We start from the raw sequence: 144,179 nt of genomic DNA on the forward strand, positions 1-144,179 counted from the left end.
GTGCACTGCCGCGTTTGTGCTGCACGGCAGGGGAGGAGAAAAAATGACTTTCATTAAATTACACTGGAGTTTATACATCAGTGGTGATAAGTGCTCTAAAGGCCCCGCCATCACTCCAGCTGCAAGATTGAAGTTTCCCATCTTCCACAATGTGAGAAAAAAAGGAAATCTTCCATTTGTTTTCTGCAAATGTATATGTGAGAGAAAATGAGATCAGAGGGTATGGAGCAGGCAGAGCGGCCAGTGCTCGGGTCTCGTGAGGGATGTGAGCACGAGCAGCGCAGGTGCGTGAACAGTCTGCTCACCGCGACACAGCCGAGCTTAATAATGAGCGTTATTACAAAGAGCAGATGTTCGGCTCATAATCCCGCCTCTAATTTGATTAGCAAATTGTCAATACACAGCAAAGCTCTTAAGGGAGGCGAGATCGAGCTGCGTCCAGCTCTCATTTAGCCGCCTGCTAACCAACACAGCTTGAAGCAGCCGGGGCCACAGGGTCACACAGCACATTTCCTGCCAGATGTCATGCAGTGGCGCTTGTGTCGTCCAAATACTACGAGAGAGGTGTCGTCACCTCTGCTCAGAATGTAGAGCGGTGCTGAGAGAGAGCAGCAGCCGGATGCAGGGACCGCCCCCATGAGGAAGACGCTGCCGTGCTGCGAGGAGCTGGTCCCGGGGAGAATGTTTAACCAATTAAATGAAATTGACTTTGCCGTGGTGTGATTGTCAGTAACACAGCTTGCATTGGATCTTCATCAACACTAATTGAACTTCAAAGAGGGCAAACGAGTGAAGGATGCACCGTGACAGCTCAGGGCACGGGGCTGTGGGCGGGTTTCAACCAAAGAAACTCAAATTTAAATAAGTGTGGTTTCTGAAAAATCCCGTTTCACACTCGCTCACGTTCATCACCAGAGAGAAAGGTGCTTATCTGAAAGGCTCCCAGTGGTTGAAGCAATTTTAAACAAACCGGCCTTTGGAAAAATAAAATGAGAACGTTTGAACAGACTTGGCTTCCATTCGGACAGAGTGAGTTTCAGGCATCTCAATTACGATCCCAAGCTGTGCAAAAATTGGAGATTGATGGTTGTTTCCAAAAGCTTTATGACTCAGTTTTGCAGTTTGAAGGGACGACAACAGGATTCTCTCCGTGTCAGGAAAAACACAGTTTCCTCTCCAAGTTTGTTGCTCCCACAGTCGCTCCACATAAACCACGTCTGCCCACTGAAGGCTGAGTGGAATTGATAGAGCCGAGGGTATTTATCGGAGGAGATTCACGACCTGCCATCTGCGGATAACTTTTCAGGGTGAGGCTGTTGTCACTCGGGTCCGACCAGGCTCCTTTAATTTACACTGCATCAGGGCGCCGGGCTGCAGAAGAGAAACATTACCAATATTCCTGATGCGTTGTAAATCCTAAAAAGGTCCCGAAGAAGTCCCCAAGTCCTTCAGGGCCACAGACAAGGACACAAAACAAATTCCAGACTGAACTTGATAAAGAAGTTGGACCTTTCAAACAGTCATATTTCATTTAGGAGAACGATTATCTTAGAACACTAGAAGCAGAACCAGAGTTCTTCCTAATTCCGCTTCTTCTACCAGGTTTTGTGATAATCCATTCAGTGGTTTTTATGATGATCATTCTGCAAAAATCAGAGGTTGGTGAAGTTATTAAACAAAGTGCCGGAGTAATCTTAGCTTGAAAAGTCATTTCAGGAGTCTTATGAACATCCTTTATATTTATTTATCATTTCGTTGTATCAGCTTCGCTCAGCCCGGGAACATTCTGATATAAGTGAAGATGAGTTGACGGTATTTGATTATGTGCAGCACAGAGGGTCATGTTATCTCTAACAAGGGCGTCATGCTGATAGATACGAATCTTGTGTCTGACTCGTCTGAACTTACAGTTTGACAAGTTAATGTGTGGAATGACTCTGCTGTGGCTGACAGCTCAGATCCCTAATGAGGATTCAGCTTTGTTCTGATTGATGCACCGCGATTCTTATTTCAAACAATCACAGATCAAATGGCTGAGGTTGTTTGGGAGGTGGCAGGAAAACAAGCTGTTTGTGTTCGAGTCATTTAACAAGCAATTAGTCATAAAGCTTAAGCCTGAAGCACAATTCAAATGGACAAAATGAGAGCTGGTATTCCTCCTGCATTTTAAAAACACCCTGACGAACTACTGAGGCGTTTATTTTCATGCCGAAATATGACAGGACTTGATCCTCCCACAGGAGGAGAGTGGTCTCCATCAGTGGTGTGTGCACCTGCATGGTTGTCAGGTCTGTTTGGAGAAAGGTTGTTGTTCTGCATTGAAGACACTCATCACCGAGCCCCTGATTCAATTTCTATTTCAGAATCATCTCAGTGAGGATTACACATCACGGCTGTCGGACCAATTTGCAACTTTCAAAAAAGAAGCAACGCCGAGGTGGGGGAGACGAATATCTCAGCTTGACTCCTGCAGCTGCTGCTCATCACACTAAACACTAACATGAGAGCACTGCAGGTTAAACCATTTATGTGTTACATGATCATGCAAAAAAGATTTGTTTCCCAAATTTGAACAAATTCCTTGTTTCAGTAAAATTACTGAAAGTGGCAGTTGATCCTCTTTCATAGGAATTGACAATTGTTTCTGCAGCAGGAACATATCATACCGCACAGATCGTCACCACCTCATCGGTCTCTCCATCATCCCCGTGCTTCTCCTTTAACAGCACCTGACAGTTGTTTGTACGAGCCTCGAGTAAAGAAGCAGCAGCAGTGAGAGAGAGAGAGAGAGAGAGAGGGAGAGAGAGAGAGCCTCTTTAAACACCTCACCATGAAAGGCATGCAGCAGCAGCAGCAGCCACCAGGAGCTTCTCAAAGCCACTGCATGAATACAGATGATGATGATGATAATGGTGATTGCTGTTATTATAAACTTGCATATTTCTAAGCAAACACTCTGATGGATTCGGTGGTGCTGCACTTGATTCTATTCAAGTGTGATTCAAAGCTGCACCTTGATTGCGAGGCCAAACGCGGTGGTGGTTTGTGGTTGAGGAGAGGGGGGGGGGGAGTGGGCAACCTTGGTGTGTAATGTGCAGTAATTTCACAGTCCCCCCCCCCCCCCCCCCCCGCTGCACGAGATATCAGTGCTTTCATTCAAATAGCTGCCATTTTCATCACAGCAGATGCCCCATGCACTAAGCATATGTGCAAGGGGCATAAATCCAGATTACCTTCTTCTTGTGTCTTGAGCCATCTGCTGTGATTTAAGCAGTGGGCAACACTTGGGTTTGTCACAGCTCCTCCTCCACAACAAGTGAGACGGAAGGCGACGGCTCAGAAATCACTTCAGCCACTTCGGCCACTTAACAAAAAGAGCAAAACACAATGAATTACTTGATTTTGATTATTTATTTTGCAATTATTCTGAATATTAGGCCATAATTTGATTATGTTGTATTGTATTTATTTCCGTATCCTGGTATAGGACGGTTAGTTGGGTCTATACACAGTGGACGTTTTGTGTGTTGGAGCATTTCAAACGTTTATTGTTTGGGGTAATAACGATGTATGGAAGGTGCAGAGACGCTCAGTCGGGTTCAGGTGAGACACCACAGGGAGTCTCCTCCAGGATGATATTGTTTTACTTCATTTGAGAAAAGTGTTGAGGTTATAATTGTATTAAAATGAATGATCAAAGATGTGAAGCACGATATGACTTTATATACTCAAATAGACTGGAACTCAGTAGAGTATTTAGTTCTGCTATTTAACTGTAAACATCTAAATCCTGATTTCTTTTAAATTAAACTAAAATTAGTTTCATGAAGATCCCTAAATTGTTTTCAGAGAAATCAACACAAATACAGAATAAAGGATGTTAAAGGAAGTGGATCCTGGATCCGCCTTTTATATGGAAACACGACAATGTTGAATGGGTCCTTTCCAGTTCCTTGGAATTCCGTCCAATAGCTTTTGCATAATCCGGTTAACTAACAGACACATGCAAACACAAACCTTATAGTGTCCATGACCTTGTCTTCAATCATATCTCACAACCTGGAATCTTTTGAAGGATTAAAAGCCTGTTTAACATACAGCTGCTGGAGTGCCTGTGTTTGAATTCTCCCGACTGTAAACCGTGTGTGATGACGAGCCAGTGAAATCAAAAAGAAAAACAAAACAATGGCTCCTCGTCAAACGGTCTGGAACGCTGGCTCCACGCAGACATGTTGGGATCTCAGCTTCTGTCTCTCCTGGAGACATCACCCGTCCCTAGCCGAGGACTTTCCTTCTAGCTAGTGAGTCTCTGAGTCTCTGGACGAACGACAAACCTGATGTGTGATTGTGAGAAAGAATCAAAACGTTTGTGGAATGTCACCTGGAAGATCAATACACCTTCACCCCCCCCCCCTCCAGAAAGAAAGAGATCTAATTCGGTCGGTCCAGCTCTCTCTGCTCAGTGCAGCTCTGCAGATTTGGAAGCGTTTGTGTTTCTCGTTTGCCTTTGGGTCAAACTTGACACCGGAATTTTAGAAGATTCATACGGCTAATCAACACAGCCTCAGCTTTAGAGGGGAGGGGGAGACGCTGCTCTGTTGCAGCTCCACTTTGTGATTCAGCTTGATGAGATTGGTTTGTTATCTATTAGATTTCAGGCAGCTCACCAATGAACAAACTCACTTATTCATATTTAACAGGTTTTAACCAAAGCGGAGGTGATCAGTCATTGTCAGGCCGCTTCCATGTCCTGAAACTCTGGCACCTACAGGCAAAGATAACACAAGGTGCTTCAATAACAACATTTGTGCCAGTAATGATGGTCACTGAGCTTTTTGTCTGTTAAGAAACTGCTTCAGTGCCTGTTCTAAACCTGGATGTTTGGAATGGGCTGTCTGCTGGTGATGCTGCTCGGAGGTTTCCCTCTGAAACTGTAAAGGTGACCTGCAGTAACCGAGCTGCACAAAGAGCTGTTCACCTGTTTTATCAAAGTTTGGTGAAGCTCGACTCCACTCGACGATCTCTGAACTGGAGAATCAGTTGTCGTGAACAAGCTCTTCCAGCTGCTCAGTTAGACACTGCACTTAGACCTTGCATAGATCCTTATGGTGATGTTTTGATAGAATGTAACTTAAAGGTTTGTAAGGATTAAGGTTGTGCATCCACCTCAGTGGGTCCCACAGGTTTGGCCTTGAACTACAGCCTCAGACTTGGTATTTCTGTAACACTGGGACTGCGCCTCCTGTATCTCTACATCCTGGCTTGGTGCAGCTTTAATTGAGAATCCCAGAGTTTAGTATAAAACCATCAGCAGCATTCTCCCGAGCCAGGAGCTGCTCTGGATCTGCCAGGGCCCATTGAGGATATGGCACTTTTTCAATGCAGCGCAGGCCGGGGGAGCTCCTGACACCTCAGTAACCCTGGGCACCGTGATGGAGCATCTCGCCGTGCCAGGTGGACATGCTCATTGTCCGGCTGCCTTATCTCTTCAGGGCCATTCCCGCTGAAGATCACTTGGACCGACAGAGCGCGGGAAAAGGAATTCCTGCAGAAATGTCTGGAGCAGGCGAAGCCTCGGGGGGGATTGTTGGCGATGCAAGCGGGCAAAATTTAAGGTGTTTGCACTGAATGCTGTCAGGAGGATCGTAAACTGTGCAACTGAGATTCAAAATACTCTTTATTAATTAGCTCAGCCTGGATGTTTAGAAGATGCTTCACTGGTTGCTATTTCTTAATGGAGGCTCTCAGCCACGTTCTCTCACGCGCTTCCTGCTCTAATGTACAGTGGTCATGGAACAACTTAGAGCACCCAAGGGACTTGATCGATGAGACGGCCCAGTCGTGTCCTAACGCATTATATCTGACAAGTGATTCCATATCTCAGGATGGATGGTTATAGGGTGACCCAAGCAGATTGTCGTTTGATGGACAATTGATCAGGAAATAAACATTTGCATTGTTTTGTATCCTTGATTAGTTTGAGTTTCTATTCTTTTATTTTATTGTATATATTTTCTTTCATTGCTGCTTATTAGTGCCTCAGTACCTGGTTTCATTCCCTCTCATGTACCTCATGTTATGCAATGACAATCTAATACGGTGACAGGACCAGCAGTCGGTCAGAGATTCTATCCTGTAACCAGCAGATTACATGTTAACCCTTTGCACCCTTTTAATCTGTGTCGTGCTTGGGATAGTGGAAAAAAGATTTATAGAAAAAGATGTGTTCAGGATTATTTATGAAAGAGCGACCTTCTCATGTTTGTATTCCCAGGTTTGAGGAAGCAGGGATTAGCCAGGTATTAACATAAAGCTGGTGAAAGTGCACACGGTCTTACTCAGACTGCGTGTTCTTCTTTTTACACAACAACACTGCTGCTGCTGCTCATGTGGGACTTTACCATCACTGCTACTGGCAATAACACCGGACGCTGAAGTCAACACTCTCCGCCTCTGTGCCTGGAATGAGAATTTTATTGCACATTATACAGTTTAATGAGGTAAGAGATTAAGATGTTGCCCTCAGACTGCAGAGGCTATATTAGCACATTGGATTCAGTAGGACTCGGCTCGGCTGCTGCCTCTCGTGGTATTGTTTGGGCTGAGAGTGATGGAGCGGCCGGTGATTAACTCCACAAATCTCCAATTTGATGTAATGCAATCTACTCGTGCAATTTGGAGATATTAGATGTGGGTTTCTTACTGTGTCCAGGCAGTTTATAACGATACTACAATGATGTGCTGCAGGCTCCTCCTAAATAATCTGTATTTACATGTCACTGTAAAGAGTTTTCGGGCAAAAATACAAACCCCTTAAAAGTAAAAAGCATTTTATTTATGACCTTCATATATTTAAATCTAAAGTGTTTGTCTTGAATTAAAGTTAAAATATCTCAAATCAAATTGTCGTACAGTTTATCATCAGGATCTTTTCTGAAACAGTCATTTGATCTCTTTACTTTCTAAAATGTACCTTTTAAGGAATAGATGCTTAAAGAGTGTTGGTGTTTAACTGCTGTCATCACAGTAACCATGTGTGTCACAGGATTAACTGACTGAAGTCGTAAGGATTGCGACCTTAATGACCTTTAACAACAGCACACTTTTTATTATTTCAGAATGTACAATTAATTTCTAACCCTTAGATTACTTTAAATTCAAATTCAAATGCCTTATTATTTGATATTTCTCTACTTAAAAAAATGTGATCTGCCTATCATTTTGAAGTATGAGTTTTCATCCCTGTACCACATCCTGTTATCATTTGTCCTGGGAGCAGAAAGCCGCCTCTAGCAGAGCTGAGTGGAGAAGAGGATTTATTTCAGCTCCCATATTAACCTGTGAGGTGAAGGCCTCTGCCTCCTCGGGTTAGGATGCTGCCCATTGTCTGTGTTGCATCACACCGCTGCAGGGCTGCTATGGGTGGGCAGTATTGATTGTGCTGGCTGTAAAGGAAACTAGCATGGGAGCTCACAACCTCGATGCTGTAATTCTCCCGTCTTGATCTGGATGCTGTCCTGAGAGAGCCTCTGGTTCTTAACTGTGATGTCTGGAGGTCTGAATTTCTTGGAGCAGGGGGAGGGCGGCACTGGCCTCTCCTCCTCCGGCCCTTATCTCTGATGTGTGGTTCTCTGCTCCTCCTGACACAGTGAGAAGTGACCTTATAGCTTCCTTGGAATCAGCGTGTTAGAGAACAGCTCTCTTTTGATCAGAGGGGGCTGTGAACCCGACTGGCCTCAAACTCTGGCATCGATTACATGCTATTAAAAGTTTTACGGCCTTTGTGACTTGACCACTTAGGTTAAGATATACAGACGTCTCCAAAGGTCAAGTGGAGATGTGAAGGGTTGGCAATGAACCCTTTCAGGATATCCATAAATCTACTGGTGGATCCAGCCCACTTGTGTCAGGGTGGGTGAGGAGCTTATCCCACCTCCACGCTGCAGCACGCCGGCTGGAGGCCTTATTTAGCAGCAGACGCTGACTTGCCTGCTCTCTGCCATCGAGACACACAAGCTGGATTACCTGGTGATACGCTCCTGATTCTCTAATGCCAGATCTGTCTCGCAAAGATTAGCCTCAGAGGGAATCAACCGAATGCGAGGCCGAAGAGTGACACGTCTTAACTGCACCACCACCACCACCTCTCTGTTTGTGTGTCAGGGTCCTTTTCATCAACCACTGAAACTAGCTCCTGGTAAATAGCTGCTGGAGCCAGAAGCTTTTAAAATATTCATCAAGCTATTTCCAGCTACTTCCCCAAACATTGCTCTCATTAGATAATGATTTTTTCCCCACGAGCGGAGGAAAGAAGAAGGAGGTTGTTTGTTGAGTTTCACCAGAACTAAAGCACCAGAAATGTCATTTTCACACGGTTGCTTCAGCTGGTTTGATCCATGCATGGACAGTTTGAGTAGGTTTAAAAGTGAGTCCACAAAAATGATATTATCCATGTGAAGTTTGCATGTTCTCCTCATGTTTTCTGCATCTTCTCTGGCTTCCTCCTACAGTTCAAAGACCTGCAGGTATGGTTGTTGGCCCTGTGATAGGCTGGCAACCTGTCCAGGATGTACAGAACCTCTTGTACATCAGGTGAAGGATGGATGCTGTTAATTTAGAATCTCTGAAACAGTTTTAGCACCAAGTTATAACATCTATAACCTCACTACAGTTATATTGAAGCATTATATCTTGTTATATATATAAAAGATGGCAGGTTACATAAACTCTCTGCTGCAGACTGTGCACCACACATACATAATGCTCATGCAGAAGCTGACATATACTAATTTGAATAAAGCTCCTGATCTGACAGTGATCAGTCAGATGTTTACAGCTTCCCTCTAATGATTAAACACATCAGTTCGTTTTTTCTCGCGCTTTGTCATCCACTGCGACGGAATAAAAGACGAGCAGCTGTCAAGCCCAGCGCTCATTTATGATCTGTCATTTAATGTGAACACCCGGCAGATGTTGGGTCAGACCATCAACAGCTTTTTTGAGCTGGTGAGTCACAGTACTGCACGTGATCGAAGAAAAAACTCCACCTTTAGATATAATATTTAATATTCTGATCATTAAGACTTTGGTTATCTCGTCCTTACAGATTTCCCCAGATGCGCCTGAGTCACAGACACTGTGCTGCATGGCCAAACTTCTGGTTTTGCTTGTGTATGTAATGCATGTTCCATGAATTCAGAGTGTACTTCAGTGTTATGGAACATAATGAGCGCTGCCTGCTGAGGAACACACTGTGTGGGAGAGTAGGAGCTGAAGCAGGACCCGCATACAGATCAAGAGGCTTGCAACATTTGAGAACAGTCTCACTTCTCAGTGGGAGAGCGTCTTGTTGTTCGCAGATTATGGAGCTTCGCTCTCAAAGGGAAATATTGTGCTAAAGCTGGTGTATAATAGGGAGTATATAGGATTCTGCTGTGCAGTTACAATGTAGATTGAAACCCAACCCCAGTAAAAATATATAAATACTAAGGGTTAGAATTGGTACTTGTATTACAATAATAGCCATAAGGTTAGAGTTGTGGAGTAGCCATGGATAAAGGCAAACCTCTGGCTTAATGGAGCTTGGTCACCATACTATTAAATATTATATATTATTACTAGGGTTGGTAATCCAGTACATCCCAACCCCCCCCCCCCCCCCAACTGCTCAAAGCCAACTTTACGTGACTCTCTCGCTTACTGCTTGGCTGTTGTCTCTGCTCATTGGAAGTGGAGACTCCTCCTGGTTTTTAGCTGTAACTCGTGACTTTGTTACGTTCACGCTATGAGCACATACTGAGCACAAGGTCAGAAGGCACAGCTGGTTTTCACGCTGCAGGTTCCGAGGGTTCGTTTCCACCAACATTTGTGCCGTAACCCCCAGGGACCAACCAGCTGTCACACAAACTGCTGCATCATACTGGGACTGCTGGTCTGGTGGGTGGTGTTGATTGTCAAGATGGTGCGATGTGTGTGTGGAGGAGCGGTGAGGGTTGTTTACCTGTAATTAGAGGGGAAATCATTGTGTTTGACATCTGAACTTCAGACATCCACACTATTCTCTTCCAGGTTTTGAATGTTCTTCCTTCCACAACCAGATTAACCACCAGGACCTTATTTAGTGTAAACTGCTGTGAGTAAACAGGAGAATACTTTTCTGTTCCCATGTATTTTCCTTATTTTTCCGGCTCAGGGTTGTACTTGTGGTTTGTGCAGGTGATGAAACCTGTCGCTGCAGATAGGCAAGTTAAAGAAGCACCCAAAACAAATGGGTTATAAGGAGGAGGCCGGTGTTTCTTCTGGTTATTCAGTAATTTGGGTTTGTTTGAGTTCATTTTCAATTTGAAAGTGGAGCCTCTCATAAACATTGATCAGAATTTTTAAAACTATATTTATACAAAAGTTAGGTTAGCCCCAAAAATATAGTTTTTTGACATTACTCAGCAAGACAATTGTGTTTCCAGGTGTTGCTTTGTTTACTGTTTCTTTCCCTGCTGTGAGTATTGAGTGATGTTCTCTGTTTCCTCAGATCCTGTGTGATCATTTTCCGTCCCCAGTCCCACCTGCGTCCCTCTGGTCTCAGAGTCCAAGACAATTTGAGTGACACAGGTGTTTGTACGATGCCTCCTCTTTACGTGAATGACATCTGACATTGTTGGTTTCCACTCAGCAACTTCGCATGTCAGACATTTAGGTGTTGTTGCTGCAGAAAAACACGCTTGTCACTTTGTGTTTTATCAATGCTCCGGACTCAGCATAATGAGAGAGAAGCTGTTAAAGCCACTGCCAACATCTAGCTTGTACCCGTCCCAGCGATGCCTTTAAACCAACTCTGTTCAACCATTTGAGGGTGTAAAGGATATTGAAAATGAATCTGAGGTCTTTTATCGTTCATGTATTTCTGTTGCTGAGTGCGGGAAACAAGCTGAAGGGGGAGCTGACTGGGACTTCAGCGGCATAAAGGACATTATTGTAATTGCTCCCTTGAATGTTACAATCGCCGCATGTGTCCCTGCAATTCTGAGAAGAGATTGCAATTCCATCGGTCACTAAATGTTACCTTCATTTTTTTGTGGTACGTAAAAACCGCTAAAAGCCTCAGAGTGCTTATTTCGCTGTGGGTTATCTTCTTCAAAGTACCAAGCTGCATTTTCCACCACCTTAAAGAAAGTGTATTACATAAAACCTCAGAGTAAAATGTTATGTGCAGAAATGTACTTGAAATTAGTACATTTGTGCATATTGTAGCAATAAACCACGTTCCCATTGTATACAGGTGCCATATAACATCTAATTCCCCAATCTCATATTTCTATCAAGTGAGGTTAAGGGGAAAAAATTGTAGTCCAGTGAAGCTGAACTGCAGACGGAGCCCATGGCAAACACTGTCTGCTGGAGAGTGGAAACCTTCTGACCCGTGACTTTCCACAAAGTCCATCTATAAATATTACTGCACCTTTTTCTCATGCATGTCCCTGAAGAACCTCCTCTCTCCCCGCTGAGCGTCTAACAGATGTGTAAACACATTTAAGGGTCTCGCTCTATCTGCCCTTCGCCCTCGCATGCACGCTCAATCATAAAATATGGTGGACACTGAATACCGTCGGGTGTTTTTGTTTGTGCTGAGCAACCGTGTGCGTTTTTGATACATGTGTGATTGAGAAGCAGATATAAGGGATAAGGAATGAGGTGGGAAGACACAGGGTTAGAACCCAGTGGCTGTGTCCCATTCAAAGGCTGCATTCAAAGTTGGATCCTTTTCTGTTCAACCCTCACCAGGCAGGTAGCTGAGGTGCTGAGATTAATTGAACTGGGTTTGCTTTTCGTACCCAGTTTCTGAGATGGATGTCGGGTTTGTTGTGATTCGTTTGTCGTGCAGTGAGCAGGGGGGGGGGGGGGGGGGTAGCTGAGAGTTACTATGTGATCCTGACAGTGGTCGGACATCTTTCGGCTCTGGTACAGCTGAAGCACACATACAAGTTGATTTCCAAAAGCTCATTTAGAGAATCAGGAACTGGCATAGTTGGGATTTCAAATTTCTATAACTGCACAGTGTTTTGGCCTCTTCATTTCCAGACGAGTCTTTCTCTGCATGAAGCCGTAAAAGATGAATAATGACCGTCTGAGCCGCCCTTACTTTCTACTGTGTACTTTTACGTAACATGTTATTTGTCTGTGTACCGGAGCCACAGTATCACCGGTGCTCAGATGATGAATAACTCCATCTCCCTGGTTCACGGTGCATCCTTGGCTCAGCCCTTTAAAAGTAATTGTCAGTCAGTAAATCTGTCACCTTCATCTCTTCAGCTGGGGGGAGATTTACGACAGGATCCCGATGGGTGATTGCAGTTTCACTGTCCTCTCAAGCTCATGAGCCGAAGCGTGTGTTGATTGCTCGTTTGGTCGTTTTCTGAACGTGGTTATTGTCTAACGAAGGCAGCATCCTCCGGAGCTAGCATTAGATATGTGTGTGTGTGATTGTGTGTGTGAGTGGGGGGGGGGTTACCTCTCAGGCATGTGCATTTCAACATGGAGGAGTCACGCAGTCACGGATTCACCCACGCTCTCCCTCGAGGCTGTTGACCCAAGCCCTAACTTCTACCTTCTTAATGCATCAGATGCTAACCATCATACGCCACGCAGTCTCTCATCCGGCTATTATTATGGATGATTCAGAGCCTTGTGGTCGCTGCGCCTGCCGTCGTATTACAGCCCTGACTTGGATTTCCTCCTCAGCTGCATTGCTCAGACCCAGTATTGATCACATTAATGATTCAACGGGCCAAGTGAGTCACAAGCAGCCATGGAATGATGATAATAATGAACAAGCACACTATCATTAATAGTATTTCAATCCAGGCAGCTGTTTTATGTCTATGTTGACGCTGGATGCGATGACAAAACACTTGATTTGTAAAATGGATTCATTTACCGGAGTGAAGTGAATCCTCTCTGAGGCCAGATGGGGGTTTGTGCCGTTTGCTGGAACTGTGACGTCCAAGGAAAGGGACCGAGTCCTTTGCACAAACAGCAAGTTCGTCCAATTCCATCCTTGCTCTGATAACTACTGCAGCGTGTCAACAGTCCTCCAGTAGCTCAGGGAAGTTCTGGAGTGTGTTTTTGAAGGTGACTGACCTAAAACCGAAAAGAAACTTCTAGACCCACTCTATTTGAGATGATGGGGGTTTAAAGGAGCTCCACCTTCTTGACCTTTAAGAGCACAACGCAGTCCATCGTATCGCACTGTGAAACAACAATACTTTTATTTACATTCCATATTTATTTAATACATGGAATATGGCATGAAATTTATATATTTTGCATACATTTCTAGTTTTGAATGATTTTGATTGAGTGGTTTTCTTTCTAAATAGTTTTGAGCATGGTAGGAGGGAGCCTGTGAACCAATAATTGAATTCCCAGTAACTGCTCTAATTTTTGTTGTAATTGTTGTACACATAAAGCTGTGAAGAAAACCAGCCGCTCGCTCCTGTAGCACTAACAGCATCGATTGAGTGATTTGTAACACGTGTGAACTTCCTGGGCCTGTCGGGCTCATCTGCTGCATGTTCAGTGGCTGTCAGACTGTGAGACTGTGGTTCAGTCTCTCACGTGACCACAAACACTCATGTTGGATGTATGCGAGTCTCATTACAGTGCAGATCCACAGCACAGGTTATTGTTGTCTCTGTGACGGACAGTGGGGGGGAGTTGAAATGGCATTGACTGTGTGGGAGGTTTATGTTGATTCAGTTTATAACCATATTGTTTGGGTTATTGATGTCTTTTATCAGTGTATATATATATATATTTATAACTTCAATAACATCACTGTTGCATTGTATTTATTTGTCTATTATAACCTTGGTTTATACAACAGTGCTTTCAGCAGATTGACAGAATAACAAAAACACAATAAAAACAGAATAACGAGTCATTAATAAAAGAGAAAACAGATAATAAAACTGGGAAAAGCTCAGTGACAGCATCACAGTTGCAAAACCAGTCGATCAAGCTCGTCTGTCAGTAAATTGATGTGTGAGAACTATATGATGCAGTTTTGATAATATTTGAAAAGTAAGGCTCTTAATTAATCTCAAACTTCCTCAAATTTGCTTCATTCTTGTAAAAGTCGGTGTCGTGTTTCTGCTGGTTCGGTCTCCGGTGAATCAAACTCTTTGAGAGTCCTGATTGGTTACAACGAATCTGTAAATGAGATCCTTATGCATGGGAGGACAAAGATCCTCGGGCGCTGCCAGAGGCAGACGCACACAGCGGTGAAGAGTTTCCAACATTAACCTGCTAAACATGTATAGTTTGAGACATACCATTATAATTTTATTATCTGCCTGCAAATGTACCATTATTCATGTGGGCACGGCTGAGAGGAAGCCAAGTCTTGCACCTGCAATGTCAACCAAACATGCTTCACACCACAGTAGCTGTCTAATGGTGTATATCACACCATGAAACCTTAAATAATTCATTCACAGCTACGTTTCCGTCTTGTCAGACCGAACGTGTGACTGGGAAACAGGTATTTTCCTCCCACAAATCAATGGCAAAGGTTTTTTTTTACACAAACAACAATGTGACCTTTCATTCGTGAAAAAGAAAGTGAAAAACAACACCAAGGCCGAACATACATGTTTTTAAAAGTCAATAAAAATTCAGATTCTTCTCTCGGAGGAGTGTGATATCCAGACCCTTGAGGATGGACATGCAACGAGCGAATTTTAGAAATGTTGGGCTTCAATTCCAGGCTGTACACGTAAATCATCTGAGAAGGAAAGCCAAAGACTGATGTGTTCAAACTCCAAGAACCCTCGAAATATGAGGTTTGATTTCACAATGCTGTTTTCACCAAATGATCCATTCTGTGTGTGGACGACATTTCTCTCTGGTCCGTCGGTCGTGACAGGAGGAGGAGGAGGAAATATCGAACAGGGAGGAATGCTGATGCTGCAGCACGACCAACCTGGCCTCCATGTCTTCTGTCCATGTTAATGCATCGAGTCCATGATCCCCTGTACATGACACACAATACATGGCGAAGCTGGACTCTGGTACAACTCTAAGATCAGCTCAAAATGTTTGAGAATTTCCAAATTCTTGTGTAGTTATGTATTAAAATGACTTATTTCGCAGATTGGCTACTTTTAGATTATAACTTACAACATGGGGACATAAGTACGACCAATTCGTGAACTGGTAGCTATACATATCTGGTATGTGGACACCGAAACAAAAGAAGGACACCTTAACATTACAACTAAATGTTTAATTTGCCATTTCCAGAATTTGCTTTCCTCTATTTCTCTGGAGTCTTTACAAATCTTTCCACTGCAGGACTTTTGGAACCTGGTCTCAGGGATTTGCTCCCATTCAGTCACAAACGCATTAGTCAGATTGGCCCCCAGTAAGGACAGTGTCTTAATCCACTTTATTCAAAGTGTGTTTGTCGGAGCTCAGCTCAGGGTTCAGTGTAGCCCAGTAAAGTTCTCTCTTAAGGTGGGTAAACAGTTTCTCTGTGGCCACAGTTTAGGGACGACCCCCGCATGGAGCCAAGGCCGTTAGGTTGGAGGAACACGATTGTCTGACATGTCTTTGAGAAGCTATTTTATCTCCCCGGATCTATCGTGCAGAAATAATGAAAAGACACAACTGTAACCATAGATCTCAAGTCCCGTCCCTGCAGCGTGTTAATGATCCCCACCTCGCTCTGTGTGCAGACGTGGAGCAGGGACAGCCCCTAATTGCATATGAAAATAACAGTGTCTTCAGTGTCAGTTATTTGGCAAGTCTCCGCTGATTGGAGCTTAGCAACATGTGGAAATCATCCCTCTGTTCGTCCTGGAGGTGGAGAAGGGAAGGAGGAAAGAGAAAAACAGCAGCATTCTAAGAATATGTGTTGTTCTCTGGCTGCATCAAGGTTGTCATAGTGTTTCTGAGAATCCCACAGAGAAACCTTTGACCCCCTGGTTAAGCCTCAAGGTATGATGGGAATGCTGGACCACGACTTACTGTGCATCAGAGAGAATTTCAAGGTCACTATAAACCATCATTATTCTCCTTTACCTCCCCTCATGTGTGCTCACTGCTCAGTGCTGATGCTTTTACACACCGACGTATATAAATAACTCATAATGCATCACTTGTTTTGACTTCTGCGGACTGTCCACGACTTGTTATTTATTGATTATTCATTGAAGTCATTTACGATGCAGAGCTATTAAATATTCTCCTGCACCGGCTTCTCAAAAGAAAAGATTGTTTTATTTCCCTCATCTAACATGTTTTTGTGTATTGATTATCATTTTAGTTACGGACAAAACAAGCTATTTGAAAACCCCATGTTGGACTCCAGGGAAATGAGTTGGGCATTTTTCATCCTGAAAATAATAGTTATTCTGCACTAAATGGTCTTTGGCTGCTCTCGTTTTGAAATGAATTATGTTCACTGGCAGTGTTTTGTTCTGAATCCAAAATGGTTTATTCTTCAAGCACACAACGTGGTGGGGAGTATTGTTGTATTAAATTGGTGGCGCTTAATGTGTTCTAGTCTCCTTCTCTCACCGTTTTCCTTCTCATGTCTGTTTGAGATGTTTTGTGCTCCCTAGCTTTTTCAGAATTATTCCTTGTCATTAGTGGTTCTTCCTCAAACACTTCTTCAATTGACTGTCACTTCATATTGTTTGTGTCCAGATATTTTTATAAACAGTCTATGCTGCAGAGTGGAGTTTCCATCATGATTTTATAGCTTTATCACTGTTTCACGTGTGTGTTTACATACAAGTTTGAATGATCAGCTTAAATGCTTTTTTTTTTTCATGCATTGCTTTTCGGCTGTTTCAGAGTCTGTCATAAAAATCCATGCAGTCCCAAATTCACAACTTTTCAAAATAAAAGCTCTGTATTTGAACCTCCCGGTGGATTGAAAACCAAACTCTAAACATGATCTAGTCGTGATTTTCACCTGTGGTGTGACCCATGTGTCTCCTGCTCTAGTTTATCTGAAGACATGTTCAACGTTTATTCAAATCTTATTAACATTGAAAATATTGCACATCCAAATCTCACCAGTATCAACCCTGCACTTGCCTGAGCCACTACAAATACAAATACTGAGGGTGAAGTTGATAAATTGAACGGTTTTGCAAGTTGTATGTTTGTAGATTTATAGACAGAATTAACAGACACAACAAGTATTAATAAAATATAGTAGTTGCAGTCAGAGTTCAAAACAATGAGCAGTTGATACTACAAGAGTTTTTTCTAGACTTCAATGTGATTAGAAAAGTCTTGACCCACTTCTGTAATTGGAGCTCCTGTTTGTCATCAGCTCCATTGTGTACTTTGCCCATTAAGAATTAAAGCTCTCGACACCGTCTCCATTGGAATCAATTTCTGTGTTTTCTTTTTTGTCAGTTGTTTAAAATGCCACATTTCCAATTGCACAGCTAACGTCACGTTAGGTGTGATTTGCAGTCACGTTGTGCGTCTCCCGTGGATTCATCACTTCCATTGTGTGTAAATAAGCTTCATGTCAACTTCCCCCTCGTGTAGAACAGATTGAGTGTTGACATTTCCCCCTCCCTCACCCGGCACCGCTGCTGTTTGGACTGTGAATCACATCCTGTTATTCATAATTAATGAGAAAATGAAGTTTTCTATTTTCAAACCAGTAAACACTCAAAAAAAACTCATTCCTGCTCACACAGAATTTCCCTGAAAACGTTAACTGCAGAAATACTCATTGTTCACATCTGAGGCTAACGACTTTGTGAAGCATTGTGCATGAGACACACCATCGGGCTTCGAGAGGCTGCATATTCTTCTGCAGGGCGCCTGATGCATTCTAACGAGGGAGCAACGTGAGTTCAGAGTCGGCAGCGAAAGTAACTATTTGTTAGATTCTTGTGCAGCAATTTGTTTTGGCTGGGTAAGTGCTCGGGGATAACAGTACTCACAGTAGCCTCCACACAGGGAGGAGTGCTGTATGGATTTTTAATGGCGGGGCGCGGTGTAACCTTGATGCTCATCAGCCACATAAATTAGATGTGTTGCGGGAGGCAAACAAACTCCCAGTCCGACCCAGCTGATACCAGTCAGCCCAATGCCGCTGCCATTTGTCTGTGTCCACGGCCAGTTCCCGTGCACACACCCACCCGAACCAGCAGCTTGAAATGAGATGCAGTCAAGTGCATAATCCCTCAGTTCAGTTTAGAGGTGATTAATTGGCCAAATGTCTCTTATATACGGAGGGTCCATAGAACCAGTTGGCGCCGTTTGAAAACATAAAAAGGGGGAAACACCCACACTGGATACGTGGTTCACCACAACCACCTCCTCCCTGTTGTTAAATCGCTTTCAGCCTCGTCCACAGAACACATTGTAATCTCAGCGTATCGTTAAAGGCTCTTCAGCAATTAGCCCCCCCCGGGCAAAATGATTTACTGACCTGTCATTAAAAACCCGTCAAGGAAACGGACATCATGCAGAGAAATGACCCGGTGGATCGATACCGGAGGAACCCTTGGAGCCCTGTGCAGCTTGTTGTTGGGGAGAAGCATTTGTGTTAACAGAGCTTCACACTGGAACATGCGAGGGAGTTCTCCAGGCCCGTCTCTAATAAGCCATCAGTGGGATCCGTGCATTTCTCACCATCCTGTTTACGACTAGTTTACATTTTCCCAAATCATTGTGAACTTAATTGTGTGTTTTTACTTTGTGTCTTTGTGTGATTGGTGCAGTAGTTCATCCCTCTGCAGTAAATAGGATGTTTCCACTGTGACACACGCGCTGGCTTCAGGAAATTGGATAGCTCTGTTCTGAATATAGACAAACAGCCTGTGAATCACCTAAGTGCTGCTAACCACAGGAAAGAAATGACATTTGCACAGTGGCATAGAGAACAGTGCACAGTGAACGGTAACGGTGGAACCAGCAGGAGCAACACACGCTGGGAATACTGGTTCATTCCAGCCACCATTGTTCAAATTGTCCGATCTCTAATTTTAGAGACTAAATGCTTGTGAATGTGTCAAGTAGCAAACTACTGTAGTTTCAGGGCCACTGTGGGCATCTGATGGGGTGGCACGGTGGAAAAGAGGTTCCCTGGTTTGAACCCCAGCTCGCCTGAGGCCCAGGATGTTCTGTGGTTGCGTGGGTTTTCGTCCCGGTTGCTCTGGCTCCCCTGTGCAGTCCAGACAGATTGGGGTTCGGTTCATTGGAGACTTTGAATTTTCTCTGCGTGTCTCAGACCCAAAATAAGATAGGGACCTGTCCATGATGCTGCCTCTCGACCTGTGTCAGCTGGGATTGCCGCCCCCCCCCCCCCCGTGATGTGATGATATTAGAGGATAATAGATAGTGTTTACTATCTCTCTCTCTCTCTGTCTCTCTCTCTCTAGGTCTAGCAGTAGTGGCGCTGCAGCATCAACACCGTGGACACTCACATGATCATGAGGCCACAGCCGCTCGGTGAGGTGCACGTCCAACACAGGTGAGGTAGGAGCTTTATCAATTTATTCCTGCTCCCATCATCGCTGGTGGAGTTTGCTGTTGACTTCAGGCCAGAGGGGAAATGCCCCGGTGCTCCCGGCGGGCAGCTTGCCACCAGACACACCGAGGTTCATCCGTCAGCATTTGCCACAACAATCAGCCCAACCTGGCTCAGCCAAGGCTAACGCTGTTAATCCGTATTTAACGATGCTTTCCAAGGCGCTGGGGACAAACAGGAGAGCAGACAGTGGTAGGAAAACTCGTTTTAGACAGAGGAGACTATTTCAAATGAAATCTGAACCTCAGACACTGTTCTAATCTACACCAAAACATTGAATTAGAAGATTTTGCAAAACTGATAATGTTGTAAAGTATTTGCACATGATACCTGTGGTAATTGGCTAAGGTATGTTTACCATTGGTATGAATATCATCATATGGTGATGGTTTGAAAAAGGCAGCATTATAAAACCAGCCACTAGTTGACCCTTATTATTTAGCAACACGCTAAACCCACATTGTACATGGAAGTGGATTGGTTCCTTTGATTGGTGAAAACAACAAAATCCGGTTGTTCACCTGTAGCTTATTTCTGAGAAGGAATAAAAACCAGCATTAACTTCTGGCATGGATTCTATAAAATGTGAATCTCAGGGAGTGTTCTATTGTTTTGGTTTTGCGTCGTTACTTTTTGTCTTTAACAAACTGAGCACATCCGCTTGGAGGTGTTTTTGAAGCCGCGTCCCGACTCTGCATGGCAGCAGGAAGCCGACCTGGATGATGCATGAAGCTGGAGGCAGTGTGCTGAGGAGCCCCTGACGTCTTTTAGACCACTGCCTCTTCACACCCCCCCCCCCCCCCCCCCAACTCTCATCTTGTTGCTCACCTCCGATGCCTAATCTGTCTCCTTAGCAGGCACACTTTAGTTTATAAACCTCCGACTCCCTCTCCTCCTCCCCTCGTCTATGACGCATCACCCTGGTTTCTCTTCATGTCTCCTCTGCGGCCTAATTGATGGGTGAACACTAACAACTTGCCCTCCCTCCATCTCTCCATCGTGTCCCGGTCCTGAAGGGCCTCTCTCCCTCACTCCCACGCTGCCCAGCGCTCCATCCTCCACCCCCACCAGCCCCTTTCACTGCTCTGTTCATTATTCATCAAGTTCCCCCTTTGGATCCAGGGAGCGCAAAAGCATGGCTGAATAGGCAGACTCAACAGCTGGCCCCAGGGTACCTGAGCAATGGGAGTGTGTGTGTGTGTTGAGGGGGAAGAGAAGAAGAGGTGGAGAGAGAGTGACTGACTGACTGACTGACTAATTGATTGACAGAAACAAAAAGGGGGTGAAAAGGGAAAGAGTGAAAGTCAAGATATTAGAGCGACCTGCTGAAGACGGGTTTCAAAACAACGCAACCGGGCTCAGACGCCAGGAAACAGAGAGCAGCCGATCAGAGAGGCGCCGGCTGCAGAAGGTGACTGTTCTGAAACCAAGAAAATAAAATGTCAGACTATATGTCCAATAAAACACAACTACGATATAATATTTTGTGAATCAGGACACATTCAGCGTGAATGTTTGTTTGAAATAATATGTGTGGTAGGAAAACCTGCAGTTTAACATCTGATTCAAGATAACTGGTACTTTTCTAATCACAATTATGTCTCAGCACAGTTATTGGCTAATCAGAAACAAGTGTTTCCCTGGTCATGGTCCTTCCATCCTTTGTAGATCATCTTATCCATTACACTACATGTCATTTGGCTGACGCTTTTGTAAAAAGCGACTTACAATTAGTACACTAAACATTTATTAGGGGGCCATTTAAGGGGAATCAGTATCATGCCAAGGACACTATGGCATGCAGATGGGGAAGTGTGGGGTTTTAACCGGCAACCTTCTTGATGGGGAACGACCACTCTACCCCCTAGGCCACACCGCCCCGTCATCCCTGTATCCATCAGCAGTTGAGAGAAGTTGAGCGGGCTGGAACTTCACTGAAGCCACACAGTCCAAAATGAAAGCTTAACATTTAAATGAAATATATTTGGACCTAAAAACTCTCTCAGAAGTAGTGGCACCAGAAACTTTTGCACAAATTTCAAACTTGCTTTTTCCAATTATCGATCCGGTCATAACAAACCTCTGCTCTGTAGAGAAGAGGTTTCTCATCAGTTGGACTCATATTGAACTGTAGCAGCTGGAATGGGCTGATGCAACATCTGTCTGCTGAAATATGTTTATCCACTCAAATCGAACAGTAATCAGGGTAATGTTTTGGAGATAATATTGAGAGTTTCACTACTAGATGCTGTGGCAGAAAGCAGTCTGATGTAGTCAAATCATAGACTGTATATAAATATGAAAGATATGATGTCGACTGCAGCACAGGTCGTAAAACTCAACTCCTCCGTGTTAGCAGAGGGGACATGAATAAAACTAAAAAGTCGAAATACATGTCAGACATATTTTACATGGTTATGGTTTCTTGTCCTTTTCTGATATGTTTGGTTATAATTAGTTATTTAAGGCAATAAAAACAGGGTGGAGTGTCATGATTGACAGGTCAGACTGGCTCATGATTGGTCGCGCGCATGTAACGGGACCTTGAACCTATTCTCGAGCCAAGATGGCAGCAAATGTGTCTGATAGATGTTTGGCTTCATTTTGTTTATAATTATTGCATATTTCATTACATAGCTTTTTCCTCCTCATTCAGTCTGGTGTCACTAAATCACTTTGCTGTGGCTCATGTCGACTCTCCTCTGTTGTTGTGGCATGAAGGTGAACGCGGAGCTGTTAAAATAAGGTTTCACACACACACTGTGATATTGCTCGTCCTCGCCACAGTGTGATTGTGAGTCTGTGCTTTGGGTCCCCGGTCAGATTATGACCAGACAGTGCAAATCATTGAAAGGCCCCGGGGGAACCGACCCGGTGACAGGCTGTCACTGACACCAGATGTGTCGACACTCGGGGAAGGAAAGTGTTTTTATAGATGCACACATGGCTGCAGATACAGTCTGGAATTCCAGTGGCCATTGACAAAACAGTTATGAAACAAACGCTTCGGTGCATCACTTACACACCTCGACCGCTGACTCACCTTTATTTAAACTTAATATAGAAAAGGAAAAAAAAGCTTTCAATTACAATTACCATATTGTAGTTTGTGCCCCTGTGTCCTCTGTCTTTAGAAATGTAAATCTGAGTGTTAGGTCCTCATGTACAAATCTCCCATAAAGCTCAAACTACTTTTCAGAAATGATCTTCTGAGCTTTTACTCGCGCAGTGAAGGGCCAGACGAGTAAATTAAACTTCGGGAATCTCCATATTATTTTTCCCTGAATCCAGCTGCTCAGATGTTGACCTCCCTCCTCTACCTCCTCTTAACGCAGCGGAGTAATTGGTAGCCACACTTTGCTGATGGCACTGTTAAGATTGTGGAGGATGAAAGTAACGCTCAACTCTTCCTGACTCTCGACCAGAGAGATACCTCGTATTTAAAAACACGAAAAAAAGATTTGTCTGGAACACTCTGACTCTAAATCTTTAAAAATGGATTTGGAAACCAGATTTTTTGAGGGGAAAATAAATAACTGATGTTTCCTCCAGACATGTGAACCACCTTAAATTATTTTTGTTCCTCAAACACTTATTTATTTTCTAAATCAAATAGCTGAGGCTCAAACTTGCTACTAGGTTTAGTTCCCTGCATGTTATTAATGGTTTTAAATTCAATATTTATATCCTTATTCTTGACCCACATGAGGTCACAATTAAAAAGTCTGGATTATCTGCAGTTGATTGACTTAATTTCAAGAGAATATCCGAAGTTCAGTGCATATTTGAAAACCGCGATATCTAGAAATCACTATTCATATCCATTCTTGTGTTTGTAAAACAAAATTTTTATGAATATTCCCATATTTGACACTAAACTTAGTTTAACGCTCGAGGCTGAAAAAGTTTAACACATTTATTTCCAAAGTTCGTTTTTGAAATGAGAAACAGAACAAAATTAGTGCAACATTTAGAGCAGTTTTTAGTCCCGACAGGCTTTCATGCTTGGATGAGTCGAACTTTTATGGCTAATTAAAGTTACATTTCTCTTGTTTTGAAGCCCATTTTCTCTCCCTCCTGCAGAACAACTCTCTGCACAGTCACCGGTGCTGTGAATCCTACTGGGAGAGTCAGGGAAGGGGTTTGTCTCTGAGAGAAAATGAGATGGGGATAACATATCGCTCCCTGATCCCTATCTTCTATAATCACGTGTTAACAGAGAAAGGCAGGAGCAGAGGAGGAGAGGGAGATAATGGAGAGAAGGAGGTGGAGGTGGAGGGGAGGCACAGGGAGGCCGGTCTGGGCCGGGGAGTGATGTGGGAACCGACCAATCCGCTGCATGCCTCGGCCTGAGCCGCCGCAGTAGCCGGGCAGGATTGGAGGATGCTTCGGCAGGGAGAGATCCGCGCACACGCACTGCATGGGCTCGGCTCGTCTTGCCTGCCGCGCACACACAAGCATACACACGCACAGGGGAGAGGAAGGGGTGAGTATCAGCTTCTCGGCGAGCAGCGCAGTCCAGCTCTGCCCCGGAGAGGATGACAGTGGCGGGAGGAGAGCAGTGAAACAGGGACGATGGACCAGGCGCAAAAAGACGAGAGAATGAGGAACAAACTCAAACACGCGCACGCTTTTCGCCGTTGAATCTGCTGGCGCGTGAGGGTAGTGCGCGAGGACAGGTAAGACGGATGAGTAAGTTTGTTAAATGCATCATCCTGCAAGTTTTTTCATTTTGTCATTTTGCGCCCGTGCGTAAGGATGGTCCGTGGCGCGCGCGTGTGCCACAGCCTTTTTGATTTACTTCTGTTTGATGCAACTGGAAAATAAATAGGGGGTCTCGTGGAAATTTGGCACCGGGCAGGCGAGGTGGAAGTGCGCGCACTTTCTCTCGGTCATGTCTTTGGCTGCAAGGAGCGCGTATTTGTTTTATTTGGGCTCCGGCGCGCCTCGCTCTCGTCCCCCGGGCGGTGTTGGTGCCCACGGCGGCTCGGTGGAGTTGTGCACGACATGAACGGGGCTGCTGGAGCAGGAGTGGGAGTTGGAGATTCTCCGATTCCTGCGCTGCGTGTTGCCGCACCAGTGTAGCCAGACTGAAATTTACGCGCACTGCAGGAAACAGGAGTCCACTCATTGACTGCAGCCAGGCTTTCTATCGCTGCACCAAAACGCACACACGCGTTTTGAGTGAATGCCTCAGTGTTTGCATTCTGTGAAAGGCTTTGACAGTTGTGTGTCTGTGTATGTGTTTGTGTGTTTGTGCCAAGATGCGTGAGCCAAGTGCCAGATGCTCAGCTGTCCCTGTTAATGTTGCTTTGATTGGCTTCTGGTGAGCACAGGGAGAGGGGGGGGGGGGGGGGGGGGGGTGGCTGCCAGTCTTGAGCGTTGCGTTTGTTCTTTTGCAAGGTGCCCACCTTCTCCGATGTGTTTGCAAAATGTTTAGGAGGAAGATGTCAAGTGTCATGTGACTCAGCGGCGTGGGGAAGAACAAACTGTGAAGGTTCCACAGAGAAGCTCCACCACCAGCAGCCTGCTGCTGCTGCTGCTGCTCGGGGCTGTGGCAGCGATGCAGTAAACGTTATTTACACGTATGATGGGAGAATCTGTGCTGAGGGAGAAGTTCGGATGTTTTCTGTTTCCTTTAATTGGGGCCTGGGGAAGATATTCGTTATATATTCCTTTTGGTTTTAGAGATGAGTCTGTGCCGTGGAAAGCAAGAGGCGACTATCAGTTATTCTCATGTCCAGATGCCCATTTTTGATATTTTCACTTGATTTATTACCTTGAATGATTCATCCACTGTTCTTATGAGATTCATTTTCTTTCCTTTATATCTTTTAGTAGTTTTTATAAAAGATGACAAGTTAGCAAAGCTGAAATAGGCCTTGCAATGTGCTTAGTGAGGTAAATGGCTTAAATGTGAAGTGGTGATAGATTTTTTGTCTCCTCCACTGGTCAGATAGTCTAATTCCAACTTAATTAAAAGGCTGAATCATTTAACCTACTGGATGATTTTATCTGGTTCCTCTTGCAGCCCCCGACTTGCAGGCTTCCCTCGGAGTTACCCATCTATCCTCACAGGGTCAGCAGATGCTCGGCAGTCAACCGAAGTGAACTGCAGATGGTCTGAAAGGAGAAAAATGCTCCTTGATAAGACAACATGTGTGTTTGCAGCCCTGTGGATGTTTTCCCCGTTTGAAAAGAGCACGGAGCTAATTACATTATGAATCTCTGTAAACACAGATATGGTCTATTTCACTTCCAGACTGCGGTGGTTTAATATCCCTGCATGATGCCGACACACCACTATGTGCGCAAAGGCCAAACTGTACATGTTGATCACTGGATTCACTGATTTGACACCAGTTGGATGGACTCTACCCTGAAGTGTTGTGTCAACTCAACTGTGAGAGACTTAGCAATTATCAGTGAGTCGTGACAGCGTGTCTGCAGCTGAGAAAAGAGTCTTACACGCTGCATAATGCCGAGCATCATTAGTCGAGCCGGGCTTAGTTCTAGACCTCACATCGTGGCTGTTTGGATTCTGAAAAGCCAAATTCAGATTTTCCTTTTGAACAGGCTGGCCCATCAAGGCTGAAAATGGATATCTATGATTGGGATTAATTATCAGGGGCGTCTCTGTCAACCCCCCCCCCCCCCCCCCCCCCCCAGCTGGAGCTCCACATATCAACATCACACAGCGATTCTTTCTCCAGATCTCGAAATCACAAGACATCATGGTCCCAGGCAGGAAAGGGCTGACTGCAGGTGGCATCATGGGATGGTGGCCTAACTGTTTTTTAAACGTATCACTAGAAGTCTAGAAAGGAACAAAAAGAACAGTGGCTCATTGTCCCAGCGGCTCAGTCAAAGGGCCATTCAACAGATAAATCAAGCTTTCATCCAAACATCAACAGTCTCTTCACAGACCGCAAACTGAAAACTGGTCATTCACTGGACGCCTCTGCCGAGAGAGAGAGAGACGGACAATTTGGGGCTTTTTTCAGCGAGTAGCTTTGAAAAAGGCGACTGGTGATGATCGGTCTCATCAGAGAAGTCATCTTCTTCCAAATCCAGGAATGAGACAAGGTGAAATAATCCCCTGCTTCTAATGCAGCACTGCGATGGGATTCGGTGGCGTTTAGAGATACATGATGGCTGGAATTTTTTTATCATAAGATTTCTTATCAGACATGCTTCTCTGGAGGGAGCATTAATGAGCACACACACACACACACACAGACACACACACACACACACACACACACACACACACACACACACACACACACACACACACACACACACACACACACACACACTGACACGGACAATGCATGTCTCAGATTGGGGATAAACATTCATTGAATTCTGTATTGTAAATAAAAGATTAGTGAGCATGAGCAGTAGTGATTGGGTGGAGGATGAATGGCTCCAGCTTTAACTATCAATTAAAAATAACTTCAAGGATCAACCTTCATGTTTTGACCTAATTATTTTCTTCATATTATTGATTGGGAACAAAAATAAACCTTGAAGGAAATCTCTCTTTAACCTAATTGTATTTCTGCTTCATCACTGCTCCTCCAACCTGCAGTGAATCAGCCGCAATCGAAACTTACAGCTGCTCAGAGTTATTCGCATAATGGATCTTGAAATAAATGTATTGTCTCTGCAGCCTTTCAGAGGGAGTCGTAGAAATGGAGAACTTCTGTGTCTAGGACTCAAATATTCAATGTTTAGAAATTATCAAGTTGGTTTGATATTTCCCTCTATCCCTCATAGTTAAAATGATGCTGATAACAATTAGTATTATTGTTTAAAGTGAGATTTCAGTGGGGATATGTTTTAGACTGTTATCGTCAATCATGAATGCAGTTTATCTGTCACCATCAGGTACATTCTCTCTTGACTTTCATATTTCATCTAAATATCAATACTCAGCATTTTTCCCATTATATATCCTTCTTGAGAATCTAACATTGACGCAATCTAAACACATTCCAACAAACCAATAGAAAAACCTGTGAAACCAACAAACTAGACATATTTCTTGGTGATCTTGAGTTGTGACTGACTCAGGAGACGATTTGAAATCTGATTCGAGTCTAGAGACTAATTGGAAATGCAGTTCAAACTGTCCTCGGATCTGATTTTCAAGTATCTCATTTTTTGCAGCAGTTCAGTTTGTCTCAAATCAATCTGGAGACGATCTGGACATGCGCACACGCTGAAGACAGATTTGAGCTGGCAGTCTGAGCAAGGCCTTTCACAGACCATATGGCTCCATGGACTTAAATAGGCTGCCAGACGAACGGTAACGGCCAATCAGGAGTCACGTGGTCCGAGCCAGAGGGTGTTTTCCATGAACTCATCCGCCGGGGAGGTGCCGTGGAGGCACGTGGTGATCCACCTGAACAGGATAACACCTTCAGAGGCATTTCTCTTATAGGAGGAGGAAAAACGATAATCAGCAAAACCTCTTCCTGATTTAATCCACACGTACCGAACATATTAATACACAGAGGAGAATAAAGTCCTCTCTGGCCTGTTATCATCTCCATTCTTTTTTCTTTTGACTTTCATTGCTTACAGTGCGGCACAGAGCGCTCGGTGGCATTATTGCACTGTGGGTTTCTTCAGTGAGAGCAACATTAGAATGATTCATCTCCTGCCCTCACTGGCAGTGACGAATGGGCGGCAAAGAATTCCTTTAAAAAAAAAACAACCCCAGCATTATAAAAAGGAAGTTTGATCATGGCGGAGCATTTTTATGAGACTGCAGCATTTTGACCTCAGCAGAACACAATAAATGAAGAAGTCGGCCGCGTTAAAACCCAGAAAATATCATAATTCCTCATGAATCATAAATATCCAGTTTGTGATGGATTCATTCATGATATACACGATGATGTTTATCTAAGATGTGATGCCTGACTTCAATATACGTGTCATTTATGATAAGTAGATGAACGTGTCCTACATTTGAACAACACGTCCCCATCCATCGAGACATGGCCCCGCTCTGCTTGAGATGAGTCTGATTTAACACAAAAATTTAAAATAAAGAACAGGCTTACTTTAAATGAGTTTGAAGGAATGCTTGATGTAAATGCAGACAGGAAAAAAACATGCAGTTGCTTTAAAGTTTGATGTAGCAGAAAAATGTGTTAAGTGAAAAAAGAAAGGAATGAAATTGCTGCTGCAGTTGGACGCAGATAAGAATATTCCCTATCTGCATATTTGTCCAGCGTTTTATGGAAAGAGGTTCTCTGCAAGCCCGTGAAGACAAAGCTGTTTGATTGCCAATATGCTGCTTGAATAGTTAATGTCCTATTATGGCAGGGGGGGGGGGCGGGTTTCCATGTCACGTTTGTGAGTGTTTGCTCAGAGACTTGTCCTTGTTTTAAATAGCTCTTAAGGACGAAGCATCATTATGTAATCGCTGAGCGTGTGTCTGCCTGGGATCCTGCAGGCGGCCTCTGAGTATTTGTTTTGTTCTCTGCTTAAAAGCGTCAGGGTGTTGGATTTGCCTCTTGGTCACATCCGGGAGGTTTTCAGCTTCTTCAAGGAGGCGCCTGTGTTTTGATTCACCTGGGCACATCCTTCATCACCCTCATCCCCCTCTAGATTTACATTCTGAGCTTTAGGCGTTTCACTAACACGTTCATACCCGGCGATGTACGCAGAATAAATAGACGTGTTGAGCAGAACATGTTGATCCAAAACTCGGATTAAAATTGTTTTCAGGAGTTATATTCCAAAAAGTTTCAGAAGAAATCTGATAACAAATACTTTCACTCAATATCTCTTCATAAAATATATCGCCTGATTCCTCTTTGTGTCAGAAACGGCTGGTTTTCATGAGCAGCGGTTCAAGATAAACCTCACATGAATTATTTATGATATTACACAACTGCTGTGCTACATTAACTACCTTTTTAGATATTGCTCTCCATGGACTCTTAATACAAAAGCCTCAGAGTGTGCTGTCATGTCAGTGGCGTCGGCGTCCCGGTGCAAAGGAGAAACCCCCGATGTGTCTCACTGATAAAACATTAGTGTGCTGTGCGCCTGTCAGAGCTGCTCAGCCTTCACGTGCATCTCCGGGATCTGGAAATGTGAGATAGATGTTAATTGGACCATGTCAAAGATTTATGAGTGGGATGGGGGGTGGGGGGGGGGGAGCTGGACAGGGCGTCCCTACTGATCACAGATCTGAGGTGGATAAGAGGCGAGCCCGTAGGGGATGTGGGGGGGTTGCATGGACGACAGCTGGAATTTTAATAACACCTCTTAAAAAATGTCTGTAAAAGCTTTGGGGTCAATAATGAATTTGATTAAATAAACACAGCAGCAGTTGACCTAAATGTGGTTCAATTCTTTCAGAGGACGTGTAGTGCAGGAGTGAGGATAGTGCCAACACGCATCTTTTCAATTTGCACATTTACTACATTTCACAATCGCTGTTTAATTCATGCAGTTGCTGTGAGGGTTCCAGCTGGGTCGAGTCGTGTCGTGTGTGTGTGAGTAGATTTTCTTAGAACCGTCTCCAGAACTGTGATTGAACCATTCACTTTGTAACAACATCTGGCCGCTTCCCTGTCCCGAGTAGTCTGCTGGTGAGGCCGTGCACTGCTGCCAAACCATCAACTCCTGAGCCAAAGTGTCAAGCAGCTCTGTGTGTGAGCGGGAAATGAATCTAAACAGAGTCAGAAAACCTGGGTCAGGAGCCATCATTTTTAATCTAGACAAGCAGTCGGCACTAACACCAGTGTTTATTTATGTTTATGGTGATGAAGCCTCTTGTTTGAATGACATTGATAGTGTGCCTGTGGATGTGGTTGGAGATCTATCGCTCATCATTTCCATAAAGAGCAATTGAATCCTGTTCTAGCTGGTTTGTAAACACAACTACAAACTCTCCACACCATCAAGAATCCATTTTCACTGGATATGATTTCCCTCCGATTGCCAGGTCGTACACTTCTAGGACATGAACAACATGCAACATCATATGTTTTCACACATTTGATTATTCAAAAAGTCAATTGATTCATGAGTTAACTGATGGTTACAATCTTTAGTTGTGTTAGTACATACTAAGGCAATTATTCAAAATATTCACACTTGTCAGATGATGTTTTCTTAGTCTTTGATGCCATCAAATTGAATCTATTTTGGATTTATGGCTTATCAAAGGCAACGTGAGCTTGTGATGCTTGAGTTGAATCCAATTCAGGACAGTTCATTTGTCCATATAAGGCGTTGAGTCCACAAACAAAGCACACAAACAGACAGACAGTAGACAACACACCTACACACATCAACAATCCAAAAATACCAACATTCCAAAGAGTTACAATACTCAGGAGTGTGAAGATACACGAGGATCTGCCAGAGTGAGTCAGCCGGTCCACCGCCGGCAGACGAGTCCAACACCACACAGGCACAGGCAGTGAAGTCAAATTCACAAATGCAGTTATAAAGTTCATGAAGAAGTCAGACTGACCATTTCTACTATTATGGCTGCTCCACAATTATTATGGCTCCTGCAATTCAACCAAACACAGTTTGTTTTGATTAATCATCAACTGAAAGTCACGTTTGAATTCACTTGATCCTGATTTTCATTCAGAATTTCTTATTTTTCCTGGATCTGCCTCCTGATCCGTATCAGCACCAAAATGTACTGTGACCAATATCACATCTTCATACCAAGTTCTGTCGTCATTTGTCTCTTAGTTTTTGTGTAATCCTGCTGACAAACAAACAAATTCAAATTAAAACACAAACTCCTGGTCAGAGATGATCAAAAGATTAATGAATTTGATTTGTTTTAATTTCACTGCACTTATTCAGAGAACCCAGTACTGAAATCTCTCTTCAAAACAATCTGTTAAAGTACGACAGTGAAAGAAGGAACCAGAAGAAGGACGGGTGATTTAGAGAAACAGAAATCAAAGTGTGAGAGAATCTCAATCTGAGTCTGAAGTGAGAAAGTCGTGATTCTCACTTGGACCAGAAACCGGTTTCTGTAAATAGCTGAGTGTGTTTGTTTCCCTCACGATGCTGCAGCAGGTTTTTTTACATTTTGACAGCGTTGGTAAAAATGCATCGAGAGAAAAGAAAAACAGTGTGAGTGTGAATGCACGACTCCGCCCCCCCCCCCCCCCCCCTCCGCCCCCCCCCCCCGGCCCACACAACATACTGTGTTTTCTCCTAACTCTTCCCCCGCGACTATTCATCCTTCCCCTTCTTCTCTTGCTGTCGTCGGCATCACCAGCTTTTTCTTTATTTGGACAATGAGGTGGCATATCCCCCCCCCCCACACACACACACACCCCACACACGCACACACACACTCTCTCTCCCACGAGCCTCTGTTGGCACCTGAAGAGCAGCGTGGTGAGCATCTGCGAAGCCCCTAAAATCTCCTGCACTTCAACCTCTCATGAGGGAATCTACCTGGCAGCGGGGAAGCAAGCCTATCTGTGTATGAAATGCTAATGTGAATAGCCTCAGCCCTACTTTGTGGATGAGAGCACAGGGGCTCTCTCCTTGTTGTAAAGCCCACCTGCTCTGCGTGTGTTTCAGCATGTGTGAAAAGTGTGAAGCCTGCCAAACTGCCTCGGCCCCGAATTTAGACTTCGCAGACATGAAGAGAACCAAGTGCTGCGGGGGGGACATGAATACATTTTCATTCTCAATCCACCTGGTGGCCTCTTTCCTCTTTCCTCTTGTTCCCGCTCGGGGCCGGGCGACCTCAATCCCCAAAGCACGAGAGGCTCGCCCAAGTGGAGCGGAAAGGATTAGTCACTTCATTGGTTTGTGGAAATTTATCAACAGTTGCTACATGAATCACTCAAGTCATTTATGAAGCTTATTTAATTAGAGGATTTCGTGATTTTATTGTTTTGGACGACTGCAAAATGATTTTACATCTTCATGGGTAACCTTTTGTAAACAAGTTGCCCAACCTGAGTCCTCATATATATATATAAATGCCCCGATTTATACTGTCATCAGCACTGAAATGAGAGGAAACAACACTTATAGGCTGTTTTGTACATGTCTCCATTTACTATCCAAAAGTGAAGCCATTCTGGAACAAGGACAAGATGGTGAATAGGATTGAGAGTCTTCTGCAGTAGCTGGATGTGAGGTTGACAACCATGTTTACCTTTGCGTCATCAGGTGATTCAGCCTTTTAATCACCTTAGATTTAGACCCCCTCTGCTAAGGCTGCTCCGACTTGTGTGTGTCCTTAAACACTTGGAGCCCATTGGGGTCGTTCCTCCTGATCCAGAGCCGTTGACTGCAGCGCTCTGCTCGGCTTGTCTGTGGATTCACAGATCTTTGAACTTTGGTACTTTTGATCAATCACCTCTTTGGTAATAAAATGTGCCAAAACATCTAAAATTGTCCAAAAAGGGTTTTTCAGGTATCGAAGGAAAATAAATTACTCTCTCAAACGTTTACATTTCAAGACATTACATTTTACAGAACAATGAATTCATTAACTCAATAAGTAAATCAAAAGATAAATGAATAAATGATGAGGAAGCTCGAGTTGGTGCGCTGCGTTCTAGCGTTGGCCGTTGGTCTCGTGCACATCACTCTGATGGACCCGTGTCTGGATGTTGTGGGGCAGCGTTGCGGTCGGATCGTAGAGATGATGGTGAGGATGATGATGAGGATGATGCGAGTTGAAAAAGCGCGTCTCCTCTCTCTCTGCAGTGGCCGGCAGATGGGTGCTGTCTGCTCCATCCTGCCTGATGAGAGCTCAAGAATTCAGCCATTAAACACACAACAGATGGGACAGTTTCCTTCTCCCGCCCAGCTCTCATTAAGCAGCCAAACAACATATAGCGGGATGTGGAGCACAGGGGTGTTTCTCTAATTTGGAGAACAAAAAAAAATTGAGGATGAACTCCTCCCTGACAAAAATAATTAAGGTTGTTTGACTTGGCTTGTAAACACGAGGAGATGAACCCATCGGAGGCTCTTGTCTTGGAAACCTTTGGCTCGGCAAGCTGTGTGAGGTGGGCTGCGTTTTGGGTTTGTGGTAATCAAAGCCGAGCGTGAAGACAGATGGCGTTTGGACGGTAGCGCGCTGGAAGGACAAGTTGCTGTTGACTTTGGGAGACATGGTGGGAGGGGGTGACTGACACACCATCCTGCCCACACGACTCAGTGGGAGTCATTACTGCAATGGGCCTAATTACCTTCCGGCCTAATCTGTGTTTAAAAGCCTGCTGCTTATTTCTTTTAATTACCCACAAGTGTATTGAGAAAGACGGAAATGCAAGGTTGGAGAATCTGCCTGTTGTGTTTCAGGATTCTGTAACACAACAGGCACACAAATTGTCGTTCGGGCTGTAATTTTCATGGAGGCCTTTCACTGTCCTCATGCTCAGGAGCACGAGTGCGTTTGACAGCCTGACTTTTCCATTTTCATTTAAAATGTCACCCAGACATTTGTATTGTCTGTAGCCTTAAAGCTAAATTTATTTTCCCTTCCAAGGCGAGAAGACGGAGCCGAGTCCCAGCTCCTCAGATGTCTGTTTGACAAGAAGACAAGTCGAGGGGAGTGGGGTCGTGATTATTAGACGATCTCAAAGTTGTTCATCTGTCGAACGTTCTGGGTTATGTAACGTGATGAAACTCATATTTTTGCAGGTGTTGGAAAACAGAGCTCAAGTTAACTCGGAGTGAGAGAGACAAAATATCCATCATTTGCTGCTGGGAAGGTGCTTAAATGGAGGTTTAATGTGTTTTTCGTTAAATGGAGTGGAGTTGTAGTGTAGAGCCGGAGCAGGTAGGAAATGAGATTGATGCCATTAGTTTTGGGTGGTGGTGGTGGTGGTGGTGGTGGTTGGGGGGGGGGGGCTTGAAGGTGAAGCGAACGTGTGACGAGTTGCTGGTTCATATTTCAGACGAGCAGCTGCAGCACACCGCAGATCGGCTCCCCTCACTTTTCCAGAGAAGGTCATTAATATTTTCCTCATTAGTGATTTATCAGGTGAGCAGGAATCCACTGTTAATCACAGTGTTCATTTTAATGTCCCGCCCGGCCCGATCCGGGGATATAACCATCCAGTGTGTCCATGTAGCAGTTATATTTACCAAGAACTTAGAAACCTCCGACTGAGGGAATAGATGAACGGCCGTAACGCCGGGGTTTCGAACCTGAGACGTTTCGGATCTGATGCTGAGTGATAGTTACTATACGCAGGATGATGTGTATCCACCCCCCTGTAGATTTTTTGGATTACACAAAAGCTACTGCATGGATTACTACCAGACTAGGTGGAAAGATGAGGTGCTAATCTGGATCAGGATTAAGGAATCATTTGAGGATGAACTGTAAAACTATTTGCATGTTTAGGGTACTTACTTCTATAAGTATGCACAATTTGATGTAGCTGTTGTGACGTATAACAGATATATTTCCATCCTTTCCCGGGATGATCTCTGCTCATCCCAAACCCATTTTCTGTTTTTTCCCGGGAGGCAGTGTGTTTCCGGTCCAACAATATTCCCAAGGTGAAACAAAGGGTTTTAACACCAGCTGAAAAAGTGTGATCCTGACAGACAGCTTCCATCAGTGAAAGCTATTTTAATGTGGCTGTGTGGACAAAACCCTCATCACACCATCTGTGGGGGGATATGAACCTGACGAGATCAGAATCATATGATCAACAAGGGGTGATCATATCCTACTGTGTATCTCACAGACCTCACACAGAGATGACAGCTGAAAAAAGGACAGTATTTGTGGAACCACTTAAAACCGTGCAGTCCATCAGTCGGGATTCACTGTGCGTTTCCTCCTAAGACGGGAAGTGCCACATTCTGCCGTGCTAAAGCCCCTGAATCGCTGGCACGGCTCTGCAACCTGTTTGTCTGCTCCAGTTTCACGGGAACCTCCAGGGTGTGCCACACATTCAGGGGATTGTCTGGCTCGAGGAGCTGATCAGACTAATCTGCTTCCTTTCACAAACAATGAGTCGGGTCAGATCTCCCACGAAAGACTCCGGGCGAGAGGAGCTCAATACAGAACGGGAACAGATCAGTCACAGCTCTGACAAACTGATGTGACTGTCAGTGAATCAGGGAAAGAATGCATGAGGCATTTTCATTCTGTTACTATCAACGTACTAGAAATCAAAAATAAACCAGGAATAATGATCAAGACCAACCAAATGATGGTTCTCTGTGCAAATATGACTGATTCAGACTGATAATGAAAACTAACTCTGTAGGTTTATGACGATATTCACCAGAACAACTTCTTATGCAGAGCTGAAATTGCTCTGCACTGAAAGTGAGCAAGTGATTCAGAATAAAATCCTCTTCTGTGATATGTGTGATATTTTTACAGCAGTTTGTCCGTCTACCAATCCAAGAAATCTCCGTCTGTATGTGGCTCGCATCTCAAAAACCAAAAGGTGGAATTTGGTGAATTTGGACGGATGGGATGAATTCAATATTAATAAACTTTGAGTAAAGAGAGAACAGCGTTAGTGAAATTGTCAATCACGACAACGACACGTTCACGTCAGGTGATTCAGCAGCTCCTCTGCAGCTTCAGGGTCCAGCAGCAGGTCTTTACTGGTTACGGCTCAATGGGAAACCTGCATCCAGCATCACCACAGGTCAAGGTGCATGGCAGACAGGCAGGTTTAGAAAGGGCACTGCACTAGTAATCTGTTTGTAGCTAATCCTGCAAATTAAACACCAGGGTTGGTCACAGCCGAAAGCATATACAACTATAGTTGATTTACTTTGTTTAATCATATTGGACAAAATCGTGTTTTCCCCGTTGCAGTCTGTGAACTCTAAAATGTGTAAAACCATCTCCCCTACAATAAGAAATGCATTTCCTCATGGTTGTAGAGAAGAGAGCAGAACATGCAGGATTTGTGTTGAATCCTTGTAGCTGCACGCAGAGCTCCGTCTGATTCAGCAGGAAACACACATCCGTGCTCAGGCCTCAGGAACGTTTCACCGAGCGGCTGCAGACAAACACGGCGCATTTTGCCGTGTCACTAATTTTCTCCTCTACTGTTTGTATTTTCCTGTATTTACTTTAATCCTCTTGTTTACTCAGCGTTGCTCGGCGAAACATTACCCGAGACTACAGGCAGCACCCCCCCCCCCCCCCCCCCCCCCGCGCCCTGTGAACGGGTGGAGAGATATTTGTATTTGTTCTTTTCGGACGAGGTGCACAGTCAACAGAGTCTCTGTGCCGTGGTTGTCTCTCCTCCTGGCTGCTCCTCCTTGTGCCTGAAGACAGACAGAGGTTCAGCGATCTGTGCTGGGACCTGCCCCCGGTCCGGTGCTATCTGGTGTTGGACATCGGCACAGAGCTGATGCTGTGAAATCGAATGCAGTGGGTGAGCGTGCAGCAGCAGGGCCATAACATGAGCTATTAGCAGCGAGTGACGGGAGCCTGTTCCAACCGGCATCTCTCCCTCTCTCGCCGACTTTCGTTTTACTTTATCTTTCTGGCTTTTTAAGTGTTTCACCTCCCGCGGTGTCATCAGTGGCTGCGGCTACGTGCGGGAACTGCTGACTATCCTACAGCTGAAGTCTTATTCCACTTGGGACTGTTTACATCACAGGGTTGATTCCCTGCAGACACAAGTATATAAAACAATGAAACACAGCAAATAGATTCTGAAATTACAGATTCTGTTTTCGTCAGCTAATCATTAATACATTTAGTAGAATCCACATTACTTATATATATATTACCAAAGCTCTTCACTCTACAAGTCGCATCAACCCATTCACATACATCCATGCAGCTCTTCTTCTCTCACACACCATCCACTCACAGCAGGCACAGTCGTCAGGGGCAGTATCTTGCTCAAGGACACTTCTTGCAGACAAGAGGAGCCAGGGATCAAACCACCCACCTTCTGGTTACTGGTAGGATTTTCTTAGTCATCCTAACTCACACAGGAGAAACTACTGTAATTGTTGGGGACATTTAGTGCTCGACTGCATATTTACTGCAGCAGAACAGTGGGAAAGATATAGCATCTCAACCGTGTCGTCCATTTATATGTTTTTATTATTTTTTTGTTGAAAATTACTACATTTCTCAGATGTATAAACAGTATATGTAAAAGCAGCATTACCCGAACCATCCGGATTGCATGTGAACGTAGCCATCTTGTGTGCATCCTGCCAACAATCCTAGTGGCTGCCGCTGTGCATAACCCATCCTGTTAAACGCTGCACATATACAAACACGCCGTGGGCAGCAGGCTGCTCAAAACAATATCATCAACATAAAAGGGGCAAATTATTTCCATTGACGGAGCCAGATGCTGTTGATTTCATGGCTCCCTCAAATGTATTTTGCTCAGAATCAGCATGATAATCAGACAATTAGGCGACTGATTGAAGAGAGCCCCAGGAGGCTAAAGTGAAACCACTGGAAAAAAAGATATTCTCCTTCTGACACACGCAGCCTGACTCACTCAGGTTCCTACGATTTTTCTCGCCAGTGCTTTGACTTTGTAGGGAAATTGGTTCCAAAGGTAGAATCAAGATTTTATTGAGTCATAAAAAAAGATTTTTGGAGAAAAGGCGTAAAAAGAACTGCACTGGCTCGTCTCTGCAGGGCATCACATCATTCCCTCAGCCACTGAGGGGTGTGGGTGGAGCTCTACCTATGCAGATGAGGATCTTTCTCCAGATTACACATGTTCAGTGTCTGCCTCAGTACTTATCCTCCGCTGCTTTAATCCAAGTGGATGTGGAACAGACTTGTGCAGCTGGAGCCAGCAGCAGGTATTGTCCATTACGACGGCTGCACTTAGTCAACAACAGATATAGTGGAGCTGGATAATTTGCATGTAGAGATATATAACACATGGGGATTAGTCAGGGGGGTTCTAAGCACATCTTAATCCATATATATGTACAAATATTTATATTCATACGAAATAAATAAAGAATCAGTGATTATCCCTCAGAGTGTGCGACAGTGGTGAGTTGCATTAGCGTCTGGTTTTAAGGTTTGGCTCTGATGTTGTCACATGCATTGTGAGCAGCAGCCTGTGAAGTCTGTCGGCTCTTATATCCTATTAAGTATCAAATAGATGTGTTTGTCCTTTGGATAATCCCCACGAAGCTGCCACTCCGCAGCACTTTGAACGGCCGACCCACTCTCCTGCTGCGAGTCACTGCTCCAGCGTGGAGTTACTTCCTCTTCTGATAATGAGTATTTAGGAAAAAGGGGGCTTTAATGTCTATTTTTTATTATTTATCCAAAACGTATGAAGCCCATTCACTGAAACAGAAGTCTCCCTCACCATAAGACTGTGTCATGATTTTACCCCTGATCCGAGTCGGCATTTAGCCAAGGAACTATCTAACCTCTTATTAGAACATGGCTGTGGCCACAGAGATCATGTGGAGATCAGGATCCAGGTCACAGGTTCCCCAGCTCATCTGGAGCAATGGGTCGCACCTGAGACCTGCATCAGCTGGTGGGAGTCAGCGAAAAGAGATTGTTGTTTACGGCACTTACTCTGTGACTCCCACTATCTTTAGGTTCTGTAGGATTTCCTTTATCCATTTCATCGAGGATCCTTCGGGTTCTGACAAAGAGATGGAGCGTGATTTCGAAAAACATGCGTTCTACATCTGTTACATGCTTCAGCAGTTTAGGGAAGGAATTAACTATTTCGATTTTGAATTGGTAAGTTTCCAAAACTAAATCCCACTTCTTGGTCAGACCAGTCAGTCGGTGTCGTGGTCATTCTGAACGACATTTTAGTACCTGTCATGTCTCTGTAGCTTTGAAGATAAATAGTCAAAATCAAATATTTGTTGCTGTTGAAAAGCTTTATGTTTTTATTAACCTCTTAACAACGGAGCGTGCTGCTGCTTCAAGCAGACAAGACAACCGGAGGCAGTGGGAAACTCTGCAGCCACTTCAGGGGACCGTGATGTCCCCAGAACCAGAGGAGTCTCGCTCCACTGAGGGGTCTGATGGTTTCATCTGTGACTTTCAGGGGGAGCCCTCGTAATAACAATGGGTAGATGTGTTTATCACACAGTCAACACGGCTGAAAGCTCTTTGAGAGGAGAATCATTTGTCACCCAGCAGGTGCAGGGCTGTTTTAAAGTGTGATCACCAGAGCCTGGTTGTGTTCCAGTATTCTGTGTTCCTTTTACCACCAATGCAATTTCCACCTGGACGTGGTCTGATGTTAAGGAAGACGTCTAATCTTCCTGCACAGCGACTTTAATGAGACTCCGAGTCGTTGTTAAATCACATTGAAAGGCGTCTCAGAGCAGTTCAAAATGATGCGATTTGCTTTCATCAGAAAAGGAAAATAAGTGAACAGCGAGCAGCGATGAGACGCCTCAGCAGCACTTAAATAACATCTAACCCTCCAGAATGCCTCAGTGGAGTTGCAGGGCTGCAATGCACGTTTAATGCAAAGTCGGCGCCGGACGAGCTTCACTCGAGTGCTCGCTAACACGGGAACCCGACACAGCTCGCAGTTTGTTTTTACTACTTCAATGCCACCTTCAATATACAATTTTGATTTAGAAAAACTGTTTCCCTCTGTCTTTTCCATCCCAGTGCGTTCTAAGAATCACCCCCCCGCTCCACGTCTGAGTGGCTTGATGTCTGCGCTTATCACAGTAAATGTATTTCTTCCTGCCACACTTATTATTCAGCGTGCCGCGGCGCACACTGAGTCTCGCAGTCTGCCCCGCTCGTGTTAAAACATCCAGATGCTTCTTCCCCAGATGTGTTTTAATGAAGCCAGCTCATCCTTTGAGTTCCAGGGCCAAACGCTGCTCTGCTGTGATACGTGACTCTGACCTCACGTGTCTGCATCACTCACCAAACAGTGCGGTGACCTCATGTGCACGGACGGCCCTTAAAAAGCAATAACTCCTTCAAGTCCAAACTAGTTTGTGTCATCTGCATAATGGAGGGGAAAAAATGGCTGGAATACTGAAGCAGGGATTTTTTCAGACAGTTTGAAGTGCACATCCTCATCTGAAAGGATTCATGAGTTCCAATTTAATTGGAGGGAATTAGCGGACATTTAGCTTCTTGTATCCGTCACATTAATCTCTAACTGTGTGTTTCTCTCTCCCCTTGTCTCTCTCTCCCAGGGAATCCAGCATGGCTCCAGGGATTAACCTCTGCTCTCTGTAGAACTACCCAGAAGTTCACGTCCGGGTTTTTTTTTTGCGGAGCATCTCACAGCCGGGGAAATTCCACAATGTAAACGCATCTGGCTCTTTTCTTTGCATTTTTTGATAAACCCTCGGCTTTTGGGCCATGAACCTTAGAGGAGCTACCAGAACCACGGTTTCCCTCGTTTGGATTTAGATCCCTCTTTATCCTGGACTACATCACAGGCCTGCAGCGGTGGCCAGTGGTGGTGGCTGTGGCGGTGGTGGCGGGAGGACCTCTCCACCTCGGGATACAGGGATAACTTTACAAGAGCGCGCGCCGCCATGAGGATATCCGCCACCTCGTGCATCTGTCCCTTTCTGGTGTGCCTCTGCTTCTTCCAGAGGTGCTATGGAGCGAGTCCCCGCGTCCCCTCCAGGGTGCCGTCCAGAAACCAGACCAGACTGGCCAACGGGGAGACGGAGGTGCACCACAGACCTAAGCGTGGCTGGATCTGGAACCAGTTCTTTGTTTTAGAAGAACACATGGGACCAAAAGCACAGTATGTGGGAAAGGTAGGAATTTACTGACTTCAACTGCAGAAAAAAAAAAACACAAAATCTTTTGATGCGCATGCAGGGAAGTTGTTTTTGAACAGCTTACTTGGCAGTTTTGTCTCTCCTCTTGTTTATTGAGAAGTGGGTTACAGCAGGAACAAGCTGTTCCATTGAGGTAGACTGCCACGTTGGCATTGCACACGCTTCTTCCTCCTCTGATGTGGAAATTCTGTCCTCATTTGTCGAGGTGTTTGTTTTTCCTTTCTGTCGTTACAAAGTCCTACCGAGTTCCTCTCATGATAATGTCCAAGAAAATGTTTAATTCTCTGTAGTTAAGGAGCCTCTCAGCACGCCGGCCTCTCCGGGAAGCCGAGTGGATAAGATTGAAAGTGAGAGTGGCCTGTACATCAAGCCATCTTTGAACTGAACTATTAGATTTGGTTTCTCTTTAGAAAATGGTCCCAGATTTGATCTCTTTGTAGAAAAATGAACCAGAGGTCAAATAGGGCCATAGCGTCATTTCCGTGTCATTCCGGAGTGACAGGCGACAGAGAGCAGTGGGTGCTCTCCGTGCTTCTGCAGAGGTGACGGTGGCCGCGGTGACTTTTCTGATAGCTCCACAATAAGCCACAGGGAGCTGGTTAAGTCCTCTGCTTGCAGATTGCCCGCCCTTATCTCCTGAAATGTGAAAATGTATTTCTCCGCTGCAGTGATCATTATTCTAGGCACTCAGGCAAAGGCTAATCCCCTCAACTGCACTCAGAGAGAAAGAGAATGAGTAAAGGCAGGACGCCCCTCTGACTGCACGTATGTCTTCATTTCAACAACAGAGCCGTTTGAAGGGAAAATGAAAGAAGCAGGGACGACATGCTCTGGGCGGGGGGGGGGGGGGTGCAAGGGAGGAAAGGAAAACACACAACGAGAGCAAATATCACCTCATATGTCGGTTTCTGAATAAACCTCGTGATTGTCCTCGTGAGCCTGACAAAGTGGCAACGAAAAGGCTATTCACTGGTGAGGCATGTTTTTGCTAATATTATTTGACGCATGAATGAGCCGTAAAATCCCACAGCGGCAACAAAAACAATCCTTCAGCGTGTACCAGACAATGTGTCCCGAGTATTAGTCAACACAAAGATTTCCTTCTTTCTACCTGATGCACTAACGGTAACAGACGTGCTTATTCCAACATTAAATTCATCCACTGCTTTGAAGTTCAGGTTGTTTGGTTTGCCGGCTGCTTGGCTGATCTGCTCCTCTCCTACCTTAAGGGTGTTGTTGTTCTCTGTGTGTGTCTGTGTGTGTGTGGTGGGGATGCTGCTGCCGCTGCTGCTGATGAAAGCAGAGTAAACATAAACAGCTAATCCTGGATGATAATAAAGCACTGAGAAGAAACATAAACATTATTAAGGAATCAATTTGACAAGCATGTTTAAAGAGATGAGGTCTCCAGATGGTTTGCACAAAAAAAAATATTTAATTATGTGGGTTGGGACTGGTGTGCTGTGTCCTAATGTGGCCAGGAGACAGAATGACCCTTAATTAGACGAAGACAGGGGAGGAGGAGGAGGAGGAGGAGGAGGAGGATCATTAATGCACTCTGCTCGTACAGCGCTGTATTGTTTTTGTACGTCCTCCCTCTGCTTGATTAAAAACTCTGGACATTAGCGAGCTGCAAATGGACATCACCACTACAGGGATAATTGCTTTCATCAGAAACATGTGACACTTTAAAACAGACTTTTCATGATAAGATATGAAGTTTTAAATCAGAATTCTAATTGTGGCTTTGCAAGGTCAAACACGACACTTCCATACCACAGTATATAAGACATGGGAAGGCTCCGTGCACTTTTTACCGATCCTCTCGCATAAAGGAACTTCTGGGGATAAGTGAAGCGGCCAGTCTGTCAAGAACATGTTTAATCCCCCCGAGGTGGCACCATAATCCCCAGTGACACCTTTCTGGGGGGGCGGATGCATTGGGGAAATGACAGCTTCGTGCATGAGTGAGACGCAAATGCTCGGCAGGGGACAGGGCTCGTCCAGATACCAGACAGGAGTCAACCCACTCTCCCAATGGGAGGTGTGGATGTCTTCACGTCACTCAGCTCATCGTGGCGCTTTGATGGGATTCCAGGCAGGTTACAGACAGGATTGTAATTTTCAGAAGACGCATGCAAATCCGCCAAACTCTCCCTGAGTGTGAGCTGCGGTGAACTGTCTGCAGCTGTTTGTTAAACTGAACCAGATCCTCGGTCAGAAACCCACGAAGAGAAACCATCTTCTGGTTTCTGGCTGCTGCTAAGATAGAGTGGGATTTGACAGAACGGCTGCTGCACACCAGGAGGAACAGTCCTCTTGTCTTATCCTGTGTTCATTTGCAGAGCAAAGTTGCAACCTCTAAGAAAAGGAACCTGGATGTTTTATTCTCACATCTAAAAATGGATTGCGCTGTGACAGAATCAGGCAACTGTCTTGTTGTATTTACAGTAATAAGTCAACAGTGGGAGAGGAAGATGAAACAAAAACAGAGCTGAAGTGCAAACTGGATTCTTCTCAGTTCTAAACCACTCTGGTGTCACATGAAATACAAGGTTTTTGGAAAGTGGAGCATCCGGTAAACAGTGGGAATACAAACCAATGGAAAAAATGAGATGTGCACATATGTGAGGAAGAGTGTGATTGTTTACATGTGGGCCTACAAGCAAAGCTCTCGTTTAATTACTCTTTTGATTAATGTGGTAATTAAGGAAAATACTTAGCAAAGCCTGTGGTACTTTCCCTGAGCTCAAAGCCTTGTCTTCAGATTGCATGAGGATGCTGTGGTGCATCAAATGTCTGTTAAATCCTCGGCACTCATGCAATCACACAAGGGCAGAAAAATAAAATGCATACAGTGTAAAAACAGCACAGAAGAATAAAATACTTCATTATTCGTAGTATTCCAGCATAAAATCCAAAAATCATGGCCCCTCTGTTGCTTAGATAAGGCCGATCCATCCAATCAGCTGCACCTCAGAAAGAGTCAAGGTCAGTATCGACCTTCTGGAAACATCGAGTGACCACAAGCAACTAATCACGTAGAAAAGACACCGGATCTGAGGCGTGCGTTCTGTGCAACGTGCCGAGGAGCCCTTAACACAGGCAGGTGGTATTTTTAGAGAGATGCAGTTTCAAGGCCGACAGAGAAGCAGGAACACTTAACACAGTGAATTAATGATACACCTCCACGCTTTATGCTAATTCACTCTTTCAGTCCGAAAAACTGAGGAAATTCTATTCAGAATTAGGTTGAAACAGAAAAACAAAAGTGAATCCTCTCATTTAAGAAGCTGCAAACAGATGTATTTACTCCATGTTTTCTGGTTTTAGTCGCGTTAGAGTTTTAAAGATTTCTTGAGGCTGCTGTTCAGAACTGGACAATTATCATACAGGGCTTATTAGCACTGGAGAACATCTGCAGCTACATCTGGAAACAAAGTTCTCTGCTCATGAAGAGTTCAAAACCTTCACCAGGAGCAAAAATCTAATCTAAAGTATAAATAATTAATAATTAGATTATATATCATCATTGCAGTTATTCTTATTGAATACTCTGCCAATATATAATAAACCCAAAACCATTATGTCAAAGAAATGTCATTGAGTCTTGATATGCCACAATTTAACTGTTAATTGTAATGAGACAGTGTATAAATATGTAGTATTAGTAACTATAAGTTGTATTAAAGGCCTATACTTATATGTCTGTGAGGTTCATATTGGTTGACAGATAACTGGCTTATTGGCTAATCGATAATGGTTTTGCCACTATCGGGACCAAACAGTGAAATTGGTGATTATTAAACCAAAGCATCTGCTGAAAGACACTAAAAACCCTTTCACTACCTCGTAGAGAAGGAGCTGCAGACTTGAATCTTTAAACAAAGAATAACTATCAGAATGAATCACTGAGGAATGTTCGGTCAGAGGATAGAAATGTTTCTGTGCTGCTGCGTCCTTGATACATTCACTCTTCACCGAAACAAAGGAGGAGAAACCACAAAGCTGAGCAAGGTGAATAACATTTTAACATCCTTCACTCCCACATCTGCAGGATAAAAACACACACACACACACACACACACACACGTGAGTTGTGTGTTCAGGAGCGTGCGTCATTTCCAAAGTGCATTGCTCTGTCTTCTGACTGAAATGTTCGAACAAATTAGCGCCGTTCAGACACTTGAGACTAAACCTTCCCCCCCCGCTCGCTGGCAGGAACGTCATGTTTTCCCAGAGCCCATCAGCCGACGCTCTCATGCCCGTCTCACACTAATGTTACATTTTAGCAGCAGTTAGAGGCAAAGCCATTAAAACCAGTGTCGAGAGTCACATCCGCAAACCCTAATAATCTCATTACTGCACATCAAGAAGTCAACCATCCTGCTAGGAAGACTACAATTCATTCCACCCCCCCATCCTCTGCAGATGTCAAAGTAGAGGACAACTATTAGGGCGGATCTCTGTGATGTGCATCAGTGGCACGTCTCCAGCTCTCCCTCTCATCCCTGTCTGTTGATGAATGGTCATTAGGCTGGCGTTCCATCATCAGGGTTTACTGTGACTGTAACAAATCAATCGAGGAGAAGGGGGTGCTCAGAGGAGTTGATTGGTGATATGTGGTGATAATCAGACAATCAGGCATGCCCACATAAAAAGTGATTAAGTCCTCTCGAGTGAAGTGTAAGAGCTGAGATTTAATCACAAAAAACGAACCCACCCCCCTTCACTAATTGCAAATATGAAGCCAAGGCACTGATCATCAGCTCGGGCACGTCTTCTGCTCATTGCTCCTTCTCCCCCGCTCCCCTCGCCGTGCACACTGTTGATGGAGTAAACCCTCCGCTCCCCGACTCCCACCGCCAGCTGAGCGTCGGCGAGGCCTCGGCCCAACATTACAGAGATGCAGCTCTGATGGATCTTTCAGGAGGAAAACAACTGAAAGTAAAATGTCACCGCAGCTCGTCCGCCTGCCGCCTGGTCTGACTGCGGAAGCTGTGAAAGCACAACCCAGAACACGCAGATAAACAAAGAGAGGCTATTTGTAGTGTGTGCACGGGGCTGCAGGAGATCAGTGCATGTCATGCTAAAGAAGACACGTGCACCAACCAGACAAACGTGTAGTAAACACACACACACACACAGCTCTTAATGAGTGGACCTAACCGCGCAGACGGGGCTGGCGAGGCACATTATGTGGATCTGAGCGGTGAGCACCACCGAGCGATTACAAAGGGCATTCAGCAGTGATGCAGTCCAACCAGGCACATACCTTATCAGGATCTGCACGACGGAAAGGACAGAGCCATTTAAGGAGCGAAAACAAGTGGAGGTGCAAAATAGATGAAGGTCAAGTTGTGTAGCAGCTAATAATGCATCAGGACGGCACTCAGCAGAGTGTGTCTGCAGCCGGGGCCTGTGTGTAATCAGGAAGATTGTGTTACACGTCATGTAGTCCTGAAGTAGTATTTTCCCTGCTCTGTTGAAGTTCTCCAGCAGTTTCAGGAGTTCTCTTGCCTCTGACCTGCAAAAGGACACGAGTTTATTTGAGCCGAAGCCACTCCTGAGCCGCTTGGATGATGATCAGGCGCCGTGTGGTCAGACCGCTCCGTCTGTGTGCAGCAGGAAAATAAAAGGATTTGGCAGGGACTGAGTAACTGGCACGATTGTTATGACTAAATCAGGAGTTAAAGCTGCTGCATATTGTTTTTTCTGGCCGCTGAATGGAGTCGAACGTTTCAGCTGCTGACGGGTGAACAGGTTCAGTGGTGATTCTGTAAATTAGTTGTCACACGTTGATATTTGGTCCAGTTTACTTCACTTCATTTTTTTTTACGCGGGTAAAACATTAAAAAAATGCATCAGTACTTCATTCAGAATTCTTAAATTCAAATATAGATCATTTATTTGTGATCATTTATGTATTAATATTTACTAATTAACCAATTTAGCCATATTTATAAACTGGTAATAATAATAACATCCCATTATAAATCTGTATTTACTGAGTAAGACTTTCAAAGTTACTGAAAACATAAATATCTAATGACTCTAGTGGGCAGTTCATTTCCAATATGTGGCAGCTTGCTGAGATCATTTCACATATTAAATATTAAATATATGTGCATGATGCAGTAGAAACCAGTAATGGCTCATATGCAAACAATCAAAAGAAAATTACTAGTTTATTTTTATAGCAGCATGTATTTATATTATTTTTAAACCTTGTTATGTTGTACTCTAATTATTTTAGTAAAGGTACATTTACTTATTCGTATCAATGTGAATTCCACTCTCAATATATAATTTTCCATCAACTCTGACTCACTGGATGTGAAACTAACTAAAATCACATGTTTCAGCTCTGGTCTGTATCCACTGGTCTGACCCTGCAGCTGTATTATATTTACCCAGCACTGGCTCCCAGGTAGAACACACCAGTTCAATGTTGCAGCGTCGGGTCGGTGGATTTCTCTCGGGTTAAAAGGATTCTTCTCTTCCTCAAATCTCCTCTCTCTCCTCCTAATTGACTTAGACACCTGACAAGTGGTACAACACAGCCAAAGATAAACTGTCGGGCTGTAAGCACCAATTAGCTTGTGAACACATTTTAAGGCCACTTTTTACACAATGAGCACACAGAGCCAGAAAACACCAGAGCCACGCAGGTTGCTGACAAAACAAAGTCAGGATCCAGCTGCTCCTCTGGGCGGTGTGATGAAATTATAAGTGAGGTTCACCTTGAGATTGTGGAGTGTTTTTTTTTGCCGGTGACTCTAAAGCCCCCAGACTCTGCTGATCTCTTTAAAGTCCTCAGAAATGCATTGCCAGCTGCCAGCCGCCAGCCACATGCCAGTCATCTCTTCCACTAGTCTTTAATAAAGTCACCCGTGAGACCGGGAGATAATAGACAATCCCTTGTTGTGATATCTTGTGGAGGGAAAGGATTCCTCTAAGTCTGTGGGGGGGGGGGGGTTGGGAGACGACAAAACAACTCGGTGGCCGAGGTCCTAATTCACCTTCATCAGATTTTTCCATTCCTCGTCGATTGTATTGGCCGGACACTAGTCCTGATGTTAAAGCTCATATCTTCAGATTAACAAAATTACCACACACTACCTACCACAGGCGGGAGAGTCATTACATTTCCTGTATGATCAAAATTAATGAAGTATAAATAAAATATCCCGAGCTGAAAAACGCAGCAGCAGCAAAGAAATTGAGCCTCGTGTTTGAAATCATGTGACAGGAATTCACCCGGAGCCTGTTTCTCTCTGCTCACAGCCGGGGGAGTATATCAAGTATCTATCAATATTAGATCTATAAACTCGTATCAATACCTCAGCTTCTTGTCTTTACCCTTATATTTACTATTTGTTATTTTACTGGATAATTGGAGACTTCATTATCCGTAGGCTTGAGTGATGGAATTGACCGATGGATGTATGGATCTTCTATTAAATGCTGGAAAGGATCTGTGCTGAATCCCAACATGACATCTACAGATATTGTTTTTGACCAGATAATCAATTGATGATAAATTACAGTGAAGCTGCCATAAGATAAAGTTGCCTTCTACAAAGATTATAGATTCTACATCAGTTTATTGGTAAAGAATCTCATGGCAGTGACTGAGTTGCATGAGCGACACAACCTCCGACCGCTCTCGGACTCATTTCTCTGAGTGCTGGTAATAACTGACTGTGAGCTGAGCACATGTGCAAAGTGCTGCTGAGGAGCCGAGGTCCTATGGAATACTGGCAGTGCACATTATCTGGATCAAATTGCTATGTTTAATATATAATACGCAGAGGGTGGAAATAGATAATTAACGATAGGAGGTCTGTATTAGAGCGTTATCGACTTCTACAAGCAACTGCTGACGTGAAAAACTTCCTCACACAAAAATCTCGCGACCAAGACTCGCGACCAAGAAGTGTTGATTTGCATGAAGCTGGAAGTGATTTCAACGTGTTTAAATATTCATCAGTCCACAGTTACAGAGACGAGCTCGGAATAAAAGGAGAAAAAAAGATTTTGGTCTCTGGCTTCTCTCCCTGGAAGTGGGCGTCCTGTTAAGATGAATCCAAAGGCCTCACGCAGAAACGCTCCGTGAGGTTAGAAACAGCCCGAGCAGCAACTTCAGGCTCAAGATAATAATAATAACTGGAGCTGGTTGATGCCGATCATGAAGAAGACGTCTCTCTTCAAAAACACGTCACGTATGTCAACTACTTAACCCTCGACAATTAAACTGTGGATTGATGAAACTAGGATTGAATAGTGGGTGAAGTATAAATGGAAATAACTCTGGGCTGCTGTTCATCATTATGGGGAGAAATCAATTCTCAAATTCATACTGCAGTAAACATTGAAATAAATGTAATAGAGAATGATTTCCAACAAAGGAATCCGCCTTTCGGGGCTGACCCTATCAGACCCTGAGCCTTACCCCAATAGAGAAAGTAGAAAGTGACCTCAGAGAGCCGTTCACAGCAAATACCATCAGAGTACGTCTGAGCTGGAGCTGTTCCACAGGAGGAATGTTCCATTTCCTCTCGAACACTGTGCAGATCGGATCTGCAGCGAGCTCCAGCTCTCGTGTGAGGTTATCGCTGCCAGAGGAGATTTGGACTGTTATTAAATCCAAAGGTGCTGCAGCACTGCAGAGGTTCAGGTCTGTTCAATAAAGCAGATTGTAATTGTGTTGTTAATGTCACCAGCACATTGTGATTGTCTGCTTATGAAGATCAGATCATAAACCAGCTCATTCTGAAGGTTTCTCATTCGTCACATACAAGTTCCTGGAAATCAATTCATCAATAAACAATATACATCATGCAAGACAGTGAATAGATAAATAAATAGAATAATTACGAAAAGCAACAACATGCAACTTTTATATAGCAACATGTGCTGATTCATTCTGTCGGTCCAAATGATTTATTTGTTTTGGTGTAGAGATAAAACCCTGACTGAATAGTCCCACTGGCTGAAAGTGGATATTACCCATGATCCTCTGTTTCCTGAACCAGAGGAGCTGCAGCTGTAACAAATTCACCAAAATCTGTCTAGAATCCTTCATGTTTTAAAAAGTTTCTTTCTGAATATTAGAGATGAACTCATCTTTACTCTTCAACCTCGTACCCACTCACGAAGGTTACTCAGACCGAGCGTTCAGGGTGAGCAGCTGGAATCAGAGAGGAGTCCTTCTCCATATTCACAGAAAAATATCAGACTGTTTCTGAAGCTGCTAATCGAAGAAAAGAAAGTTACATGGTTTTGATTTGACAAGAGTTTAAACCACCGAGAGCAACATGATGAAGGCTGGACATAGTTTGTCTATCATGACAACACAATGGACCACAACATAGTGTTACTGGATTATTGTTATTATTATTAAATAACCCAGCAGCCCCACCTGGAAACACTGGAGATCCAGCTGCATCCTTATCACTCAGTAACTCCTCCCTCATTCCAACCTCCTGTATCTTCATATTGTTCCGCTCTCTGCTGCTCGGGATGTTTGTGTAATGGCGCGCAACCTGTTGACACTTTTATCACCCATAGATTTGGGCAGGCAGCAGTCGCCATATGCATCATTGCTCCGCACTTTGCCGATCTTGATTTATCGGCTCTCGCGGAGGAAGACATCGGCTAAATTAGAACTCTGACCGGAGGCAAAACTCCATTTACGGGCCGCAGCTCACGAAGCGCTGCCGGACTGGAGTGGATTCATCCTCCTCGTGGCTGTGGAAGCTACCTGCCCTCACGTACCGACTTCTGCTCTCTGTTTTGAAATGATTCAGTTTTATGGGCAGGTTCAGACCATCAAACTATTTGAACCGATATTTCCCGGTGCAGAAATGGGACCGAAACATGTCAACACAGTAATTTGGCCGGCACACAGCGGCCACAGATATCTGCAAACACGACCTGATTCCTTCCTTTTGGTGGCCGTGTTTCATTTTGCTTCAATGCAGCAGCTGATTAACTACCTGATTCAACAGGATCTTTGACTCCTCGTGTAATTACAGGCTTGGTATTTTCCACGCAGAGGACGGTCTGCTCTCATCAAGCCTTGCAATCAACAGAGGCTTTCTAATTAATCATTTATCTGCAAGTCCAGGCTTTGATTAGACGCGGCCCGAGGACCTTGGATGTTCAACCTGTTAGGTAACTTGTGTCTCTGTGTATGGCTTTGCATTTCATTTAAAATTAAAAAAAAGTTTATAAATGCAAACGTCTTTGGTTCTTCTCAATATTAAATGAATGGAAAATCCACCCTGGCTGTTCGGAGCGGAGCCACCGGGGCGATGAGGCAACACCAGCTTCTTCAATGAGTCGTTCCACTGCACATGTCTCCTAATGGACTTTATAGGTATACACGTCTTCTCTTCATGTCGTGTCTCAGCTGTGTGATCGAGGTCGGGTGAAGAATTTGCAGAGGCTCACGATTAATTATGTAACCAATGGACAGAAAGGAAGAAACACAACATATAACAATCCTTGGTCGATAAAAGGCTCAGCGGTTTATGGTCTAAATAAAGCCGGGCAATATGGTGATTAATTGATTCTAAATTTGGGTTAGTGTAAAAGTAGACTGTGTCCCAATTCAGGGACGGAGCAGCTCAGATGGATTCATGAACGAGTCGCCGTGGGGGGGGGTGCCAGTTGTGTTTTGTACAGGAAAACTAGCATCTAAATCATTATGTGTAATTTAGATGGAGAAAAATATGTATCGCTCAATTTCCACATATCATGAATCACCAGATTAATTGAGTTACTATTTCTGTTGACTTATTAGGCTTTGTTGAAACGGCACATCTATGGCTGAGGATTTAGAAATTGGGTTGGATGTAAAAAATTGACTCACATATGAGGAGGGCTGCAGTTTATTACATGAAAAAAACATATTTTTAATTTAATGTGAATTTTTTGAAAGATTTGGTTCAACCTGGAGCTGCTGTTTCTATTTTTACGTGATAATTTGTTTTCACACCTTCCTTGTTTGATGCAGACTTTTCTGAACACATATAACATTTGAGAGCTTCTTTAAAAGAACTAGTTAATACATTTTCTTTAGAAAACAGAAAGACCATGTTTCTCCAAACACTTCATTCCACTAAGTTAACAAATACAATCGTTTAATTGACAACGCGCCAACATCAGACACCAAAAGATGTAAACAATGTCATAAAAGCTTGTGAAAATGACCTCAGATTAATATTTTAGTGTATATAAACAAATTGGCATTCAACTGAAGAGTTTCCATTTTATTTCATTTAACCTTGTTCTCCTCCCCTGATACATCTGGGTGCTTTGCTTACAAAAGTCTTCCATGATCATCTGCACATATTTATATCATAAAGGGAGAAAGAACATATCTGCTACATACAAGCGATGAATTATTCATTTGCTGCACGTGCATAGCATAAATCCTGCTGGAGACAGAACACTATTCAAAGGTTATGCTCACAGCTCATTGATGTGCACCTACAAATATGAAGCACAAAAAGCCACCAGTATGTAAAGGGTTGCGTGTGCACAGTGAAAATGGATCTGTTGTGTTCAGCGGTGAAAAAAAAAATATATATATTTCTCCACATGTTTTATTCATGGGTGAAATGAAATTGTTCAAACGCTGGTGGTGCCCTGGTTTTCACGATTCCGTGGTATTGTTAAATACATTTGAAAGTTTAAAAACTGCATCCCCAGCTGAGCGATTGGCATGAAAGTCCTAATCCTCTCGGTATCAATTATGGCTGAACAAGTGGCTGGGTTTGTCCTTTATTCCTCCCTCGCCTGGTGAGAACCAAGGCAGCGCTCTGCCATCTTTAACCGTCTTGTAAGGATTTACCCCCGAAACTTTAATCTCTGAAGATGCATTTCTTCTGCGATGCGCGGGTACAGTCGAGCCTCAGAGCAGAGTATTCAATAGAGCGATGTCGGATTTGGATGTTAGGAGTTTTTTGAAGTAGAAGAATAGTCTGAGCATCACAGTACTGCTGCAAAGGAGAGTTCTATAGAAACTATAGGATATTCTAAATCCACTTTGTAGATTATATCAGGGTATAGGAGATCAACTTGACGCTAACAGTGCTGACAATGCCGGGTCAGGCTTTGGCGAGTGTGCACATCTGAAACCACATCTTTAAAGTACATTAGTTTTAAAACTGCAGTTTTCTTTTTTCAGAAATGAACTTGTAAAGTGTAGCGTTATCGAAATGTCTGTAATGTCCTCTTCTGGAATCAGGTTAGAACTGATACATAAATGTTGATGTGAAGCTATATATTGATCGAAAAGATGTTAAATATGAAATGAGGTAAAAAAAAATACCGGATCTAACAACCTAATGTTTTATTGTAGCTATTTAAAATACACTTTTAATTACCTTATATGATATCGAGTCCACCACTTGTATGAAAACAAATGTAGTAGAAGTCCTTTCACCTGCAGCTGTTTCTCACCAGTTCATTACAACCAATTTAAATGTAAAAACCATGAATCATCTTCTGAAACCGTGAATCAAAAACAACCTTCAGAAGTTATGTTTGCTCTGTACTCACAACCCCCCCTCCCCTCTCTCTCTCTTTCTCTCTCTCTGTGGTTTTTCCTCCCAGCTTCACTCGAACTCGGATAAAGGTGACGGGTCCGTCAGGTACATCCTGAGCGGCGAGGGAGCCGGGACGATATTTGTCATTGACGAGGTGACAGGAGATATTCACGCCACTAAGAGCCTGGACCGGGAAAGGAAAACGCATTACGTCCTACATGCACAGGCCCTGGACCGCTACACAGAGGAGGCCCTGGAACCAAAGTCGGAATTCATCATCAAAGTGCAAGACATCAATGACAATGCACCCAGATTTCCAGATGGACCCTTTGAGGCGTCGGTGCCGGAGATGTCTGAAGTGGGTGAGTACTGCTGCAGTGGAAACGGACCCTCAGATGATCGCTTTCCTCATTCTGCCTTTAATTGACCTGGTTGAGTTTTGTTCTCTTATCGATTCTTAGATATTCTCCATGTTTATAATAAAGTCATTGTAGCCAGACCTGTGACTTTACATCCCGGGCACGCTTACGTGTGAACTCATGAGCGAGAGCAGCTGCCGGATGTTTCTAAAGAAGGTATTAGTGGTGCACACAGGGATCAAACATGTTATTAACCCGAGCAGCACTGGTTTGTCCCTCCTGTGATGGCGCTCTGCAGAATGGCTGATCTCCGGTAAGCCCGCCGGGTCCTGTATTTCATCTTTGTTTTGCGGGGCTGTGGCGGTTTCCCCGGGTGGGCAGGTCTTTATAAAGCACTCAATAGTTCCTCCACAGCAATCCCCTCTGCCACGGAGACGGTGGAGTCCTCCACATCGCGGTGGAGAGAAAAGCCTCCATCCACCTCCTCGGAGACAGCCGCTGCCCGGCCCCATGCAAGCAGCCATGTATTTTTCATTTTCTTTTCTTCTGCTGTTCTGTTTTTAGCTCGGATGAAGAGAAGCCACCCGTCTCCACCCGTCTCAGAGCAGTAGCTCAAAACTACAAACTCAAATATTTCACAGAGCCTTTCTAGAAACACACAGGTTGTTGTCCAAAGCAGTGGTCAAACTGCTGTCACTGGGAATTATACCTCCAATGCTCTAGAAGATAGTGAATCTGTGTCGCTCGACAGCTTGTTGAAAACATTCAATGTATATCCCTGTGTGTGTGTGTGTGTGTGTGTGTGTGTGTGTGTGTGTGTGTGAAATAATCCCATCAACTGCTGAAAAGGAAGTAGAAGTAGTTATTAAAGAAAAAACGAACGGCAGAGAGAAGATGTAAATGTGCGAAACCCGATTAGATATGCAAACCCCAATAGACCTGTAGGCGCCCCCTTTATAAACAGTCGATATCTCCCTGGCTGCGCTCATGAATATTCATCGGTGCACAGGCCTGACACACATACAGCTCTAGCAGTCGGTGTGTTGGTTTCTAAGTTGGATGTGTCAAGTGTGTGTCTTAATTTGTTCTGGGAGTGCTGCGTGTGAATAGGATATTTTGGGTGGTGTTGTTGCCACTGTGAGACAGAAACATGTCTTCCTGTTATTAAATGGCTCATAACACTATTACCCCCCCCTGGAGCTGAAGTTATCTGGTTATTTTAAAAGTCCAGTAATCGGTGGATTGACAGGCTGATCGTTTCAAAAGTTTCCATGTCGGCTGCAAACTTTCTCGTGGGTTGCACCAGAAAGAATCAATCAGCGCTGATGACCCGTGGGAGGAAATCAAGGACTGTGAAGGGGGAAATAATTAGCCCTTCCCCCCCGCCCCCTACTGCCCCCCTCTTTTGCTGGTGCCCATTAGAGGAACTCCTTTTCGGTTCGGTGTCTGCGGCGTCAAATCGGCTGTAACAATCAGCTGTCCTCACACTCCACAGCACTAATCCCCCAGCATTCATCAATACTGGTGCTCCCAAGTGCAGGAAGGGGGCTGACTGGGAGCGTGGCAGCTAATTGGCTGTGATGATTCCCCCCCGTTTGAATTGATCAGCTGGACACGTGCCTGGTGATCTGACGTTTGGAAAAAAAACGTCTACACCATCATATTTTCTGAGATTAATGCTCTGTCAGTGCAGCACCATTGTATGTGTCCCAGTTGATGAACTGGAGTGACTGGCCATGCTGGAGATAGTGGCTCTGCTTTCCCTGTCAACTATTCCACCTCTGGGAGAAACTCTGTTTGATGGGGGCGGCTTGTTTAGATAATGAATTATGACTCATGGATATTACTTGGGGCTAATGTACACGTGGATGAGAGTCGAACCCTCTGCAAATGAATTCAAATGGAGATCCAGGGTTTATTTATTTATCTCTCCCTGTTCTCCTCTAAGGAAGACGCTGCTATCCATCACACAACACAGATCAATTGGGTTCCATTCCCCCCACACGCCCATCTTTTCTAAAATGAACTTATTACACACTTTGTTTTGCTTTCAAAATGAAAGTCAGTTTTTCATCTCTGAAGACTTGTCCATGTATCGACGTCTTTTCTCTCGTTAGGACGACGTCTTATTCCAGCTCATTGAGTCTGAGGCATCTCTCAGACATGATGCTGCTTCGTTAGCGAGGAAGTTCTTTATCTTCTTTGGCTCCGACTGAGGGACGAACACGAGAACGCTTTCTGTCCCCAGCCTTGATCCCTGTAAAGAGTGCATTCTGCTCCGTGGTCATGCTGCTGAGTTCACCGAGGTCAGAGAGGATAGATGGATTGAAACCTGAAGGAGCTGATGAGAGTCGATTATTCACAGGATGTGACACGGTTTATAATAAAGAGGAGGATCTGTCAAAGTAGAACCATGTTAATATTTCATGTTTTTGCAAGAAAGTTAGTAATTTCCGAAAGTACTCAACTCGACACTAATGACGAGCTGTCTCCCTGTCTGCGGTTTCAACCTTGAAGTGAATAAATCCTACAGGACTTTGAACCTATCAAACTGAAAGAAAATAGTTTATCTCTGTTCCTACAGGGTCTAATCATGGTTACTGTACATTTGGTTGGGTGTTAAAGGCAAAACAAAGATTTGTCTAATATTCAATAATGACAGCATCAACCAAGATTCCAAGCTACTTCTTACGAAACAGAATAGTCTTGTTAGATTTCCGTCCCTTTGTGAGAACCTTTGACTAATCATGGTCACAGACGTCTGTGGTACAACCCTCACCCTTAAAACTCCCGAGAACGAACTCCCAGCCGAGTCTTATTGAGTTTATGAAACATATTTTGCAGAGGGACTTCTGAGAGCTCAGCCTTCAATGTCTTGAACCATCAGACCTGTTACAGATGCAACCATCACCTCAATGTACCTCAAATAAAGAGCTTGAATACTCAAGCATCGAATCTCTTAGAAGAATTAGTCTGTATCCTGAAATTCATATTAATATGAAATGTTACTGATAAAAAAATAAGGTGACACACAATGACATACTTAAGATGTGACAACAGACCAATTAACTGACGCTCTGACTAACGTGCTTTCCCGGACAGATGACTCGGAACCGGCACAGCCTCCAAATAAAACCCAGAGATGATTAAGTTGAAAAAATATTAAAGATAAAGTCAATATCTGTCGGGATACAGTGGAACAGGTTTCAAATCATTTTAATTTAGTTTAATCCCCAAAAGGAAAACAGCGACTCACATGTCCAGAAGATTCACAGGCCCCAAAAATACATGTCTCCTAACATTACCACACTGTGGATTCCAACATATACTAATCCATTATATAAGCTTGTAGTGCAATTACAATGCACTCATTGTGCAATTAGAATGGGTTAATGAAGCCTGTAATGCTGTTGGAGCAACACTTGATGTGTTAAATTGAACCTTAGAGGTTTGTACACATTATTTTTTAATAACACTGTAAATAATGAGCCATGGCTTCAAGTTTTTAGATCATTTGTCGATGTTGTCGTGATTTTTTGCAAAGACACAACTTGGACTTGAAGCGTTTTCCCATTTAAAGCAAACACGTCAATGTAAAATGTCCAGTGATGATCTTTCATTATACATAGGTCAATGCACATTGTAATTAGCTTGTACACAAAACTACATCATTACATGTAATTATTAAATAATGTGATTTGTAATGAAGGCTTCATCATGTTGTCACTGATGAAATTTACTTGAGGGCAACATGTCACCTCGGTACGTAGGCACCATGATATATCTAATACCAGTCGCTTAAGCAAAGTGTGTCTGCGGGTTTGTGTTGTCGGTAGTTGTTAAGACTAAATTTGTTGATTCATCTTAAAGCTGCTGCAGATTTTGTGCATAGAAATCCTCCTTGGACCTGAAATCCCGATTTATTGGATTGGATTTTTTCAAACATTTCCTTTATACCATAAAATTGCATCACTTAGAAGAGAGAGAGCGATTGCCAGGGAATCCTTTCTGATGTTTTCTTTTCTTTCAGGCACGTCTGTGTGGCAGGTCGTCGCGCTGGACGCCGACGACCCCACCTACGGGAACAGCGCCAGGATCGTCTACAGTATTCTACAAGGACAGCCATATTTCTCCGTTGACCCCAAAACAGGTGTGTGGTTATGATTCCATGCATTTTAGTGGTAACTCGTAGACTGCAGCTGTGATTGTAAATGTGGGCAGTAACTTTCTCGTGATTTCGGCTGCTGATCTCCTAAATCACGATGTCCAGATCTGTCCAGAATGTGTTTCTCACCGCGGACATCCTGTTCTGTTACTGCAGCACGTCAGACGTCATAAAAGCTCGAGCAGCCACAGTCGAGTCACGGACTGCTCGTAGAAACTGCTGTGGTGTTGAACACGCAACCCACTCTGTGCACCATAACTAACTCCTCAGGGGTCGGAGGAGACATTTGTGGAGAGGTCTCTGGATAAAACCATTGTTTCCTGCCGTCTGAGAGGAGAAAGCCATAACGGGCAGTACTCAGGGTTTTTAGAATCCATCTTCCTTTGTGTCCGGGTCCGCTATTAGATCTATTAATTCTTAATAAACCCTTTAAAGTGCAAGACAAAAATATGCAGCGAGCGAGTAGGTATCTGTTTGTTTCTCTTTGTCTTTCCATCGTGAGCGTGTGTCTGAGGTTTTGCCTGCTCGCCTCGGCTGCTGCTGCTGCTGGTTAACGTGAACAACACAATCCACTTGTATGAATTGATTCATCGCTGTCGGGAACAACTATTGGCCCCTGTGAGACTTTGCCGCCCATGTAAAACATCTTTGCTGAATGAGCAACACAAATGAATTGCTGAATATTTTGACTTCACCTCCTGGGAGAAGGCGGGCGGGGATTGATGGAGCTCTCTCTCTCAGCGGTGCGGTGAAGCTGAAGCGATGCAAACTGGACGTCCTCACGCAACGCGAGCCCAGGCTTCTGTCGCTGGAAGTTATTTTGAAACCACATTTTGACTGTTAACAATATTCCAGCGTGATGTTATTCCTCTGCACTGGGCTGTCGGACACATCACGTGGCTGGTTTCACTGGAGCTGACTCTGCATCTTGTCTGCATTATAATTCAGCGCGGGGGGGGGGGGCAGAGGAGGAGGAGGGATGTGATGGAAGGCCGAGCCAGCTGCACTCCCTGCACAGCGCCACTCCTCCCACACGTTCTCATTTATATAAGTCGGCTGCTGTTTCCGCCACTGGCAAACCAGCCTCCCTCCCTCAAATTAGGGCAGGGAACTCCTGTGGTCAGTGGAAAATGAGCAAGGGGAGGAAGTTGTACCAGCAGGCCATCTTTATTATGCTGAGCCGAGGTGTTGGAGCAGTCGTGCTGGCATCCTGCCACATCGGAGCAGCGCTTTCCGGGGAAGCGGAGGCTGCTCCTGCATCTGTCTCCCAGTGCATTAGCTTGCTTACACCTCTTATAGCCACATGCAGCCGGCTCCCACCATGCTCAGACTGCAGAGGCACCAGCACGGGGAGCTTGTGTGTGGTGAGCAGATTACCAGAGCACACACACTACACACACACAACACCTTTCATTTTGACCTTGGTCTGGTGGCCTGACACAGCAGCGACTGATTCTACAAGAGCCATGAGCTGGAGGGTTGGAGGACAGAGGGTAATGGCAGCATTTGACCCCCCCGACATATGGCACCGGAGGAATTCCTAGAGGAGCGTATCAGACTTGACCCAAATCCTCGGCAAGCAAGAAAGCAAACCTGCCGTCTTTCTGTCTCCTCGGTTTGTGGTAACGTCGTCTCAAACCTGCCAAGAACCGGGAGGACAAACGAGCCACATTAACAGGAAGTAGCTTTTATTAAACCCCCGAACATGAAGGAGTTGATAGAACAGGCCGCCTCGGTAAAGAAACCTGGAACATTATGAAACTTAGTGATTCTTTGTTGCCTTGCAGCTGTGAAATTGAAACATTGTATCCTAACAACCTTATTTAAACTCTGGAACATCTGTGAATCATGATACGAGATGTTTTGATTTTATATCTCTCATTAACCGGAGAAGCTGAATGGCTGCGAGGGAAAAGAACAATAAATGTAAAACCGAAGCATTGTTTGAAAACGACCTTGTGAAACTTGAGGGTTTCCTGAAACTTAAACTTTTGTCTTTTATTGAGAGTCATTGACATTGCCTTGGAAACTGGATATGGTTGGAAGCAACAAGTACATTTGTTAACATTTCAAAAACTTATAGTTGAAAAAATTCCCATAATTCAACCAACCTCCTATAAATTACTATGAATTTTATTGGACTTCTAATGACAGAAAAATAAAAAACACATCTGGCAAAACAAACGCTGGAATTACTCACATTATTTTTATTAAAGCTAATCTCCATAAATTAGTATTAACTTTGTTTTTATATTCAGAATTTTTTTATGAATATAACATTTATTTATTAATCAAGGCTTCTTTAACAAAGAAGGTGAGGAGCAAATGTCACTGTAAAGGTCCTGACTGAGGCATAATACTCACATTTGATTGACACTGACGATCACACAACTATTTGCTAAGAAATGGAAATTCTCTCAACCAGCTTTCACCAGGATGAGTTTTGAGGAAATGGCTGAAATCCAAGAGCAGAACACAGGAGCGAAGACGGGAATAGATTCAAAAGGTTTAATGTACAACTTCTCAGACAGAACGAATCGATACTGGGAATGTTCTTTGATTCTGGTAAAGTTAGAGGATCCAGTAAAATGAGGGTTGCAGACAGAAGTGGATGGATTCAGGCAGAGTAACATGAAACCCTTCTCTGATAAGTAGAGTAGTATACAGTATGTACTTCTACCACAAGGCGAGCGACAATCACAGTCTTAGTTGGTCCTCATATACTTCAGAGTCTGGGGGTTTTGATTATGAAAATTGATCTCGGTGTGTGGGAGTATTTGCATGAGATAAGGGATGTGGAGTCCATATTCCAGAACCAGAATCAGATCTAGGAACTGATTTTATTGCCAAGCAGGTTTACAGCTACAAGCTAGATACTCTGGTGTATTTGCAAATATAAATATATAAAGAGTAATACTATAAGCACCAGGGGGGGGATTGTACAATACATTGTTAAGATGACATGGTTCACCTTGTCCTCAAATTGCAGTTTGGTTCTGTCCTCAATCAGGAGCAGTTACTCAAAAGACCTTGTGTGTGTAGTTATGTAACCTAAATACTGTTTTCAAAAATGAAATTCAAAATCAACCAACCACTGGCATATTTCGAAATGAGATGGTGTCACTTCGCATTTCACATAAGGTGCAATTTAGAGAGGAATGATCGTTTTTAGTTAAAACTGCTGATTTTCATTCTCACTACATTGAAGCCCGCTGATTATGTTCCATTCAAAACAGGTGGAAAGCCCAAATCATTGCAATCGCAGACTCCCTCTCTACCTCATCACCGATGGAGCTGCGATTCATTTGTGGACCAGCAGAAATAGTTTTGAAGGAAAGACTGAAGCACACCTTTTTGCTGTGATGAGTTGGATCAAAAGATCAATACCACATAATAAGTTATTAGGAACTTAACATGCACAATAAACAATAAAATAAAATGATTAAGTAATCTTTTATTACTCATGAATAGCTCACCCAGAATTCAAAGCTTTATATTAAACAACTCGTCTAAGGCATCTCTGCACAGAACTGTTTTTACCAAAATATCAAACTATTACCTTGAAACTCCCGTTGCCTTTTTACAAAGAAGCCATTGAAGCAGAAAGTTTCCAACCACAATCACAATCACAGATCCTGGCACGGTGTCCTTTAGAGAAGGATCCAGAACCTGCTGCCGGCTGCACCCCTCAGACTTGACCGGGGACGTCGGTCCAAAACCAAGAGCAGGTGCACAAGGAGAACAGAGAGACTGACAGACTGAACCTCGATCTGCTCACATACAAATACAAATACAAATCACACAGCATGAAAGTAAAGATGCACATTTCCCCTGCTTCAGCAGCTCTGTCACTTTTTTGTCTGAGCAATATTAGGAGATATAACCAGTCCTGTAATGTGCTGAGCTTAGTGTCATGCTAACCGCGTTAAGAATGTTCACTGCAATGGATTTGATTACATGCTTTGCAAATTTCTAAACTGCAAGCCTGGCAGATTTAATAAGAGCTTTCTGTATCTCAGCAGAAGCACATCTCCGACCGCGGCTGCATTTATCCTTTTTATAGGCGGGTCATAACTCCTGTCTTTCCCATCACTGCCGTGCATCTGTCACTTACCCGCAGAGACACTGAGGGTGTTCCTCCTGAGTCCCATAGTCAAATGCCCCCCAACACCCCCACCTCACATCTGTGCTCGCACACGTTCACACACACACACACACGGAGGCAAGGCCACACCGCACTGCACAACCCTTAAGTCCCTGTTGCATCCTAAATAGGCTAATTTCTCTGCTGATCTGGGATTTGGGAGAGTTTATTGAAGGAGCTGACACAGATCAAGATGTTCCGCGGGGGGGGGGGGGGGGGGGGGATTATGCCTCGCTGCTGGGTGGATCGATGGAGGAGCTGTCACTCTGTCAGTCAGCTGCACTGTAGCCTTGAGCACTCCGGACAATTCTTCTCCATCAGATATGTAATCAAATATATACGAAAAGAAGAATAGTTTGGAAGTCAAAAAGAAGACGTGTACGGATATTATTTCTGTGATTTTCACGGCGGCTGCTGTTGATGATATCTACCTTTTCTCCAGAAACTACTCCAGGAGTGCAGACATACGGGGATAACATCGTATTGGATGGGGCAAAAAACCAAGATTCCTGAAGCTGGAGATTGAGAGCGCTTTAGTAATCTCCTATAATCCTTTTTGTTCACCCAGGAGATTGTCCCCCTTTAGAAGTTTCCAGCCAGACAAAGAGGTGGATAGTGTGATGGTATCAACTCTAATAGACTGGGGAGGTTGAGGAAGAGGCTAACCACCTCCACTGTGTCAAATGGGACCCAGGTTCAAGGAATCTGCTCTTTCTCAATTATTTTCTAAATTAACCGAGGAGCTCCGTGGAGATTCGGTCTCTGGAGGTGTTTTCGGCTCAGCGATGGTCAGGAGAGCGAGTTCAGGGGTTGAGACTCTTCTGTCAAAGTACTGACAAACCTTTCAGGTGCTGGCACATCCCAAAGAATACCCCTGTGGCCTCCTCGGTGTAGTTAAAAGAAATTAATTTAAGAATGAAAGCCGGTGAGTGATTGTACATTTGTAAAAATCCCCTCGGTCTTCCTACTTGGTGTTCTGTCTGCCGACTGGTCAGAACCAGCAGATCCATCGAGGTGCTGTAGCTTCAGTGGGAATCTATTTGTGTGTGTTCATTGTTTTCTGAAGCCACTGCTGTGAAATATTGCTCAGGAGCGATGTGTCTTCATGTGTAAAGGGTTAATAAGAGACGTGAAAGGTCAGATCATCCATTGCAGAGTTTTTTAATGGAAACTTTGGCCACTCGCAAAGGTCTGTGTGTTTTCCACACACCAGTTTAAGTAATGCTAAGACCGCAGTTAATAACGAAGGATTAGCCACAGAGCCGGCATCATTAGAGTAAAGAGGCTGCGAGCACTTTGAGAAACCAAGAGAAGCTGCAGATCAACACTGAGTCCTGGCGTTTGAAGAAAACTAACAGTGTGGCAACAAATAGATGCTTCTGATTTTTGGAAATCTTTCCCCGAGCATGTGGCGTTAATGTCTGTTCTCAGGCGATCGATTTTATTATTAAATTTGTCTCGCAACCAGGACACAGATATTTTAGGACATTTATACATGGGACACATATTCACATCTCGGCAGCTTTTGAAATCCCAGAGAATCCCGATTCATCCCCAATAGTGGTGTTAATTATTTACCTGCACTTAACTCGTGGCTGTGACATTTCCATCAGGGCAGCGTACTGATGATCTGTCTCATCCACTCAACCACAGCAGTCTGTCGCTGTCTGCTCAGCATCTGAAAGGAATAATGCAGCGAGGCCAGTCGACTGCATTTCATTAGGATCATCGTTTATCTGGAATCGGAGATGATTATGGAACCACATTGTAACAGCAAACAAATCTCAATGCAGCTTCAACTGACACACACTAAGAGAGAGGAAGCTACCTGGCAGTCACAGTAAACGTCTTGACTTTGCCATCCTTTTGGAATAAAGCCCTCCAACACATCAGCGTGTGTGTGTATGTGTGTGTGTGTGTGTGTAGCTCGCTGCCCCACTTATCGGTTGTTCTTTTGCGAGCAGAACTAATGCACAAAATGACAGCACAGAAGAAGTAGACGCTATCAGAGTTGGTACATTAAACAAGCCTGAACCGCCCGATGTAGCCGAGAGGATCTCCTGGAGAAAGGGTCTGAATCTGTTCCCTCTCTCTACGTCACAGCTTCTTTCACTCAGCGTTTCTCTGTCGCCTCGAGGAGGAATTTAAGGACATTGTCGCATTTTACTTTCTTAGCCGGTCATCCTTGTCCTTTTTATGGAAGTAGCATCAACTCCAAGATATATATGTAAAGGAGTGGGAATCAGTAGGTGTGTTTTCTCAGCTGATTCATCGATTTTTAAATTGGCTGCAGAATTATACAACATCAGGTGAACTTCTTCTGCTGGTGCACTTTCCTCTTTTACTTTATGTTTTTATGATAATGAGATTATTCCATTCTGCTCCATCGTGCTGTGTAGAATATATTTGATCTTTTTGTTGATTCACTGGTGACGAGCCCTCGGATGGGACCTCGGCTCTGTGGAACAGATGATGTGTAACCTCCGATCCCCCGGATCTTAATACTGTTGGGTTCCTCGCTGCTTGACCCACTTTAATGATTATTCTGCCCGAGGCCATTGGATTAGTTTCTGTCTATAGAGTCCTGGAGAAAGAAAGAAGCAAATTACCTTTTATAAAACACAATATACCTGCCTCGCCAGTGAAATTAGGAAATCATGAAAATGGCATTAATTTGCTCCTAAATTAGGTTAGTTGAATTTAAGCTGTTGAGGGTTAAATTTGGAAATTAGACACTAATGGAATAACTGGTGCAAAAGGTAATTTACTCAGTCTGATTGAGAGCTTAACGATGTAATTGGGAAGTATAAATATAACCTGTATTATTAATAGTTTGTCCACTGCAATTACTTTGCTAAAATGTTTGCTTTGAATCCAGCAGCCACATCCAGTTGTTAATACTCATACACCTTAAGTGTGTTAAAGTGTGGATTTGTATACTTCCTTGGTTATTTTATTCACATCTGTTCATATGTCTCTTTATGTTGGTGCTGTATGTAGTAAAACCATCTGGATGTGTCCAAAGCTTGTGATATTTACTAGCAAATGTAAAACTGCAATTACCTCCCTATCTTCACATGCTGGGCTCATATTACCACCATTTTTTATTTGTTTATTTATTTGCCTTTATTTAAGCTCCTTCCCTGCCGTGTGGTGTGAGTGCACCTCCAACAATAACAGAGAAACATTAGCAGTAATTTAGAGTCATGGGTTTGTCCACCTGGAGAATCTAACACTAGTAGTTTTTTCCCTTTTAGCTCAGTGTTTGGTCTCCACCATTTCCTCAGTGAAATATCTGGTGGTGTAAATGTTCACCTGCATGATCCTAACGGCCCCGGATTCAGTGTTATTAGTTTATTTTTGCTCAAACCAGGATGAGAGAGCGATTCGACACGAGGAACTCAAACTAACCGTTTGATTATCCTCTTTCCTTTGTCAATGTAAACCACTTCAGAAAATAATCCTACAAAAGGAATCGATTCATTTTCTAAAGCCACAATAGGAGGTAACCGCTAAGTCCACCTCACGTGGTGATCGATGCCTCGTCGTGTCCTCCCGGGTCTCACCGCTCCCGCTCTACCACTGTGTGCGTTATTATTACAGGGTTCACAAGTTCACAGGAGCACAAGTTCAATGGTTGCCAGAGGGTCTTGGCTCTGGGGAAAAGGGAGATTTACACCGAACACTGATGTAACAAATGGAACATATTAAATCAGGCTCCATGTGTTCATGTGCTTTCAGGGGGAATTAACCCTCTGGCACAGAAACAGACACACAAAACTAATATGTACTAACAGACGTGCACACAAAGACCCAAAGAGAAACACACAAAGCAAGACATGCACCTATTATATTCCATAAATCATCGACCACCAAGCAACACAGGAAGCAGATTCTGTGTGTGTCTCTTTTAGCTTGTTTCCCTGTCGCAGTTTACCTGTGAACACAGTTTCTCTGTAGTGGAGCTATATATCACCGGGTTAGAGTTGTGAGAGTTCACGGCTGCGTTTGCTGTGTTATTGTAGTAATAAATGTGATTGAATGGATGACTTAGAAGGTTCCAATCTGCTCAGATCCAAGGTTGCATAGTCATTTTAAACGTGGTATAAAAGAAGAAAAAAGAAGAGTGGAGGCTTTACCTTGACGATGAATGAGAATCAAAGATGAAAGAGACACATTTGTACAGTGTTAAAGGAAAGTGTGACTGTGCGTCGTCTATAACTGAGAGGGTTTGGTTGGAGAAATATTAAAACCTTTACATCTTGACGTTTTATTTCCACCCTCTCAACAACAATTTCTTTGTGTCTTAAACTAGATGTATATTTTCACTTTGCTTTGCCACCGACTTGTTTTGTTCCTCCTCAGAAGACTATTATTAGTCTCCGTTTCCCACCGACTGGCTCATCGTTTTATGCTGATATAAATAAATAAATGTCTCCGACACCTTAACCAACAGTTTGTTTTTCTCCTTCCCCCGTGCAGGAATCATCAGGACTGCCTTAGCTGATATGGACCGGGAAGCCAGGGAACACTACATGGTTGTTATTCAAGCCAAAGACATGGCAGGCCAGGTCGGGGGCCTCTCCGGCTCCACCACCATCAACATCACGCTGACAGACGTCAACGACAACCCACCGCAGTTTCCCCAAAGTAGGTAGAGCTCTGTAGGAGGAGCACATTCCATATCATGAGAGCTGCATCGTAATGGTTGACTGAAAAAAAGTGGGAAAATCCCTTTGGAGAATTAGATTAATATAGAAGTAGATAGTGTTGGAATAAAGTTTGTTAGTTGTTGTTGATCATTACCTCTATTCCATAAGTCTGCTCTGTTATTGTACCAGACACAGACCGATTTAGATAATTGTTTATAGCCACTTTCAGGAATGGATGGAAATCAGAATAAATAACCAGACTCATCTGCAAGAGCGAATAAACATTATCTTGCCGACTAGCTTTCCCCGGCAAATCGGTTTTGGAACTTGGTCAGATTGGTGCTTCCCCAGTAACAAAGATCCCAGTACATTTGCACATTAAATGTTTTTTTTTAAAAGTACAATCTCTGGTTTTGCAGCCTCAATTAAAAGAGGCACCTAAATATACCATTTTTTGCAGAGACCAAATTATTTGAAATGATTCTTCATGCATATATTGGTGAACCATTTATCACAGATTATTGAGACCTCCCCTCATTCAGCATTCCTCACTAAGATGCATTACACTTAATTACCGTCTGGCTCACTCGTCTAATATTGCAGTTTAAATTAGCAAATTAGACGAGCATTCATCCAAACCCTCTGTTTTGCAAACTGAATCTTCCCCATTTCCATGATAAATGTAAGCAATGATTTAGTTGTGCTTCTTTGCTTTTGAAAGTGCCTCATCAAACACAATCCGCCTCAGTCCAGGGTTTTTCCATTTTGTGCTGCAGCGGAAAAAAACTATTTCAAAACCATCAACATTTTCTGAATAATCGTCTGCCTCCGAGTTTTGATCTGCTCCACTGCAGCGCTATCTACCTCAGCTTAGCATTTAGCTTCAATTGAACCACTGCAGAGTATTCTAATGGCATCCCCTCCGGAACAAAGGGTGACACATTCAGATTTGCCTAACAAAGCCCTTTTTTTAGGATGACATTTAGAAAACCATGAGGAGGCGATCAGTCTGTGTTTACATTTTTTTTTTTATATATACTACTTTCTCTACATGGCTAAACGTCAAATTTTCCTCCACAGAAAATTACCAGCTGTACGTCCCTGAATCTGCTCAAGTAGGGAAACCTGTAGGGAAGATCAAGGCCAACGATGAGGACCTCGGCGTCAACGCAGACATCAAGTACAGCATCATTAACTCAGAGGGAGCCAACACGTTCTCCATATCCACCGACCGGGACACGAGGGAGGGAATCCTCAGCCTCAAAAAGGTAACGACACGCTCTCATCAACTCAGAAAACAAGATCTCTGGGAAATATATGAGAATAATGTGCAGGGGGACGTCTGCTGCTGTTTGGATCCAGACTTCAAAATGTGAAATGTGGAGTTTTGACCTCTATAGTCGTGCTGTTAAATCTATCTGCATTAATGCACTGAGTGTCAGTAAATGAGGAGTAGAAGGAGGAGGCCAGCTATGAGAAATTCGACTTTTTCAAGATTTATGCAGCAGGAAATGACAAATGGGTTTTTAACAATGACAACTCCACATTTCTTGGCTGATTATGCAGATTTGCAGCAAACTATCACTTGCACGGTTCAAACGAAGTGTAACTACATCGTACGACTGTGCTAATCACACGTCCCCGTGGTCCCTCTTCCCAACAGCTCCTGAACTACGAGAGGAAGAAGACCTACACGCTCCACATCGAGGGGACCAACACACATGTGGATCCTCGGTTTTCCTTCCTCGGCTCCTTCAAAGACACCGCCACCCTTAAAATAACTGTTGGGGACGTGGACGAGGCCCCGGTCTTTTCTATGGATTATTACATCATGGATGTGTATGAGAACGCACCGAGAGGCACGGAGGTGGGCGCCGTCACAGCTCGAGACCCCGACAGCAGGAACAGCCCAGTCAGGTAGGACGCTCACCGCCGGAAATGATTACAAATGGTGAGGAGCAGAGCTGCTCTGTAGGTGCACGGTCACATCGGTTATGCATCGCTGCACGGAGCTGTTCCAAGATGTGTCCGGTTAAGTAACGTCGGTGGAGAAGTAAAAAGGGCAAAGAGAGACAGTGGTTGCTAATGGCCTGATGCTAATTTTAGGACTTTACACTTGTTCAGCTGTGACCAGCAGCCAGTGAACGTCACGTTGTCAACTAATTGGTTTCCAGAAAGGTTGAAAATGTTTTTTGAAGTCTTCACTATATGGATGAATATATGCAGTATATGTATTTGTATTTATATTTTACTACTTATCTCATGTTCTGAGCATTTATGACTTGTATTCAGCTTCTTATTTATGGATCTTTAGAGGTTTTATGTATTCTTTGGCAGTCAAATCAGTGAAATCTCTCCTGCTGCAAAACAACGGAGGTTTAAGTCAATTAATAAGATTATTTCTACCTCCAAAGAAATGTTTGTCTTCCTGAATCTCCCGTATGTCATCATGTGTAGAAAAGTCTCTTGTTTTTTGCATCATCAAATATATTGTTATTTTGTGGGCAGGCCTGTGAAGTAACCCGAGGCGATACAACATCTTAGCACATCTGTATGTGCTCTAAACACTTGCTTGTGTACTGCTGGAGAGAGATTGATATTAGCCTCGGGCGGCGGACTCCTCTCATATCTTTGCTCTGCGCAGGTTCATCGTTTCATGACATTACGCTCAACTCTGCACCGCTTGTGTTCATTTAAACTGAAACTCCTCATGAGATTGTGTATTGCCGATATTTTAATAAGAAGCGTTTGCCGTTGCGTGGTCTAGGATCAGAGTTTAAAGCCTCTGCACACCCACGCAGGGTTTACCTTTAATTACTGTGACTGATGAGGCCTGGTCAGGCTGAAAATGGGTGGAACTACAGTGGGAATTGATGATGTCACACAAGTGTACCAACAGGAGTAATAACAGGTCAACCAGGGGAGCGGCGAAATTAACAAGAGTGGAGCTGTGGAGCTGCGGAGCTGTCAGTCAAAGCCAATCTGTGCTGATGAGAGGCAGTGGCGGCTCCTGACAAATTTCTCAGGGGGGGCAATTGTTGCGATGATGGCTAAGATCCACGGTACAATCAGATTGTTTTCTGCTTACCTCATCGAACAGCTAAATGGCAACATCAGACATCGACTGCATGTTCTATATGATTTTTTTGATACAGCTAAATCAAGTTTATAGTGAATGTTAACATGCTTTTGGCTGATGAATGAACTATCCCACTGTGGTCATCTAACGGTACATTTTCATCTACCATTTTGCCTCCTTAAATACCTCGGAAAGTTAAAAGAGACTGCTTTACAATAAATCACAATACTCTTTCTCCATCTGATAACATTTATTTTAAGTGCAGCAGTTGTGTTCTGATTTAACAAAAAATGGATGTTAGCATAGCCTAGTAATTATAATATTTACAGTTCTCATCACACAACTTGATGACAGCATATATAAAAACTAGTGGCATAGCCTACTCATTGCAATATTTACAGTATTCCTAAAACAAGAATGATCCAAGGTGATAATCAAAACATTGGGTGCTATTTAACAAGAATTTACCCATAAGACACATGTACATTACAAAGCAAACAAAAAAATTGGCTAATGATATGCAATTAATACAGCTATTTCCAATTCAACATTTGAGTAGTGCAACAACACAACAACATTAAAACAACATTTCTCACTTGTATTGAAATTTTGCTCGTCTCTCTTTCAAAGCAGCAAAGTGATCAATGACCCTCTCATTAAAATCAGGCATGTTCCTGACTAGTTCCCTCTCCATGGAAAGCATGGCCAGAGCATTGAGACGATCCTGTCCCATTGAGTTTCGCAGGAATGTCTTGATTCTCTTTAAGGTCGAGAAACACCTCTCAGCTTCAGCAGTTGTCATGGGAGTGGTTATGAGGATGTTCAACAGAGCCACAGTCTCAGATAGGGTCTCGTGGAGGTTGTTCCTCTGTAGAACCTGGTAGAGTGCCAATGCACCACTGCAGCCCTTGAAATCTGGACTCTCGTAGATAAGGGACAGTTCAGTCTTGAGCTTCGCCTTATTCAGCATGGGGTATGCCTTGGCAGTGGTGTTCAGAGCCTCATCAGGGAACACATGGGAGTACTGCTCAAACAGGTCTCCTTGTAGCAGCGTTGCACTCACAAGGTGGCTTGTGAAAGAGAACCTCTCGTTTGCATGGCCCAAGATGGTGTCACAGACCTGTCAAAATAAAGAGAGTATATCACAAATTGGAAGTACACTATGAGTTAAAAACACTGCCACCATCCATCCTTGAATGTAACTGTAAATACAGAAGGGGTGATTTTTTAACACTAGGTTCCAGAGGCCTTAAAAAGGAGGTCTGCATGACTTTAGAATACAATACAGTAAGGTATGCAATGAAGTGAAGTGAGAGAAAAATAGAACAAAAAAAGAAAATAAACAAACAAAACTAAAAAATCATCTACCTCCTTAGACAGCCTCTGCTTGTCTTGCTCTCCCAAGGCCCTCCTTTTTCCTGTAGTTCCTGCTGCTACTTGCTGCTGCTCTGGAGATGAGCTCTGGTCCCTGAAACCGACAGACAAGGAGAGTGTGTGTTAGTATATGAACGTATACAGTATGTCAATGCAATTACCTACAGTTCCTGTCTTAGAAAACCAGTAATAATAGTATGTTTTGTCCTGTTTTAAGATCTCCTATACGAGCCATTACAGAGCCTATATTAAAAGGGAGTTAGGAAAAAGGCAAATAATATAGTTTCCCTGAATATGAAACGCTGCCATCAGGCAGAAGAATGTGTATTAAGATGCAAATCAAATCGCTTAAAATGATAATTTGTTCTGGCCTCCATTAAGCTGATGCAATAGAACGTGCAATAGAATAATGTGCAATAAATAGGAAAGTACTTAACTTTAGCACTCATACTTTATCACCTGCACCTTATTCCCAAGTTCAAGTGCAATAGTTATAGTTAATAGTTTTTAATGAATCAATCATTCACTGTGCCCAAGACAGATTTCCCCATGGTGACAATAAAGTGTAACTTATCTTACCGTATGGCTTGAACACTGCTTGTGAAGCTCTGCAGAGCACGTTTGATGAAGACTGCATCAATGTCCTTCTTCTGCAGCTGTTGGTACATAATGTCAACGTGAGGCATGATTTGATGAAATAGATGCAGGAAAAACTTGAAGTCATCGTCCTGCAGCATCCTCAGGTAGCCAGATGCCTCCCTCACTGTGGTGCAGTCAAATGAGCCGTCTGTGCTGATGGCTTCAAAACACTCTATGAGGTCATCTAGGTTCTCATAGACTGTGTTCACGACCCTGCTGTTGAAGTTCCATCTTGTGGCCGATGCTCTTGGCAGCCTTCGTGCAACAACCTGGTCGAGGATGGTGGTGCGTTTGGGTGACCGACTAAAAAAACTAGAAATGCCATTCAGATCCGAGAAAAAAACCCTCACTGCTGGGACCTGAGAAGTGGCTTGCTGCATGATCAAATTCAGCTGGTGTGCATAGCAATGTAAATAATGTGCATTTTTGTAATGCTCTCGCACTTTTTGCTGCACACCAGCCTTCTCTCCTCTCATCACATTGGCCCCGTCATATGCTTGCGCGATGAGTTTACCCCTCTCTTCCTCGGTGAATAGACTGTTCAGTCTCTCCATAATAGCAGTGGCAATCGAGTCAGCCGTTGAAGACGAGAGGGGGACAAACTCAAAAAAACGCTCTTGAACAGCATGGCTCCCATCAATGTATCGCAATACCATGACCATCTGAGTCTGAGTCGAGACGTCCGTTGTTTCGTCAGCTTGTATCGCAACGAAGCTGGCCGACTTCACCTCCTCCGTAATGCGTGCCCTAATGACAGCTGCCATGCAGTCGAGCAGCTCATTTTGGACGGTCTTGGATGTGCCTTTAAAGACGGTGGCCGTTTTTAAATGCTCCTCAAAAACTTCATCTAGGGATGCAATAAACTGTACCAATCCTCGAAAAATTCCGGGGTTGCTGGATCCCTCGCTCTCGTCTCGGCCTCGCAAGGCCAACTCGAATACACCGCAGAACTTAACACCGTCGATCAGGCGGCCCAGAATGTGGCGATTTTTTCCCACCTCATCATTGTGCCGGCGCAGTGCTAGCCTGTAGCCATCGTCCAACTGCGTAGCAATGTTGACGCTCCCAAACGCTGACAGTTTTAAGCAGCTGTCAATGTGGATCCTCGATGCTTCATGCTTTTTTATTTTTTCGGACAGATGATGCATATCTTTGAAACCTGTTGTAGTCCAAGGTGTTTCCGTGGTGCAGCCATCAGGGTGGATGAGGACGCAGGGGTAGCAGAAGAGTCCGTTGGCTAGCTCGCATCCTGCTAGCCAGTTTTTCCTCTCGTACCAGCACCGCGAAAATCCCCTGGTGTACGACTTGCCTCCTTTCTTTGATATTTGTTTTATATTTAAATTTGGTCGGGGTGGTCCTAATTGTTTAACAGCCAATTTTTCCTGATTGCTTCGACGACTAAATGGTAATTCTCTAAATGAAATGATGGAGTTGCTCTGAGCTGTAATATTCGCCATGACGATCGTGAACGTGACTGCGGCGGCAGCAAAGCACCACGTGACGTTCACTGTAGTGTACGTATGATATGACGGAATCACGTTAGTGCAAGCACTCCCGGAACCCATAGAGAATGCATTGCAGGGCTTGCAGTTTGAAAAAAAAAGCTTTTACATGAAAGTCAATGAGAGCGCTGGGGGCGATTTCCAGGCAGGCTGAAATCGCCCATAGCGCTCGGTTGGTATGAAACACAACTGCTCAGAGGAAAACAGGCTTAATTTTTTACAAAATGTATTGGTTAGCATCATTATCACTAAAAAATATATACATATGATATATTATTAAAAAAAAATATTTGGCATATTATCTTTTTTTTTTTTTTTTTTTTTTTGACTCAAGGAGGGCGGCGCCCTATCGCCCTCTATTGGCCGGCCGCCCCTGATGAGAGGTCTAATCAGAGAGGAGCTGGGGGTGGACTATAGGTGTGCAGAGACTTTAAAGTTGTGCCATCGGCTGCAGAGCAGCAGGAAGCTCAGACATGAATTATATAACACTGCCGCCTATGCTTTACAGAGGGGAGGTCTGTGCCTCTTCGTTAATGATGCACAATTTGAAATGGCAGGAACACGTGTGGTGAAGAAGTTTCTTTTGATTTTAGGACTTTGTGAAAGATTTGTAGTAAACAAGACGGTAATCTACATATGAAAGGGTTTCCCTTCATCTCCTGGTGGGATACCTCCTCTTCGTCCATTCCTTCAGTACATCACTGCCCATGTTCACGGCACAAAGACGAAGGCACCGGGAGGTATTTCAACGACATCCACGTGAACCCGGGAAAAACTAAACAAGCTGAACCACTGTGCCGCTGTGCCACCGCTCCGCGTGCCTGCGTGAGGATGCAGGATGCAGCCGGGATCAGAGCCGGGCTCACTTTCATCTTCTAAAGTCTGCCCATGCACGGGTTGGAATAAACATGTCATTGAAGTGACACGTCGGATGCTGCTGTGAAATTGACGTCTAAATATCCAATCAAAGCTGTGATGGCTCATTACCTCTGGCTGCTCTCGCATATTATTATCATGATCACCAGGAACAGTTCTGTCATCCTGTTTGTAATAACTACGACTTTTATCTTTCGTAGTTTATTATATAATGTATGATGAAATAGAATCTACCTCTAAGGGTACAACTAAAAGAAATAGTCATTATAATGTGTTAATATCAGATCCACATGCACAAATAGCTGCAATGTTTTTCAGGCGAGCCATAAAATAACTTTCACATCTGAAAGCTTTTGTGCTGTTATGAACATTTAATAAATCATGACAACAAATCAATGCGATCCTGGCATTAATAATCCCTTAATACATAATACCGTCTTCTATACCCATTAAAAAAGTGAACTTAGAGTCTATTATGCTCAGGAGAATGAAAAGTGGTCATTAAGAGATGAATTAGGAAAACTAAGTCAACGCTCATTTTGTGCTTGAAGTGATGAGAAGTGCAGCTGAAGTCATTTCTGATTTGTATTCCACCGGCTGCTTCGCTCCTCGCCTGATGACAGCATTGCTAGAAAGCCATTACAACAGTGTAAACACTGCCTGCAGGACAAATCGTCTTCTGTCATTAAATATTGAAGATAATTGCTCGACTTATAAAACGGAGTACTTCAGAACATTCTGTCAAGAACTGGAGTCCATTTAAAAGCAGCTGGGATTATTCTTTTCATGTATGTGCGTTAGAGGTGCTGTGAGACTTTTGAAATGGAAGCGTTGAGAACATTCCCTTCGGCTTCTTTCATTTCACCGCACCGGTTTTTGATTTCTGATCATTAATGCGAGTTTTATTTGATAGTTTGATAGTTTTATATGGACGTAAATGGATATTTGTTTTTCTAACTCCTCTGTAGAGTTGGTGAACTGAAGCACGGCGAATGAAACATTGAGTGCCGGCATGGAGATGAGCGTTTAATGAAGCTGACTGCTCGGCCTCTGATGAGCGAGACCACTTGTGTCTTGCATCATCCGCGGCCCCAGAAGCAGCTTTCAGAAGTTTTGAAGAAACAAACTTTGATATGATCAGATATATTTGGAGTTGGCCTTGCAGAATGCTAACTACTATCAGAAAGCCTGTGTTCCGAAGTTCGGGCATCGGGCTTGAAAGACGCTGGTTGCATCGGGGGAAACAAAGGTCATAGAACTTTTTGGACTGTGCATATTATATGTGTTTGTTATGAGTACTCTATTTTAGTTAGAATACTAATACCAGATGACCCATTTCTATCATGGACGTCTCAATGTCAAAATCCCTGTTTAACATTTTCAACTTTTTGACCACAAATATTAAAAATGTCGGTTTTAAAAAGAGTTGGGAAAAAACAGTAGTTATTATTGTGGAATATCATGTCTTTTGTGTTTATATCAGGGCAGACTGTATTTTGGTGATATGTAGGTCAAAGGAAAAGTAGATAATGGCAAAATATGGTTGTTACATTTGATCGTCTTTTTCAAAAGCATTGCAATCCTCATAATCCTTTTTGGTGCAGATTTAAAACACAAAATAAAATGTGATCAATTCAGTTTTTTCAACACATTCCTACTAGAAAGTTTCGATGTCTGTAAACCAGCATATCAAGATGTCCTTCTTTGTGTCCACCCCTGCATTTATTAAATGATCCACCTGAAGTGGACACATTGGATAATAATCTCCTTCTCCCCGACAGGTATTTCATGGACAGCGAAGAAGAAGGGAAGAGGTACTTCAGAATCGACGAGAGCACTGGAGTGGTGCGGACCACGCAGCCTCTGGACAGAGAGGAGATGCCCTGGCACAACATCACGGTGATGGCCTCGGAGGTTGGTAGGTACCGAGGATACTTTCCCTTTGAGCGACTGCTGTGCACCTGCTGCGTGTGTTTGCTCCTGTGAGAGGGTTCGTGAGGTGGAGGTGTTTTCTTTGAATCCAGACACTTACACACAGCTCTTAAATCTGCAGAAAGATCCAAGTTTCATCATCGTCCTGGAGAGTTTAAGAAAGTTTAGAAGGTTGAAGAATTTTTTGTGTGAATAGAAACTATTGTGTAGTTGTTAACCTTCAATTTCAGGCAGTTTATCTCATAATTTTCAAGCTTTATCGTGTTCATACTGCTCCGTAGTCTACTGACATGTCCATGTGGTACATCTCTCCAATGATTGACAACTAGAACACTGTAATGCAGCTGCTTGAAGGGCAGATAGAAGAGTGCAAGACATCGTACAACGTGTAAACGCATTGTTCTACCCAGAAGGTTTTGTTTCTTCTGCTTTCCTACAAGATAACGAGACACCACGAGGGGATCATATAGTCAGAGAGAAGAGCGCAGGTTCAAATTCATGGAGTGTAAAACTGGAGTCAAAATCAATATCAACAAAAGAAAAAGGTTCAGTAAAAACGGAACAACTGTGTGAGTCAGTGCTGCCCCCCCCCCCCCCGTCTCCGATAACTACTGAATAAAATGTGAAGCACAGACTCTGCAGATATTCACTATAATGTGTTGATCACAGACACTTCACTGGGACACTGTAAATGTTGATGGACACATGTTCACTGTTCAGAACACTGAGGGAACACAACTGGTTTTACTGGCTGTGACCTGCAGTTTTTTCAGGTCTTTACTGGTCATTGTTCAAACTTGATCCTTGACCAGTTCTCCAACCTTTTATTTATGGTATGAAACTGTACGTACATCCTATTTCTGAACACACAAATATGTTACTGTCATGCTTTTTCACAGTCACTGTTTAAGTTTTGTCTAATTAAATGTATATAATGCGTTTTTCATTTTAGTAATGTTGCAAAAATATTTCCCTGCAAAGAGCAAAACAAGGCTTTCAGCAATAAAAATAAATTAGTTTGGTAAATTTAAAGTCTTTTATCATTTTGAATAAATAATAGGGTCAATTCCAATCTTCATCAGTGGATTAAATTGGCACAAATGTCCAATTTGAGGAGCAAAAACAATGTTTTAAATAGAATTATAAACTGTAACCAAAGACCAAAGACATCAGATGAGTTAATAGTGAGATTAATAATCAAAGTTTGGGATGAATGAGTTTATTTAGCATTTTGATTAGAATGCATTCAAATAGCTTTGTGCTTTTTCCCTATAATTCCCTCAAAAAATCAAATTTACCCAATTGTTTCAATGTCCTCTCCTACATTGAAAATTAATTAAAATCAATGCAGGCCCCGCTAACTTCAAGAATGGCTATCAGGTAGCTCTGGTAATTTGTAATCACAATTAGACGAATCTCCTGCCAACCGGAGAAGGAGCTGAATGCTAATGTATCTTTATCTCCTCACCTCTCCTTAGTATTCAAGGCTACTGTTACACACCGAGACGCCGTCCAAAGGCACAATGATACAGTTACACCTCTTTAACCATGAACAAGGACACAGTGCTGCAGACACAAAGCACTCACATGCACCAAATACTGAAAATGTGCCTAAATTCCATAGAAAGTCTATAATTTTTTTGTGACAATGATGGTAAATGAAGCCTGAAAAGTTATTATCTATGCAGCTTATCCTTTGAGGGTTGCACGGGGGGGGGGGGGGGGCAAACCCAGGACTGGTTGCAAGTCCATCACAGGTCCATCACACAAAGACAAACAGCTATCCCCCCCCCCTCACACACACACACTCACACATGTTTTAAGCCTCCGGTATATTTGGAGTCTCCAATCAACATAACCCCAATTTGCACGGATTCAAGCAGAGGGAGGAAGCCGTAACAAAAGGATGAAGGTTGTTGGTTCTGCAGCACAAGGATGATTTACAGAGTTAAAGGAGAACCAGCCTGAGAGGAATTTCTGCAACAGACAAATATAAATTAAAACAAGGCAATAATTATCATTTGTCATAATTGGCCTTGTCTACACTGTAAATGTGAACTGCTGCTGGATTTTCTATGTTTCATGTTAGAAACCCTGAAAACAGCTGGAGCATTCTAGAGGTTCTAAACCTGTTGACCTTCTCAACACAAGATGACGTAGATACAAAGCCTTGAGCATTAATTTAAAAGAAAGACTGCTGCACCTGCACGGTTCTGCTCAAGGAGGGTGTTGCTGAGTGAGCAGGCTATATCTCTCAGTGCTGCCCTGCACACTGCAAAATATACTCACACCTGGAAGCCACCCAGTAAATCTACTGCTCCTCTGCTGGGGACCGAGGCACCCTGCTGGGGGAGAGTTTACCGCCTTGCATAGAGGGCTCCGTCCATTTCCATAAAGCAGAAGCATAGTTCAACTGTTGAATTATTCTCTTGTTCTGCTGCACCAGAAAAGGACTTAGGCTGTGAAATACATTAGAACTACACACACCAACACAACACCACACAAAGATGATCAAATGTGCTTTAATACACACAATAGCCGTCTGCAACTTCTGCGTCCCTCAGTGTTTTTATAGTGACGCAGTATAAGACAGAGCCCATAAACAGTCCAACGCGAGGAGCACAGAGTGTCCCAGTTTAAAATTACAGCGCTGATGCTCCACTTTGTTATTACAGCTCACATTTGACTTTCATCTTCTCTGTCACACGCTCTCTCTCTTTCTCTCTCGCTCTCTCTCTGCTACAGACAACCCCAGCCTCCTCAGTCACGTCCCTGTGAACGTCCAGGTCCTGGACGTGAACGACAACCCTCCTGAAATAGCCACAGACGAGGAGGTCATCGTGTGTGAGAGCTCGAGGCCGGGACAGGTGAGCGTTGAGTACTCGCCCGAGAGAGAGACAATGCGTAACACCTGTGTGTGTGTGTCACTGTGTTTGTCTTCCCCTCTCACCCCACACGTTCAAAGCTCTCCACACCTCCGAGGGAAAGTGTGGCGAGCTCAGCCCTCCCTCTGAATACATGCATTCTGTTCTGAGCTATTATTTCCCTCAGACGTCCGGGCTGCTCACTGAGAGATCTGTGAACATGGCAGTGAGCTGCTTAATCATCCCTCATTCAAAATGACTATCTCATCAGCAAACCATGACAATTCTGAAACCGCAGCTCATTCCAATTTGCTGTCTGTAGTCTTTGATTCCTTTGAATTGAGAAGGGTTTTTGAGATATAGAGCAATCAGCGGCTGGAAATGGCCGAAAGAGGGTTTCAGTGAAAAGGATGATGTGAGTTAAAAACTGGGGAGACGCAGCTTAATAGATTTTTAATAGATTCAAGCTTGTGGAAGAAAAGTTTGAATTAAAGTTTACGTTCTGTTTGAGTTACAGTTGCCGTGTAGCCTCAGGATCCGTGGCCCAGTGGGATTAAGTGGGAAGAATGATAATGTGTTGAATGAGACAGTGAGAGAAAGAATGGAGCAGCTCATTAATGTTTAAAATCTGTTTGCACCTCAACGCTCGTACCACTGTGCTCGGTATTTTTCTAATTAGTTGCCAAGTGTCAATCCAAATCAACAGTTCCAATTAAAAGTTAAATCACTGTTTTAATCATAGGTTCTTTTAAACTGCAACCCAGAGCTTATCCATTCATTCAAATGATTAGTGCTTTTAACAAACATTCGCACAATGAAGATGAATGGTTTTAATTTCAACCAGAAGCTGGAGGTAAAACATTAAATGATCAGTTTTTCAGTCAGATTTGGGGATCCGAGGAAATTCTGCATTTGCTCTCGGAGGTTCCTGGATTCCTAAACAAGTGCTTTAATGCCTTGAAGAGCTGCTCCAGCTAATATTTAAAGAGACAGTCAACATTTAATAATTCTCAGTGATTTATCAGTGATGGTTCATCATTTAGGTGCAAACCCAATAGTCCACCTATGAGCATTTTAAACATGAAAGTGTATAGCACAACAAAAGATCATTGACTTCCTAGATAATTGCTGAAACACTCTCATACGTTCAAAACCAAATATTACATTACAGAGAATGAGTTTCCACTTAGAAACCATCAAAGCTGTGATGGTTCCTCAGGCATTTCTAAGCTGTGGCCGACTCCCAGCATCCCATAACGCTGCTTCCTGCAGATTAACTTAGTGTTTTATTTCCTTATCGATGGAAAACTCCATCAACCGCGACATCCACATAAGTGAACCCGAGCACAAACAAAGCTCATGGTATCACCGCACAGTGAAACACAAAGGCTCGTGTGAGAGTGCACCAGCGGCACAGCGATGCCTGGGATCTCACCTGGAAGATAAGACATCGCTGCAGTGACCGGGGATATTAGGTCATTTTTCTCCCCCCCCGCTCACTGGGCCTTTTACCAATTAAGGATAACAAGTTGATATAAGTGGCAGCGAGGTGGCCCTTAGAGCTCCCCTGTCAGTGTTAGATGCCAGCCAAATGCCACATGGTCTGGAAGCCCAGTGCCCCAACCAGCCACTGTCTGTCGGGGTCAGGTGGAGAAAGATATGTTACAGGACCAGTTGGTGTAATTTCAACAAATCATGGAACGACCAAATCGACCCCTTGACCTGCTTGTAATTAGAGGGGATCATACAGGGGGTGTAATGATGGAGTTGTTTGTCTTCAGGAAGTAACCCGTCCTCTTGTCTCCTGGACACCAGGTGATCCAGACCGTCACCGCGGTGGATAAGGACGACTTCGCCAACGGACAGCGGTTCAGCTTTGCTCTGCCCAGCCAGCTGCCGGTGAATCCCAACTTCACCCTGAAGGACAACGAAGGTAATTACAGTGATCAATATGTTTGTTTGCATTTCTTATGAGTTCTTTACACTCCGCCTCCGGGGGGTGGGGGGGGCAGCGCTCTGTCCTCATCGCTCACACCCCAGAGATCCAATAAGCTTCAGTGATCTCCTTGTACCTCTGGGGTGGGAAGATAATATGCGTCTAATGGGAAAAGCATAGATCTCACTGGGATCCACTGGGAGCAGTTGAATCTTAGAGGTTTTCCGCATTCTGTTGTCGAATGGATTACCCAGTTTCGCCCCCCCCACCCATCCTACTGGGTCCAACAGTGGGCGTTACCATCTCAGGTCGGTGTTTTTTAAGCTCTCAGCCAGAATACCTCACCGTTGCCCACTGAGGAGAGGAGTTCACTGCTCTCCAGACGAATCTCTGAGCCAGAGAGCGGCAGGGAAACAGATGGAGAGATATTTAGAGATAAGTCCGGACCGGTCACTTCCACCACAAGCCTTCCCGGTCCCACTGGAAGTACACGGAGGTGCGGAGCGGCGAGATGAATCAAACAAGGATCGACTGCATCACCGCCACACGTATCTCCTCAAGGACAATAAATTAAAAAAAAATTAAAGTGAAAATCTGTTATACATAATTTATTGCGTAGTAGTTTGCTTCAGTTTTACACACATTGACCCAGAGGAGCTGTTGGAAGTGAAACTGAAGTGTGGGGTGTGTATTTCCGAGGAGGAGGAGACGTCGGAATAATCACTTCACTTTCTCCGGCTTGATGGTGAATCATTTGTCTTCAGTGTCTGTTGCAGGAGCCTGTTAAAAGATTCAGAGCTTGGTTGAAAACACCTGGTCCTTACACAAATGAGGATTGGTCGTTTTGCATCAGTTTACAGGTGTGAGTCTGTTGTTTGTGTGTGTGAAACGCACCGCGGTGCACAGCTACATGCCAGACCTCTCGTGCTGCTTCGCCATATGCTACGTGAGGGAATCACAGTGTGGCATTGAAGGGGAGTTAATACAGGTAATAACAACAATCTGGTCACAGGGATGCAGCCATTCTTTGCTACTGTTGTGTAATAATGTGAGATATGAACAATATAGTGTAAATAATAATCTCCTCCATGGCCACAAATTAGGTATTATGAACGTTCTGTGCGTGATATGTATTATGAGGAGCTGATGCAATATTAGGGAGTAAAACATTTCTTAAACAGATATATATTATTTATGAAATCTAACCGTTCTGTCAAAGAAATTTGATATTTTACAGATAAAATGATGCTATACACTATCATCTGCCATTTGAGATAAAGCATATTCGGAGACGTCTGCTTGCATCATGCAGACTTGAGGTCTTCTTTGTCCTCTGTCCTCAAAAACCACATTTCAAATCTGAAAATATCTCCCACTCTCTTCGAAGTGTTTTTGTCACAAGATTTCTCACAGTGAAGCCATCTGCCGCAAAATATCCTGAAAACATTCAGGAAGCCAACCTCCTTCTTGAAGGATTGATAGGAATATGTTCTTGTTCTTCTCAAAGCTGTTTGAGTAATAGTACCTTTCAGTTTGGGTTTTATCACCTGCTGCTTACCGTCCCACAGGCTCTTGTCTTTGTCAAACTATATGTGAGATAATCCCGTGTGGGACGGGCCGATTATGTGTCACAACACAGAACTAAAAAATGTGTCATATTTGAATCGTTTGTTGCTGAGAACCTGAAGGAGACAAAGAGAATTTGTTCATTATGTGAGACACAGAGTGGGATAAGTTAGGGATGAGCAGAAGGAGAAAAGAAGCAATGCAACAAAGATTCTTCTTTTCACCCCGAAAAACCTTTGGTTCCTCCTGAGCTGTATCACAGGAGTGGGATTTAATCGAGTGGGATTTCAACAACCACTAACATAAAGGGACTCCTGTATTTCCTTTTGTAGCATCCTTCCCTTTAACCAGAAAGGCTGTTAAAAGAGCAAGCTCTGATTTAGAGGATGGTTAGTTGACCAGGGGAGAAGGAAGGCAGCTGCCCGGCAAAGCCTCTGACCCCAGAGCAGCTCCGCTGGAGCAGCTAAATACCAGAAGCCACATTCAAGATAGTTGTTGGACTCCAGAGGCGGTCGAGAATTGAACAAACACTTTTTTTAAGACATGAACCAAACCTTTCCTGGAGTTGTCCAGAGCACAAATTACCCAGATGCAAATGGAGAAGTTTTCCAGAGCTTTTCCTGTCGGTCTCCTCTTAAAAACTCTGGACAATGAGCCTGTTTGAGAGGAAAATATCCAGACTCAATTGTCCAGACATCTTTTGAGTTCATGTCAAGCTTTAGAAACAGATGCACACTCAGAAGCTCATCAAGGAAGAATGAAACCATGTCAGCCTAAAAACTCAAATTACAAACCATCATGTTTCAATGTCTAGCCTGGGGATCATTTTTCATACCTCTGCCCTCTCACATGAATTGATTTGCTTACACTGTTACTTGCCCACCTCGAATAACTCAGTAGTATTTTTAACTCCTGCAGTCTAATCTGCACGACTGCCTCTCGAAAAGAAAAGCCGCTGCACCCATCTCCCCTCACTCTGAGGCTGAGACATCAGAAGAGTCTCATAGCTTTTGACTGCCACTGTGTATTAGAGGTTATTCTCTGTGTTCACGATATATGGGGGAGAGAGAGAGAGACAGAGAGAAAGAGAGAGACAGAGAGAGAGAGAGAGAGAGAGAGAGAGCAGCACAATGCACCATACTGTTGACTCCTGTGTCTGATAATTAAAGTAAGCTCTTCACACTCGAAGCAGCTTCGCTCACCGCGGTTGTAGCAGACCAACAGTTGGTAGCTGCTCCGTGCCAGCGTCTGATGCCTCCCTCTGTTGTTGTGCAGCTGACGAAAAGCCCTCTCAGTCACTCACATAACTAACTCTCCGCTGACCTCCTTTCCTGCTCAGTTAGAGTTTGCTCACTGTGGATAATCATGGAACTCAAATTCTATTTTCGTGGCTCGACGCTCGGCTACGATACGGCAATTTAGCAGTTGTGACTTTTAAAAGAACCCGTTAACCAAAGCTTGCTCACTGCAACCACATCAGATTCCTTGAAGCTGTGAACTCATTCCAAATGGTGCTTTTTCCTCCAGAGACACCTACCAAGATTCTACGTTGGAGTTAAATTATATCAAGGCCTTTTTACCTATTGGTTTGCAGCGATCAAACTCGTCTCATTTCGATAGCCCTCCCTTTCCAAAATAAATTTCCGTCCATGTGTCCTTGGATGTACAAAATATTTATACCGATGAGAACACACAAAAACAAACCAAACATCCATGAGATACAACAGAGGAACGCTGCTGTCTACGTCTCATCGGGGTTGCAGATGTCTGTGGAGTTAAATTTAGCCGTTTGACAAATCTGCACTTTGGAAAACGTTTGTTGAAATCTCTGTTTTATAGGAAATCTTCCATTTTGCTAAATATCCACATTCTTATTGTCAAGTGCAAGATGTTCTGTATTAGATGCAGGTCAAACTCCTGCAGAACACAAGGCTTCTTACAAGCTGAACACAAAGGCAGATTCTTCTGCTAAGCAGCTGTTTAGCAGCTTTGTGACAAACCTGTTCTGCTTAAATGCCTTTAAATAAAATCACATTGACTGCTCCCACTTCACAAGGCCGCTCTCATCTCGTCAGCGGTCACATTGTGATGACATTTGTTTCTAAAAAGGCAATTACACCGAGGCTATGATCTCCAAATAACCCACGTACATAAATAGATCAATTGATTTTCTGAAGGCATCTTCTTCCAGGAGACCTCATAATATTGCAGTTAATCAGCTGTGTTGAAACAGGAGCTGTCAAGTCACGGATATGTGGGACATTTAATTTGTGTACACTGGGTGTGATGCAGCGGGTTTCACGAAAAGCCTGTAATCTGCTGAAACAGCAGGATTCTGCGTGAAGAGGATCTGTCCGTCCCGCGCTCGCTTTGTCAAACAACACCGAGAATTTATCACAATCGCACTCTGAGATGTTTGATTAGATTTCTCCTGTTATCCAAGCAAAGCTCAGGTGTTTACCAGGTCGTTATGATTCAGGAAATAGGAAAATATTGTTTTTGCACGAACATTGTTTATCAGCTCGGACGTGGCTGCTGAGGGTTGTTCCTGCACAACAGAGGAACACACAAGTATATCAAGTACACAAAACACAGCCTAATGAAGCAAACACACAAAATGGTGACAGCTCTTCTCTTCTTTTGTAACGATCAGCACGTCCTCTATCTGTTGTCACGGCCGGGCTTGATTGCTAAACTGAGTCTTACTGAGTCAGACTAATCCCTATTGAATCTGAGGGGCTTCTCTTAAAGGAGATCGTTATGTTTATCTCCTGATTGTTATTCTGCACGAGATGCTTATTATTCCTGCACAAAATGATATTAGTATTTGTACAAAGCTGAGCCACTGATCGATAGTGAAAGCTGCCCTTTATTAACGCCGGGAGGTTTGAGGAGATCTGCTCCTGCTGCTCTGCTCCTCCTGGTACAGAAGGTTCACGCAGCTCAATGATTTCAGCCTGATTCAGTTATAATGGACTAAATACAGGCTCCATCCTCAAGTGTGACAGCATTTTCAAAAGGGCCGTTTTCAGCCAGAAGGTTTTGGCAGAACGTTGAGAGTTAATTGCTGCTGCAGATGCTGACAATAGCCTGCTAATGTATTTCATTACAGGATGTGAAGAGGGCTTGTTACATGAAACTATATTTATTCATATTCACCATTTGAACATAGTTTCAAAGTCCAGAGCCTTTTGAGTGGAGATGTATGTTCTCCCCTTGTTTCTGTGGGTTTCTCATGACGTGCAGGTTGGGTTCAGGTCAAGTGGAGACTCTTAAGGAGTGAATGGTTGTTTGTGTCTGTATGTTGGTCGATCTCTGTGATGGATTGGCAACCTGTCAAGGGGGAAGCCCCGCCCCTCGCCTGCTGTCCACTCTGATTGGCTCCCCCTGCGACCCTCAACAGGATAAGCAGTATTGACATTGGACGGACATTTTGTCTATTTGAATGAACCCAACCAATTCGTAGCCAATAATCTGGATCTCTGATCTTTGTTCACGAGTGACTGTGGGTTCAACGACTCAATAGAGCCGTACAATCATAATGAACCTCTTCCAAATATAGAGATATAGATGTGGATTTAAATACCCAACGCTCATATCCTCACAGTGTGACCCAGTGCACAGAGCAGTGTGGAGTACACAGCTTGTGTTGCTCGAGGAGGCATCCAGAGAGAGAGATCGTGCCTTCCCATCAGTGGCACCTACACACACGCACCCGAGTTCACAGGTGCATGTGTAGGCAACTGTGAAGTCTGCAGGGATGTGTGTGTGTTGTTGATCTATTTCAAGCTTTTCGTGATGCACAGAATCTGCCTCGGTGACATTTGCATTCATCATATGGAAAATAGCTTTTTTATTACTATTGTAAACCAGGGAGGACCTGCTTGAATGCCCTCAGTGTTAGGTTAACTCATAATCATTTAACCTTTAAAACCCAGTGGAGAGTTGAATATGACCCTTGAGATCCGTGGGAATCGGGTGTGAAAGGCCAACTGGTCCCACCTCACTCCCACACATCAGCCAGTATAGTTTAATGTGATGCTGTGGAAGCTAACCTGCCTCTTACTGGAGAGGGAGAAACAGGGATTATTATAAATTATGCACAAGTCGTGTAAGTTATACCGATGCTAATGCTTCTGGAAAATGTGAGGCCATTTGCCAGTTAGTGCTTCACGCTCCGGCCTAATGAACCCGGAGCTAAGGGACTTCTGCAAGGTTGTTTAGATCATAACACACGTGCATATTAATACATGTGCATGTTCTAATGTGATAAAAAACCAGACACCGGCAGGAAAAGGAAAGAGAGAAAAAAATTGCTTGCTCGTGATTTGCAAAATGACATTTTCAATGAAGCGTGAAATGCTCTGAAAAGCATATTTTCCTTCCTGATGGGGGGGGGGGGGGGCATTCCACTGCGAACTGTCACAACACGGTTAAACTGTGGCGACCATCACTCGTGCCGTCTCCGCTCTTGCGTGGAAACGCCACGTGGCTGCCGATGCCCCCCCGACCCGCCGCCCTGGCTCTTTACCACCCACCTGACGAGAGGCGGTTCAATGTGGAATTAGCACGACATCATGGATTGTGCCTCTTCCTCCTTGTGGTCGGTACGAGGACCCGTGCGGCTGTGACAGTGAACAACACGTACACACGGGTTGTGTCTCTCTCTCCTCCTCAGCTTCCATCTCCTGTACTCTCTCTCCCTCTCTCTCTTTTTTGGCACAAACGCAGCCTCCACTACCCCTCCTCCCCCCACTCCTCATCTCTTCCAACTCCCCATCTCTTCCTTATTATTTGCATCTTTAACTCTCCACTCCCCCCCACCCATCTGCTTGCTGATACGGTGATACCTCGAGTCTGACTTAATAAAACTTGAAGTACATGTTGTCATTCCAACTGTCGATCATTATAATTATTCCGAGATGGAGCGGAGATTGGAGTGGGAGGCGAGGTCTCCGAGCAGCGGCTTGAAAGCACAGCACGGCGGAGGTGTTTTTTTTTTTCTTTTCTCCTGCCGGGTGGAAAGGAAAAATGGTCGCCCTGTGCACGATTCAGCATTTTTCTTTGGGGGAAACTCTAGGTATCGTGTTTATAAATACGTCAGCATGCAGACTGTCATCTGCACGTTTCTACTTAGGGAACCGAATTAGTCGTTTAGGTATTTGAATCACAGAGGCTTAGATGGTGTGCACACGTTCAGTCTGTGGTCTGTTTGTGCTTTTAAATCCATGAACAGAATCTATGTATACAGCTGCATAAGAGACAAGTTAATGCCCGATAAGGACGTCAATGTGTGGTTGTGCATAACCAGTCTGCTCAGAGCGTTTTCATCACAGTCTCAGATGAAGCATCAAAGAAAGCCCAGACATCACAATTCGCACAACAGGCTTATTCTGAAGCCGTATTTTAAAAGTATATACACGTGTTAGAGCGGTTTGTTTATCCTCATCCTCGTCTTTGCTGACTCTGGAGCTCTCTGCCTTTTTCTTCTCCATGAATTCAGCCTTTTTATTTTGGTTTATCTTCGTGACATGTTCCATTACGAGAGGTGTTTCTGCCGAGGCCAAGGTGAGCTGCTCTTTTGTGGCGCGTTTGAAATAGTAAATGTACACCTTTGAAATTAATTAGCTCAGGCACAAAGAAATCTAGCATCAAAGAAACCAAGAAAAATAAATAAAACACCAGCTCACAATGGAGGATGTTGTGAATACTTGTTTGTGTGACAATTCGTACCTTCAATCTAATTGACTGTGGGTATAAATATGTAATTGCAGGCGTCAGTGGAAGAGTGATGCTGTTGCCATTCAAAGGAAACCATCAATTAGTGTTTTTTAGCTAAGGGCTCTAATTTCCCCTCTTTGCACTTTGTTTTCGTTGCAGACAGCACAGCCAGCATCATCGCCAGGCGGAGGCGCTTCAACCACCTGACCCAGGAGCTGTACGAGCTGCCCATTGTGGTGTGGGACGGGGGGGAGCCGTCGCTGAGCGGAACCAGCACCTTGACCCTGCGGGTGTGCCCGTGCCAGCGCCACGGCAGGATCCGGATGTGCCAAGGCGAGGCGTTCCTCTCCTCAGCGGGCCTCAGCACCGGGGCTCTGATCGCCATCCTGCTGTGCATCATCATCCTGCTGGGTAAGCTGGGACAACGTCTGTGGGGACTGCAGCGGGGGGGCGGGAGCTTCCCGGGGCCAAATATCCTGAGGGCTTGGACGGAGGAGATGGACCATAGAGGAGAAGGGTTTGAAAGGGTCTGACAAGGGCAGGGGAGGAGAGAGGGATGAATAGACATGCAAGGACACAGGTAGAATTTAGAATGAGGTAAGAGGACGTTTGCGAGGGCAAGGACAGAAGAAAAACCGAAGGGCAGAAGAGAAGAGGGACAGAAGGAGCGAGGCTGGAGGAGAGGTGATGAGGAAGAAGGCAGTGAGGTCAAAGACTACAGGGTCAGTGCGATTTGAGAAAGGAGGCGCAAACAACTGAGAGAATACTCAGAGTTACCCCACAGTTACCCCACAGCGCGTGGAGCGGGGAGCCGCAGCCTGAGAGCGCTTCATGTTCCAACATGGCAGCTCGAATCACAAAACCAGATTAGACCTCGGATCACGTTTGTCCACGATTTGAAATTCAATTCAAATCCGCTCTGTGGCGATGCAGCTGAATCCTCCTCCTGCTGCGTGGCGAGTGTTTGACATGGCGTGTTGTGACTGGGAGAGCGGAGGACAGGCGTGGAGGAGTGTGGTGACAGCCAACACAGATACCACACTTGTTGATTTCATGTGTGACGGACGTGTCGTGCACCTTGAATACAAAACAGCTTCAGAACCACGGTGGAATAGTCACTGAGTGTGCAGGGCTGGTTATGGCAGCCAGTCTTTGAGGTGACGGCAAATTAATACAAACACACACCAAGCTTGAATTTGGAAAATAATGAATTATATCTGAAATGTGGCAAGCCAAACCGCAGCCAAACAGGACTGTACAAAAACCGTCTAATAACACGGCTGCACCCCCGCTGCCGTCCCTTCCTCTCTTCAGTGATTGTCTGTGGATATTAGTGCGTGAAGGTTATGCATATTCATGCTGCCTGCCTGCCTCCTCCATTCCAAAGCCTCTGGCTGAGTCGAACAAAAGGCCATCGCCACTGTTTGGAGCAGACACTCGAGTGACAGACACACACGCTGAATCACTAATCATCAGCAAGCCGCAAAGAGTTAGAGAGGAAGAGAAACAGTGAGAGACAGGAGCCGGTTGCACCTAAATATATATTTTGTCAGGGTTTGACCTGTGTTGCATTCAGGGTTCACACTTTCCAGTTGCATGGACACACAGGTTTGGTAACACAACACCTCAGGAGATGTGAGATATGTCGCAGTCGGAATAAATCAGGCTCCAGCTCATGTAGCAGCCATTTATTTAGACTTTCCTGCATCGTTTTTCATAGTTCACCATCCGTGGTGTTGATGTATGTACAGCGAGGACGTGGGAGTCCTGGAGGTGCAGATGCATGAGTAGTAACTGTGAAAGTCCCTGTTTAAAACCCACTGGGGACCGATGCTACATACCTCCCTGTTCCCCCTGGGGTGATCATCTTTGCTCCGCCAGGTTCCGTGTTGAACCTCAGGGTCTAACATGTGATCTGCTCCTGGATACATTACCTGTACAGTGACAGCGAATGCACTGGTTTATTACTTCAAGGTTTGTATTAACTGGTAAATGGCATCGCTTGTTAATGTGGGGGGTAAATGGAGTGGTCATAGATATTGGGTGTAAATTTGTAGTATCTAGAAAATGCTAAGTTTGATCTTTAATAATGTAAATAAGAAAGATTTTCTCACTTTACACTTTACTGAAGGCAAAATGCTTTTTGTAGATTGTGCTACAAAGACATTGAGGCTTTTTAATTTAACAAAATACACCAAACACAATTATAAGACAATCAGGGATAGTAAATAAAGTACTTGGTTAACTGGATTTTCTGGCAAACTCAGCCTCAAATTGACCTGAATGTAAATGTGAAAGAAAAGCAGCCGAGTCAGCACATCAGCGTCTCCATCACTCACACGTTCAATTCCTGCTCCTTTCACTTGTCACTGTGATTTGTTTGGGTCTGATTGTTTTTTTCGTGCGCCCAATTAATGTTGGTATTTTATCTCTGCCCTCTAATAAGCCGTCCTCATTAAGCCGGCAGCAGAACCGAGAGGGATTCAAACTATCAGTGATCTCACTCAGTTGATAACATCGGCCTTTTAACTTCTCTTAAATAACATGAGATATCAATACTTTTCATTGGATTTTACTTATTGAGTTCAAGGGACTAATTGGGTTAAATGAAGAATTTTGAGAGAAGCATAAAAATGAATTTCTGGACTCAACAAAGTCGGATCAGTCGCTGTTTCTCTTGAATTATAAGTTTGGGACTAGTTATTTGGACCAGACACATTATTTTCAAATTCCAGACACTCTCTCAGTGAAATGATCAATAACCAGGGTATGAATGCAGCATAAATAAGATTTTCCTGCAATGGTCCTTGCAGCGAATAGATATTTGGAGCCACAAGTGGTGAAGTGCAGCCGTTAGATCCCAGCTGGCCTTGTCCTGGCAAATGAAACGACCTGAATGGACCATTGAGGGAGCGTTAATGGAGAGAGTGCATTACACTGTGGAGGTAGATCACAAGCTGAGGAAAAGTAAAATAACATAGAGTAATAATAAATGGTGCATTATCCAAATCCTAAAAATATGCAAATTTCATCTCTGCATCCAGTGATGTGTTGCTTTAAACATTTCTCAAACAAATAGCTTCTCTCAGCCTCTCTCACCATATTAATCACGTGCAGGTACAGTCTGGGGACATTTCATTAAAAACACGAGCGTGGAACGGCACCGAACAATGAAATATATGTAGATTGTCGTGGAAATGACCTGAATATCATCAATAATAAACACAGAGAGTAGCTGTGCTGCAGTAGAGGAGTGTAAAGTTCTGTATTGTACAGGAAAGTGGGATTTTTCGCTTGCACAAGCAGAGACAGTGAGGATTCCTGAATAACAGTAAAACAAACCTTTTTAAAACCTTGACAGATTGATGGTCAATATCAGGAAGCACTCAGCCTCATATATATGGGACCTATAGAATACTGCAGTGCTGGAGACAACGGATGAGCTCCCACCACAGGAATATATATAATGAGCGAAACGGGTCCAAAAACTTAGTTTTTAGTTTATAATAGTGAAATCATATTCCTCCAAATTACACAGAATCAATGTCTTTTTGTTTTATTTCTATATCATCTCCATCGGATTTGTCAAGTTCTTAAATCAACAACTTTAACAATGTCTAATGTCTTTCGATATTCAATAAACATTTCAAAAAGACGTCTACATCAATCCAGACAACGCTTTACCCAAAATTACTTTGTTACCTCCGATAAGGACGTTTTCACCTACTTCCCAGGAATAGGTCTTGAATCTAGATGGAAAAAAAACGGCCAATCAGAGGCTGATATCAATGATTGTGAACAACTCGGTTCAGCGTGATTAAATTTAAGGAGACTGTTGGGTCTTGGCGTAGACTCCAAACTCCTCTTAGTGCCATTATGGGAATACTTGGGTTCCGAGCACAACTGCTGGCTCATACGTGTCAATATCTTCCTTATGCCCAAGGCTGGATTTTCAGTCAGGCAAAGTGTAAAGCTGCTCCATGGACGCAGACTCTTACGGGTCCCACAGGATCAGCTCTTTTGTCGGTAATCCTGTGTTTTTCTGCCAGAGTCTGCAGTGACACTCGGTGGGTGTCACTGAACAGTTAAAAGGCTGCGTTCAAACACAGGCAAGCACTTTTCATTTCTGTCTCTAGCAGGCGAATCTGTCTTTGATTACATCCATTAAAACACTGGAGTTAATTCGGCTTCTCGGTTGTGACCAGTCTGTTTTGGTCCATGTAATTCAGTGCCGGCACCTTCTGAACAGCATCCCTCTCTCTGCAGGAGTGTATCCTCAGTGGAGTCTCCGGTGCTCCAGCTCATGCACCTTCCGTCTAAATTTAAATCTTTTGAAGTGCAGTACATTCTGTTTGCAGCTGCCAGAGTCACCACAGCATGTACATAAAAATGGATCACTTGTGTAAGTACAGTGGATCAGCCAGATGCATCATCGCATCCTGGGAGTCATGTAAGATGAAACCTCCACCTCCTCTTAATCTAACACCTCCACCACCTCCCTGTCTGTCTGTCAGCTTCTCACCTCCCATGTGTCAGGAGGTGCCTCCTTCTGAGAGCCGATGTTACACGGTCGCGTGTTGGGATAAAGGTGGTATGTAGAAGTTCCATATAAGACGCCAGAATGCCCTGAACATTAATACCACCTTAACCAGGACGAGTTTCTCTTTCCTTTGAATCGTTTCCCTGCTTCCAACACGACTTCATTATGAAGCACACTCCTCTCTGCAGGATCACTGATCTGTGTGGCTCCACTCTGCTGATGGAGCATAATGAACTCCTTTTGGATATCACACTGCTGTAAAAAATGTGCATCCCATGCTGACAGCGTTTTTATTAAATGGACGTTGGTGTTAACAACTTGCAGAGGGGTCTTCATGAACTCTCATTAGCTGCTGGAACAAGTTCCAAGCCCGAGTATCATCAAATATTACTTGGCTCCATGATTTCATTAACAGTGGGAAAAGTTATTTCAGAGCGTGAGCTACTTACCAGCAGAGTTTCTTTGATGTGGCTCAACTGGCACCAGCAACGATGAGGCGATTACACGAGAGGCACCTCCGCACATTTCCCCCCCCCCGACTCAACGGCGGATGCGCGGCGGGATCGGCTCCTGGGATGATGATGATGATGATGATGATGATAATGTTCACATTGTCGTATTTTCAAGAGCTCGCATTCAAAGAACCATCACCACCGCGATGCTAATGTCGGCTAATGTGGGAGTTGATTTACAGCTCTGTGACGCCCGGTCGGTTTTAGTGTCCTGATGGAAGATTGGATAGATGCGCACATAAAGACAGGCTCGTGTTCATGTGGTTTGCTGTTTACGAACCACTACATGTTTGTCTGTCATGAGCAATGAATTAACAACAACACACACACACACACGCATTGGAATTAACATAAAAGGAATGGCTGAGCGCAGAAACAACATTCAGTTGTTCCCATTATGTGTTTGTGTTGTGCTAAGCGGTTTGTTGATCTCATCATTGAAAAGTCAGACTCTCATTTGATCTTTTTTCCAGAATTATATTTGGAAACAAATGATTACGGTTCTTTTTTGTGGCTTCGTATTATTTTTACTTCTTGTCCCTGTGTCTTGCAGCCATCGTGGTCGTCTTCGTCACCCTGAGGCGGAGCAAGAAGGAGCCTCTGGTCATCTCCGAGGAGGACATCCGGGAAAACGTGGTGACCTACGACGACGAGGGCGGGGGGGAGGAGGACACCGAGGCCTTCGACATCATCGCCCTCCGCAACCCGGCCGCCGCCGAGGAGCTCAAGTTCCGGCGGGACATTCGCCCGGAGGCGCGGAAACACTGCGTCCGGCCGCGCAGCCGCCGGAGCCCGTCGGCCGAGCTGGACGAGGTGGACGTGCACAAATTCATCAAGCAGAAATTGGTCGAGGCCGACATGGACACCAGCGTGCCGCCCTACGACTCGCTCCAGACCTACGCCTACGAGGGTCAGGGGTCGCCCGCGGGCACCGTCAGTCCTCTAGACTCTGCCGGGACTCAATCGGAGCAGGATTATAACTACCTGGACAACTGGGGGCCCGAGTTCCAGAAACTGGCAGAACTCTACGCAGAGGCAGAATCCGACGTGACCACCTAGTGTGTGATTTCACTCCCGTTCAAACCAAATCTGTTTTGAGATCTGTTTTGCAAAGTTGTCAGTGAACAATACAAACAAACACGAGATGCTTTCGAACCGGTCCGGTGGATTTCTGTCGTTCAGCCGCTCGGTTTTTCCTTTTTGTCGCGTCGTTCATCTGGAAGCGTTGAGTCAGATTTTGAAGATGAAGGAACAACAATATGGGGAAAATTGGAAAATGATTTTTTCCTCGGTGTATATTTTTTATTGATCAATAAAGTCCTGAAATCCATATGAGTGGATATGTGAAAAAAACAAAACAATGGTTCTTTGTCTTCTTCCCTCGAGAGTGGATCTGCAGCGCTGCGTGCAGTAAAGATTACAGAGGTGGGAAGTTCATGATTCACCGAGCAGAGGATGATGCCGAGCTCTAACCCAGCCTGAGTCACATGAATATATGTTTAGTGTCGGTATGTTTTCTGGGGAATTTTAGGCAGATCAGCCGTATGTGGAAATAAGTAACTTACTTTCATATTAGTTTAGAAAAGGTGATGTTACCCAGAATAAACCAAACACAACTTTAAGTTTAAATCCATCACAACTGAACCAATCAAACAAAAAAATGCATCCTTGGTCTCCTGAGTTGTCTCCAGGGTCTCCTGATGATCAACTGTCCAGTTTACTGGGTGTCTGAGGGTCTGTCTATAGGAGCTGCTCTCTCTGCTTTGGGCTCAGGCCCAAAATCGAGTTCCCCACACTAACTCCTATTGACCCATACTGGGGAACTGACCAGTATCAGTTTGGAGGATTGCTTATTGTTCACTGTTGTTCTGGAATGACAGATTCAAAACCAGCCAATTCATTTTATTTACTTTAATACATTAGTGCTGGTTATGTCACTTTTCATAATGATGTTTAGATTTATTTTTCTTGCAGTTGCAGTACCTGTGTGTGCCTGTAGGAATATTATAAAAACTACTGAATCCAATTTCATGAATTCCCTGAATCCCCCCCAAAAATGTGTTAAAGGGTTAGTGTTAGGGTTAGCTTATAAAGTGGCCAATAGAACATAGTGTAGGTTTACAAACGTCCTACTTTGTTCAGTGATTGTTCAAGGCACGTACATTTTGTTCTCTATGAAGATTCTTCATGTGATTACACAGAGAAATGCTAATTATCACATGAGACTTCCTCTCGAATCGCTCCTTCTTAATTTGGAGTCATGTCTGGTATGTTCCAGTCAAAGTGCCACCAGTGACATCTTCACGACACAGAATGGAAGAATCGTCACTCACATCCATTAGAGAACAAAGCCTCGCCTTCATCACATTCATCACTTACTCTAACACACAGACAAGAGAAGCCAAACTTCAGAGTGGTGTCATGTAGCTGAGCCGGGAGGGGAAGCTGCTTTCATTCTGTGACATCGAGCTCATTTGTAAAAAAACAGGTTCACGTCGCGTTCAGCAGCTAAACTCCTCAGTGGTTGTTCCGTGTGATGAAGAACAAAAAGCACTCGGGCTCCGACTTCAGAGCTCGAACACAAACGGGATCAATTCCACTCGCTGATGGGTCGTCTCCATCTTGTCGTCGTTGTCGAGTTTGGTTCAGAAATGAAGACGATTAAAATAAATAAAAGCAAGGGAGGGTGATGAGTGTTTCATAGCCTGAGCTCACTCCTCCTGATTCAACCCCCCCCCCCCCTTGTTTTCTCTGCTCACACATCGATGTTTGTCTTTTTCACGATTGGATGGAATCGAGGAGACGAGCAGAGAGTTGATAGATCCCACGGAGCCAAAGGCAAACGTAGAAGAAACTTCATCTGACTTTCACTGACTGATTCTTTGCTTTTCTTTCAATTTGAGGCATTTTGAATTATTTGATTATCAGACGATCGCTGCAGCCGTCACTCAAACCCACACAGGATTTATCATCCTTGTCCTTTTCATCGGTTATCGTTATGCCTCTGAGCCAGAGACTTCTGTGGCTGCTGGCTTTATGTTTCTGGGTTTTCCTGAAGTTCGATTAACTGAACGAACGAAGGAAGTTTGAATACAACAATACAACAAAATTCGGAGTTCTACCTCTGATCAGTGCAGAGATCCAAAAACTGTGTGCGGCGCCATCTTGTCTTAAGTAATTTACACTGATTGTTGAAAGGTTAAAGGTCAAGATTCCTATGACCTCACGACTTTCCCATTCTTGTCAACCTGGAATCTCAGGAACGCCTGAAGGGAATTTCCTTACAGGTCTGAGCTGTGTCTCAATATAGGGTTGTCTTCTTTTCGGATGGTGTCCAAAGCAAAACTTATGAAATTGCTCATCCTAGTCACACAAAGTCTTCAGGTCATATATTGTGTGAGTCTTGTTACTCGTGGATGTGAACTGTAGCTTCACTGCAGAGACACAACAACAACAACAACAACAAGGCAGTAATTCTAGTTTCCTCCAAATCTTCATTCTGCTGCTGTGGTCTGCTGAGGGAAATGGAGCCCAGGAAACCTGCAGCTTTCTGATGACTCCCGGCCTCTTAAAGCGTCAAAACTTCTTTCCTCAGGCTACAAATATTCCAGCGCCTGCCCCGGAGGGTTGTGTTAGTTTACACCTCGAAACGGGAAACATTTTTAAAAGTAGCTTTGGAAAACAAGGGGCCCCGGCTCGGAAAGATTGATGTAAGTTTTCATGCAGCTGGTGAGGGCTGCAAAAGTTTTAAAATTCTCACTGAGGCACAAAAATACAAGACCTGCAATTATCCTGTTTCTGTGACCTGCACCGGTTCTGTAATTCATCTGCTGGGTGATTCCTGGAGGAGCTGTCACGAGAATGAGAAGTTTTAATGAAACAGAATTTTAAAAACTTTAGCACATTTCAAAATTAATTTCTTCTGGTTTAGAAGAAAATTTAATTTGAAATGTGCTAAAGTTTTTACCAAAACGAATTAAAGAATATAACAGAAAAACATCATCAGACCCAATCTGGCAGTAAAATGAGAGAAAACTGACAACTTTCATTAATTTGTTCAGACAAAATTAAAAAATGAATCAAATGTTGGTTTTCTCATAATAAGATAGCATGAATATAACTGTTAAATTAAAAAACTAAATGATTAAATTAGAAAATCGAAATATCTGTTGCGATATGAATAACTATTATTTCCAGAGCATCTTCTCAGACATGATATTTCCTGTATTTTCAACATTGCACCAAATTGATTTTTACAGTGGGAGCTGAAAAGCAAGTTAAGCTTTCTGCTTTATTTTGCGTCTAATTACTCAATATTTCATGTTAATTTAAAAACTCATATTTTAAAAACCCAACACAGACTGGAGCAGCCTCGGAGCAGGAAACCATTTGCTCCATCTAAACGATTTAGTTGCATGATAAGCCGGTTTCATTAAAGATCATATTCGACTGGAAGGCGCTGAGTATGACCCGTGATGAACACTGTGGTCTGTGCGTCATCATGTGTTCTTATCTCTTCCATATGGGCTCTCCTGTGTGGAAGATACATCTTGTGGAGGAGGACAACAGGAAAAAAAATGAATCTGGAGCCAATTAATTAGCGTCAAGTGTGTTTAATTACTTCGTTTAAACCGAGAATCAATTCCATAAGAAGGTGGACGTGGTGTAAACTTTCCAAATCAGCACCAAATTGCATTTCTGTGCAAAAGAGAATGGTGAGATAAGTGTTAGACGCCGAGAGGTTTACATGGATTAAACCATCACTCCCTGAATAAAGATTTCTTCTCTATGGAGCCACAATCTATCGGAGCTGCGCCCATATGTTCCCGCGATAAGGCCGAGGGGTAATGTCTCTCTGGCCGCGTGAGGATATGTTGGGGAAACGGCTCCCGAGGTTTTATCTTTGGTCCAATGCAGCAGAGTGGATTCTCGTTTTGAAAATACTATTGTTGGTTCCTGTGATGTTTCTACTGTCTCCTGGATCCTGTGCATCTCACAGGAGAGTTTGTTTACAACAGCTTTAATTGCACTTTGCATATCAGGTCAAGGATGCAGGAGTTTTTCTGTTTGTGCCTCTGACTGGTGAGCAGTAAAGAGTGAGGTGTGAGTGTGCAGAGGTAGCTCTTCCTCGTCCTTCTTTATTTTTTTATTTTGCAGTGGGTTGTGTAAGACCTGAGGGCCGGTCGAGCCAGATGCTTCTACCTCTCCTACCGTTTGAGGTCAGGGGCTTCTAAGAAGGTTTGAAGCTTTCTCAGAGAGTACGATTTAATGTTTTAGCCGAAGGTTTTGGGGGGGGGGGGGGGGCAGCAGGTTTGTTTCTGGAAAAAGTTGAAAATTACATGTTTTTTATGTTAAATAACCACATCTTCTCCTTCATGATGGTTGAGAGGCTGGAATGGAAACAACTGTGTGTCTGTGAATCCAGGCTTTAAATGACAGAATTAGATAATTCCGAATTCTGGAGCTTTTACTTCAAGTCGATCAGGGGAAAGATGCATCTTCTCATTTGTTTGTTTGACGAGCATTTGTCTCCACTCCTCACTTCACGTCTGCAGTTACACAAGAACATCCAGTAACACCAGAGGATACGTATGAAAAAAAAAAAACATGGTTCAATCACCAGCGTCAGTTTGAGAGCTGACCTACATAGTGTGATCCGAGGAGCGGGGACGAGCTGCTGCTGACTTTCCTCACCGGCCTGTGACTAATATGAAGCTGCATGAGGAAACTGAAAACTCCACGAGAATATAGAAACAGATTCATGTGCTGTTTTAATGCACGTGGAGCATAGAGGCTGTGTTTCAGGTGGACTGACCATCACTGCTCACTCATTTAGATTTTAAACTCACCTGTTACCGGTTATAATGCACAATATTAGATCAAACCAATATTTTACTGTGTAAAAATATGTGTATGAACAGTGGAGTTCAAAATTAGAAATAGCTAGAGGAGGGTTAGTTAAAGGGTTAGTTTCCACTCGCCTTGAACGTCATTTCAGCCGTAACATCATAAACCCGTTTGGAGGAGCTGGACCTGGCAGATCAATAAAGGAGCACAGAGACTTGTAGCTGGCTCCTGTCGGGATATTAAAGAAACTTCTGGTAAAGACGAGACATTCTGCAGGAAACTATGAAAACGTTGCTCTGGGAGAAAACAAACCAGTAACAGAACTGGTTCACGCCATCATCCGTCAGGCGGAGCTGCAGCTTCTGACCGACCACGAGCTGGTTCATGTGACGGCCTCTCACCGACCCCACACACCACCCTGATGAGGTGCAGACAGCCGCTGGTGTCTGGTGAATACAGCTGGGTACACTGGGGGGCGGGGGGGTGAGGGGGGAGCTGTTTGATAATTTTGATGGAGATGCATTGTGGCTCACGCTGGTGTGCAGCCCGCTGTGCGCGGGCCCCCCCGCTGTGCGTGCCTGTTACTGATCTGAGAACCTACGGGGCTTCACTTCGGTTACCGTCCTCCCGACCTCTTTCCTTTATTCCTGCACAGGCAGGAGTCATGATCACAAAGCCTCGTGGTAAGAGCAGATTCCTCAGCTTCGTTTTATCCTGAGAAATCCACGGGACTTCTTATCAAGGAGATTCAAAATGATCCCGATCGCCTCCACGTCTGATTCAGGACGTACATACAAGAGAATGGAACTAAATTCTGGATCTAATTGATCCCGAACAGTTCAAACAACTTTCAGGATGTACCTTGATAAAAAACCTGTTCTGAAAACTAAAATGTTTGTCCCTGTTGTTACATAAGTGGATAATTAATTTGACTAGACATATTCTAATAATCACATTTTCCAGCTTTAATGTGAACGTAGGCATCAAGATCCTTCAAAATGATCCCGATCAGATGAGAACTTGTTCTTAAAGTACAAATATTCCTAAAAACCTCATCTTCTGAACTTGATGGTTTGAGAGATGTTGCTAATTCACGAGCGACGGCAGCAGCGAGCGTCTCTCACAGCTTCTCTGCTAATGAGAACCTGGTCACACCTCCGTCAACAACCTCCCATAAACAAAGGAAATGATTAGTGTGCAGAAGACAAACATTAACAATTCATCCTCGTGCCCCGGAACTCCCCGCTGCTCTGACAGGCGGAAATCAAAACAGCTTAAATGATTAAACGTGAAATAAGCCACATGGAATCACTAATGTATAAGAGCATAATAACTCCCAGTGCCCGGTGGTGGAGCGTCTAACTGCACTGATTTCCAATGAGGTGCGCTTGATAACTTCAGGCCTCTTGTGGGCGAAATGTGGACGAGTCAGCGCAGCCGGTCTGATCAGTGTTCACAGGATTGATTCAATTAAACAACTGTAATTAGAGGCTCCTGCTTTAATACCCACAAACCCTTAAACCAGCTCCGAACCTCGAGAGCTGCACCGGGGGAAACACTCACGTGACCAGATAAATTGTTTATATAGTAAATCAGGCGTAGAATAATTCACACAGCGGATTATCTGTGACATCGGGTTTGATAGATGTAAAGAAGCCCGGGGCTCGGCCAGGAATTATTCATTTGACGGGATGAAGCACTAATTTGTAGAAAGACTTTAATTTAATATCAGAATAAGTCACAATCCTGTAAATCCCTGAAAAGTAAAGGGTTTAAAATGTCATGTTTGATTGATTTACATTAGAAAATTATCGAAAAGTAAAAATACAAGAAAACCCTTTCAACTTCTTCTCTGTTTTACACTGTAAAACATAATTCATTGGATTGAACTTGGAGTCTGACAAGTATGGTAACAAATGTAAACTATAATAAACAGTGTACAGAATAATAACGGTGTTGATCAGAGACTTTGCCTCAGAAACTGTATGAAAACTAACTTTCTTGCAATTTTAAAAGTTAAACTCAAATTGCCATTAATGCAAAATGGGTAAAATACACACAAACACACATGAGCATGAATTAACATGATATATTGTTCAGGTCCAATTCAGTGGCTCTGCCCTTAAACAATTCCTCCAGCTCTTATCTGCTCTTTTTGCAAAACCCATAGGAGTTGAGTCTGTTGTGCTGCAGTATTGATTTGAGTCCAACCACCGGCTCTTACTGTACAGTTGGAGGATGTCAACTAATTTAGGAAGCGCCGGTCAAAGCTGAACAACAGCGTAATGGCCCCCGAACAGCCGATCCACTAGAACAGCTGTGTTGCACACATGTTTGGAGACACTGGGGGAGATCCTCTTTCAACATCAACCACAAATGAGCTTCACCGCAGAGTCTAATGGCTGATAACACCGGGCTCCTGAATGAAGGCAGAAATAACTGCTGGGAAACGCACAGTTCTGCTGAATTCCGACCTAGTTGTAAAATGGAAAAAATATAAATCAGAAGGTTTGATCGTGGGCCCATTTATCTCCAGTGGGGGGGGGCGGGGATGGCAGCGTCTCCCCGTGTTCAGCACAGACAGGTTTGCCGGGGATGCAGGTGTTCTCATTTGTCTTTGAAATAATTGGAAATTAACGGGATAATGAGATCTGTGGGGAAACGCCGATGAGTGACATTCAGCTGAATGAGGGACAAGAAAATACAAACCGCTTTGATTTTGCCTCCACGAGGGACAAAAACACAAACTCCTCTCGAATCTGATGCGTGTGAAAGGAGGGCGCCGCAGATTAAACACTCGACAACAACTACACACAATAACAGATTCTTATGGCCGTGGTGCATGGGTCACTTCTTCCTCGAGAGCTTTCTGACGAATTCTTCAGTTGGTTGGAAAGTTGGTGCTTGACGCTGGTGAGCATCTCGTCCAGCGTCTCTTTCCGCCGCTGCTCCTCTCGATGCTGCTTCTTCTTCTTCATGTCCTGCCAGGCTACTTAACGGTTAATTGCCTTCACCTGGATTCCCCGGAGCGAATCAGTCAGCGAGAGGAGGAAGTGCAATAAAAACCAACAGGCCCCGAGCTCTGCAGACTGTCATTAAGGGGGGTGCTCTGCGCCGGCTGGCACCGGCTGCCACTCACTTCCTCTGAGCGCGGGCAATTCTCTGGAAGGTGCACGATGCATGCCATTTCCAAGAGGATTCCAGATCACAAATATGTGCATTAATAAAACACTATACTTTATTGTAGTTAGGAATTATTTTTCCTTTTGGAAAATGTCTCTAGGGTTCAGTGCAAAATAGCTAAAAAGGTAAATTACAAGCACAGGACACCCTCTCCGTTCTATCCGATTATTTTTTTTTCTATAGATAGAAACTGCAGAGCAACACTGGATTGCCAATAATAAAGTTATTAATACTCCCCTATCTTACCTTTACACTAACTTTGCACTGGGATGATATATGCAGAGTTGAGAAGTGCAGCAGGGACATGCACAGGAAGGATGTGTGAAGATAACAACATGCCAAAGGTAATGCAGAGGAGCCCTGTTCACTGCAGTCTCCTGATTATGTATATGTAAACATGTAGGGGCTCATGATTACTCCATATTATCGTGGATCTGGAGATAGGAAGAAGGAAAAGCCTCGAGGGACGAGCTTCTGCCGCTGATCCTGTTTGGTTTGCGTGTTTAACAACAGTCGCACACACTCGCTGCGTCTAAGAGCTAAAGAGCCGCTTCCCGAAACGAGCGAGAACGGCGAGAGATGAAGACAGAAACGTGAACGGAGATTAAGAAGGAACATCAAACAGGTGGGGGGGGGGGGGGGTGGACTGCGACTGAGCAAGTGTTTACAAACCGATTTTAGTATTTCTTTTCGGGAGGCTTCTTTCCTACCCTTGAGGCGTCTGTCACAGGAACATCACACAAACAATGTTCCCACCGCAACTTCAAGGGGCTCGTTTATATTTGCAAAAAAAAAAATCACAATGAAATGAAAAAACTAGACCAACGAAAAAACAGACACGGACAATGGATTGCTACTTTTTCTACAGTTGGGAGATTTCCCTGTGGAGAACCAGCTATGCTTATTTTCATTATCCTGTGAGGAAACACAATTGGTTCTCCTGACTCAGATTCCAGCGCCCGGGGGGGATGTTTGCCGACCCACATGTGAGGATGACATATTGAAATCATGGCGGGCGCCGTTGAATCTTGTCCCAGTTCTTCAAAAGCTAATATGGCCGCCTCGTAGAGCAATCCCAGCTGACTCCACGGATCTCAGAGGGACGTTTATTTAATATGATGCTCGAGAAGGAAGAAACAAATAAATGAAACCTTGCAACACAACACATTTATTACCCCCCCCCCCTTCCCCCCGCCCCCCGCTGTATCCTCTCATATCCAGAGCAGAGTTTGTTTTTTTTTTGCAACCAAAACAAGTGTAGAGATATTTTTTGCTAAAATAAAACCAACATCTCACAGATTCCACATTGTTTATGAATGAGAAGGTTTCAACTATGGCTTCAAGGCAAATTTGACCTAATGTGAATAAGCACTCAATAGTTTGTTTGATTGTAAACAGGAATAAACAAAACTATTGAAACTAGGGGACGATTAAAATTTTTTTTTAACAATTCCCAGGAAATGATTCATGGATCTTGATGAGAGAAATCTTCTATATTTAGGGGACTGACATCGATGAGTGCAATTTGATTGTTTGGTTGAATTTAAAGAGACTTGACAGCGATACGAGTGCAATAAATTATTAGTATTAGTTATTTGTTAGAAACCATTACATAGGCACTAAACATGGACGTCAACCAGGGTGGGAAACAGCAGAATAAAGCAATAATGGTTATTTCCCCTCACAGCCTCGGTCATGTTAGTTTGTAATGTGTGTCAGTGCTGCATACAGTATTAACAAACCCATATCAGAGTCCTCGGGGCCCGAGGGTCCGGGGACCGACGCTGGTGACTCAGTGGGGAGCTTAGAGTCGGTTACATAAACTGGAAATAGGGCTGAGTCATCACAGGAAATGAGCATTGGAAGCTAAAAAATCATATTTTCAAAATGTCTGGGGGAAGCGGTGGACAACTCAATTTGTAGCTCTAAATTAATACAAAATTAGACATGTAAAAATGCTAATATAATTCGCCTCTGGTCTTTAATTTCATTTTACACATTTTTCTAAGTGCAAGGCTTTGTGACATCACAAAATAACAAGTTGCAAAATGTTGACCCGACACTGACGAGTTGTTAACACTCAACACACATTTATTTTGACTTCTTAAAGCAAACAGATTATAGAAGAGAAGGAACAAGATGACAGAGATGGTGGACCGATAGAAACGCTGCCAGACGTCTAAACACAGCTCATGTGTTTCTCTGGGTCCATGTCACTCAGTGGATTTCAGACTGTGCGATAATCGGAGTGATAAACATCTTCCCTGGTCTGATGACTTCATTAGAGGCTGTTCCCTCTGCTGCACGGTGCCTCCGCTGCAGGATGTAGGCCCCCCCGCTCAGAATCCTGCTGAGACACTCATCCCTCATTGAGTGGCGTCAAACTCATGCAGTTGATAAACTTCTATTCAGCCACCGAAGAAAGACATGTGAAGAGAAATTTTGATTATCTGGAGAATTAGTGTTTGACATCATTATATAAACTAGAATTGCATGATGGCACAGTGTCCACAAACATTTGGCTAAGTCCTATTACACCAAACTCTGGTGAAAAACATCTTACTTAGAAATATGTTTAAAAGCAATACAAATCTGGTGGATTTAAAACTTAACTTTGTAGCTCATGACTGACATAATAATACTAAATTCATATTTCCATTCCTGCATTATTCCTCTCCCGGTGTCAAGTCAGGGTTTTGTTGGAAAGCCTCTTCCACTTGGCTGAAAACACCACGAAGCAACTCTTTTATTACTGCCAACATTCATTAAGTAAGACTGGTAGCGTTCTGTGCCTTCGCCATCTGTGCTATATGAATAACATCCACATTTCACAGCTGGTGCTCAGTGGCTGTTCTGTACGTACACTCGGGTAAATGCATCAGAGAAGCAAACAAACCAAGAAAACACAAACTGGGTTTATTCAAGCAGCCGAATCGGAAGATTCCAGGTCTGTAAAGCCGGATACACAACGTTACACTGAGCCTCTATACTGTAGTGTTTCCTCTTGTATTCAGATTCAGTCCAAACTGGTGCTCTGCTGGTTTTGGAGTGGGTGCTCTGTTTTCACACTGGATTTGAAGAGGGAATATTATTACTTTTTACTTTTAATTCAAATACACGGTTGCTTTGTGATGACAAGCGAGACACAAATGAGTTTGTCCTCCCTGAATAAAAAGCAGTTCAGCTCGACCCACAGTTACATAAGGGGACGCTCACTGTTCATTTTAAAGGGAACAAACCAGGAAGGGAGGTGATGGTAGAATCGCACCTTGAGAGGATGAAAAAACACAAGGCTCTTATATATTAGCTTGTTTCCTGTATTAAAATCTATTGTCTGTGTTTGTTTATTTTAAAAAAACAACTGTTCTAGAACTTGAATTGTATTTAAAACTGGAACCACAAAGATAAAGCTCCTTTAACTTGAACAAAATATAACTTTTTAACCCAGAGTTTCATTAATATCCATATACGAAATCATTTCTACATGATGATAACAGTCTTGTATTCCTGGTGATGGTGCCTGTGCTGTATCTGAGGGACAGATATCTCTGAGAGGATATCGGTAGAGTGGTCGCACAAAGACCCAAATGCAGACGCCATTCGGCCAGGACGGTAGAATGTGTGGAATTTAATAAAGCAGGAAGGCAAAAGTGCAAACAACAACAAAACTTTGGCAGGAAGAAATGAAAGCACTTGGAAAATAAAACACGAGGGAAATGCAAAGGTTTTGTAAAAACAGATCAGAGATCAGTATTTACAAAAAATGATGAGAGTTGAACTTTAGGACAAAAGAAAGGTCAGACAAAGACAGGATATAAACCAAGAGAGTGATGCAAGGGAAGAAAAACAGGAAATGATTCACTCAAAATGCAAAGAGAAATCAAAAGTACTCTCCATAAAACAAACTTTGTACTGTAAAAAGTACAAAGAATTATAAGTCTGGATAAGAACATTAGATAAATTAATAAATAATTGTCTTGAATATGAATCCATGTGTCTGTGAATGACATAAATATAATGAGGTACTTTAACCGACATCGATGCAAAGTAGTTTCAGATTCTTTCGAAACGTAGCTCTGACACAAACTCTTTACCTGTGTTGTGTGTGTCTGTGTGTGTCTGTGTGTGTGTGCGTGTGTTACACCTTTACACTCTACCACATCTCTTTGAAGTCATCACAGCTCACTGCAGTTCGGAGTTATTACCATATCTATACAGAAAATAGATCTCGTAACGAGTAGAGAAAGAAATGCCATACTTCTGCCGAGTTCAAACGCTAACAGCTCCGAGCCCCCCCCCCCCCCCCCCCCCCCCCCACACACACACACACAGCACTAATGTGCTCACACCCCCATGGGGCCTCATTGCAGTGAGATTGAAAGCCCCAGCAGTGACTCCTGGCCGGGCACTTACGTAAATGGAAAAAGGCCTATGGTCACACTTTGCTGCGTGTGGCGTCTTAATGGTGCTGTGATGATGGGGGGGGGGGGGGGGGCATTCATCACCTGAGCCCCTGTTGCCCGACTCATCACCGCGTGTGAAACCACCTGCAGCCGAGAGACAGGTTCAGTTCAGAGAGTTGATAGAGGGTCACGCTGTGCACGTGAAAATGGAATCAGACACAAGAGAAACGTGTTAAATAAATTGACTACACAATTCCAAAGTGTAAGATGCAGATTATTTGCTTACACTTTGGAATTGTGTAGTAAAAGTATTTCTTATACTGTTTTTATCACCAAACACATTATGTATATATTGCTAGGACGTGATTACAGTTTAGAATGAAAGTTGATGGCAGGATGCATTGTGGGCCAAGAAAGAATCAATACAATTTTGGTGCAGATCCGGATCAGGGGCTGGATCCAGGATTTCTGAGAATATAAAAAAATGAGGTGATTGATATTTATATTGAAAGTGAATTTTGTGCTGAACCAAATAAAAACCTAGTGAATTTAAACAAGGTTTCATGAGGCGACTGCCATTTCAGTGTTAGAGCAGGTCTTTGAAATAATGAAGAATCCAGGTCGTTTAAACCCGGAGGCCCAACGGCATTTAGCCCAGCTTCAACCTGGACCTGCAGACGACCAGCTGAGCGGGTGGGAAAGATGTGTTGACAGTAAAATAGAATCAGGAAACACAATCAGCTCTGTTTTCTACGTGTGGTTAAAAGACGTGGTCATAAATAAATAATCCATATTCACACAAAGGCCTCACGTTGCCCAGCAATTGCAAGTGGGTTTTTGATATGAATGAAATTGTCTCGTCGATTAAAAGAGACAAAACAGGGCAGAGCGAAACGGGAACACAAATGTTACCACACACTGACAACACAGACGGTTGAGTTGTGTGAATCCAAAGCCCCCCCAACCCTCTAATAGCGGCTGGGTTTGCCAACATTTCAGCGATGCAGGTTCAGAAACACACATTTGTTCAGAGCATTTACATCTGTCAGGGTTTTTACATCGTTTCTGAACATTCCTTATTTGTATCCGAGGGCAGAGGCTTTCACACTCCATTATTTCCGACAGGCTGTGCAATTGGATGGCGATCAGGTGGTCGCATTGTGTTGCATTTACGTGCGGTTGTAGCTACACAATGCCTCATTAGACCTCTAGCGCCCCGGCTCACCCGCAGTCCCATCCAAACACAATAGCCCATCTTATTATATCTGTCTCTCGCCCACCTGACCGCTCCGTGGAGAGAGCACCGGCAGCCGCAGTCAAGCTGTTGGAGATCACGGGCGCCGGGGACCTTTTGTGCATCTGAACATCTGCACGCTGGCTGCCTGCGACAAGGTCTGGCACCGCCGCCGCCGCCATCTCTCTCTCTCTCTCTCTCTCTCCCTCTCTCTTTCTCATCTAAATCCCTGAACTCTCTCTGCTCTGCTCTCCCTCTGATGTCTCTCCTCTCCTCTCCTCTGTTCTCTTCCTTCCTCATCCCTGATCTATATATAACTGCTGATTCACCAACCTCACCTGGAATTACTCAACCTTTTTTTTCTTCTTCTATTCATTATAATTTTTTCACCCTCACTCTTTTATTTATTCCCTCAGGCTTTTTTATTCCGGTCTCTTTGCTTCTCAGCCCTAATGCACTTTTGGGGCCTTCCTGTCTGGATGTACCCCCCCCCCCCCCCCCTTCCTATGCAAGCATGTCTCTCATCTTTAAATCCTGGCCGCTCCCTTTCTTCACTGTCACACATACAGTATGCACACACACACACACACACACACACCCTCTTCCTGTGTGTCCTCTATCACCCTGCCTGTGAAGCTAAAGCTGTCTGCCCCCCCCCCACCTGCACCGTCCTTCCAGAGCGCTGACTTACGGTTCAGTATATTCTGCCGTGCAATGCGGCACGAGAGGGGGGGGGGGAGAGGGAAAGACGTGTCATCGAGCGTGTGACTGAGCAGCTTACGATGAATCAACTAATCCAACATTTCAGTAAAGTCTTCATGCTCAACTGCATTGATTCCCTTTTTACAAGTAAGTGATTAAAATAAGAGCAGAAGGAATAGTCTGAAAACCTTTTTTGAAAGTTTTGAAAGACACCAAATCCACCAAGGTCAAACCTAGTTTTGATTAATGAGCTCTTGATGGGTTTGAGCACCAGAGAAGGTAAATTATATAAACGAGTGCAGACGCTCAATCACATTTAACAGAAGTTACAGATTTGTTGTGACACGCCCCTGCCGACAGAACCAGTAACCTGGACTGACAACAATTTATGATGTCATGATACAGATTCATGTGAAAAATGCAAAGTAAAATACATAATAAACAGAGTATGTAGTCAATCAATTATCTGTTTACAGAATTAGAGCAAACTCAGAGCAATAATACCAAGTGCATTAATAAAAACAGTGATATGATAGCGTGGTTGCAGTAATAATCTCTCTCTCTCTCTCTCTCTCTCTCTCTCTCTCTCTCTCTCTCTCTCTCTCTCTCTCTGCGTGGTTCTTGGGTCAATAGCAGAGTTAAATTGTCGATCTTAATCCACCTGGTGCGACTCTGTGTGTTCTGATCAACATCATGTTGGTTTTTGCAATCTGCTGCAGCAGACGTCCAACTGGTTCCATGTTTCTCCTCAAACATCCAAGTGTTTTCTCACCTGGTCCTTTGTGTCTAGACGCCTGCTGCGTCTCACTGGAGGTAATGAGGAAAGTGCATTTAAATGAAGCTTCTAATTATGATTTCATGTTGTTTTTCTCAGATTTATGATAAATTCGTAATCTTGCATCACCATCACTTAACCAATGCATCACTCTTCCTGCCCAGAAACCACAGGCGTATATTGTAGCTGACTATGAATCAAACAGATGTGTTTTGCATGGCCCCTGTTAATAATAAATAACTATAATAAAGTAATGTCAGCTGTTACATAGCTTAATGAAGACAACTGTGATTAAACAATCTCCACATTTTTTAGACAAAAAGGTGCTGAAAGTGATTTTAATCCAAAACAGTTCTTGTTAAATTCCGATAATATCTAACTGTAGGTTATGTGTGTGCAGTGGAAACTACTGTTAGCCACAATGTTTTCACAATAAGTACTGAAGCAGTTTACAGCCAACACCAAGAAGAGGATGAAATAATAAATGAGGAGATACGACCAATATTCAAAGCGATGAGGTGTCTCTGACTCTGGGAAACATTCATTCTGTTTTACTTATATTCGTGGCGGCTAATTGCTAAAATTCTGAGCTCATTGACTAATGCGAGGATGTGGGGGGTGGGGAGAGAAGGATTTGTTTTGCTCTTGAGTTCAAGTATCACTCAATCCCCAGAAACACTTACCCCACTTTTAAATGATCCTGACAGAGAAGCTGCCCGAGGCTCTGACTCCGTCCTCCAGCTAGAAACCAAGGTGAACATTAGTGATCTAACCTGTTTGTACTCAGCTCACTGCTCCTCACTACCCCTCTCTGTGCCTCCGTCCTTATCGACTAACATAAAGATATTATTTGTAAATTGACCTTCACCCTTGTGTCCTCTGCTCTTGATTATTTACAGTACAACACAACACTCTGTCAGCATCCAGGATTTATCCCACAAGCGTCACATCACAGAGATTCAGGCTCTTTCAGGCACAATTAGCAGAATGTGTCCTGCTCCTGACGTGAACATGAGGCTGGCACCGAGGACATGAAGCAGACCTGAGCTGGTTTGCACTTCAGCGGCGACGTTATCAAGCAGAGCACAGAGTGGCAGCAGCTTCTCTGTGTGCTCCCTGTCACTGGGCTGCAGAATCTAAATGTGTACGCTCTCCGCTGCCTGTCATCCTACTTTCTGCACACTCCGTGATTAATGAGTCATTGAGTCTTGGATGGGTCGGGGGGGGGGGCATCTCAGCTCATGTCAGTGTGTGCTTGCACTCCCAGCACTCCATCACAGGCTGCTAGTCGTTCTTTCCCATCCACGCCGGCTGCACAGTCCAAACATCACATTCCGGTGGAAGGAGTCGCCTGCTGAAGACGTCCCCGACAATTACCAAGTCAGAAGGGGGTCATTTGAAAAACACACCACTCCCACATGCAAGGAGCCAAATTAATAACATCAAGCGTGCATGGTGAGAGGAGAAAGGTCCATTCATCTCACTTTCTTCTGTCTGGTAATGGCACCCGGTGTCTGGTGGTAATAGCCTCTCTGTGCCACGCAGAGAGCAGTCACATGTTAATGAATTCTGCCATTTGCATGCACAAGCAGCTTGTGAGGGTCTATCAAAGAAAATTGCTTTATCTGGAATGGACGCGACCCCACCAATGACTGGGTTTGTAAATAAGCCATTATCCTTCTCAGACGTAATTACCCTGTTTGTGTCAGTGTGTCGCGCGGCCTCGTCTAGACGCCTACCTGAGTGTAATTGATAAACTTAGCAGGGGTGTACAGGGGGAGCAGAGGTCGCTGTGCTGAGAGCCTGGGGAGTCAATGAGGGTGTAAGGTGAGGGGGGGTGCACACAGGCTGGCATGTCCAATATTTCCCAGTTTGATTTCAGAGGTTGTTTTGAATAATGTGCACTTCATCTAAGAATTGATTTAATTTGGTAATGGAGGCTTGTTTTTCGTCCCCTGATTGGGATTCACACAGTTTCGGTTCAATTTACATTTTCTCTGCATGACCAAAATTAAATAAACATTCAAATCAGTTCTCTTTGCAGTTATTGTTATTGAAGAGCATTTAATGTACACATACATGGACTGCTGTGATGTCACGTGAGCAGCTGCTTCGATCCTCCACAGACTTTTGTTTTTTTTGACTTGTGCAGAACTTTTTCATTCACACACAAAAACAGCTACAACACAACAGAGCAAAGCTAAATAATTTCCCTTGAAGTGTTGCTGCAGGCTCTGCACATATTATATGAACATACCAGTACAACTAAAGTCTCTACAGGAACACACACACACAACAAAGACACACACACACATTCACACACATAAACACAGGATGAATTGCAGTTTGTGAAAAACTGCGGTGTGAGTGAAAAGTTTCCCTTTTTCTTTTTGTCATCCAGAAAGAAGAATAAATGTCTATTTGTGTCTTCAGACAGAAAAGTGATAGTTCATTATTTAATACAATATTTGAAGAGCTTTGCTAACAAGTCGGCAACAACTGTGAAATAGAAAATCTGCCTTTTTGCATTGTCATACAAAGTATATACCTCTTTTAAAATAATCTTCTTTTACTCTTCGTGCTTTGTCACAGTGAAAGATGAGAAAGAAAAGAGGAGGGGGAAGATGGTTGCGAGAAAAGAAGAAAGAGGTGAAGAATGAAGAATAAACGTCCAGCGTCCAATCTGTGGCTCCAAATAACCACAATGCAATGCAGCCACGGCTTGAATCTGAAATGCAATATCCAATTCAGTGTTTAAACTTCAAACAGCCACATACGGCTCGCCACAGCTTTTGTTTTTCTTTCCATTCACACATTTTCCTCTGGGGTTTGTAAACCAAAGCACTTTAACACAAAACACACATCACGGATTTCTCTGTAACAAGTGGAATTTGCTTCCAACATCAGCCTCAATGCAGCGACTCATCCAATTTAATTTTACTTTTGGTGAAACGCGTTACATGGAAGCGTTATCCCTTTTCTTTATCCGGCATTATCCATTAAGACGATTTGCCGAGGTGCGCCCTGTTCCTTACAAGTGAAGAGCTCACAGATCCAGATGCTCTCACAGATCCTATTACAAGCCTCTAGCTGCACAATAAAACCCTTCGCTGGATTAACCTGAGTGAAACCTGACTGAGTGAGCAGGAAGGAGCGAGCACGCGGAGGCGGGCCTGGCGTGGCGTGGGGGGGGTTACACGTGTTCGCAGGCTGAATGGGTGAACGACTCTTTGCACTGTCAGGTGAGTGTCAACGTGGGGGGGACACGGCGGGGCGAAGTATGAGCTGGTGTGCTAATCAGCAGGATATCACTCAGCCCGCGTGTTTAGAGGCGTCACCGCTAATTAGATGTTCCCAGTTTGTTGGTTTATTCAGACTGGCGCTGCTTGAAGCTGTAAATAACCGGATCACAACGCGTGCGTGTTTGTCGGGGTTCTGAGGCGGCTGGTGGATGGAGGGGGGGGGCATGATGGGTATTAGCTGGTGTTTACACGCACAGGGCGGAGAGGGAGCCAATTTCTCTCCCTCAAATGTCGCCGTGAATTAATAACTCCCTCAAGTTGAGTGCTGCTCCTCACTCTGTTGGCTGTGTAATTGGAGGCTGGTGCACAATCATCCACGATGGCAAATTGCTATCTGTGGAGCGACTCCTGCTCTTCTGATGTGGAATGTCACTGGTTTGCTTCGTTCTCTTTGTTGTCGTCATTCAAATGTCCAATTAGTAGCTTTCACCCTTTTTTTGTTAAACGTCATTATAAAGCTTTTGAGATTCAAGCACTATCTTCTGTTTCCGGAGATGATGTCGTGACTATTGGTGTTTTGTTTTTTCCCTCACAATAAAAGATCTTTGTTCGACGTCATCCTAAGAAATAAAAGACCATCCAGTCACTGCTCATTCACTTCCTCAGCACTGAAATCAACACAACACTCTGCCACACAAACATCTGTGTTCCCCGTGCAGATGTTTCCTCCGACGAGCGAGAGCAACACAACACATCTGCGTAAAGGACAAAAGAAGCACTGGCTTACAAGCGGCTGAGAACAGAGATTATGGGTCAGAATCCAGAATCCGAGCAGGCAATTAAAACCACGAGTATGCAAAGCAGGGCGCCGGATGTTGTCTGTGGGAAATGAAGTGAGGGGAAGAGCACGCACACAATGCCTTTGTGTTCTAAACAAAGTGTTAATACCCTGGTTGTGCTTCACCTGCATTTAATGTCTGTGCAGGCAGCCAGATATGCTAATGTGACGCGTATATGTGAGGAGTATGAACAATTGCTCAGCCAAGCCCTTCTCCCTCGGGTGGGGGGGAGTGTGCTCGAGTGGTGTTCGACTTCTGAGTTTCTCCAAACAGTTTCTGCAGCCAGGGTGCACTGAGCATTCTGAAGTAGTGGGTAATTAAATGCAAAAATGGGATTAGCGCGGTGCACTCCATCCCCTGTTTCCGTGTGGTTCTGACAACACGATCCGGGGCCCGGTAAAGCCGGGGATAAAGAGAGCTGCTGTGTAGCGCTGCCGAGCAGATTACATGAGATTAGGACACACGCACATTTGTGCAAATAATTACCGACCTCTTCTTTTTCCAATCGATTGCTGAACCTTCTTGTCACCGAGCTTCACTCCGTCTCAGCGTGCGCTCCAACAGGAGGAAGTGGTGATAACATATGCTCCGGCTGCACCATCACCATCATCTGGAGCTCGGTGAGCGTCCTCTTTTCTTTCTTCCATCACGATTGTTCTCAAATAACCTCAAACTGCAGAGGAGGACACGAGTTATTTTAAATTAGCATGAAATTCCTTTATTCCAAACCTTTGTCTTGTAGCACATCAAAGACCGCGGCGTGTTCTAGATGCGTCTGATACGAGCTGCGTATCCTTGTAAAAAGGTTATCAGCCCAAATGAAAGGTATCCTCTCCCTTCCTCTTGATTAGATCATAATGTAATTGACACACTTAGCAATGGGGAGACTCTTGATTCGGGCACAGTGCACGACGTGCTGGAGTTCATCAGATGCACTGAAACAAACGAGTCTTCTCTAAGATGGGCCGTTCTGATAGAATTACTTCTGGAGGGTTATTTAAATTGCAACGCTGCTGGCCCGTGAAAAGCACTTATCTGTTTTAATCATTGCTCTTCATGGTCTGACTGGGGCTGACCAGGACTTTGAACCTTAGATGACTTTGTTTGTCTCATACCCACGTAGAAAGGAACAAGGTCAGATTCCATTAGTGAATATAAATGGTTTGTCCTGATGAGATTATTTCCAGTCTCACCTGCATTTCCTTGTATTGCTCAGGACTAGAGATGACATGAGAGGATGACAGTCACGTACACTTGAGGTTGTTCTTTCTTAAGACAGATGTTTCGACAGAGGAGAGTCGTGGAGCAGCTCTCATGCTGGAGGCCTCACCTCAGAGCTTGAGGTTCAGTCTTCCACCTGTTTGGGCTGTTTGTTTACTCGACCTCTGGTGATGCTGCTTTCGCTTTCCTTTGTGAAACTGACCTGCAGTGATTGAATCTGCTGCAGGACCCTGAAGCCACCTCTGCTGCACAAACAGCTGTTCACCTGTTTGTTTTCAAGAATCTCGCCTGATTGAGCGAATCGTGTGTTGTGATTGCATTAAATCAAACTCTGAACTTCATTGGGCCGTTAACGATACACGTGTCAAGGGTGAAGCTCGTAAGACGAATGGCTCTTGAGAATTGCGAGCCACATATAGACAGATTTCATTAGTAGAATAAGAGACAACTAGTCTTTCTCTCCGTGGTCTCGATAATTTCCCACGGTCTCGACTGTACCATGTAAAGTCCCTTGAGATAATCTACGTCTGCCGTGATACAAATAAAATTGACTGGACGTCTTCTTCGTCTTTCTTCTTGAGGATGTGTCCATCTTTGCGAGGACGGCAGCTTAACGTCATCAAGGTCTCAGAAGAAACACTCAGTCAGATACCACACAACGCCGCTACCGCAAAGCATGATGGGAAACGGACGCAGCAACAATGCACGTCTATAAATAAGGTGTGTGTTTTTTTTTTTTCACAATGCAGTTGTGTGAAGCAAAGTGCAGACGAGAGGCCTGAAGTCATCAAAGCATATAATCAGTAATCAAAATCCATGCTGGCTGTAATAGCCTTAGCCTGCTGGTAGATTGAATGTGAATGTGCCATAATGGTGCATTTAGAAAGCTTTTCACAGCGTTTAATCACCTCCGATAATTAAGAGCACACTCCTTTAAACGTACAGAGACTTTTCACCGCTTACACTCGAGACCCCACGCCGGAGAGTGGTCACAGTCACTCTGACGGATTAATCGTTTTCTCACTTTTGAAAAACTTGTTCTACAACTTTGACTCGCTGTGGATTATCGTCTTTGCTATACATGCAATTATTCCATTATTCTTAATAGGTTATGTGGGCAAAGTTTTCCAAAGAGTAGATTTATAACATTTTACTGTAACTTTCCTCTATTTTTTTTATCTTTTGTGCTGCTCACTGATTAATAAGAGAATATTGTAACTTTTGCATTAATACAACAGTTTAAGTTCTGCTGAAATATCCCAGTTCAACAATTAATGAAAAGTTAAGATTGTTCCCTGACACAATGGGGGAATTTTCCTTGCTGGTGGCTGCAAAGATTAACCGCTAATTAATTGGCTCAAGTGTCAGGCTGCATCAAAAGGAAAAGTTCTTTCCGGGCTTTATAAATGATTAGCATAGTAGTCATCTTAAACTTGAGCTTTCAGGTGTCATAGTGCTCGAGCCCTCGAGTGGGAAACGTCCTCCTGGGCCACGGGACGTCCTGGGCTCTCGGGCAGCGATGACACTGAACAGCTGACTGCGTTTCTAAACTTGGCTGAGTTCATCTTTCCACCTCGTGCTCACGCTTCCTGCTCGTTCCAGGTCTGAGTGCCACTCTGCACCGCGTCATTTCATAAACCAAATCGGCAGCACCGAGGGCGATGTCTTTTTTTTTTTTGTTTAATTGGCAGAAGGGAGCCCACCAACCTGTCCTGCCGTTTTTAATGTGCACTCGTTGGAGAATGTATAATCAAAAGTGTTTATTCTCATTATGCAACATCACGATGTGACTTCCGCACGTTGCAATCGTGTTTTTCCGTTTTGTGCTTGTCTGTAGAATCAACACATTACAAACTGGGTGACGCGTAGCATCTGCTCGGCCCTGCTTCCTAAAAGCTTTTTAAGGATTAGATAATCTCATCCCGGAGTCTTACACTCGGATAAAGATCATCATCGCCTTCAGATGCTTTTTAGCCACTCTCCCGGCTCGACTCCAGGGATCTCTGTCCCTAAATTTGTCCGGACTGAAACGTCCCAACAACTCTTTTACCACTTTGTTCATTTAAGTTTCATTTGGTCGGGACAGACGCAGTAAATTCTGAGAATTGCACAACAGCTATCCAATGTGGTGAGTCAGGATTCACAGCTACAGCTTATTCCCCAAGAAGAAACTTTAAAACAAGAAATAAAACATGTTTATATACAGATAAAACTTTGTTTTTGACTTTATAAAAGCAGTAATATGACAGAAACGTAGCTCATACCTCTTTATGCACATTTACAGAATTTAACACACGTAACATTTACTAAACATTTGCATTAAATCAAATTACCACAATTGCAAATGTGGCTCCCGATCCAGTTTGACATGTGGATCCTGCTCCTCCAGTTTCAGTAGCATAGGCTCTTTCCTCTCTTTAAACAACCTCACTAGTGATTGATCTGGATTCACACCCACAGTAAAACCACCTTCAGGTATCAGTTCTCAACTTCGTGACATCCTGGAGAATCGGCCCTCATTGCTATGCTGCTTCTCTCTCAAGTGCCTTTGTGCTCGTGTTTATGAGTTCGCTCACACTCACTGTTCCCTGTGGAACCGGCAGCTACAAAATTTAAAGTTCTGTGAATGTGATTCACGGCACTCAAGGCCAAAAACAATGACTGTACATCCTCAGCCTCTCTGCAGGAATTGGGAGAAAAGAAAAGATTCGTAGAAGACACTCAACCCCCCCCCCCCCCCCCACGTGCGCCAAGGTCAGTTCACAACAGGCTGAGCGCTGCTTTCTGGAGGGTATACCGCCATGTCCTTCCAATATAAAGCTTGAATTAAAAACCCATTCAGGCGGCCACAATTGCATCCTCCCACATGATCAGCTGCCCGGCGTGATGAGTGACCCTGTGGTCGTGGCCCCGGCCCCGGAGACCATCGATCCTGCCGTCACGGTGTCTGGAAGCGTTTCGCCCGACGCTGCTGCATTTATTGCCACTGCATCCCTCGGAGGAGCGCTTTAATGAGCGATGTTGGCAATAAAGCTGAGGACGTGAACACACACTCTGACCACGAGGAGCCGGTGATCATACGATGTGAGTCACCGGGGAGAAGGAATCCTTTGTAGTCACCGGGTAATGAAGCCGTGGCAGAGATGGAGTCGAGAGGCAGAGGGGCTGTAAGCCTCCAGAGTCCAGAGTCCAGGAAATCAGTCGCCCGGTGAACTCAGCCCTGCCTCTGAGTGGAGGATAGTAAGCCAGGTGGATGATGGGATTGTGGGGCGGGGGGGGAGGTCAATTTATAGATGTGGCTTTTTTTCAGTCAGAACATCGGTGATGGAAACTGCCCACTTCACGTTTCAGCTCTCGTTAATCAGACGTTCCGAGGTGGACGAACAAAATCAGTATAAAAGCCAATCAAAAGGTTTCTCCGCCTCCAAACATAATGATACAGCGGCTGAAACAATCACACCCACGCTCACAGGTTCGAGTCAGAGCGTTCGCTGCTGGACACAAGATTTCTTCGATGAAGACCTTTGTCAATGTATGACTGTGAGCCGGGTGGACCACAAAGGCCGTACCCAATGAGACACTGAGTACAATCACAGTTTTGAGGAAAGTTCTAAGGGAAGGATTTCCATCACAGAATGTCTCTGGCGTGGTCGTTGTGTTTGGGGTGTTGTGCCGTGTGGAGTGGCCGGGCACGGTGGAGTAGCTGCTGGTGAAGCTCCCAGTGACTGAACCAACAGGCAGACGAGATCCAGGCAGGAAGAATGTGTTTTAAAATAGCTGTAAACAACCACTTTCAACACATAACGTCTGCTTGAAGGTGAAGTTTCTAAATGTCACTGAATGATGACGACATCTTTGCGTTGCCTGTGCATTCTGCCTGTTTCAGTCTTTCTGCACATGTACCGTTTTTAAATAACTTTCACACAACGACCCTTTAATCCAGATGCAGACCTCGCTTCACTCCATGAGTCACATGACTTTATCAGTGGGTCGTCCGACCAAAAAGCCTGAATGGTCTGTGTGAACCCAGCCTCAAGGATCTTAACAAGAACATTCATTTTAACTGCAGGTTATGACAACTAGTGGTCGGGAATATTGCACCCACATAGGCACACAGCCGCTTTAATAATCCATGTGTTGGTTGCATTAGGTCCCGTGCACGAGGTTTAAATGAGAGAAATGCTCCGACGTTCATCACGTTCAATTTCACACTGCTCATTGCTTCGGGTGCAGCCTGGTTCCAACCCGGGCTGGAGTATAATCCATCATTAGGATCCCCTCAGCGCTGCAGGCCCGGTGCTGAACCTGCAGACAGATGCAATCACAGCAATTTGAGGAGAAACAGGTGTTTCATTCCAACAATTTAAAACACTAGAACTAAAGTTGATTGGGATATTTCACAATCACGGACGGAAATAGAAAAGCCGGGACTTGGAATTACAGGCGGGCGCTTGCTAAATAATTTGATTACAACACACTGGAGCGAGATGTAGAAGAGCAATAAGGCAGATACGGGCGTGTGCTGTCCTAATTAACCAATTAAGCACGTCTGAATAATTAATGTGCTGTGATTCCTCTGCCTTGGATAGCTTCACATAAATGAACAAGCATCAGGCCTTTTTCCTTTGGCTGAGGCTGGATCCTGAGAATCTGATGTGGAAGTTGTCCAGATTAATGAATCCCTCACAGGGATCAGCCTCTGCACATCTGACAGGTTTGTGAAAAGGACCAAGGAGCCTCAGCAAACAGGGTCAAGCGGTTCAGAGCCAGGAGAAGGTTTGTTGGGATGGATTCGTGTCAGCGGGTAAACCTCAAGACGAAGACACACTGACGTTCAGCTGGTTTAAAAAACTTATTTAATTAATTTTATTCACGGGGAAAAAAGGCTTCCCCGGAAAAATACATAGAGTGACAATTTAATCAACTGCCTTCATCCTCTCCAGTTCACTTATTGGTCTAACAGGTGTTAATCTGTGTGTGGAGGGCTCAGACAATTCAATTTCCCACTCTCAAGGATGTGATAATTGCTGGTGGGGGAGCTCTCAGCAAAGTTCCCACCTTTAATATGAACATGATTATCACCAGGGCCACACACACACACACCCAAACGTACACACACACACACACACACACACTTAAAAAGCAATTACGATCTATACATTTAAAAGTGTTGTTGTGCAATAGTAGGAGTAGAATTGACGTTGGCTAATTATTAATAATCATGAAATATGATTATTAAAATAACAATTATTTATTAAAAATAATCAAAAATGATAAAGCTATTAATTAAGAACAGTAACTCATTTAATTAGAAATGATACAGTTATCCATTAATAATAGTTAACAATTAATGAAAACAATAAAATTATCAATTAAGAATAATACAAATCTGTAATCATTGCTTATTGTCGCGGGGCACCACCCTGGTTACAGGGACCAACAATTCAATCTTTAAATATCAGTCTCATAATGATAAATGTCAAATCAATAATCTCAATATTTAATATTAATAATTATTTAATTAACAGTGAAGGCTTCTAAGTTTGAGCACAGGCAATCATAATCCAGCTGTAATCACATACATATGCACAAATAATCACAGACTAGAGGTACTTTAATTACAAAAGCGTTTATTAAAGGGGAAATAAAGTTATGTTGTTCAATGATTCATCATTTTAACAGGCTCCGATAGTTCAAAGATAAACACAGCAGCAGCACTTATCACAATTCAGAAAATACATGTAAAACCGGCGGTCTACCTATGTATGTCTGTCTTGGTGTGTGTGTGTGTCTGTGTCAAAGTGTCTCTCTGTGTGTGTGTGTATGTGTGTGCATGTGAAATAAAGTTAGTGTTATTTAATGATTCATCATTTTAACAAACTCCCATATTTCAAAGAAAACAACAGCAGCCGCTTATCACAATTTAGAAAACACATGTATTCATCTATGTGTATCTGTGTGTGTGTATCTGTCTGTGTCTATCAATGTGTCTCTGTGTCTGTGTGGGTGTGTGTGTGTGTGTGTGTGTGTGAGAGAGCGAGAGAGAGAGAGAAAAAGAAGGGGGCGTGGCGATGGCGCAGTCACGTGGTGACGACACATCTAAGATGGCGGCCGATCATGATTCGTGGAATCAAGGCCTAAAAACTCTCAAAATGGAGGATTGACTACAAAACAAGATGGCGGAGCCGTTATGAATTTAGAGCCAGAATGGGAGGAGAGGGAGAGAGGAGGCGTGGCAATGATAGACTCAAAATGGTGGTTTAACTTGCGTTATTCAAAATGGAGTCTATGTTAATGACACCATGTGGCCTGAGCTCACACTGGTGGTCGTCACATGAATTACACAAAGGGATTTTCAGACAAAGAGAAGTCTTTGTCTCTGCTTTGGCGTTCGGCCGCATGGCTTCCAGATGTGTCCAGCCTCTCTGAATATAGATTTAACTACGTTACATGAACTGTATTCTAAATACAGATCGGATGTGTGTATAGGTCGGTTTAGAAGGAGAGAGAGAGAGAGAGAATACAAGGAGAGAGCAAAGCTCTTAAAAGCACCATCAGAGACAAGTTACATTTACTTTACCACTCAGCACCCAAGTGGCGTTGTGTGCTGAGGTTTGACCGGTAAAGTATCTTTAAAGTTGTTCAAACGGTCACAATGAGCTGGAGACGCTGCTCACGGCGCTTAAAAACTATGGCACAAGGCCGTAACCGGAAACCGGAAGTGGTGAATCGCCGCTAAAACACTAGAGACTCTGCGGTCTCATACAAAACAAATACATTCAAGTATTAAAACAATACGCTACGTATTAGATTAACATCTGCTCAGACAATAAAGCCTCTTACTGTGACCTTCACGGTGTTGCATGCGCGTGTCGCGCGGATATTCCGGAAATCCAGTGAATAATCGTGGCCGCTCCAGCTTGGCGGCGCTGGTTCCTCTGTCGCAGCGGCGTCGGCTGGGCCGAATAGGAACTGATTCTGCTTGCTCCTCAACGGGATGAACGTGTGCTTCTTCTGCAGGGGACGGCTGTGGAAGCCGTTTGTAGATCGTTGGGAAAAGAAAGTAAAGTCCGTGGGAAAAGTTAAACAGTCTGAGATTGTTCCGCGTGCAATTTCCTGTTTGGTCTTTTCAAGTTAAAACAGCAAAAGTCCTTTTGAAAATAAAAACGTCGACTGAGATAAAAGACAATGAAAGAAATGAAAGAAAATAACTCTGGTTGCCCCCTTTAGCAACTAAATCATCTGGAAAGACCCGGAGGGGTCTGTTGATGTCTTCAGAGCAGGGAAAAATGGCTGATAAACTAAAAGTTAAGGTTGCCCCCTTTAGCAACTAAATCAGCTGGGAGGCCCCGAAGGGGCCTGGTGATGTCTTCAGAGCAGGGAAAATGGCAGCGTTTATTGATGTCTCAATGGTTTTATTTTACCTGAGAGGTCCTGCCTCCTTGAGGTGCTGGTCATGGGATGATGCCTTAAGCCAATTCAGTGTCAGAGGTCAAAGGAGAGTGGGAGTGGCCAGGAGCAGAGCAGGGGTTTCTGGGGAGACCCCAGGGATTAAGTTAACACCAGAAAATACACTCTCCATGCTGGATCTTAGAGGTAGACTTTAGCTGGCTTCATCTTGGCTCAAAGGCCACACTTTTACGACCCATTGTGTGTGGATCCCACCACATGGTTAGTTCTGTAGGGACTCTTGCCCAACAGTGTGTTTGGTTTCGTTTTTCTTTGTCTTACATGAGAGAACTATCACATTCTTAACTTCTCTCAGAGAGAAAAATGCAGTAACTTTTATTTTCCTTCAACACGACACCGTGTAACTTGATGTCAGTGACAAGAAGACTCTAAAGATTCAGTTTGACGAGCTTCCTCCTCTCTGCAGGTTGTCAGCTGACAAACGCCACCGCAGCATTTACACTGACACTACCGAGGTGTCACGGGGCGTTTGATTGATGTGACTCACGTCTGCACATCACTACCACTGGAGAACTCGTGATTAGCAGGGAAACAGAATGACTTCCAAACACACACACACACACCGCAGATTACGACAATTTAGAGATATCGTATCAATCACGTCTGATGCATCTCTAAAAAAATAATCTGCAAATGATGGGGTTCTCTGTGATTGAATGATGTAATGTATACATAAGTACGTATAAGTACTATTTTTACTTAAAGTACTTGTGCACAAATCTGTTCTGAAGCTCCAAGTATGCGCCAATGCACAAAGTAACATGATTGTTGCATGTGAGGGAAATTTGAAGCGTGTGATTTAACATTTACATTTTAATTTATCGATCTCACCCATCACTCGTGTGTTGTGGTTTCAGCTCGGGTCGAGAGGGGACTTGAGCCAAACCACACGTGCACATCACCTCCTAAATGCTGCTACTGGCTGAGAGTCTGTATTGATTTTACACTTGGAATAGAAAGGCTTTAAGATCCAAAGAGATTCTGACCCTTCCTCTGTCTCCATGGATTTCTTATTACGCTGTAGCACCATTAAAGAACAACGTGATAACTCCTGCTGAGCCGCTGTACAATCACATGAATACATGGATCAATCTATGTCTCTCTTCTCCATCTGTCTCTCCTTCGCTTTTCACAAGAGCCACTCATCCAGTTGACTTCATACTTGGCGGCTTTCGTTGCAGAGTATCCGGCTAAGTGCAGCGTGGACTGTGGAGCTTCTCATGTGAGCGGTTCTCCAGGAAAATGACAGATTCATGAAGTTGCAGTAACCACGTTTAAGACAGAACCTTGATGATGTAAATGTCATCGGGACCCGGGGAGGATTTGATCAGTGACTGTGAACTGAGACAGTTTCTGCTCAGCCTCAGCTTCATATTAACAGGTGAAACAATAAGTGGCTTTAATGAGGTGCTGGTTTAAGGGAATGTAAAAGAGGTGAACGTATTTGCACCTGTTATTAGCAGCAATGTTTAATTTATCAAAACCTCAAACTAAAAAGTGTGTTCAATTCATGCAATTCTCCAAAGATCATTTTTTTTATTACGATTTGAGCTCTTGGATCTCGGTACAATTTAAGACGTTTTAGATCATGATGAATGAAATTTAAGACGTGTGTCAAGGATGACAAATGTGAAGGAATATCAAAGTCCCAGAATGACTTACATCTCCTCATAAGTGAAGCCGAGGAGAGAAAAACCCTCAATATGTCATGTTATCTCAGAAACTCCAGGATGACACAGCCGAGCCGAGTGTGTGTTGTTGTGAAAGAACTACACAAAGACACGCAAACCAAATAGGCTGCAGAAACACAACACTTAAAAGACGTCATTTTAAAGGTGCAATGGAAGAACATTAACATAATGAAGAGATAAATCCTAACATGTGTAATTTGTATGTGGTCAAGACTTTTTAGGCCTTAAATTCAGATTTTATAGACAGACAGACAGACAGACAGACAGAGAGATAGAGAAATAGATAGATAGATAGATAGATAGATAGTGGGCCGGCACTTGGATTGGTGTCAATGCCGACCCACACAGAAATAGGTGTGGAGGCTGGGGGGGCGAGGTGTCAATCTCTCAGTTTAACACTTTAGCTCTGCGGCAGAGGCGAGGAGTGTCACACACATCTGCAATGCGACCTCCTGTAATAACTTGATAATTAAAAAATGGCACGCACAATTAGAGCTCAAAATTCATGATCCAATAAAGTCAGAGCATCAAGCATGATATTATCTCCCTCTACAGGAAAAGGGCAAAGGACACATATATTACCCATAGCACAGTAATTATGAAGATGAGAACAGCCCAGCATTTTAATAAAGCCCAGACCAGAGTGCATTAATATAAAAGATGATCTTTGCTAAGTCTCCGGTTGGGTGGGTGGAATGCTCTCTGTTTTGTTCCGTTGTGTTTTGTGTCCCCTGGAGAAATCACCACACAATCAGAACCCTGATGATGTGAAAACACAGGCCCGGTTACACGTCGGCCGAAAGAAGTGAGCAGAGCGGGCCGAGTTCAGAGAATAATAAACATCTGAATTGGATTGATATAGCTCGGGCAATCAGAGAGAGGCCGGGGCCGGAGTCAGTGTGGTGAGCTAAGCGAGGAGATGCATCGCTTCCTGCTCCCGGAGACTCCACGTCGGCTTACTCAGTGTTTCCAATCGGCCGAGCACAAAGTGTTCATCGCCAATAGATTCAGTGCAAGGGAATTGCCTGCAGGTATGTGATCTCCCTGAAATTGCCCTGTTTTGAGGGTGGATTTCCCCCCCGGCTCACACGCCTCAGCTCGTGCACGACTCGTGTTGTGTTTGTGTTTGTCCGGCCGCGCAGAGATCTTCCCTCCTCAATTGAAAACAACAACAACCAATTGCAGGGGTAATTTCAAATAAAACAGTGTCATCTGTCTACGGATGTGAGGGAAACATGCATTTGAGGTGTTTTTATGTTTGTTACCCTGATGTTTATTGTTCAGGTTAAAGTGGCTTCATCCACCTGAGACCATGAATGTGCGTTTTGGTGCATAAACATCTGTTGACTCTAGAATCTAGCATGTCGGCCCTGAAAAACTAACCCTGCTCAGAAGGAGCATTGTTATGAAGTCTCATCAAGTTCTTACAAATGGACATCACCCTCACCTGCTTCCTACAAGAAACATTTGAATCCTTTAAATCTTGTATCTTTACAATGTCCGAAAACATCCTTTTGAGAAAGTGTTTTCGCAGAAGTGATCATTTGACTTGTGAAGACATTCGACGTGGCCGTTGCCCCGCTAAAGATCGACTCCCTGTATAAACCTAATGTGAATAATATATTCCCAGCAGAGCAGAATCATCCCTCAAGTCTCAGTTTCTGAGGGATTCAGACAGAGATTAATAAAAAAGAAGATTCCACTAAACCCCTGGAATAGGGACACATCACATTGTTTGTCAGCGACAGCGGCTGCGAGGACGAGATAGAAGACGATCGTGCCACCGAGCAGGAAACATTGATGCACTAAGTTGAAGACACGTCACCTGCTGTTTATTTGAGCTCTGATCACTCAGATTACAGATGTGTCCTCAAAATACATCCCAAACTTTCCCACTTCCCATACTTTGACTAAGACGATTGATTTCAGTCACAGCAGCTCCTTGTCCCGCCCACTCTCTGTCTCACACACTAACTTTGACAACGGATCCATCTGTCATAGTGAACTTGTTAAAAAACGGAAATGATATCTGTGTTTACTGGCACATGGAGCAGGAGTGAGAGAGTTACTAACTGATAAACTGTTCAGGTGTGAACTGTTGATTCTGAGCTGAATTGTGTATCCTTGGCTGGTTGATAGGATACATGTGTGTGAATATATATCTATATCTATATATATGTGTGTAATCACCAAGGATTCATCACCTGCTTATTAAACTGCAGTGTTGATTCAGATATGTTAAATACCAAAGCTGCACTGTGTGGGTGTGGATTTGTTGAAAGGCAGTTTTCATGGAGCTGACAGCCAGCCGAGGACGAATGGTCCCTGGATGAGGTGAGACGTATCTTACTTCCTTTGCATTTAAGAGAAAACTTTCATTATTTGCATTTTTCACTTGAAAAAAAAAAGTGTAATCGCTGTGATGTCAATGTTGGAAGTCTTCGAATGAATTAGCCTCTGGGGCCACTATTCTGGGGCTTCTGGTGTAAATCTTCCCTTCCCCATACATTGTTCAGATGACATTTTCGCTATAATCCCTGTTAATGAGCATATGAATATAGATAAATTGAAAAAGCAGATAGCTGATGCGTGCCAGTCGTTGTGTTCAGGCCCTTGTTTACCTGCAGGCGACCTAAACTGCTGATTGCCACTCTCATGAAGAATCACTTTTATAGACCTTGATGTAAACTGGTCGTTATCCCTGTTCCACGTCTGAACCTGTTTCATGCACCGAGCACACGATGTCCACGTTCTCTCTCCACAGGGATCAACTCCACATACAAGGATCATTTTCCCGGTGGCAGGTTACTCCAGTGCTGCAGGTGCACCACAGAGAAATGCAGCCCGTCTCCCAGCGTGGTCTGTGTGCAGTAACAACACTCTGATGTCGAGGTCTGTGTGAAAAAAACAGCTCCTACACAGACTTTGGCTTATTTTCGAACAGCGGAACACGAGGCCTGGGGCCCGAGACCTTGTTATTTTAGCAGAACTAAACCGACCTTGCTGGTGTGAGTGTAGACGAGGACTTTCAAAGCCAGAGAGCCGTCGTGCTTTCTCTCCTCGCACACGCTGAACACGAGTAGCTCAATTCTCCGCCTTTCAGCATCACACGTCTTGAATAAAGTTTCCGCCGCACATCAAATTCAAACAGCAGCCGGGACATTTTAAATACCTGCTCTCTGACAGGGTCAAACTGAATTTAATAGAAATAAAGGAAAAGTTATTTTCTCTATCTTCTGTGCCACCGTGGAGCCTCGTCTTCCTTTCAGCTGCCTGGTTGGAGACCACGAGATCTGACTGTGCTTGAAAATCATCATCCCGGGGAAGATAATGGGAAACCCAGGGGAGTCCTGCTGGAGCCGGGAGACAATGCAGGCTGCACCTCACATCATCCTTTGCTGAGAATCCTGCGCTGTTCTCTTTTTCATCTTCTTCATCCGAGGCCATCAAACACAGAACAGAGAAGGAGAGACAGTCGTGCAACAATTCACCACTTACCTCACTCTAGAACACAGGAGGCGACTGTGGAGGAGGAGCGAGCGTTTCATCTCCTGAAGAAATGGCATCGACAGAAATCTGCTGCTGTTTTAAATCAACGTTCACCCTCTAAAGCAGCAGCTACCGGCTGATGGTCACTTGTCGTTTGATTTGGTAGTTTTTTCTAAATCCTCCTGATAGTTTGACAAACTCAGAAGACACTTTCTGACACAGACAGATCCACAGCTGTTCTCTGTGCTGCCTTGAAACTGATGATGTCTCTCCGTTGTCTGTCCTCACGTTACAGTCTGATTACAGCCAATGCTGCAGCAGCCATATGTTTAAAACACAGCAGTTACCATGCACTGTTGGTGGAAATGACTTCCCAAGGTGATTTGCAGACTGACAGGTAATTAGATCTGATATAACGATCTTTATAAACTGTTAAAGAACCAAATCCATACTAGATTCATCAGCTTAATTGAATATATGGTACCAGGGGGTCTGGGGTCAATTCCTGGTTCTGTGAGAGGCAGGAAACTCAGTCGCATCTGTGGACGAGACACAATCAACTCAAAACTCTGCCACGTGATAGCGACTCAAACCAAAATCGAACCTACGTTAAAATCGAACCTTTTAGTTTTGATTTGAAAGTTCTTCTATTAGTTCATGAGGCCCCACGCGGTCTTACACCAGACAACTCATGAGCCATGCTGCTGCTTTATGGAGCAGAGAGAACCCTCAGATCCTCTGGTTCTTCTCTTTTAGCTTTTCCACGGGGTAGAACCAAAACATTTGGTGACGCTGCTTCCAGCCGCTGCGCTCCAAGTCGCTGGAACGGAACCTCCACAGGATCTGAGAGGAGCTCAACCTGTCGGTTCTCCTAAAATATGAAAAAACAGCTTTTCATTTATATAATTGCATAGTCCATTCTCATGTCTTTATTTTATTTTGCTATCATCTCTTTCTTTTATTAATACTAATAGCATAGTCTTTAGCTTTTTTTAATTGTGAGGTTTGATTGATTGATTGAATTTAACACAGGATGATGAAGGATAAAGGTTCTGTGAAATAAAAGCAGGAGAAAGGATCCGTTATTTTCTTCATTGAACTTCAACTAAACTGTGTATAACAGTTTAGAGATTTCCAAGGGTGCATTTTCCTTTTAAGCACTTTGACTGTGTTCTTAGCCGCAGCGAACTACAATTAGCCGGAGCAGGTGGAGGTTCGACATTTTGCCGGAGCACTCTGCTAATGGCTGAGTGGTGATGGGCCTCCTCAGCTCCCACGGAGATTCAACCTGTGACCTCTGCAGGAAGCCCCCCAGCAGAGTAAAGCAGCAGTGCTTATAGCTAAACCCCGTCACTCAACCATATCGCTCACATCCTTCTCCCTCACAGCCCGGCGGAGGCTCCCCAGCATGTCAAACCTCAGCTCCTCACTGGCTCATTTATCGCTGTGGTGCAAAGTCTGTTGGACCCGTTGTTCCCCCGCGCCGCCGCTCGCCCCAGCCTTGTTTTTTTTTGCACCGTAACCAGCCAGATAATTCCACACTCATGACTTATTCATCGCACAAACAAACACAACTCCAAACAGTTGCTCAGCAAAAGCTTCTCAAACTCTTTCCTGTCGCGACTTCCTCTGCCGTCGCCGCTGCTCCACTAATTTAAAATCCTCTTTCCGAGTGTCATTCGGTCTTTGCTCGAGATTCAAATCTGCAATTAGCCCACGAGTGTTAGCGGTGGCTACAGCGACTCCTCCCGTCGCGAGACATGAAAGAAATTCTCCGCCAGCAAGGTCAGGGCGGCGTTCCAGCTCCCTCTGTCTTTCTACACCAGGTGGGTGTGAATACAAACTCGAGGCTTTCACACCTTGTGCATGTAAAAGAGACGTAATTGTTTACTCTGTGTGCACAGTGGGACGGCTGAGAGGGCCCTTCCTTATAATGCAGTGAGTGCTGCAGCAGAGACGGAGAGAAGAGAGGCCTGTTTGCCCCGGTTCCCCGGAGGGGGGCTGTACTCATGCCTGATGGATGCTCATGCTTTTGTTCTCAGGCTCACGGTGACGTTGCTCTACCGTCTAGCTGCCGCCTGTATTTATGAGACTGCAGCTCTCTCTCTCACTCTCCATCTCCTTTCTGCTACTTTAAATGAAATGAAAATATACCTGGCAGACTTTTCCAACTTCAGCAGCAGGAACTGTGTGCAGCATTTAATTCTGCGATTTGAGATGTAAAGTGCGGTTTAGTCAAAAGTTCTAACAAGTTTTATGAGTGAAATTCATCCCTTGTGCTGGAAGGAAAAAGTGTAACAAGGATATCTTGTCATTAAAATGCAATACAAGCACAAATACATACCATAGCAGGCCTTGAGCCGCCTGGTGTTCTGCCATAATCACATCATATATCTCAGTACACAAGTATTTCTACAGAGACGCGTTTTATGCTGTTCTTGCTCCGTGTTGCACTATATTTAATTCAAATTTAACGAATGGTTATCAGATTTATATTCTAATATACTTTAAATGAGTCTTAACAGGTTTAATACGTAGTCCTCCAGGGTTTAAGGAGACAAAAGGCAGAAACTTATTTGGTCTGTTGGAAGTGCGACTGCAAAGACAACTGCAAGAAACATATTCTTCTTCAGAAAGACACAAAGTATTATATCAATATTTCCAGCAGCTTTGGCTTCATTACTTTTAATTCGATATTTGTGAATAGCTGATATCTGTAATAGATAGAACTATTCAAACATATCTATATTAGTCAGATGAGTTGATTGACAGGTGAGATTGACAACAGGATGTGACTCAAAATGAATCATTACAGCCAAATCCTGGGTTTCACTATCAAGATCTCTCCTGGCTGATTAGAGACTGTGATGGCTTGACACTGACATTTACCAGAGATTTCTTCTATTTCCATCTGTGAGAAAATACAATTTGACCTTTAAATACTCAATTGAACCTGCAGAAAAGGATAAAAATCAGTCATGTGGTGAGCGAGACAATGGGATATGACAGCTGGTTAGAAAGAGGAACATCATTAGTCGCTCGTGGCGTCAGAGAGATTGTCCGCAGCCCGATAGCTCGGCTGTCACGGAGAAGCAATGTCACCGAGCAGATGACACCACGTTATAGCAGCACATAGGAGGAATTAATTAACGTGATCTTATTGCCATCTCGACACGAAAAGTAGGAAAAGAGAAGAACCTAAAAATGGGCCCAGATCAGTAACTCGCTGACAGAGTACCCTTTTAATGCCTCTGGATTCTTCTATCTGCACTGTCATTTCATAAATGGCATCATTTGTCCAAAGTGCCATGAATGACAACGTCAGCAACAGCCCCCCTCCCCCCCACACTCAGGTTTGGTGTGTTAAGGCCATCAGAGAGTCAAATGTGACATTTAACAAGTTGCGCAATCTGCGTCTCGGGCTCGTCCAGATGTTTCGCGGCACAAGCGATCACCGCTCATGACCAAAGATCATAGGGTAAAAAGATGCAAATGATGAGCATCAAGGGGGGTTGGGGGGATGGGGAGGGCGTCCATGCCCCTCGGGTTTGAATTCACACTCAAACGCCAACAGCATGTATCTCTCACCGCTTTTAACAGATTGAGGGCAGCGGCTCTTTCAACAGTTCCTTTTGGTAGATGGAGCCCTGCTGTGGCAACATGCTGCCGGCTGTCGCCTCGCCTCGGTTCTGAAACACCTCCGATGTCAATGTGCTGCCGACCGGCTCAGGTAGACATCCCATTCCTCAAGAGGAAAGAAATCTGAATATGAATAAAGCAGCTGCAGGATAAGGACGACGAGATCCGGGTTCAAATTCTTTCAACTGAACATTTTCTGATTTTGGAGCGAAATGGTTAGGACTTAAAAAGTTGTATATAAAGTGCACAACAGGAATAGTTGAGGAGATACTTTGGTGATTAAAGTGACAAAAGAGATCTTCAGCTGCAGCAGGAATCCTGGTGATTGAGCTGGAACGACCAATCAGACGACTGGTTCTCTGAATCACAGAAATATGTGTGAATGAGTGAAGTGGACGAGTGTGAAGACCTTCGCTCGGCTGATTAAACTGGAAAATGAAAGATCTAAGTGATGCATCGCTCTCCTGAGCTTCCTGTGGGAAGCGTACAATCGATAATGAGAAGACAGCTGCCTGCATCTGGAATTTACACCAGTGAGATGGAATCAAACTGGTGAGTTGCATGTGAGAAAATCAAATCAAGGAACTGGAAGACACTGAAGATCTGAGAGGAACTGGGCTCATAGTAGCTTTAAGATTTCTCTGGTTTGTCTTTGGGTTGTGTTGGATTTTCTTTTTACTGTGAGGTTAGGCACATATAACCAATTTACTTCAGCATTAAAAATGTTCATTTGTAAGCTTGAAATCCTGCTATATTTAAATCCCTCATGATTCTTCCTGCTCGATCCTTAGATCAATTAGGTTCTGACAGCAAAGAGAGCAAGAAAACCCATCTATCGTTATCCCGGGCTTCAGTACCACCGGTCAGTATTTCTCCATGTGAGCCTCAGACATCTGGCTGCAGTTAACAAGCAGGACAAGTTGGCCCTTTCTTATTAGCTTCAGGTCGGACATGGTTGAGGATAGACTGTCAGACGTGTTCTACCAAAGCCCGAGTGGTGGAAGGTTCTGATTCCTCCGGTCTCCAGCGAGCGTGGAGAGATCTGTCAATTGCTTATTTAAATGGAAGACTGGGTCTGGCGGCTGCTGCTCGGAGAGAAATGTGTTATCTTAACAAGTCGTTGAGATTTGTCCGGATAAAAGACGGAGCCATGCTCTCTGGAGTTATCCATAATTATAAGTTCAAAATCAGGAAATAGAAATTCCATTGAGCTTTTTATTAGATTGTTGGACAGCATACGATCTCAATTTTCTACATTATCACCAGAGGAGTTGTCCTGATATAATTTGGCTTCATTAAATTGCCTCATATTGATGTAATTGTAAATGTTTCGGTCTCTTGGGAGGAACAATCGTGTCTGCTACTTGTTTCCGCTCAGAATTTGACACTCTGGTGTTGAAATGTCTCGTCCAGGGTGTTCAGCTCCCGGCTGTGGAAAGGGTTAGGGTTAGGTGCGATCACGCTCAGAGACTCGTGACATTTCGAGCTGAGGCCGCTGCTGCAGCTCGGTGAATCATTTGGCCTCAGCAAGGGGAGGAGCGGCTGATTCCAGGAGTTGGCAGCGAGAACATTTTGAGACTTTAGCTCCTGTAGGCTTATTTGACATAAGCTCTAATCGCACAGGATCAATTACGAGCTACCTGGGATCATGCAACGCATTCTAATGACTGCTGAGATTGTTAAGAGGTTTTAATCTTGCACAAATCACCTGTGCTTGTTCAGCTCCAGCCCACTGGCAAAGACAAATGTCTCCTGAGAATAACTGAACTCCTGATTTGTTCACAGTTTCAACTCCTCCTCTTGAAACCTGTACCTCTCTGCCGTCGTTATAAATGGAGAAACTCAAGGAATCGCACAGGGTCACATTATCGCCTTGTGTTTCGCAACACACACCGAGGTTCAGGGGAGTCGTTCATTAATCAAATGAGATTCCTCCGTAATGCTGTTCCCGTGCTAATAGGGTTACATCAGGCGCTGCCAAGGTACAAGCAAGAAAAGGCCACCACCACCACGGGGAACATTTTCTAACGTCAGCAAATAAGTAAGGAAAAGGTGACATTGCTCCTCTGAAGGGGGGGGGGGGGGGGGCAAAGGATGCAAGGTGTTAAGGAACCACAGGGGAAAACCCTTAGTACACATTGAATAAGACGACCATCCGCCCCAAGTGCTCGGGCTGATACGCTGACTCGTGGGTACGGCAGGTGATAGCAGCTCAGTAGCAGGAGAAGTGGGAATGTGAGTAAAGATCCGGTGAATCCTTGTATCTGAGTGGGACACTTTACCCGAAATGTGCCCCGGTGGAGCGTTTAGATGACAACATTAGAGTGCATGTGCTTTTTCCTGAGCAGCTTTGAGGGAAATTGAAACTGCACCTGAACGGGAGGGAGCTGCTCCAGTACACGAAGGATTAAGAGAATAATAAACAACCGAAAATGATCTGCCCTCTGCCGAGCCAATTAAAAGAGGATGACACTCAATGCCAGATTCAAAAACAGAGTAATCTCTTGATACTGAGCTAAGTCTCTGAGAAAATGCCTTTTAATTTTGACATCAAAATAATTGGGATAGTGATAAAACGACAAAGACCAGGTCACAACATGAGAACGATATTCCCTTTTAATCATGAACCAGACGTTCCTCTCATCTGTCTCTTATCTAGAGCAACGTCCGTCTGTTCTTGTGTCTGAGAAGGAAGTCACTGATTCTATTAAACATATCTATGAGCAGCTTTGAGTAAACTTCTTGGAAAGTGTGCTGCTTTAGTAGAAGACGTATTTGCAACTTTACCAGAAAGACAGGATGCTGCCTTCATGTTCCTTTTGGCCAGGAAGCGCTGAGACAAGGTGCGACAGCCTGACTGTGGGAGAGCGTGCCAGCTCGAGCTAATGTTAGACAGCAGTGCTGTTTCACACCACCTCACCCGCTGCCAACGACCAACTGAGCAATCGGCCGAGCGCCGAGCTACAGTCACCTCAGCAAGTGATGCATTCATTAAGGGAGCGTTTATCTCGACGTGACCACAACTCAGCTCGTGCAATTATTGCAACGGTAAACAAATCAGATTCCATCCGGCGACGCGCTGTCATATCTGAGATCAGTTTCTCAACACAGCGGAGTCCCACAGGGCTCTGCCACCCCCACATCAGGTCATTGATTACAGCTAAGCATTCATTATAAGCACGTCATTATCCCGAGACATCCCTGCAGCCAGATGTTTATCACTCCTTATGTCACTGGATCCAAAAGTGCTTAAACACACAGCAGCTTGTAATTGGGTTTCGCTGTTTGTCTTCCACCAAACAATAAGTGAGGACTTATTTTTACATTCTGTTTAAATGTCATTTGTTCTAATGCATTACTTTTAATATAAATGTATATTAGAGTTCCCCCAGGGAGGCAGGAGACATGGAGGTGAGTAGGAAATGATGGTTAAGACCACAGACTGACACATTTCCTCTTCTACTGTTTACGTTTAGAAGTTTAAAACCCGACTGGTGAGGAATGTTTTAAATGGCTGCTCTTGATATTTTATCATTCAAGTCCTGCCTCCCTCTCTTAAATCATGTAATTTTCATTGTTTTGATATCAGCTCCAGGAAAAGACTGCCGAGGACGTGGACTCGAGACAAGGAGTCAAAACAAAATAATAACAGCATATGCCTAAAGTGTCTGCCTCCTGCCTGTTGCCTGTTTTCAACACAGTTGTTGCTTATGTTTGTGCTCTCCGTCGGAATCCAGGCTTTCCCCCAAACACCAATTATTTTGGCTTTTTTTTTGGTCTCCTTCCATTGTTTGTCTTCTGGGCATCAGTGCTAACACTGTAACAGCCGCGCTGCCGAGGGTGCAAGGAAATCATGACATTTTTCTCAGGTTAATTAGGTAAGATTTATGTACTGTCATGGAGACGCTGGCACATTTGCATGCCCCAGGATCCAATTTTTGCACCACACTTGCAGATCAGAAACGAAAACAAATGTGTGCCCCATGCATGTTTATGCTTTTCTTGTAAATCAGATCTGTGCCGCGGGGGACATTACGCATCAGAATTGGGACTCTTTCAATCGCAAGCATGAATGTGGCTGTCGTTACATTAGTTTACACACTGTCACAGTTGGCGTAGAGGCAAGAAAGAAAAAAAGGATTGGAGCAAACACATCAATATTCATGTTTCTGTGCAGTGACGCCACTCGGAAGCCGCCTGTCTTTCAGCCATGGAGGGGCCCGGCCGTACGTCTGTCGGTTCTGTCTCTTCACTTAAAGAAGCTGGGTTACGACACGGAAGCACGAGGATAGCGATGGAGACAGAGGTCAATGAATCCTGGAAATCTACAAGCAAAGATAATCTAAATTCCATTCACTTAGAGTCGGTGCAGCTGCTAGAATCATTATGTTCAACTTCTTCTTGATTTTGTATCTCAGAAAGTTTGCACTGTTGAATCCTAAAACGTGGGTTGAGAACATTAGCATGCATTTGCATTGGCAGCGGGCATCAATATTCATTTCATTGTGCCAGTCTGTGGTGAACAGAAGGAGAAGGGTTCCGTCCTTTGTGTGTCTGTTTCGCGGGCGGAGCGTCGGCACCAGTATGGAGAGCGGCTCTTAAGTTGCTGTAATTGTGACTGGTTAGCGAAGGGCAAAGTGTTTAGCCTGTGAGAATTCGGTTTGGATGTTATTTGCTTTCTCTTGTTGTGCTGGCGTCTCGCTGGCACGAGCCCTGCGGGATTCTGATGAATATTTCAGTGAGAAATTCCTTTGCTGCTCCGTCTCCTCACAATGAATACAAATTAACAAAGAGTGAAATCCTGCCGCCTGCTAAACTTAGGAAATTATGACTTTCAAAGGGTTGACACTGGCCATCTGCTCTGCAGGTAGGAGCTGTACCTTGTTGATCGGATGCATTTGAAAAAAAATTACAAAATCTTTGTACTTTTTCTTCCTTCTCAGTTTCTGGGTCTCACAGCGGAGTCGAGTATTTCATTCGGGCTGACACATCATATCAGAGGTAAGAAGGAGATTCTTCAATTACTGTTAGTGAGCCGTAATACAGAGGGAGAATTGTGGAGCGAGAAAGAGAAATAGGTTTCACTCCGACAGTCTCAGATTGGCTAACACACTTCCACAGTGATCTTCAATAGGCCTGTTTCCCTCTTAGGAACGGTTTGGCCCAAGTTTTTACTTTTCGAAGAAGTGCCCTTAACTGCATTTTCGCCGATAGAAAAAAAAACAATTTCCCATTGAAAAGCATCTTTTCCTCTCTGGTAGGTGGTTCCTGCACATGAGGCCCTGACATGTTGAAGAGTATGAACTGGATATGAGATATGAGCTCTTTGATAACTGATGAGTGAAGCTCACAGCGTCTCATTACCAGCTGGGGGCCATTTTCACACGAGTCAGTTTGTGTTAGAGGTAGTTCCCCCCCCCCCCCCGACACACAACCCAAACAAAACCATAACCCAAACATTTCCTCCCTCTCTCTTATCCGCCGGCACCGAGGCAGGTGAGTCATTAGCGTTCCCTGGCCACCGCCGGATTAAGAGCTTTGCAGGTTAAAAAACGTGCGGTAATGAAATTATTCAAACGACCCTCACTCGGCTTCGACCTTCATGGCCGCCATTTTGGAGACAATTACACCGGGGCCAGTTGTGCCTGAAACCATTTCATATCAGAGGGAGAAGGGAGAGCGAGGGGAAGAAGAGAGGATCTGTGAGAGGGGCAGGGGAGGCACGAGATACGTAACACAAAATGTCTAAATGGGGGCGTTAATTAAAATTCCTCGCTCGAAGACATATTCCCCCCCCCCCACCCCCGGTCGAGGATGAGGCGAGTGCTCGTGCTGTGAAAGTGAAATATATCTTTTGGCTTATTGCCCTCGCAGCAGGCTCGCTGTGACCCGGCAAACTTGAAACTCGTCAGATGAACGTCTCCTTCAGAGCGTCAGCACTCATCCACCTGCAAGTTGAACTGTCAGGGAATCTATGACTTGTACCTTGACAGAGAGAGAAGCCTTACATAATGCATTTGATTATTATTTTGTATGTTTTGTGCTAGCAGAGTCCATCCTGTTCCTGCCTTTGGGATACGATGACCCTTGTCTTCATTCTTATGAAAATAACTATTTTATAACATTCTAGTGACCAAGACTTATTATCTACTAACTCCAGAGATCTGTCTGTCCTTCTGTGGATTCCCTATTCTTCTTCTCCTCCCTTACCTTCTCTCTGATGGACCAGGGAAGTGCAACGTCAAGTTTGATGAGATTTTGAAGCACAACATGTTCAATATTAATAAACTTTTAATAAACTGTAATAATAGTGCAGTCAGAGAGGGCCGGGGAAGTCTGTGGATCGAGTTCAATTCAGTTTGTTTAGCTGACAATAGAATCACAACAGCTTGATTGCAGATAAACCAGGTAGGATGATTGAAAAGTTTTCTATCGGCGCTCCAGCTTTTTTTGATTTAACTGGTTTAGTGAAAACCTACTATTGATTTCCAGGTCATCAGATTTCAGAGTCTGCATCTTGCAATGAGTGACAAAACAAAAGAACGACTCTCTGGATTTAACCCTAAAACCTTTAGTGGTTTGTGTTGCTCCTGATCAAACTTGTCAATGTGTGCAAACCACAGACAGGAAGCTGCCTCGTGCAGTGAGTTTGATTCACCGACTATTTTAATCTCTTCATCTGCACATGTTTTATTACCAGTTACTCAAAGTTGAGTATAGTGTGTCTCTCTGTGTGTGTGTGTGTTTCCTGATGTGATTGCTTTGTGTTACTCAGCGCACTTGGGGGAAATTTAAGAACCGATCCGCGGTACATCTCATCACTTGTGAGCGGCGCTCCTGTTGGCCTCCAGGTAATTAGCAGCGGGCCGAGTGGGGGGAGCCAGCGTGGGCCTTCGTCTCCAGACGTGATAAATATTGACTTAGTCATACTCTTTCTACTGCAGAGTTAATTAAAGCCGGGACTGTTTATTTTTCTGGGGCTGCCAACTTGAATTTGATGCCCTGTATTAATAAACGCCCACCGTCCTCGCTGTGTGTGTACGAGAGAGCTAGCCTCATCCAGGAAGTGTGCGATTGTATACAATCATAACAAGAGACAGTGTTTTTAGACTTTTCAGAAGGAGGGGAGTTGTGCAAAAGGACGTCATTGTGGCAAGTCCTGATGAATTCAGAGTTCAGGACTCTGACTGCAGGTTTTCAGAGTGGAGAACGTCCGTCTAGTGGGGTTCAGAGTTTCTCCAGAGTTTGTCTTTCCAGGAGTTTCTCTGGTCATATGTGTTTGTTTTCAGCACATCAGCATCAGCGCAGGCCCTGATCACCACCACCAGCTTATCTGTATTCTCACATGGGCTCGTTCGGACATCATCCGGAGAACGTCCGCAGCTACTTACTCCGACATTTGTGCTTTCCCAGATAATGTCTGGGGATTATCTGTAGATTAGTGAATGTCTGACAGCAGTATCGGCTCCATCGTGCAATCCTGAGAGTAGAGCGGAGGAACAGGAAAATGAAATGCACCAAGTACTGTTATTGACTGGCCGGCACGGAGCCCTGACCTCGACCTCCTCCAGCTCCCGTGGGGACGCCGGTGGCGAGCACGCCCTTTACCTCCTGACATCAGTGGCTAACCTCACTAGCTCGTGTGGCTCCATGTGAGCTAATCTCCGCGGCCACACAGAAGAGTGGAGGCTGTTACAGCAGCAAATCAATGCCCATTGTTTTGACATGAGCTGACACGCTGGTGTAATGTTTGGGCACCAACGTAGTTTATCATCTTCTTCATATTAAATGTCCAAACACATAAAATTAACACACTGAGCAAAGTCTGAGTGATTGATCCAAGTGTCGTAAACATGTTCTCTCGTAAAAAAACAAACACCCACAAACAGACAGGAGTCATTGAGACGCTTCATTGTTCCACAGCTGCTCTGTTTAATTCGATTTTATTTAACTAGTAAAACGTTTTACAACCATCCTACAGATTTTAAATCTGTGTTATAGGCGACTTGTTCACAGGGAAAGAAACATGTTGAAGCTTGTCAGGGAAGTTTGGAGCCTCCACACGTCGATCACTACTCCAGCGCCATCGGCACAAGATGGCAGCGTTTATAAACACAATGTTTTGGCTTCATTTCTGTTTATCGTGAGGATGTGACACGGGTCATCCATTTCTAAAGTCTCTGTGTAAATATTCATATGTTCTATAATGTTTGCAAGCAAAACGGATCCTTTCACAGAACCAGGATTACTTTCCGTTCACGTGCAAACAAGCCTGAGTTGTGTTTTGTGTGTTTGTGCGATTGATTTTAATGTCAGAATACTCAGATGCTGCTGACAGGTTGTGCACAGAAAACGATGAGCGCTTAATTCGCCCTCTTTGTTCTCTGTGTTGAGACAGAGAGGTGAACAGCGAGTGCGTGTTTCAACCCTACAACCGGCCTCCACACAAAATGAACGCCCCTCTGCAGCTACAGGAGAGATCCAGCGGAGTAGACGAGGAAGTGCGTGAAGCCACCAGCCAGCAGAACCCGGTGCTTGGTTTCCCCTCGAGATCGTCAAACTGCCCTTCTCCACGTCTCTGTTTGTTGTCGCCGGGTAATTGAGTTGCTCTGCTGTCACGGTGTGACTCATCAGTGGCTCATTATTCCTGCTGCCGCCGGAGGAAGAGGCAACACCGGCCCCCGTGTTCGAGTGCGGTCATTAGAACGCCTGCGTACCTGGAGACCAACACGGGGAGAGGAGGAATCTGCGGACGCTGTCAGGAAGGCAGCCACTCCCGAGTCATAAATGATGAACTCATGCGTGGCTAAAATATTCATCAAAAACATGATACTATGTTCTCTCCTCTGCATTCATAATTCAGAGGGTCAAGTGATTTTCTCTTTCCACAGAGTCGAGCCAGAGGGTTTTAAGAAAGGCGGCTTTTCAAAGGTGAGTAATGTCTCATAATTCAGGGTTTATTTTCCAAACCAAACCCTCACTTTTAAATTACAGAAAAAATATAAAATAAAAGCCGCTCTCCACATCGGCTTCAAATGAAAGCTTTGACTGTGTGAAATCAGAAAGGAGGTTCACAATAAAAGCCCAGGAATAAATGTGTGTGTGTGATCCAGGGAACTTTGTCGGATAAGTGGATGAATCTCGTAAAATAATCCATTTACCAGTTTAAATATTAATGCCACATTATTAGAGTATCAGAGCGTGCATCTCTCTCCAGTGCTTAAAGAGGGTGTGGAGCGTTCAGCCCTGTTCACTCGTGTTCGTGTCTCCTCTGAGACAAAGTCACTCTCGTCCTCTGCTGACACATGAAGGGATCCCACCTGCACGTCTCATGTGTGAAGACGCTGCTGTCAGCAAACACAAACTTACACTTTACATATATGCATATTTAATCTGTGAAATGCATATCCTCTGTTCTGCCCTATATGCGACAGTTTCCTACACAAATCTGTTAAATAAACAAACAAGCTGTGCATTTGAGATTATTTATGTTTATATTTTAAGATTATTTTCTTCTTGTACACACAGATTAGAAGAACTTTAGAGTCCAGAGTCTGTGTGGACTGGGGAAATCTGTCCTGGGCCAGAGTGCTACAGCAGCTGCAGAACAGTTAATTTCACAACACAGAGAAACAGAACACAAGGACATTTTTTATGTAAGACCTGGAATAGAAATGCAGAATGAAATGTTGTTGAATGTTGCAGCTGCACAAAAACACTTAAAATGATGAAACACATGTTTTTCTACCTCAGTGCACATCTGCTCCAGAGAAAACACTCTGTAGATCTCCTTCATGTCCATAACATGTATGAAGAGAGTCCACATGGAAGTGCACCATGTTGAAAATGTATTTAAATGCTAAAAATACATTTGAGGAACAGAAAGGAACATCTAGTGACTCAGACCCAGCTCGTGCATTAGACTCATTTTAAATGTTGATGCCATTACTGGTTCCATTTCCACCCTCCAACATTTACAGTTTACTTTACACCACCTCCCTCTGGCCTCCTCAGAATCCCCACCGCGCCACCACCAGCTTCCTCATCCCCTTTAGACACGCGTCATATATTCTTCCCTCTGCGGAGTGATTCATTTTTTCATTTGATCTGGACACTGGAAACTGAGCTAAATCCCCGGAGAGGTTCTCCTGCCTGTCCCCTCAGAAAACTCCATCTCTCTGGCGGCAGATGCTGCTTAAAGTGATGCAGCCATTTCCCAGCATATTTAATTTATACTGCAGATCACAATTGGGAGTAAGTGCTGGATGAGTGACGCCTCCCGTCTAACCGGTGTGTCAGTGGCCATCAGTGCTTCCCTTCCTGACGCTGCTGCACGTGCACGTTATCTTGTTTGAAGTGGAGGGCGAGCGTTCATGAAAGGTTTCGGCCCCTGCAGTCGATTACCTGATAGCAAGGATGCTGAGATAACGGAAGGGAGCAATTAAGATTAATGTGAGGATGCTGGACAAGACGTGTGATTAACGGTGTCTCGGTCCTCTGCCTTCGCCGACAGGAACCAGCTTGTTTGTCGGGATGCAGCAGCACTGGTGAGAGGGAATCCTCCAGAGCTCCCAGTGTTGGCAGCGTTTTATGTTTGCTTGTACAAATGCACCGGTCCCCGAATGATATGCAGCCGGCAGACACTTAGATCAGTCATAGAATAACACCATCAAACTTTCAATCATGCTTGAATGTATTTTTAATATTGAATGTCAGAGTTATGATAAAGAGTGACTGGGATCTCCAGCCGTGGCTCTGGCGGTGCCAGGCACTTCAGGTAATGGATATTAAAGTCTACACAGGGGAAATATGCCCGTACCTAAAGCCGAATAGAAAAGTCTTTCTCCTTCCCTTTTCTCTTTCCTCGCTCTCCTCTCTCAATACTTTAATAATGACAACATAACTCACACAGAGTCACACAAAAAAACCCACATATTGTGACGTCTCCCACGACCGCAGTGCAGTCACTCCTGAGACAGGCCCGCCAGCCACCTGCAGGAATTCTGCCTTGATCAACCTCAGGACAGGCGCCTTTGATACTGCCCACCCTCACGTATCCCTGCACCCCCACCCCGCCCACACATTTCATCCACTACTGACAATATACCAGATGGCATGAAATCCCCGGAGAGAAATCAAAAAGAGGGAGAGATGCAGGGGGAAAAAGTTCCGTTGTTAACCCGATGGCTGGCAGGAGGCTGAGATCGTGATGCTGGAGTCGACCCGCGAGCTAAATGAGATAACGAGCGCGATCATTCCAGTGGCTGGGGAGGAACTGGACTTTGGCCAGTGAGGGCATGCTCACATTTGCCTGGCATGCACCAGCCCATTAGGAGAAAGAGAAAGTGAGCAACTATCCTGCACAATCCCAACCGGCTTCTCACTGCGAGGGCTTTCTCTACTTACTGCGTCGTCTCATTAGAGAGGGGCCTGCAGAAGGAGTCTGGTGTAGCACTCCCTGTTCTTGCTTCACTTGTTTGGCTCTTGCAAGTGATTAAGAGGAGTTTATCGGAGTAGTGAGGAAGGGAGGAAGAGGAGTGAACCAACCACAGGGGAAATCATTGTTTATAAATGTGGCCGTAACTGTAAAACTTTTGGAATCAGGGAAAAAAGCACTTTTCGGTCATTTCGCAAATTTGGCAGTTGAAACAGGAAGCGAGATGATCACGTTTTTAAATTATCATGATCCCAACGGGATGAGGTGAAGCCGTGGATGATGCATTCAGTTTTTGCATTGTTTGAAACTTTGCAATGTATCAAAGTAAAGAAACACAAGGATTAACTAGCTTAATGATGCAGTGATTTAAATATAATAGGAATCAAATGTTTCCTCAAAGAACACAGGTTTAAAGAATAGTTATATCTGGGATTGAAGTGACTTTAACATGCACATTTTATTAGTCCTTCTAGATATACATATATATATATATATAATGGCAGCTCTTCCACGGTGTAGACTGCAGTAGAGTTAGCGGAGGCATGAGTGGGATGAAACTCACAGGACAAGGAAACAGACTGTGGGATCAAAGGAAACCGATGAGAGCAGCGACAGAGAGAGGAAATAGAAAAGAGCGGAAAGCGTGTCAAGGAATCAAAAAGCGGTATGAGCGAGCCATAGGCCGGCGCCGGTGGGTCAACCGCTTGCTCCCTCGGCTCGCTTTAAAAAAATCACACCGCGGAAGTAAGAGACAAATGGGGAAACGAGGAGACAGTGAAGGGGAGGAGGTGAGGGGATGGGTGGTGCATGCAGGTGACAGGCTGCCAGGGGAGAAGAGGAGCAGGGCTCGGGCGATGCCCCGCAAGGTGAGAGGCCTCGTCTGACACAGCAGCAGAGATATGGGAGCTGACAGGTCGAGGGTGGGGAGGAGGAGGAGGAGGAGGAGGAGCAGGGGAGGATTCCTGCTGAGGACGAGGCCAACAACTCAGACATGACACCTCCAAAAGCTAATTTAGCGCCGCTGAAAGATGATGAGTCTGGCTTTCTGCACCTCACCCTGCTGCTTCCCACGGAGACACTGATATGATTACACTTCCACACAGGACGGCTCAGAGCCCGCGGCAGGACTTTTGCGTAATCCTTTATGTTGAGAGGTTTCTCTAAAACACAGGACTGTCAAGACACTGAGTTTAATGTGCATTTGGAGAATTAGACAAACTTTATTTTCCCACAGTGACGTCCTCCGGTGACTTAGCTCGTCCT

General features: G+C 44.1%; 2 protein-coding genes across 2 annotated transcripts; one reads left to right on the forward strand and one right to left on the reverse strand.

The window, feature by feature from the left end:
- Positions 1 to 24,066: 24,066 nt before the first annotated feature.
- On the forward strand, positions 24,067 to 95,063 carry LOC133932835 (cadherin-18). The gene is made up of 12 exons (XM_062379700.1): positions 24,067 to 24,240; positions 40,721 to 41,299; positions 53,951 to 54,245; positions 58,273 to 58,392; positions 67,034 to 67,201; positions 68,284 to 68,471; positions 68,867 to 69,120; positions 76,455 to 76,591; positions 79,351 to 79,472; positions 81,285 to 81,402; positions 88,852 to 89,103; positions 94,298 to 95,063. The coding sequence occupies exons 2-12, from the start codon at positions 41,069 to 41,071 to the stop codon at positions 94,801 to 94,803; spliced, it is 2,391 nt and encodes a 796-aa protein (XP_062235684.1). The 5' UTR covers positions 24,067 to 24,240; positions 40,721 to 41,068; the 3' UTR covers positions 94,804 to 95,063.
- Positions 70,512 to 74,073, reverse strand: LOC133932836 (zinc finger MYM-type protein 1-like). The gene is made up of 3 exons (XM_062379702.1): positions 72,236 to 74,073; positions 71,651 to 71,750; positions 70,512 to 71,402 (listed from the first exon to the last, which is right to left on the reverse strand). The coding sequence occupies exons 1-3, from the start codon at positions 73,858 to 73,860 to the stop codon at positions 70,875 to 70,877; spliced, it is 2,253 nt and encodes a 750-aa protein (XP_062235686.1). The 5' UTR covers positions 73,861 to 74,073; the 3' UTR covers positions 70,512 to 70,874.
- Positions 95,064 to 144,179: the final 49,116 nt, after the last annotated feature.

This window comes from Platichthys flesus, chromosome 21 (genome assembly GCF_949316205.1).
Source record: "Platichthys flesus chromosome 21, fPlaFle2.1, whole genome shotgun sequence".
Taxonomy (NCBI): Eukaryota; Metazoa; Chordata; class Actinopteri; order Pleuronectiformes; family Pleuronectidae; genus Platichthys; species Platichthys flesus.

Bases quoted from the DNA above. Each gene is read 5' to 3' on its own strand.
- LOC133932835 (XM_062379700.1), top strand. From the start codon at position 41,069: ATGAGGATATCCGCCACCTCGTGCATCTGTCCCTTTCTGGTGTGCCTC. The intron at 41,300-53,950 runs GTAGGAATTTAC...TTTTCCTCCCAG, and splicing joins AAGCACAGTATGTGGGAAAG to CTTCACTCGAACTCGGATAA. The intron at 67,202-68,283 runs GTAGGTAGAGCT...TTTCCTCCACAG, and splicing joins CCCACCGCAGTTTCCCCAAA to AAAATTACCAGCTGTACGTC.
- LOC133932836 (XM_062379702.1), bottom strand. From the start codon at position 73,860: ATGGGTTCCGGGAGTGCTTGCACTAACGTGATTCCGTCATATCATACG. The intron at 71,751-72,235 runs GTAAGATAAGTT...TGTCGGTTTCAG, and splicing joins AGCAGTGTTCAAGCCATACG to GGACCAGAGCTCATCTCCAG. The intron at 71,403-71,650 runs GTAGATGATTTT...TTATTTTGACAG, and splicing joins AGCAGAGGCTGTCTAAGGAG to GTCTGTGACACCATCTTGGG.